Source organism: Phalacrocorax carbo, chromosome 1, assembly GCF_963921805.1.
Source record: "Phalacrocorax carbo chromosome 1, bPhaCar2.1, whole genome shotgun sequence".
Classification (NCBI taxonomy): Eukaryota; Metazoa; Chordata; class Aves; order Suliformes; family Phalacrocoracidae; genus Phalacrocorax; species Phalacrocorax carbo.
In genome coordinates, this window is record NC_087513.1 from 171,268,650 (window position 1) to 171,412,828 (window position 144,179).

The window sequence follows — 144,179 nt, forward strand, 5'->3', positions numbered from 1 at the left end:
AGTTCTCAAATGCTCCCTTATACTTAGAAATGAAACTTTGGTTGTGAAAAATAAGTTTTGAGTCTTTATTTTTTAAAGATAACTGCATGGTCTTGCCGTTTCCCACTGCCCTGGAGGACATTCTGCTGCTGACAAAATTGAGTGTGACAGAAGGAGTTTAAATGCATATTCCAGATGGTTTGCTCCCAGTGAGACTGTGGTGAAGTACGTGACACTTTGGGCACTGTGCAATAGTATCTGGTTTGTCGATGCTACTCTCGGAGGAGACAGCCAGCTCCCTCAGCTACAGGCAAACAGCAGCAGTACCACAGCCCATGGTTGAAATGAGTGTGATTCTGTTGATTCTTTGAGTGTAAAAGAGATCAAGCTGCTCAAACTTTGGGCTTCCTCCTGAAGGTTGATGGCATCCAATGCGGCAGATACTTGCCAAAAACACTTAAAACAGCAAAGCTATAAGGTTACCAAATCCTGACATGGTAAAAGCATGTATTGCAAGGGAACAGGACAATTAAAAAGGGAAAAGACCTGCACCTTCTCAAAGAGCTCATTACATCCAAAATACTTGACTCTCCAGTTCACGACACATATTTTTAGTGAGAAATTAAAAAATGTAAATCCCAAACAGTTGGGCACCTTCCTGTAACATGTTGTCATCATCTATAAACAACACTGGAAAGAAACATGCACTGAGTTCAAACCAAGAACCTGGAAAACAGGAGGTTTAGTTTCTAAAAAGAAGACATTTCGAAAGTATATACTGCCCTCCAGTGTGCACCTCAGTATTACCTCCAACAGTTGCAACCTATTTCAAAAATTCAGTCATGCAGGGCTGTGGTGTCCCAGTTAATGGAGGTACAAGGGATAAAATCCCCGTGCGAGGGAACAGAGTGAAGAGGCAGTTCAGACCAGGGCTGGTACAGCCAGAAATGAGCAAAGCTGATCATTGCCACTGGTCTCCAGCCATCTATTATGAAAAAGATCATGCTGGTTCCCTAGCACCAGAAGCCAGGAGAGCTTATTAATCTGTGAGGTTCTGCAACCCTCCTTGTCACAGGCAAATAGCAAAGCACCCCTGCCACAATCAGTCTGTATGCGAGATAAACCGTTCAAGACAGAGACTGTCCACAAGTGACTGATTGCTTTAACCAGCTGTAATTTCTTCCAATTAAAGCTTCTTACGAACAAGATGAGTTCGCCACACTCCTGCTGAAATTCTTACCTGTGAAGAGGTAGTTTCCTTGCTAGAATATTTCTTGATACCCTCTTCAACAGTTCTGCTTTTTTTGGAAAAAATGGATTTTAACTGGATTAAAAGAACTGAAGTGAGAGAAATTAATTATCTCTGTTAAACAATGTTATGCTGTGCAGGGATACTACCGCACTACTATACAGTGAGTTATTTCTCAGTGTAATGAAGGTTTTACCCAGAACGAAATCCTCCTTCTTTGGTTTTTATTTTAGCTTGACCGTTTAAGAAAAGCAGGTCCTCAAGCAAATTCAAAGCAAAATTGAGAGCAAATTCAAAGCCACGGTGATAGACTCGTTTGGTACACAACCTCTGTTTCCCATTGCGAGTCACGTTTGCGCTTGCAGAATCTGAACATTAAATTGAAAAAAATTCTTAAGATCGTAATAAGATTGATTTAAAAATAATACATATCTGTCTTCTATGCATACTATGGCTTCAAAACACAATTTAAAAAAAATCAGAAATTTCATATGAACTTAGTTACTATTTGCAAAAATCCAGCATTACCTTTATAACATAAATGCTAAGTAATAAAAGCTTCAGGAGCTAAGTAGACGTCAGCTGCTAAGTTCTGACAATGTTTACATTGCACACTCAAGAACAGCATTATTGCTGAAATAGATTCTTTATTTCTGAAACATTCCAAAACAGCAGTATACACAGTTGTAATCAAATATTAAGTCATATGCCATTATAAGAAAGCATTGATTAGTGCAACTGGATTTTGTAAAAGATCTATCAAAAAGATTTATTCGCATTAAAACTCATTTTCTATAAGCAACTGTTAATAAAACATTACAATTTTATTCTTTGTAATAAAGTACTGAAAATCAACTGTAGATTTAGAGATCACTGTATCTTTGTAAGTGCAATGTGATTTATGCTGCCATTTTAAATACAAAACACTACGACAATAAATTAACAATTGAACAAATGGTGAAAGACCAACAAAACCATGCTGACCCAGCTGGATGGCAGTTTCCAGTGAATGCTACTTATTTTTGTGTTTCTGCAACATAAATATACTGCTTTGTATTGCCAATGGTACGATTTTGTAAGATCTGTTCCTAGCGCTAAAAAAAACCAAAAAGTACATTACCCAAAAATATTATTTATGGCACAAAAAAGTTAAATGATCCCTCTGTTGTTCAAGGTTCAGGCAAGTTTAAATGAACATAAGTATACAAAATAAAAGGTACTGGAAACACTAGAAAAAAATTTAAGCACATACATTAGTCCCCCCAAATTCAAAATAAAATGCATGATGCCTTTACACTGAATAAATTATCTCAGAATTTCAGTACGGCAAAGCTGCCCGGAAAGCGTTATCTCCTAGTTCTTCCCAAGGAAATAGTCTGGTACTTTGCACATATATAATACTTTCTTCAATTCCAAATGCCAGCACTGCCATTGTTAGTCTGATAACAACGCAGCTGTTCAGGTAACTGATTAAGTGCAATATTTAGTATTCGATAAGGTGTTCATTTTTTAAAAATGACATTGCATTATGGATGGTTACATATTAAAATCCCAGGGGAAATAATACCGTATGAGTCTCCTTTCCCAAATCATTGTTACCCAGCCAGCTGGGTAATGAAATTCGCATTATTTATTTTTCACTGTTGATGGGCATCCTTCATCAATAGCAGCCATCTCTCCAGTTCCCATCCCGCATCGTGCTGAGTGATGAAAGTGGCTTTGGAGGCTGAAGAAAACTGTATTAAATGAACGAGAAAAAAAAAAAAAGAGACACAGGAAGTCATATTTCATGCGAAAGATTACGGTAACAAACATAATTTACTTCTGTAGCAACACTGGCTTTGTGGTTTGCTTGGAGACATCACTCTGGGATGTTTCTGGCTCCATGCTAATACAAATGTGAAAATTAGGCCACTTCCAATGAGACCCCATTACTGTTACTGGTCTTAATAGGATAAAAGGTTGGTAAAAAGGACTTTGGTGCATAATTCTCATGACGCATGAGACCCCTCTAAATGGGAAGATTTGGTTCTTCAGGACTAAAAGTGATAAAACCCTATTTTTGTCACTACAGACAACAGATCTAATGGGAAATATTCGCTAAGAAGTTGTGCTCAGCATGCTCAGCAAAAATAAGCACTTTATAAAAACACCATGCACTAGTATTAAAGAATTTAGGCATCTTATTGGTTGAAGAACTCTACAAAGTCCTGCTCCAGACTTACTTATCCAGACTCTTATCCAGACACACAACGACATGTTTCCATCCCAAAGCCAAAGTCAGAGAGCCACCAGTCCCAGCACCAACGCCCCTGGCAGGGTACCTGCCGCCCTCCAGGCCCCCACCCTCACACCTGGGTGGCATCTCTCACTAATGAATGAGAACTTATTAAAAAAATGCTTGTTGACCATCTTCCAAACCCTCCAGGTATCACTGAGCTAACTGTGGCAGAGAAGAGTGACAAAAGGAAAAACGACCACCGGATTTGATTGGACTGTCAACTCACTGGTGACGAGACAGGCTGCCTCTAATTTGCCACAACCGTATTTTAGCTACACTACAATTTGCTGAAAATAAAGTGTCCGAGTTCTGTGGAACTATTTCTTATAAAACCAGGTCTTAAGCCTTGTTCTCACACTTCTCTGCTTTTCCTTGTGAGTTACAGATGCCTCCTCTCCCTTCCAAATGCCCTTGGCTGGAAAAAGGCAGAGGTATGTTGTAAGGCAGGCAGAGTCAGTAAGTTAAAAGCAGTAACCAGAGCAGCTTCTCACCCCTCTGCTACAACTGCTTTTTAGTGGCAAAAAAATTGCACTTAAGGAAAAGAAGTGGTTAAAGTTAGGTTCAGCGAAGCTGCTTTTGTGCAGCTCCACTTTCTTACAGTATCACTTATCTTTGATTTAAATCCAGTTACTTGAGGCATAAATCATAACCTGCCTCTGCTGTTTTCTGCAACTGCTGCTTTATTTTTTTTTTCCAAAAAGAAAAAAAAATGAAGGTATGTTTAACAATCTTCAAGAGAAACTGGAGAGGACAGAAGTAAAGAAAAACTACCTAGGTTGAAAATAAATGTAAGAATACTGGTATGTATCCAGGATCGAATCTCTGCTACAGAGCAGTGAACAGGAAAACGCGCCAGCATTGAAAACTCTTTCAAACAAGCACAAGCTGTCAGTATGATGCTATGTGGTTTGAGATAATAGGATTTTGGAGGGTCTGTAGTCCCTTTCTACTTTCCCATCACCAGCTGGACTGCAGCACCTGGCTGCAGCACAAGGCAGCAGGAACAAGCAAGCCTCCCACCTTGGCTCTGGAGCTGCACTTACGTTGCTGCTGTGCCTGTGCCCAGTACCTGAGATGATCCGGACCCTGACCTGCTGATTGACTTCGTGGCTTTAGCTGGGACATGCCTTGTCAGTGTGGACTTGTCTGGAGACTGGGACTGTTGGCTGACCCTGGTCACCATCAGTGCTGCTCTTGGTTGGGTACTCTGGGGCAGCCTGGCCGTCCTACTCGGCTGCCAGCTCACCTTGCCTTACTGGAAGCTGCCCTTGCTGCCCCTCTCATTGTGCTCCCGGGTAAGGATAGAAAGTGGAGGACTGGCAGACAGGGGATGGGAGAAGGTAGGTCTGCCCAGAGCATAGAGTTGGAAAGGGCTGCGTCAATCCATTCAAGAGGAACAACAACAAAAAAAGTGCTGCCTCACTTGTAAGGCTAAGTAGAGATGCACTGTACTGTTAAAATTTCTTCACACTGCTTTTGGATGCATGAATCTCTGATGGCAAGGAGAAAAGCAGTTAATATTTAGCCACATTGGTTATCTTGGCTATTATAATTTTATTTTACAAATTATCAAAAGCACTCCCTCATGTGCTTGATCCTGTGCAGTAAATACTGAAGTTCCCAAATGCAGACCCCATATAAAGTGTCTTAACAACTTATTTTAAGTGTCTAAAATACCAATAACTTAGCTACCTCACAGCTTGACCACGGGCATGAAGACACAGCTTTGCTCTGAATGTGCACTTCTCCCTGAATATCTGATTGATTTAAAACAAACAAACAAAAAAACAACTACCAAAAAAACCCCAAAAGACCTTTTCTACTTTTAATCAAGTTATGACTAAAACCACTTTAATTTTCAGTATACTAACAGAAGCTAGAGTCTTAAACTGATGATCAGAAACACCATTCCTCAGAAATGACCACAGTGACAAAAATCAACAGTGAGAAAATCTGCGGGTGGTGGCTGAATTCCTTCCAAGAAAATTCCATGTGAACTGAAGCCACCCTTGTTTTCCACATGAATAAATAAAATGAAGCGAGGTTCTTAAAGAAATGTAGGCTGAGCTCCAACCTGCCCATGCTTTTAGAGTCCTAGAAACTTCTCATTCCCACAGTGCAAAGACCATCTATCCTCACGGATCATTGGTCTGGCTCTACGGCAACATGTGATGCTGCTAAGGTACTTCTGAAGGTGGGAAGACAGGAGCCCAGACTTTCTAGACTATAACTTTGTTACTGATTTGAATTGGTTTCTATTAAAAACAGTATTAAGAGTCCAGCATCTCACCCTCACACTGCAACCTCTTAATTTTTTTTTCTTTAATATTGTCTGTTGTATGAAAAGTTACAAAAGAGCAAGGTACTGGTCCTCATGGCCCAGAAAGTCTCCTTCTCACATGTTGCTATGAAAGATTTAAGAGCTCTGCAGAAGAACATGAAGTTGAGGAAAGGAAAAAGAAAAAAGGAAAGAAACCCCTCTACTATAAAGAACTAACAGAGAGAGTTCCAGCAGAGAGCAAAGGAGTTCATAATAGAAATCTCATGGTATCGTCTTCATCAAAGAAGAAACCTGACAGCTCTTTGTCAAAGTTTCAACACAGTCACTCAAAACCTGTTGTCAGTCACATTGGTGTAATCCCCAAGTTTCTCAACCAAAGAGAGAATGTGAGCCATTGAACTTATTCTGGATCTAGCCACTATCTAGTAAAAAGCATGAAAATGGTGAGAGCTAAACAGTGACAGTTAATCCAACAGAATACCAGGTGGTCAAGCAGCAGGCCCTCACAAGAGGGGAGATGTCTGTGACGGGAAGAAATAGTTGGAAGAGTTGACAGAAGTTGACAGAACTTTCTCTTTGAGAAACTTCATCACCTATTAATCACAGAACATACAGCTAAGAGTTTAACTCCCAGCTGTGATAAGGGGATTAAAAACAGTCTCTTCCCTCAAGCTTATTCTATTGCTTGCCCTTAAAAAAAAAAAAAAATATATATATATAATTTGGAGATGAAATTCTCTTGGAAAAATGCAAAAATGCATTTGCTTAGCAGTATAGCTCATTGCAAGTATGTGATACTTCAGGATTCCCTGTTTGCCTATTGTCTCCCAGATGGAATTGAAAAGGGTATTTCCTTCCTCACGAGGCTGTAATGTCACAAGTTGCATTTTTATGATCTACTGCCTTGTAAAATAACAGGGATGCAATTCTTTCTGTTTGAGTACTCTACGATTTGCTCATCCCATTACACTGAAATGGCAGTTGGCACAAGTCTGGATGAAGACAAGCCACATCTGTTAATGATATGAGGTTTCCATTTATTTTGATTTCTTATTGATGGGTGGCAATCCATTCTTATTTTTATGTTATTACATTCTATCAAGTATCATAGTTTACTAGGCACTACCAGCAAGAACTGTCCATTACTATTTCTGGAAAGAAATCTTCATCCATTCAGTGACTCAGCACTGGGAGCTAGAAACTCCTCTGTTTTATAGCCCAGCTTCATAGTCAGGAGAAAAAAAAACAAAAAACCAAAACCCCAAATACTATCTAAGCCAAAGCCATCCACATAGGGGAGGAGGCCTGTTTAACTCTTACCTTCGAACTGGCTGTGCAATTTTACTTCTGGGTATGCCACTCCCATTGATGGCCAGCGATGGTCTTGGAAGAGCACTGCGCCCTACAATCCCTTGACTGGCAGTCTTGTTTGGCATTGGGATCCCAGTGTTAGAATATAACTGCAAGTTGTTGGACACTGGAATACTGCTGCTACTACTACTACTACTGCTACCTTGTATGGTTGGGCTTACGTAGGCAGTAGCTTTGAGAGGCTGTCTGACAGACACTGGAAAATGTCCCACACTGTGAACTCTGTGTTGAAGCTGTCCTGGTGATGGAACTGTAAAGAGTGGTAGAAAAAGAAGTAATAAGGTCAGTATGCAACAGATGAGGCCAGGTAGTAGTACTTATTTCTAGATAGATCTGAAAAGGGATAAACACATCATTATACAATTTACTTGCTAATTATAAACTGCTGAAAACCCCCTTGGATCCAATACTGTATCCAGTAACACTGCACTGAACTAAAATACCCTGTTCCATCCCCATCCTGAACAAAAATCCCACCTCATATTCATCCTTCTTTCTACCCTCAGAGAGGTTTCATTAGCCATTACAAGCACACTAATTCCACCTACACAATTAGGGCTTTAAACAGAAGAAATTGCTGAAGGTATAAATTAATTACTGTTAGATCATTTAGACTGTTGTACGATTGCTTGCCATAACCACATCTTGTTTAAGGAACATTGCATTAAAGCATTAGAAAACATTGCAGAAGTCTAAGCTTTATGTATAAAACTAATATTCAAGACCCTTTTACAGCCTTTTTATAACAGCATATTCCAAGGCCAATACTATGCAGACTATCATCTTAAATCAATGCTGTGGGTTCCAGAAGCTTTATATATATCTATTTTCTACACAATCCTGCCCTCTGGTGTACATCAGATGCGCATTTATTTCAGAGTCCACATATCAAAAGCAAACTGTCAAAAGCTTGAAGCACATAAACTAACATAGCGCATACAGGCCAATCCTTTTTCAAGTCTTTGAAAAAAGACATCTTAAAATCATTTAAAGACACAGGAGAAAATACAGATGTGTGATTCAAAAAAACAATACTGGCAATATATTGCTATGGAACTCTGATCATAACACAACTCCTTAAATATCACAGCACAGCCATTTATTAGAAGTGTTCATCACAAATTATTTCTGAATTGCATTTTATACACACACACATATGCATACATAAACACACAGAGAAATATTTCTAAAATGGTAAATAAAATTAAACTCTGAACGCACTAACACGCAAATTCTAGTGGGAACCTGAACTACTTCCATTCTCCTATTCAAACAGGACAAAAAAATCACAGAATCACAGAACGGTATGGACCTCTGGAGATCATCTTGTCCAACCCCCCTGCTTGAGCAGGCTCACCCAGAGCAGGGGGCACAGGACTGCATCCAGGTGGGTTTTGAATGTCTCCAGGGAAGGAGACTCCACAGCCTGCCTGGGCAGCCTGTGCCACTGCTCTGGCACCCTCACAGGAAAGATGTTTTTTCTCATACTGAGGTGGAACTTCCTCCGTTCCAACTTGTGCCCATTGACCCTTGTCCTGTCATTGGGCACCACTGAAAAGAGTCTGGCCCGATCCTCTTGACACCCACCCTTCAGACATTTATAAGCATCAGGAAGGTCCCCCCTCAGTCTTCTCTTCTCCAGGCTGAACAAAGCCAGGTCTCTCAGCCTTGCCTCATAAGGGAGATGCTCCAGTCCCCTGATCATCTTCATAGCTCTCTGCTGGACTTGCTCAAGCAGTTTCCTGTCCTTCTTAAACTGGGGGGCCCAGTTTTAAAAAATAGAAGTAAATCTAGCAGTCAAGTATATTTTCCAGAAAAGATGCAATTTAATAGTTTTGAGCCTTCCAGTACCGAAGGGGGCCTACGAGAAAGCTGGAGCGGGTCTTTTTACATGGGCACGTACTGACAGGACAAGGGGTACTTGCTTTAAACTGAGAGAGGATAGATTTAGATTAGATACAAGGAAGAAATTCTTCACTGCGAGGGTTGTGAGGCACTGGAACAGGTTGTCCAGAGAAGTTCTGAGTGCCCCATCCCTGGAAGTGTTCAAGGCCAGGTTGGATGTGGCTTTGAGCAACCTGGTCTAGTGGAAGGTGTCCCCGCCCATCACAGGGGGGGTTGAGGCTAGGTGATCTTTAAGGTCCCTTCCAACCCAAACCACTCAATGATTGTATGATTTGTAAATTCTGCTCAAATTTGAAAGAAAACACCCATGGGAAAAGGTTTTGCCAACTTCTCCCTCCAAAGCTTCACAGGACATGGGAGGTGTAAGTTAAACCCTTTCTTCTGAGTGTAACCAAATGAAATCCACTTTTTCCATTTCTTCTTGGAGTACCTCAACCACTGTGCTAAAACAGATGGGTTCGGATCTTGATCTACCTGTTCACATCCTACATTCATAATTCAACATCCACCAGATCAAACCTCCCTTCATCCCCCCCATCAGGAAGTCACCTAAATTAATTACAGTGTCACTTTAATTCCCCCACTCAGGTAGTATATTATACTTGAGGATATAGTCCTCTGTTTACCACATTTGCTTGGAAGAAAGTAGCTCAACTTCAGTAGGAGAGAGGTCATGTATTTTAAGATAGTGTTTATACAGTGTACTGTAAAAGCAGCATTTTATAATTTACCAAGAAAAGCAGTTTTCAATTCTAGTATCAATACTGAAAACGTACTTATATGAATTATTTGCATTATTGGCGCTTCTACATTACTATTAATTATTATTATAATTTTAGTTTTGAAGTTGGCACAAAATAAATGGGGAAAAAATAAAAAGGAGGTGATGAAACTCTCAATACTGCATAATGAGATCAGCAGATTTTGCTGTCCAAAATAGAAACTTTGAAAATCCTGAGCTATATTAAAATCTGGTGCAAAAAGGAACACCGTTTGCTTTTAATTTTGGATTAAGCACAAGATCAGTGACTGGGACATGTATTTTACCACTCTATCGCTTTCTTGCGTGCAACCAGAGAACACAGGTACTTACTAGACGACTGCATCCTTGAAATCCCGTTACTCGCTCCATGCAAATTGGAGTCAAAGCTCTGACTGTTCCTCACAGTGACTGGAGAACTAGCACAGCCAGCATTACTGTTAATGGTGGGGGTACTTGGCATCCGAGCGAGGTTAGGCATGCTTCTTCGAAGTTTATCTGAAGCAAAAGAAGACAACATCCACAGTCACGTCAGAATTTCCAACAAAGACAACCAGCCTCTGAAAAATCTCTGTAGAAAATCAAAATTAGAACAAATTACTTCAACATAACTAAAGGCTTTGCTCTGCAGGAACAATATTAATACCTTATTGACAGCCTACTAATTGAACCCTTCTGACTATTGCAACAACACGATTATTCACAAATAATTTGGAAGACACCAATAGGCAGTACGTTTTCGGAATCACAAGGATTTAAACACTACAGTGCCATAATAAGGATGAGTTTCGTGTAAATGTGTAAAGTAGGTCAGATGAATCATGCCCTAAATGTGCCTGTTTCTTTGCAGTGAATACAAAGCAAGGCTGCAGTGACAAAGTCAGACACAGGTATCTACACTGTGGATGTCTAAACACAGGTGAGATTAATCTATCCTAAGTGACTAAAGTCTTCCTTTCAGGTGCCAATGAGACACTAAATTCCGTTCAGTACCTAACCTTATTAACATGTCAAGTTTCTGCAGGTGGCCATGCACAAAACCTGCTAGGTCTTGATGCTGTTCCGTTGCTTGGAGCCCTGGGTTGACATCAGGATTTTCAAATCCGGTGGGTTTCCCTCCTACCCCTCTTGTTGTGCCTGATTTGGTGGGCATTTTCAGAACAGGCCTGTAGGGCCTTTCACAAAAAGAAAGCTGCAAATGCTCCAAATGTCTCTGGGGCAGGTCCAACAGCAAAGACAAGTGCTTTTAAGAGGTCAGAAGATGTCTGCAACCCGACTCACGCTAGTCAATTTGGAGAGAGAAGCTGAAACCAAGTCTGACATCTCAAGCTGACCTCCTGACCACAACAGCATTAGGTAATCCAATGTGAAGCTCTTTTGGTCTCTTCTGCCAAAGGGCCAAAGACAGATGACTCAATTCTGTATAACCAGAAGAGACTGGTGGGGGCAGAATGGCACACACTGAATTACCTGGTCCGAATTGCCTCCTGTGATGTGACAGACTTCAGTAAAGCACCGCTGTGGGGAAATAATGGGTCATTTGTTAAATTGTCATTGACAACACCACTAACGCTGGCCTCTTGGCCAGGTTCAGGAGCACAAGTGCTGTGCCCTGATGTGGTGGCTATATTTCTCCTGGTACCACATCAGCATGAAGGCTCCTGCCATAGGTTCCAGTGCCTGGCAGACATCTGCCTCCAGTTCTGACACTGCAACAGAAAGCAGGGATATATGCTTGTCTTCTAACAGGCAGCTACGACTGCTCTCTCCAATGGCAAGTGGGGCATTTCAAAATTGACACCTTGGATTTATGCACAGGAATGACATCACACATGGCTTGGAATTGCTGTTTTGGGTCGACCTCCTTGCTCACACAGGGCAAGTTCAGTCCACAGAAGCAACGAATTGACTCAGAAATCTCTGTTTAACCAGTCCACATAAATATATAACCTATTTAGCACCATCATGAGCTCCTCTAATCCTTAAAGCTGCTAACAACTGACAAGTAATAAGAAGTGACAGTACAGTTCTATCTATACAAAGTTTTAGTAGTCACTAACAGTAACTTCAATATATGTGATGCCTCTGTAACCCCAGCAAACTGAGTCACAGCAAGGCTACAACTCTAGCTGTTTTGTTATGACTGATCCTCATGATAAGAGCTCGTACAGAATCCTGCAAACAGTCAAAAACATCCTTGTATTTTAAAGGTCCAGCATTTTTCATATCCTCATGTCCCGAGTCCCAACTACTACTGCCTTCCTGCCCTTGACACTGTATCATGCACACTAGTCCTGTAATGATGAGATCTTCTTCTCTACCGTCAACTAAGGTTGACTTTCAGTTACTGTAGATGGTCTGACATAGAAAACCATTGCTGCCTAGGATATAGTTTAAATATTCTTGTGAATTAAATACACTAGGTTTTCATATTTTTTAAATCAAACAGTAGGCATGAGAGGTAAGATAGGAAGGAGTTCAGTGCAGGAAAAGGAAATGCAAGGTTTGAGTTCCTGGAAACCAGAGTACTGCCAAATCCTAATAAAGAGCCAGTTTAAGGGTAATCCTTCATCAAAGAATTACAGTTGTGCTTCAGTGACTCATCACTGTACACTGGCAGGCTGAAACTGTCAGTGGTACAGCGACGAACATTAGCAAAGGGATTACCACTGTGGTTCAGTCAGGTGGTAAGTATTAATATCACTGATATAACAATGATAGAACAGTTATCAGGCTTCCAAAACTGCCCTGGGGATGCAAACAATGGAACCCATACAGCTACTATATGTCTCTATTTCTGAAATACTCATGATTTTGCAAACTTGAAAGGGAACTCTCTTCCTATGATGCAATCTTCGTCCTAGAGTGGTAGAAAATTCATGAATATGAGATGGCTGTAGCTACTGTTAATTTTGGAGCCCTAGCCTACCCTTTAACAACCTAGGTTGTGAAACCCTAGGTCGTTACAGCACTCGGCAAAAAACATTTGAGCAGCAGGATGGTGGTAGGGAAGATGGCACTGCATAAAATAGCTTTTCTAATACTATCCACATATCATGTTGTAATGAACAGAATTCCTTGGACTCTACATGCTCTTCCACTCAGGGATTGCATCAGCCACCACAGGCATCCATGCGCCTTGAATTGTCCAGTGGATGCAGCTACAATAGCAGGAAAAATAGGTACAGAAGTAGCTTTGATTTCCTCCATGTCACGGGCAGTCATGTCTTTTGCCTCCTGTTCATTAATCCCTTCTTATTCCAGCAGACTGCTCTGCTGCTGATTCATTCAGTCCTCAGGCAGCAGATTCCTGCTGCACCTGCAAATTCTCATCCATCGAGCATCTGCGTTACTTCTTTGATGGGTCCTTGTGTCTGCTGAGATAAATGGCCCTGAAAAGCAATAAAAATAGCAGGTCAGTTCTGTGTTTGGGGAGAACCCAGAAACGTTCATCTTGATGGCATCTTGCAGCTTTCGTCTCCTTGGATGATGCATCCTCTTTCATCTCTTTCTTGAAGTTTGTTCTGTCACCTGTTCCCATCCTAAGAACAGTGGAAAGAGTCTTACAGATGCTTTGTTTGTAAATTAAATGCTGTCTCATATAAGCTTGATATATGGAAGCAGAAGGTGGGAGTTATGTGATCTTTAATATTAATTTCAGAGTGCTGAGACATGACTAGGTATGAACTTGCTGGAAATATATGAGAAAAACACAACAGGTATTTTTCCAAGCCGCTAGTAGCAAACTGTCCCTTTCTAGAGTTCTTTGCTCTCCTAAGACTGATAAGAGAATTAACAGAGAGATGGAGTAGAGCTGAGATGTATTCTCAGATGAAAAGTAATTTGCCCAAATAGTCCTGTTTGTGATGAATGCTGAAATTTGCTACAGTTTCTGCTACATCATCTGCACTAATCTGGTTTAGTGGAAAGCCTGAAAAAAAAACCCAAATCATCGGTTGTTTATAGCTCATTCTGTTAGGAAGATGTGGATATAAACACCAGCGAGGAACTCCAGAGGACCTGTATCTTCTACAGCATCCAAAGTTATTGTGACCCACTACTGAGTCTCAACTATAATCTAGGCCAAAACAAATACGATGTTTAAGTAGAATGCAGCCATATAAAGCATCACAGATGTATCTCCGCCTACCCCAGCCTTTGCTGAGATGTAATAGCATGACCTACAGGCACTGTATTATTGAGATATTTGAAAGTGTGAAGAAAATGCAAGAGTAGGTCATGCAAGGGAGTTAATAATCAGTTCTTGGTTAATTCAGCTTCTCAGAAGAGTTCATGCATATACACACACGTGCTTGTTCCTTCATGAGGGCCTTTAGGTGGCATACGCTGCCCTTGTTTCACTTATCTGCAGCAGAACAATACACAAAAATTCACCTACTGTATGTTTACACTTTTCTCCCACGTAGCATCCATGCTGAACTGCCTGTTGCCTACAGCACAGGAAAAGCTGGGAGTTGTGAAATACAGGGTCCTTTGCCCTCTGTTGAAAATGTGCATGAAAGACCACCACAGCACAGATCATATTCACTGCTGGTGAGAAACAGGTCAAAAAGCAGGAAAAAACGTCCCTTATTTTGTCAAACATTCCACAAAATTACAGTAAAGACAGTAGTTTGCCTCTTACCCAGCTGCTTCAGTTCTGATTTTTTCCAGGAATTTCTTCCCCTGATGCCATTTCTTCTCTGAAGTGAGCCTGGGATTGGTGACCCAGCTTCTTTCTGGCAGGACACCAGAACAGGCAGCACCTGCCTTCTGTCTTCTGGTCCCAGCACTGCTGGTGGCCGCCCCCGTTCCACCGCTTCTTTTTTTCCTTCCTTGACCTAATACTATCACCAGCCAAAGATTAACATCCATGTAGCAAGCAAACAGACCTTGCCCTCGGAGCAAAGCTGCCCCAGAAGAGGTGCACTCCTGGTGAGCTGCCAGACTGGGAGTTCTGTAGCGGGTTCTTGTTAAGTATCATCTTCTCTCTGCCAAGATACCTCATCCAGTGAGGCTCTCCTTGCAAGGAAAGCTTGAGTTGACTCTACAGTGAAGTGTCTTAAAACACATTTATTTATCCATTCATTGTTATTCTCTGCAAGCATTGTCAATGTTTTATTTGAACAAAAGAACTCACAAGTCTTGCCAAAAGTGCACTGTCGTTAACGAATGTGATACAATGAATCATAATTATTAGTGTCTCAAAAAAATCTGTATCACCATTTAAGCTACACTAGCAGTTTCTCACACTATTTAAATCCATCATACAAACCCTGAAAATTCAGCTCTGCCTTATCTGTATTGCACAAATAAGTTGGAGGAAAAACGTAAGGAAAAAGATCTGTGCTCTTCTATTTTAAATATGATGTTCTATATTATGTAGATATTCAGAGTTTGTTCTGAAACCCTTAACAAACTTGTAGACTCAATTACAACTTCACTTCAAGGGAGTAATTTCTCTTCCTCACCTTTGAAGACCTGAGTTCAGTATCTGCATTACATTTGTTATGGTTATCACATTTATGACATCCCAAATACACCAGGGTCTAATTAAAGGTCCGTGGAATCGTCAGTTAATACAACAGGGACATCAGTGTGTAAAAATACAAATAGAGATTAAGAACTAAAAACAAGGCTTACAGTGAAGTGAGAGATACTATTCTTCATAATTGTCAATATCTACATTTTACTAATGTTGAACACTTCCATTTTATTTAGAATTATTCTTTCATCTCACCCTGGCTTCACGGGCATATGTCTCCCTCCACAGATAGTTACAGCAAATTAAAGATTTTTCCATTATCCTTCCATGACTTCTCCCTGCTGATTACTATTCTCAGTAAAACTCCAAAGGTGACTAAGTAAGATTTGTTTCCCTCTTTTTCTTTAATAACGGGTCTGCAACAATTTCCTACCATGAATTCTCCCTTCCTTACTGAAGAAGAGAGGTTATAAGCAGAAAAACACTCTGTAAATCAGTAAATCAACAAGAACAGAACTTTTCCCACCTCTCCAAACGTACCAGTCAATGTTGGTCTATACTGAACTGATATCTAAACACACACCTACTGCCCCTGAAATTCTGCTCTTCTATATCTGCCTGCAGTTTGCTTAAAAAAAACCAAACAACCAACCAACAACAGAAACATTTGCAGCTTTCCAAATGAAGCAAGGGTGTGGCAACAGCCGATGATGATCATAATATTTTGCCTGAGAAAAGCTATTCCCCAGAAGCATATGCAATAAAGTAAGTCATAACTAGTAATGTCTGGAAAATAAAAGCAACATTTTTTCAAGTAAATTGTGTCTGTGGCCAGTTTATGAAGGTAGCAACCAAGATTAAAAGTTAAAAATCAACATGAAAAGGTATCAGAAAATATAAATTAAAATTAACCAAACTGCATGCACTGCTACTCAATGAAGGATGTATTTTTCACCTGCTCCTTCTTACCGCCTTGTAACTAACTTCTTTAACTGAATAATTTGTCCAAACTACAAAGTTTCTAAATTTCAGGTACTATACTAATGGTCACCTTAAAATGCGCACGAAATAAAGGGTGCCAGGGTAAAAGTTTATGAGTAAGCTTAACTAAAGATCTTGAAAGTGGGCCTGAACACAAGAAGATCAATCCCATTTATTGTATCTTGCCTATCCTGGATTTCGACTGCTCTGGATGTTTTCACAGTACTGTAGTTCTCTTACTTCTGGTTTCAGAAAATCAGAACTAATAAAGGGCATAAAAAGGAAAAAATAATAAAGTGACCAAACAGAAATAAAAAATACTTTTAAAAAATTTAAAATGGAAGAAATTACTTCTGTGTCACAGTCTAAGAGAGTGTACTGTACCTTTATGGACCACAAAGCAGAACACAGCTTAGTTTTTTGAAATTTGGTGATATTTCTTATATGAAGGTGACTAAATACAAAGTATTCTTGATATTAATAGAGTTAGCAACATTTTAAGTTGTTAACCATGAACTCCTTCAAATCAGAGGAAGGGGAGAGAGGTATAAACATAAATCTTTCCATTGTCAATATATTAAAAGCTTTGTTAAATTATAAAACACACACTAACTAGATGAACTCACTTTAGGAACTTGCAACAGATACTCAAAAGCTATTCATCTCCTGACTCTCTCAGATCTTCTTTAAACGATTTATTTCTGATCCACTAACCAATTACAGAATCCCTGAAAATGAGAATGCCTTAAGAAGTTCAGAGATGAAATTTTTCTGACATAACTCATCATTACAGACAGTTCAGCTGATTGAGGGAGAGGGTGTAATTAACAAAGAAGAAAAAAATCAGAATTAATGCAAAGGTTTTCTATTAGTAAATTCTTGGCAGAACTGGAAATAAAACTTACTTGGAAGCAAAGTTAACACACGCACACACACACTCACTCTACAGGCGATGGCTGCAAAATGTTGTTTGAGAGGTAACAAGAGGTATGCCTGCAGCCTATGCTACAGGTAACCCCAAATACACTTTAAACACATCTTACCATACTTACATCTGCGCACATCTGCCACTCTGTGCCAGCATTTACCTTTTAATACAGCAAGCTGTTGGAGACTGGCAGTAAACAGGACTGGTACCATTAACTTGGACAACATACTGGTGGGATAAGGCGACAGAAAGAACTGGGGCCTGAAGGTGGGGGCTAGATGGTGTGGTATTTTAAAACAGAGGTATGGTATTGTATTTTAAAACAGATGTTTAAAACAGCAATTCAAAACAGGGCAGTGTCAAAATTACATCAAGGGGCAGCACTTTGCTAAAAGACACTGGCAAGAACAATGTGTGAGTTCAAAATTCTGGCCTCAAACACAGCTAGAAAACATTTGTGACAGTATTCTCACCCCAAGCACAGGCAGAAGATTACTAGGGTGCCAGGAACACCAGACAATCTCTCTGCTATGTAAAATGCAATCCTGTGGATGGAGAACAAGCAGACTGTTGGCTATAGTGAGACTGGACACCCAGTGTGCAATTCAGTGCCTATGTAGATGCCTCATGCCATTTGAGAGACCCTGGGTTGTCTAAGGCATCAACAAAGCCCTGACACACAGTGATGGTGAAGCCAAGCAGGGTGCATCCGAGTACCTCCTATAGCACTAAGTGCTTATATATGGGCAGCTGAATTGGCCCTTCATATACATGTGGGCACCTACATCTCAGCATCTAAACATAGGTGCTCCTCATCAAGCAACCAGTATTATACTCGTAAAAGAGTTATTAATGTTTTCTAAGTTTAGCACACCTTCAGCATATTTGTTACTGTATAGGTAGTTAAAGTTAGAATATGTACCTCAACTCTCATGCCATACCAAACTTCACTAAAAGCAGGTAGGACAGCATTTGTTCCTAAAGGCAAAAAAATGTATTGAGCTAAACACATAGACAAGTTTTGGGAAGACACTGGGTCAAAGCTAAGCACTGCTTTTTCACCCCAGACTCAGTGCCAATTTCGAGCATTTCCTTGCCGCTTACTCTTCTTCTATGGAGAGCTCTGTGAATGATCAGATGAACCAGTGGCCAGACTGTTGACTACACGTACAAGAACACAATTCATCTCTCTGGGGGAAGAGAGAGGAAGAGAGATTTGGGAAGACATGACCAAGAGCAGTACAGCATGTGGCATGTGCAATTTTAATTAATTCTGGGTGATGCTTTCCACATATATTGAAAGCAGTAACTAAACCCTTTAGCCCCTCCATCAATCACACCCTTCTTTCTCATTTGCCTTGGTAAACTCTAACAGTGTGGAAACACACTGTCCGTCATCCTAAGCTTCAGACAAATTCTTGTATTTGCAGTCTAACCCCATTTCAACATGTAGGAGTTCCTGAAAGACAATGAAATTGTTGCCAAGATGATGAGAAGTACCGATAAGATGATGTAAATCTACTCGGATATACTCAACGCAGCAAACACTTGACTCCTTGTCTTCCAACAGAACACAGCCAAAGTAAGAGATTTCTCACCGTCAGTATTTGCCACTTATGTGGATCACTGTTGCATGAGTCAGAGGCTGAAGGCGCAGAAGCCGAAGAGATAATTCCCCTCTAAAGACAGCAGTACTGGCTATGATAGGACTGTCTGCCATTCCAGCAAACAGGTAACTGAAGTCATGTGTGTCCGTCTTCTCCGTGACACCAAACAAACTACCCAACACCCCAAAGTTCTTGAGAAAAAAAGGCAACCAGGTGGTAAAATTGGTGGTGTTTTACATTTATACACTTTCTAGTTAATAAACTAGCAGTTCAGTATTTTTAGTACCCTGTAAGTACTTTCTGAGGTTCCCATCTGGAAATCCAATGCTTAAGCTCCACTGACATGGAACAGGAAGAAGTAATTGGAAAAGCATTTGGGGACCATACAAAAAGGTCACAGCACCACACCCTGCCCTCATTCCTGAATCAAAAATGCCCCATATCCTTCCCTTCTATCTCCCCAACAAATTTTCTGCAACCCCATTAGTGCTGTCCCATTCTTGTACCTCACCAGCATGGGAATTAATATGGCACATATGCTGTACCAGGGAACACCCACATCGCCCTGCCCTCTGCTAACATCAGCCTTCTTTATATACTGACACTTGTCCATTATTCTTCCCATGTCTTACTTTGAATGCAAGTGCTTTTGGCACCCACCTGTCATGTCTTATTTGTCAGGAAAGCAACATGCATACCTGTAGCGCTCTATAAATAGCAAATTCGTGTTGTTTTGAACACCACATTTATTTTCTGCCCAAGGGTGAGCTGCAACCTGTAATATTGCAAACAAGACCCTGACCGAAAACTGACTGTTTTGAATTAGCTTGGGGAAAAGACTGAAGGAATAGGAAAATAAGATGCAGCAGGAGAAAGAAAATTGTGATCATAATAAAGAATGAAAGGAAGGTAACAGTAACAATGGAGGGAAACTTAAGTCTTGAGTAAGCACCGAGAGACAAATCTTCTAGGTGCTCTGGAATACATCACAAATGCAGTGTAAAGAGCAGCTATAGCGCAGGATAGTTTGGCAGTGACATTATCTCCCACTACTTTAACAGCCTGCCCTACCTGACCTGGAACAGAGGCAGAGAGTTGACCCCTGCCATAAGCACTCATTGTAGATCACAGCATAACTGCATTAACAGCAGTCAGGAATAAGAAAGGGAACGAAAATCTGAAAACCCTATCTTATATTTTACTGTATCCTCAACGGACTTCCCTGGGCCAAGCTCAAAAGCCTGGTCAGTTCTTCTAACCAACTATTAGCCTGCTAAAAGATGCTGCTTTTCTTCTTCACTTCTGGTCCTACTTGCAGTACTGTAAGACAGACTAAAGCAACAACTTTCATGACCAGGTCACAGATTACATTTTGTAGCAAATTATTTAACAATAACATACCTCAATCACTTGCACAGGCTTAAACTGCTTGTTACAATTAACGGACTGATCTAGCTGTCATTCACTAAACACACTCCACTCTGTTGGCACAAGTTGATCTTTAAAATGGCACTGGCACTTCGCACAGAGAAAAGACCACTTCTCAGAAAAGGATTCAACCCACCTCCATTAATCCTATTTGGTTGCTGCTCTGGAGTTTGGGCTTGAGGAGAGTAGTAGGGCTGCTGATAAGTATTTGAAGGGAAGTGTGGGGAGGTAGGGCTCCTCCTGCAGTCCCGGATACTGGAGAAAGTCTGTGAGTGAGGAATCCCTCTCTGGAAGGGGGAGCAGCGAGTCAGCCGTGGCTGCGGAGGTGGGAGGTGGTCAAACTCTTCCTCGTCCTCAAGACTACAGCGATCGTATTCCTGGTCACCGCACATCCCTTTCTTTCCCGCATGCAGAGAGACGCTGGAATTGTGCCTTGACACAGATGCTGAAGTTGAAGCATAATCTTGCCTAAGGCCTGTAAATTCCAAGAAGAGGATGATTTGGCTTCTGCTAAGTGATTATCTTTTAACATGCACTTCAAATCTGAAAACTAAGCAGGTGAGTAGACCTAATTTTACAGCAAGAATTGGATTTACAATGTCACCAGGCTGATGATCTGAGGTAGGATTCATCTGTTCTAATTTTCGGTGTCCACCTTTCAGGCATCTGAGCATGATTTATTTCCCTTGAGATCCCTTTTTAATAAAAAATAAAAAAAGAATTGCATCTTTGCACTTGCATCTCCAAAATGCAGTACCTGTGAGATGTCTTAGGTGCCTCCTGAAGGCAATTCATCTTATGTTCAGAGGCATCTATTTCTCTACCAACAGAAACTCTACATGAGTATTAAGTATTTAACTTCTAAACACTCTTAATCAGAGGAATTAACACTCCCTCTACTACTTTTCCCAGTTATTGCTATTAAACTTTTATATTCATGCAACTAAAATGCTGACAATGACATTTTCTAAACTTAAAACCCATGTAAATATTCTGGCTCTCCAACCTCCCTGAACCAGAATTAACTCCTGCTAGCAGCCAGTCTCATGGACAAATCTTAGTGGTACACAGCTGTGTTGTAGACAGGTACGCATCCTACCACACACACCCCCTTCTCGGAATGCCAGGTTTTGAAAACCATCCCACTATTAGTGATGTCCCAGAGCCCTTGTACATCCCCCTTTTCCCAACTGCACAGCAGCCAAGGAAAAGGGGGGTGTACCTCATATTTCCAGGAGCCAAGTAATTCCACCAATAGCTGCTGATAACAACTTTCCTAGATTTACAAAAAGTCCTCAGCTTTGACAGATGTCTTTGCTTTATAACGGAAACCTCTTAATATGCCTTCCCCATCCCCCCTTGAGTGGGAGTTTCTATTTGTGGCCGTGAAGAGAGCGTGCCTACGTACACATATAATAGTACCACTTTCCACAGGATTAAGCGGACAACACCCGTCACGTGCTCACATGCTCTGTACCAGCTGCTACTGCAAGGATGAGATACAACCATTACACCTGACACAGATCAGAATAAAAACAGTGTTTCTCCTTCCAGTTTACCAATGACCTGAATCCTCAAAGAGCTAAGTACCTGAAGTCTTTTTGAAACTTCATTCTGACAGAGATGACAACTGTCATTTAAGTAATGCAATCCTTTGTATCTTTGATAATAATTTTTTTTTTTAAATTATTATAACTTTCACATAATGCCAGAAACTTTCCAAGCTGTGACCACACACATTTGCCGGCTAAGAATTTAGCTGTCTTGGGAAGTCTCATACTTGCTAATTTGTCTGCTGAACTTAACGAGTACTACCAGATGCTCAGCAAGTTCAACTGCTGACAAGCGATTGTGCCGACCTGCTCAGTCTGGTTGCTGCAGCCAGATCACAGCTCTCATTTTTTCTTCACATTTTATTTTTATTTTACTTAATCACTTATTACTTGGCATTTTCCTTCAGTCACCATCTCTGAATTTCTCTTGTTTTTCTTGTCATCATTTCCTCCTTGATATCTCACTTGGCACTAATAGGAAGTGAGAAAGATACTGCACTTACTTTCTGCGTGACTTCTAAGTCAAATACCATTTATTTATGAATAAAGACATTTTCCAAAAATTACTGCCAAGCCAAATTATAATCAATGCCAAACAAGCTTTTGGGCTCAGATTTGTGCATAATCACTAGTCTCAAACCAAAATGTTAAATTTAAATGCCCCAATTCAGGATTTAAAGGGGAATTAATTTCAAAATTCATCTCACAACGAAGAAAATCAAAGCTGAGGCAAAGAAATCCATGACAGCTGCTTATTTTTACCTTTCTCATGAAACATATGCATGAGAAAAATGCTTTAGTATCTTCCCTCCCTAGAAAGAAAATTACTTTAATTAACATGATAAGATATTATAAATCTAAATCTAAATGTACTCAGTGGGTATGGTGCTACCAGTTGGGATTCAGAAATATATAAGTATCAAGTTTTGAAAGATCCAGTACTATTAACCTGAACCCAACAACGTGCGCACCTTCTCTCTGCAGGTGAAGAGTTTTTCCACTTGTCACTCAAGACGAGACACCGTTTAAGAAAGATCCACTTGACTGAGACCAGTCAAGCAAATGAAGCAGTTTTGAATTTTATGAGAAATCCTCCTCAGGCCATTTTGAAAAATGAAAAAAAGCCACGTACTCTCCTCCTGTAGACGAGCCATGATCTGAACATCAGTGAGGTCCTGCAGCTTGTATCCCATGGAGATGGAATCATCCTCCAGCTCCGAGGTGCTCAGTTCACTGTCTATCGATGACTGTGGGCTCAATGGGGAACTCCTAGAAATGTAACCTATGTAAGAAAACATAACCTTTAGTCTGTGAATACATGATGAAAGCTTTCAGAAGTGTAGTGCAATCCACTAACAACTAACAAAGGGCTTTGATACTTGTGAGAAGCCGTAAGCGTAAGAGATCATGAATTCCTCTGCTTGTTCCCAAAATAGCATCACATAGCCCAGACAATGAATACCGTTCTGATACAGCTCAGATTAGTTAGCGTAGTCTAAACACATCTGCATATGAATCCTTCTTAAGGGACTGTGGTTCTCCCTACCCTGTTCTGAAAAGCAAGTGTGTATGTGTCACCAACTTCTGCTCAGTACTCAAGATTCCACCTCAGAGCCATTTATCTAAATTTTTCCTTTTTTTTTTGTAATCATCAGATAAATCAATTACAATAACAATTAAGACTGAACATTACACAACATCAGAGATAGCTTTGCCTCCTTCACAGAGCTACCCTTTGGAGAGGGCTCTGGATTCTACTTCTTCCCTGAATGACAGTAAAACAAACTATATTGCTATTAGTTGCATGAGCCAGTTGTTGCCCAAATTTAAAGAAAAATTCTTCAAATAAAACAGTAAATCACTTTCTAATATCCTCTGGACCACTAGAGGCCCACAGCCTGCATGGAGAGAACTGCTGTGACGATGGCTCATCAGCTGTGCCTGTATCACAGATGTGTTTGCATCCTCTAGCACTGCTCAAAACAGCCACCTAAAATTCACCCTAAATTCAGCTGTTCTGCAATAATACCTCTAACAGAAAAGGGCACACAGGGGATTACTCTGGAAGGATTGTAAGGGGTAAATATGTTTCCTTTTTAAAATTTGCAAGTTACAATGGTCCTCGAGGTTTTGCAGAGGTAATAACAGCTTTGGAGCAGCAGTGGGAAGCTAGCAAGACACCTGAGGGTATCTCGAACAGCATGAGGTGCCTTCATTTAGGAACTAAACTACATCCCATTTAATAGGGGAGCTTAGACATCTCACTCACACAGCAGGCGTTCAGTCTGGAGCTGTATCTCACCCACAGTGCCCATATCCCTAACAGGGCTTTCTGCCCTGATTTCATGTGTTATAAAGAAAATTGTGCATAGATCAGTGTGACACTGATGCTAACTTCCTTAGGCCACATCTGTTCCCACCAGCAATAAATGTTAATGCCTCTACCCTAGAAGATTATCTTCTCCAATGCCACTGCACATTAAGTCATAAATATAAATTGACTCCCAATACCTGTAGCAAAGAATATCAGAGAAAAGGAAAAATGCAACCCTTTGCAATTTACAGCTCACAGAAAGTCTGTATTTTTCCTAAAACTCCTGTGTCCCCTGAAAATCAGTGACAAACATGAAATAAATCTTGGATCGGAGCAACAATGCCAACTTTAAAATAGCTGTGATTCTCCCAGCTATTTTTATAATGGGTAATTTCTCCCTGCAACTTCAGTACACAGCTGCACAAATATTTCTGTAGGCATCAGCAAGGGGCACAGTGGGGCAGAAATGAGCAGTAAAGGGGAGACAAAGCTAGGGACTGTTTAAGCTGACACGGTCTCAGCTATACTCTCAGGTAAACCATTATTGAGAAATAGGCTCTGTTGCTAGCATCGCTTTCCTATAACATGCTGTGTAACACAGAAGATAACCTACACTACTAATTAACTGTGAAATTTTAGGTCATTTTTTTAAAAATCTCCCTCTGAAATGAGAGTCTACATACAATCATCCAAACAGTGTATTGCTGTTAAATGCTAGCAAGATTAGATTAAATTAAGCAACTTCATAAGCATTGTAAATTGATAAAAAAAAAAAGCATTACCTGTCCGTTCAGGTGTTAGTATTGCTTTACTGGAGGTTTTAGAGAAGCTGGGACTATTAAAGCCATTGGTATATGGGGTGAGTCTTGCAACAGGGCTATAGGGAAAAGCCAGGGAGACAGGTGTAGAGAAGAGGTTCCGCCATCGGCTAGCTGTTACAGATGCGAGGGGGAGGGGGGAGGGGAAAAAAAATATTTACAGTTATAAATAGAATAGTGCTGTTAGAGAGAAAAATCATCTCATCTTAATCTGTGCATTATACATTTTTTCACTTATAGCAAAAGGTAAATAATGGTCAAAGTTCAGCAGCAAAACAGAGGACCAGCACAGCCTTCTACATCTAAAAGTGTGCTCCAAAAGGTTTTCGAGCAAATACGCCTTGTTTAACTTTTTATATATATACACCATTCTGGTATATATTTCTTACATACGTCACTGTGTGCCAACACACAAGTAACAGAAGAAGTAAAAACCACTACAGTTAATAGAGAAACACAGATTAAATTTGTAGTGCTCTTCAAGGAATGTTCATGGCAATCAATCACCACACAATTGAATTAGCAGTTAAATTATCAGTTATGAGAGTTCAGAGACCACACCGCAGTAAAAGATGCTTAACCATCAAGTGCTAAAAACAACTGTAATCCCATAGCAAGCTTTTAGGCTACCACATTTTTCTTTCTCTTTTTACAGCATCAAATTCCTGATTACATAAACATGACATTTTTTCATTGTTTTTTGAGGATCAACCAAATTATAGAACAGAACACCTCTTTTTCTACATTTTGCTTAGAACAAGCTTGCAAGGCATCTGGTCTGCTCAGTAACACTGCAGAGAGCTAAAGGTTATTTAATTTACATTTTCTTAGCTCATTGAGTAAAATATGCACACAACTATCCTTTGGTTTGCCTATTTTTTTCACATGTGCTCAAATGGTACAATAAACAATACCTACACGCTCGTCAGAAAAGAAGTAAATAGGAGAGATAAAGCTGTTTTAAGTAGAAGAAGGCAAAATTTAAAAAATATCAATTTCAGAAAACCCATTCAGATACAAGCACAAAACCAAATTATACTGTTACATGTTTATTTGTAATAGGAGCTATTTTGTCCTGACAGATGTCATGTACAGTGATACAAGGAGGGAGCTAGGAACGTACCTATACCTAGCTTAGAAATCAATAGCATAATCTTGATGCTTAGCAGATGTACTTTGCTGTGTCAGATGCCACACACTGGTTTTCAAAACTAGAAGAGACCAAAAGCCCTCAGAAGCTGTTCTCCATCACACAGCTAGTTAACACCACAAATCTGCCCTGTTATTTGGACCTGTTGATCTGCTCATTTAAAACACAGATACTCAAATAATATTGAAGCTTGCTCTACCTCAAAACCCCCAGTGTTGACAAAATGAGTTAGCAGGACATAAGAACTTTATTATTCCTTCTTGTTAACACCAACACCAAGCAGCTGTGAGAACAGCAGGGATGTGTATCTCGTTGGTGGGCTGTCAATCTCACCCTTGCAACCTTTTGGAGCAATCGGTTTGTCATCAGTCCAAAAGATGCTATTTCCTCCCTATTCTTTTTGCTTTGTCCCACGCAGAGGTATTCCTGCATTTGTAAGAAATAACCAGCCTTTACTACTCTTCCCACTTATGTTACTAAGGTTGGAGTGAAGGCAACCACCTGGTTCCAGCATGGGCACAAAGCAGTCTGCCAGGGAAGGGGAGCACCTGCAAGGCTCCACCTCTGTGGGAGGGAGCTAAACTACAGAGTAGTAAGACATAAAAATGCAGATTGTGATCTTTGCTGTGCCCTCATCACAGAATTATTGCAATTCCCTCATTTTTCATGATTCTAGTTCCTTCAAGCTTAAAGAAATCTAATGTCTGAGATTTAACTATGAGTAGCATCAGCACCACTTCTAGGAAACTGCTCGATGCCAAGCAACATGACACAGACTTCCAGGCAGGGCTATTTGACCTTAACATTCACTAACGTAATCAGTTCAAAAGTCAAGCATGCAAGTGTTCCAGGACAAAAACAAGAGCAGATGGACACAACTCTACAAACTAGTAATTAACACAGAACCCTGGGGATGAGATTAACTTGAAAGGAATTAATAACTGCAAATTGATTTGAGGCATTCAGTGCAAGACATGCACACGACAGAGTGGATCTCAATATCATACCCACAGCCAATATTTGTCACCTCCACTAGAAACCATCAGTAAGGAGCAAGGGATGACAGTTCCTTGTGATTTTATTTTTCTGCCTAACACAAGATCCTGTTTTGTAGCAGCCTGATCATTTGCCAGGCCAATTAGCTGCCATCGTGTTCTCACCCCCAGATGTGGTCAACTGTACAGCACAAATAAACATCATTCATTACTCTCTACAATAACTGCTGTGAGCTGGCCTGCTAAGCACAAAGCAACAGTTATTGCGGCTATGAAAGCAAGAACCCACACCAAGAATATAATTAGTATTTATGGCAAAGCAGATTCCAAACTCCTCTTTCAAATAATGTGTGTTTTCAGGGAAAGAAGGACAAAGAAGCCAAGAAACTCTATCTACACTAATCTCTCTATATACTAAATATACCAACATAAAATATCCCAATTTCTAGAAGTTTTGCCACCTGCCTAAAAAAATAATCTTCATCGTGTTTAAGCATCAGCAAAGGACTAGCACTTTTTAGGCATACAACTAACTCCATTGTTTAGGATCAAATACAGAAAAATGTTTTCATTAGGTTTCAAATGCAAATACCAATACACATTGTGTACTTCTGCAGTATTAACAAAGACACCAAAATTAGACTTACTGAAGTCTTGTGCTAATGCCAAAACCGAAGAAGTATGTAGGAAGCAAGGGCTACAGGCATCTTCGCAAACAGATAAATTAATGTAATTTTTGTAAAATCCCAAAATGGTGCAATGGATAGTCAGTTTAGGATATATATTTTGCTCCAAACTGATTGCGAGACTGCCCTGGTTAGCATGGTAGAACACCACTATGGTATGCATGGATTTGCTCTTCGTTACCCATTCCCAGTAAGCTGTTTCCACAGATTGAGACAATGCTATGGAGAGGAAAGCTTCTAAAGAACCATCAAGAGAAAAGAAGTCAATCTATTTGATTTACTGACCACAAAGAGTTAAATGCATTAAGAATTTGAATTCTTGAATCATGAAACCCTTGGCTTTTCACACCAACAAAAGAACTAATATTCTCTAATACAATAAGCACAAATTGTCCCAGTCAAAGTCCACAGACTGGAAGTGCCCAATGTTTCAGGTATTATTTCCTTGGTTCTGATTAATTCTTAGTAACTAGACTGCTGATAACATACTGCTTTGCACAATGTATACTGTAATATTTTAAAAAAGGACTTGCCAACATGACTACATAATCAAACAATACCTTTCCCTTAAAAAAATAAAATCAGCAAGGAGGGAGCCTGTTCATAACTTCAAAATATTTACTAACACAACTGAAGGTTTAAAAACTAATTAAGACCTTACTTCTATAACTTCCCTGGAGACATCAAAATGCTAAAATAGACAAGAATAGTAAATCACACAGAAAAATATGAGCACACAAACACAAATATTCACCATACTGACTCCTGTGAATAATCAGCATTTGATAAGAACTCATGGAAAAATTCACACAAAAACCTGAACAAGTAAACAACTACAGAATTGCATGGCTCAAAAGGAACAAGAGCACCCTGCAAAATGAGAACATGCCGCACCCTATCAAAAGCAATTCCTTTACTCAAAGCAGTTTTTCATTTTAGCTGCATAAGGTACATAATTTCTAAACATATAGAAAAGCATGATTTTGAAAGTGAAGATGAAGTTTGCTATTCAAATCAATGGGAACATTCATAAACTGGGACATGAGGTATAAACAGCACAGATTCTCATTACATTGCTTTAATTTTGTGGGGTTACACTGATCTAAGCAGAGACAGATCAAGTACATGTCCTGTACTTGATGAATCAGATATACCTAGGACATCATATTAACCAAGGATATCAGGGTTTCCAAGAAACTAGAAGTACACGTGAATTTTAAACACCTTCAGTTTTCATAACTCCATTATGAAACTCAGTGAACTTAGTTTGACAGAACAGTAACTTACTGTCACTCTGAGCGACACAAATGAAAATATTTCTTTGCTGTAAAGACAGAAAACAATGAAGTCATAAATAACTGTGTTGTACTACTGACTAACCATACTAAACTGCATCTGAGGAGCTATCTAGCTTGTTTATTCACTCAATTAGCTTAAGTTTTATATATGCTTTCAGGCCAGAGTCAAAAATACTTTTAAGCTCAAGCTAAAAATAAATTAAATTGCACATATGCAGGTATTTGAACATGGGTACTAATTACACAGCCTGAACAAAAACACTCTTTTGAGCCAGCAACTGGAGGAGTATTTACAGCACTGTCAATCCAGTAACTGCAAGTTTTGAACACACAGCACTTTCCTGCCAACATACTTTCCTCAGAGCAGGAAACCCAGACCACTTCCCTGGTGTGTTCTGCACACGTGCAGTTGCACAGCAGCCACGCTGAAAAGGAAAATAGCTCTCTTGGGAGTAAAATGCAGAGTCCTGCATGGGAAACAGAATTATTTTGTTAATCACTGGAGAAATTCAAGTGTGTTAGAAGGGAATTCAAAACCCACTCATTTTTTACCGTAGATAAGAATATCTAAACCAGCTAAGGAGTATCACCTGTTATCTCCCTCTTAAAAATAGGTATTTAACCTTCACAGAATCATAGAATGGTTTGGGTTGGAAGAGACCTTTAAAGGTCATGTAGTCCAACCCCCTTGCAACAAGCAGGGACATCTCCAACTAGATCACATTGCTCAAAGCCCCATCCAACCTGACCTTGAATGCTTCCAGGAACAGACAGCCAGAGTTAGAGGAGATGAAGGTAGCTCCCACTACTCACTCGATAGTGCCATTGTTGGGACACTTGCTCAAGAAGCAGGAAACATGTTCTCCTACTGCTTACCAGCCTGAAGAGATTTACTTACGTCCCTGGAAAACCCAGAGCTCCTGTAAGAACTTCAGACAGTCTGAGGTAGAAGAGAGGTGCTAGATCCACAACTGCAACCAATGTGGTGGCGCCACCGTGCAGGAACAGGTCTTCAGGTAACTAAGTTTTCAAAGCAAAGACTTAGTAGATACTGTCTTTTAAGCACCTCAAAACACAGGGAGCTTAGAAGAACATACAATCCTTAGGCCTGCTTCACATGGTGAGGCACTGTGAGAAGAGGAGGACTGTTTACACCTTCCAGGGTTTATTTGAACCCAGTGCTTCCAAGATTATAAAACACCTAATTTTTTTTTTTAAATTAAGTTTTTAGGATTTGTTAGTTAGAAGATTACAAGTTCCAGGCCCAAGGCAGAATTGTTTTCAGCTCTAGTAACTGTGAGTAAGAGTATTGCATTGTACTTACAAAGCTGGAAGTTAGTCTAGGGCCTGTACATATTCCCATCTTGTTGAATGCTACTGTACAACAAATGTCTCATCTTTTCAAGCAGCACGCTCTTAGTTCCAGTCTCCCACAGCTGTGGTCATCTCAACAGCTTGCTCCAGCACATACGGTTTCCTAACTACAGCTGTAGCTCCCTCAGCCATCCAGCTAGTGGTAGAAACTTCGTACGATTAATGCACATTTTCAGTCACATTGAATCTGTTCTTGCCTGAAATAATTTCCGTGCACTAAAATAACCAGCTCACAAAATGCGCAAGGCTTGTTTGCTGTTTCTGTCCCTTGATTTCTTGGTCAAGACAGGCAAAGCACCCCCTCTTCCCCAGCTGCAATGATAACAGAGAGAAAGCCCCTAAGTCCAGACTGCACAGCTTCCAAGAGTCAGTGAAGAGGGGTCTCCAAGCTACAATTCAGTATACATCCTTACCTTTGAACCTCCATAATTAGACTACAACAACTGAACAAATATATACTTACATTTTTCTTTAGTTTTGGTTTTCTACACAAAATCCTATGGCTTCTCAAGCTCTTAACATAGGTCAGCTAGTGAGAAACTACATAGCAATGAAACGGCTTCAACTGTCTTTTGCAAGAATCAAATTCTCTACAAAATTCTAAGTTTTCACAGTGGTTTTAATAGTCAATATACAGGATTACCATGTACAGTAAAAAAGAGATTAAACACTTGTTCTACTTTAAAATAATAAGTAGCAATCAAGCTCAGCTTCAAATGTCTAATGAAAACAACAGCCTTTATCGTTTAGACACAGAGTGGTTGATTAGTAGGAGCTGAGAAAATTAATAAAGATTGCCCACTTTCCTCCAAGCCTGGGAAAACTGAAAAATGTTAGTTTTACAAGTATGTGAGAACTTCAATTTTAAGAGTATGTGAGAACAGGGAGTACCTGAAAAAGTTTGTTTCTCCAGTCACATACAGCAAGTCCTTTTTGAAAAATTATATAAAAAGATCTAATATTAGTGTGGAATGAGAAAGTAGTTCAGTTGTTATATATTGGTACACAACTGCTTAAATATATAGAGCTGCAACAACTCATATACCTCAAGAGCTGCCTCAGCAAAACTGGCATAGGCCTCTTTTAAAGATGCAGTCAGAAAGCCTGCCTAAGTTGCAGTAGTTTCTACGACTTTCAGCTAGAACAGCAAAGCTATGCAACCAGCAGCGGTGTTTGGCATACTACAATTGGTGACAAAAATGTAAATCTAAGTAAGATTCAGGAACAACGCACTTTGTCTGACATATTCCAGTTGTGCCAATGACTACTTATCCGTGTGAGCAGGGAAGATTTATATATTTTTCAAGACAGATGCACAACTGCTCTATTTCAATGTAATTCAGTGAAAGGCTGACCTGAACATTGTCTTTGGACACATTACATACTGGGAAAATGACCTCACTGCTTTCCAGCTGCAGTCTGCTGAAGGGCAGAAAGACTCTAACCACCATTCTCTGACCCAATCATTAAAATTATTTTATGACATCCAAGTATTCAAAAGACTAGAAAGGAAATGGAATTGAGAGGTATGAGCTACCTCCTACATAGCGCCTTAGCTTTGGAGAGTTGGGGTTTTTTGTTTTGGTGGTTTTTTGGGTTTTGTTTGTTTGTTTTTTTAACTTGCCTCTTTTTTTACAGCAAACTTTTCACTGAACAGCTATATAAACAGATATGCAGGGAGGCTTTGTGAAAGATGTAATTGTCTCAGCCCCATTTTCTTTCTCCATACACAACCCTCCGTGCATGTAGAGGTCCAAAAGCAAATTTTCAGAGCAGAGGTGATAGACAAACTTGCTTCCCAACATCCCTTTCTGAGTAATTGGAAAAATTTTATACTGAACTATTAAGCCCTAAGCATGACCTAGGGCCCAAATGTCTGTTGCCTCCCCAGCTCCCATACACAGCAAGTGCCATTTTATGTAAACTGCCAATATGATGCATTTTCATTCCGTTTGGTGGATTCTTAACCAGAACCTATGAGCACACAAGCTCTCACATTTCAGCTACTTTGAGATACACCTTCCTCAGCAGAAGACTCATTCTCATATATTACTACATAAGGTAATCTGAAACGAAACATATAGCTCCAGAGTCTTCTACCAAACTATCAGCATTTCATTCATCAAGGAGAGGGTTTACCCATGTTCATTTTAGGAGCCTTCAAATAAAGAATTAGGAGTCTTCCAAAACAAGGAATTCTTACCCAAGTGCAATGTAAATGCAAAGAGACTACAGAAATTCACAGAAGAGGAATCCAAAGGTTAGGAAATCACATCTAAATCAGAATTCACTTCTGGTTCAGTCAGTCTCTGAACTGGAAATACATCTGCGAAGGTGTTGGGACAGGCATGTATGTTCTTTCCTCATGTTCTCAATTTCTTCTAGTAACTATTGATGGTGCTTTTGGACGCAGGATTCTGTGTCAGACAGACACAATAAAGATGTTCTTATGTATAGACATTGATGGCTGACCTAGTCACCACAGGATGCAACATACTCCAAAGAGAAAGGATGGGACACGATTCACCTCACCTCCACTTTAAAACAACATGAGCTGTGCCTGTTTGCCTGCTCTGTCTACAAAGGCAGCCAAGCGTGACTGGCTCGTATCAGAGCCTGTATCAAGATCCCTGCATATATTCAAACAAAATTCACCCTGACAACATTCATTATAGGGAACAATAAACAGACCTTAAAAACAGATTTCAGAGATTGCATTCAGTTTTCCCTTTTTCTAAGCAATTGAAAAAGACAACACTCTTGCAGCACTAGAGCATGGCAATGTTTGTATCTATCCCACTGAAACAGCTGTGGATATCCAATTAAAGGTATTGAACATCAGTTCCAGTTGAAAGTGGAACCTTTGCTGCCTTCCTACAGGCTAATGCTTTACCCCAATCCTCCCTATACCATCCTCTCGGCTGTACTGGTACAGTGTACCAGCAGGTAAAACTGTCCTTGCAAGACTTCATGCTGAATCAGATCAATCATCTGACCTGTATTAAAAAGACCTTTTTGTTAATTTATTTTTTTAAGCAAGGAAGAGTTCCTCAATCCCCTTTACCAGGAAGATGGAGCCCAGTTGTACCAGGGCATTTAAGGGAGAGATGGATAAGCAGAAAACAGCAGCAGTAAGGTGGGGCTGCCAAAGACAATGTTACTGCCGGAAGAAATGCTTGTCAAAGAATAGCCTCTACAATATGTCTGAAGGCAGGTGAAATGAACTCAAAGTCTGACACTGAATGTACAGAGCAAAACAACAGCACTTTCATATTTTAACAATTGGCAACTAAAGAGGGATCAAAATGGTAACTACCGTACAATGTCACTCAAAGAGTAAAGATCTATCACCACCATGTGCACACAATGCACATAAAGCCATAGAAACATCTTCAGAGAATCCCAGGTTGGAAGGGACCTCAAGGATCATATGGTCCAACCTTTTTTGGCAAAAAAGCACGGTCTAGACAATATGGCCTCCCTTCCTCCAACTCTTGCCATGCCAGTCGGGTAGAACTCCTGCCTCAGCCTGTTCTGGCTGTAAATTATCAGATCTCTGGTTAAGCTCATGTGCTAACTGAGATGGACAAGGAAACCACCGTCTAATAGTCTCAGCTCATAGATCTGAAGGGGGCACAATTCCTGTAGGCACAAATAAAGTTAGAAGTGGAGGTATATCCCTGCCAAACAGAAACCAGCTTACATTCCCATGTAAAGGGATGAGAGGAAGACTCAACCACAGCAACCTAAGATCATCTTATTCCAAATGTAGTGGATCCATAAGAGATTTGCAGTTTTGTTTATTGCACACAGTAGAGCAGAATGTCCCAAGAGCCCTACAGAAGCTCTGCAGAGGCTGGTGCATCTACCTAGAGAAAGGTAGGACCGTGGCAAGAAACTAATGTCACCTCCACAATCAGCATAACTTGAAGTATTTGAACAAATAGTTCAAATAACCTTGCAGAAAGCTCCACACCACGCTAATTAAAGAGTGGTTGCTCCACTCCTCTAACATTAAACAGGTGTCTTCACACAGACATTGCTATTGCAGTCTACTGTATAGTAAAGCATTAGATTTAAGCAAAGTAGTGCCAGAAGTTATGGCACACATACCACTTTAATGCCATTTGAGCGTCATGATCAGCATGAATCACATTTTACTCACTAACTCCTTAACACTGTCTGCTAATCCAAAGGGGAAACATTTTGGTTGGCACAATTTGTGACAGTTTACATTTTCCTTTATAAATCACAGTTCTATCACTGATTACGTGCACTCTAACATTACCACTGTGAAAGAGACATTCACATTCTGTAACGTCACCATAAGCAAAATCAGAAATCTCATTCTCATTGCATAAGCATTGGGAAACTCGTCCCAACCTTATTTGAATTCATTACCTTTGGTAACTGCTTTATCTGTATTTCAGTGACAGCGTGATACAGCCAAATCCTAGACAGTACTGTGGAAAGCGCATTTTGCAATCACTCAATGCTGGCTTAAATACTCCATTTGTCTCAATACTTGACAAATAGCAAAACCAACCAAATTTTGAACCAACAAATGTATTTTTGTCTTTAAATACTGGCTTTCAGGTCTGAGGCGTCTCCCAGGTCTGAGAAATAGTATGCCTGGGTCTCAGGACACCTCTTCACTGCCTGCTGCTTGCAAAGCCCTGGTAACCTTTGTCTGCCATATAACTCACACCTTTTCCATCCAGTGGACATTTGCTTCACAGACCAGTATGACATATTCTCTCTAGGTCTGAAACATGTCAAGGGAACGTCTGCAGATAAGAAGCAGCAAGGAGTATGCAGCTGCAGGAGTGACCTCCACAGCCTCCATAATTCAACACTTTCAGCATCCTCATCAGAGATGCTTGCCCAGTATGCAGCTTTTGCCCAGTGAAGCGTTGGTGACCAGCAGTTTGATAGCTACTGTGCTAGATTATTGACACCACAGTTCTGTGGAGCATAGCATTAACAAAAATAGAAGGAGGACCTAAATCTGTTTTCTCTGCTCAAAACTGCCATACTCTCATAAGCTATCAGAGATGTGCCTATACTGGAGTGGGAGCAATGACAGATGCTTGTGGAGGCGGAAGGAGGTGCAGTCTTGGCAACGTGACCTGAAATCAGGTTGTTTGTAGGGTTTGTATTTTACAGTTGTTCTTATGCAAAGGTTAGATACAGCTATAGAGTGCTAACCAAATATACACAGTTAATATTTCTTATTTCTGTACAAAATGTATCATTATGTCACTAATTTTCAGGTCTGCTGTAAAGAAACAAAGAAAGTGTAAAGTCTAAAGCCAGGCCCATAATCTAATAAAGATATTAAATGACAATGCTAATTAGACCGCCTTAGCAAGGAAACGAAGCAGAAGTTCCTTGTGTCCCAGTGGAAGCACTTGCTGTCCCAGTACCAAATCACAAGGGTGGGTTGTTCCACTTTAAGACAGAGAGTAGTTACCAGAGTACCGATTTTGAAAGACTCTGCAAACCACTTTACAGAAAGGATCTGGGGAGTTGCAGCTCTACAAACCTTCCTGGGCAAGTCCCCTGGGCCATGCTGAACCCTCTAACTCACCACCCTCACTAGCCGAGGTTCTGCATCAATGAAGCTTAATAATGCATGCTGGGATGGGGGGGTTACTTGTAATCTGGGCCCATGATCATTAATTTAGGCACTTAAGTCAGCACTTCATCATCCTAAAAAGTATCTGGTAGTAAAGTTCACTTAAGAGAAATCTGGCCTGCCACTTCTTTGGACATGGTCATCTATTATTCAGGAGCAGGCTTTCAAGCTAGTAATCCATCTGGTACACATACTGGGTATGTGACTCTTGTTACAGGTCCTCCTCTTCCCCAGCCACACAGCTCTGTCCCTTGGGGCTACCCTTACATGTGGGGTTTGCCTCAGCATCCAAGGGGAAGGAGAAGTAGTTTCATGTCCCCTATTCACCAAGGGGCTTTGTCCACCCCTGTACAAGTCATGTAGGTGCAGAGACAAATTTTTTTTTTTTCAGTTGCAGTAAATGCTGGTAAAAGTAAACTAATTTCTGGGCAGTTCTCTGTCAGATTACTCCTTGAACTACTACTTATGACAATGATACTTTTCTAAGGCATCTCTCTTGCAGTTCAAAGGTACCTGATTCCCCAAACCACTTTACTTCTCATATCCACTCAATTCTTTGAATTACTTAACAAAGACTAAGTAAGTCTGTTGGTGCAGGGGTATTTTGCCAACACAACATAGTAGGACCTGTAGTGACTCTTACACCACCGAGGACAGTTGTTCTCTATGTCAATACTCTACAAGCATCGACATGAATTAACAAAGTTATATCACTAAAAAGAACAACCCTACACATATACCAGGGACTTCTGCTAAAGCAGGTCACAGATTCACATCTTCTCACATTCTTGATGAAGAAAACTATGCTACATTCAGGTCTCCAGCACAGACCTGCCCTTCCTGACATGTGTACAACAGCAAGAATACCCCATGTAGCTCTGTACTGTGTGCCAGAACCCTGTGGTGTCAAACTAAGCTTTGCAAAGTCTTGCGCAAGCAAAATCTGACTATGGGGAAATCAAGCTCCAGAGTTTTAAACAGTTTGTACTGATCACTGCCAGCCAAAGCATGAACTTATTGTAGTTTCAGTCATGTGGGAACTAAAATACTGAATCTCAGCTTATAATATTTTTAACCTCAAATATAAAGCAGAAAATTGCTCTCAAAGTGATTTGACATTCATCCCAAAATGCATACAATTAGTAGGCGAAATTCCTTAAGGAACTAACATAAGGACAATAAACAAATACACAATCCACAAGAAAGTCAGTTAAAGACTTCCAGTGATTGCAATAGGTTTTGGATCAACATAGGGTTTTTTCCTACTACATTTCCACTACCATAACTTTTCTACTACTTCTATCTAGTACATGGCATTACAAAAGCTTATCATAAAACCATTTTTTAAATACTATTTATTTAGTTACCTCCCCTCCTACCATAAGACTGGAGACACTTCACTTGATTCTTGTCTCAGGTTAATTTTACAGTGGTGGAAGGCCTGCTTTCAACAGAATTAGTTCCAGTTTACCACAGCATAAGCAAAGGCTGGAAATTAATTTTTTTGGATGAGTAAAAATTTTCACAAAAGCTATGGTATGGGAGCCAATCTGAATTTTAGCCACAGGAGGGGAGAGGTGGAGGAAGAATTTTTTGTAAAATGCAGCACCTCCTCCACCCTCGACTAATTTTCAATGTTCAGATTTGACCTCCAGTCCTACTAAACCAACTATGCTCCTCTCTGTTCCTCCCTGTCAATGGAGGAAGACAGATCTCATGCTCTGGAGATGTCTCTGTTTTTCAGTTAGTCCCTTACTTCAAGCCTGAAGTTTAGGATGACTTAAACAAAGTAGTATGAACCTTATCTTGAAGGTACTTACAGCATGTTTAACACAGAGACATATATGGTAGCTAGAGATGATGTGAGCTGAAAGTTGAAATATGATGAGTATCATGACATTCATTCAAGCTGGATCCAAATGACAGCTATACTGATGTATATCATCCCTGTGGCACTGCACTGCAGTGCGTGGATGCATTGGAGCTAGGCTGTTTGATGCACCTCTGCACAGTGTAGACAGGTTGTATGCATTGACAGGATTAACTCTTAGGGTTTACTTATGTTTTGATAACACAACAATGAGGGGTGAGGTCTTCTGTGTGCCTGTATGTGCTCCATATACAAGCTCACCCTTCAAGGCTACTAAGAACATGAGAAGCTTTTATCTTGTCAGCAAGCTGCTTTCTACATAGCAAAAAAGTACAGGTCTTGTATATTTTCTTAACTTCACTCTGAGAAGGAGGCCTGTTTTCAAAACCAGTTAAACTAATATGGCTTTTTTTGTGCAGAAAAAAAATCCCCCTGATCTCTTGCAACTGTACATTAGACGTCTCCAGTTTAATCAGCCAAAAGGAGTTTTAAAACCCCAATGATAGCAGTGCATCCACTCTTTTGGAAATGCTGTTTTCATCCCTCAGAGAACAACAGCTGCTTTGTGATCTCTTGAGTCATTGTGTCTTTGTACTGGTAGATCTAAGATCGTCAGTGCCATCATATTTATCTTCCTGTGCATTCAGTACAGAAGCTGAGTCATTGCAATCACAGCAGTCCCACACAACTCTGCTGGACAGGCTCCCTTTCTGCAGCTTTGGTCTCAGGAGTTGAAAAAAAAGACTTGAGAAGACAGTAGTAAAAGTGCTATTCCAGAAAACAAAATAAAACAAAACAAAACACCAAAACCAAACAAAACATTACATCAACTAAAACTCTTCACAAATATATAATTATTAGGCAAACATTCAACCACAGTGTAAACAACACCCACCACCACCACCATTTTTAAAAGCATGTTGAAAGGATTATTTTATGGAATAAACTGGATTTTTAAAATATAGATTTCAAGCAGGACTCAGCTGCCAGTCACAAAACAGAGGAAGTTGAAGCAGCGCCTCCATACTTTAAGTGCACACTTAGGGGATTCCTCTAGGACAAAGAGCAAGGCTACCTATCTCTTCTCTGCTTAAGAGGTACTAGTTCAACTTCTCTTGCAGATCAGAGCTCAGCTACTACACCGGGTACTTTCACACTCTTCTGCTGAAGAGGTCCAATGAATAGACTAAAGGAATAAGACTAGAGGGTAAAAAAAAAGGCCAACAAACAAAACAAGAACAAAAGACTTATCTAGTGGTTCGTACACTACTTCAGGTAAGGTAGCTAGGGTTTTGCTCCAGTTAATGTAAGAGAACTTCATTTCTATGTGGCACGCAGGATGTACAACAGTTCTCCTAAATGGACACGTACTGTACTGCTAAACAGATACGCTAACAGCAATTCGAATCAAAGATGTAAATTTTTTCTCAGGCGAACTGGCTGCAGGAAAAATATGGCTAATTACATTTCCTAATTTAAAATTTCTGGTAGCATACACAATTCTTTTTTCTTTTGTACATTGCCATTTGCAGCAGAGGTAAGCATAAGAGGTAAGGAACCCCTTCTTGAATAACAGAATCATAGAAGGACAATTTCCCATCTTTCTCTTAACAGTACGGGATAATAATTACATACCAGGTGGAATCCAAATATGTGTGTCTGCTGTGACATAACTTCCTTGATCATTTACCATTACATGAAAAAGATTAAGTAATTCAAACATTGACCCTAAACTACATTTTTTCTAACCTTACTGTTCAGTTTGGAATTTCCCCTACGTCCAAGAAAGACCGTTAAACACATTATAGCTTCCCCTACAACCGTATCTTCCTGCCGTCTTTATTCACAGGTTAAACCTCTGCCAGGAAGGTTTAGCAAGGGAGCTTCTCCATCTACAGTTTCTGACTCTGACACCTTCTTCCAAGATGCCACGCTCCTTTTCCTTTGCACAGGTACACCAGCTGCCTATACTGAATCGGGCTGGAAAAGCTAAAAGTTAGGCTTAAATCAAGGTCAAAAGCAGCACTACCCTCCAGGACCCCTGTGGCTTTTGGATAAATATAGCAGGTGTCACAGTTATGTGCTTATTATGAGAAAGTGTTAACACTATTGCCCAAAGCAGAAAAAAAGACACAAACCCCTTCAAACATAAAAGACACTGTAAAATAGGGTTTTCATACTTCTAGAATGCCAAACTGGAGAAAAAATCATGGTAGTTTAGAATTAAGAAAAGATCTGATAGAGGTTTAAGTGACTGCCAAGTATAATAGAGTTCTGACAACAAAGTATTAAGAATAGATCCTCTCGTGCAGAATTAAGATTCAACACCAACCTAGAGTCACATTAAGAAGAATTAGACCTTTCTAGAAAAATGGGTAAAATAACACATATCTATTTGATACAGATACCCATTACCATTACTGTCACAGGGGTCAGGGCTTCCTCAATGACAATTTTTAGCTTAGAGAGACTAGTCTCTTCAGACCCCCTACAGAAAGATTGGTTTCTCCTGGCACTGACTCAGAGCAGAGTCCTAAATTTAAGCTCCTCGGGGCTGATGTCACACATCTCAAGAGAGAGACTCCCTATGTAAACTTCACCTTGCGAGTACCTCCCAGAAGTACCTATACTGCAGCAAGACCCATACACTCATTTAAGAAAGAGTCAATCCTTGCTCCTTGCAAACAAGTAATGTAGGTATAAGCTGACAGAGGAGTATAACATTATCAACCAAGAGTACAGTACAACAAGGCAAGCATAAGAATGGCACGAAAGACATGAGTCAAAGCACTGAAGTTGCAGAAGTACTATCAATAGGTTGGATATTAGGAAAAGGCTCTTCCCCCAGAGGGTGGTAGAGCCCTGGAACAGGCTCCCCAGGGAGGCAGTCCCGGCACCAAGCCTGACGCTATTCAGGAAGCACTTGCACAACACCCTCAGAGATACGCTGTGAATTGGGGTTGTCTTGTGCAGGGACAGGAGTTGGACTTGATGATCCTTGTGGGTCCCTTCCAACTCAGGGCATTCTATGAATACAATTATTACACTGCCACAACATCCTTTTGCCCAAGTCTTAACTTTTCAGGGTAAAAGGCACTCTACAGTATCTTTTAAGCATTTCCATGACCAAAACCAGTCATGTCCACAATAAGCAGAAATGGACTTGGACAACAAAGTTTGAGATGTTTCTTCAAGCTTAAAACCCATTTGTTTCTTCCAAGTAATTACCTCAGATTTATCAGCACCCACATAGGCCAAAACCAACAAAGTTGGTTTTGGACCAAGTCCAACACAACAAGAATATATGTGCCTACTTACAAACTGATTTTAAAAAAAATCTGTACATAAAGATCCATTTGTGATTATTTCATACCCACTGTTTCAAAAGATGTTAAGAAACAACCAGGAGGTGCTCTTAACGTTGGCTGTATGACTGCAACACATGGAACAGAAATGACAAAAAAGAAAACTGGTGACACTACAGAGGAGCAGGCTGAAGCAACGATTCCCTCCATCACTCCATATTGTCCTATTTCATGCTGGCCTACAAATTGCTCTCTCCCCTGCCTTTCCAACAGGTTGGGAAGAGGAACAAAGAGCATTGAGGTGGTCTGCTAGTGTTTCACAGAACTAATTGAGGGACATGGTGGATTCCTAGGTAGAAAGGACTTTAAGGCCTTAGGATGTTGAGCCCAGTACTCTGTATTTGCAGGCAACAACATAACAGATAAGGAAGTTGCTCTCACCCACACACTACAGGCCACAAAATCCTTCTCTGCACTCATAAAAGTCTTGAGACATGTTATGGAGAACCTTAAGCGATAATACTCAATCCTACTCTTTTAGTAAGGCTATACTGCGGTAGTACCTTGAGGCCAATGAAATTGGAATTACATTATATGAGCCATTCCTGAAGAATAAAACAAATGACAGCCCCTAGTCCTAACAGCTTACTTTCATTTCTGACACAAATCTTTACATGGCTGTCAAGTGATTTTAAAAGAAGTAGCAAGCAGTTAATGCTACTTGAACTCCATTCACATGCTAAAAATATGCAAGTGCAAGTTATCTTGCACAACTTATTTTCTTGTGTGCTGATAACTTTTCAATGACATGATAGCACCAATACAAACCGCATACAGAATTTCTTCATACATAAAAAACAATTCTAAACAGAAGACAATACAACAAATACATACTACTGTATGATGGATGCAAAACCTCAAGAGCCATATGCCAACATGCTAATAATTTAAGACCTATAGCCTGAAGCTACATCCAGAATTCATTAGAAAAGAATTACAAATTTTCCTTCCAAAACCCTTAAAGTACTTCCAACGAATTAACAGCTAACCTATTAAAGTCACCTGCAATGTTAATACATGTACTGTTGAAGAGATCAAGTTCATTACCAATAAAAACAATGTTTATTAAAAAAACAACCACACTAACACATGTATCTCTAGAGACAAAAAGAAATAAACTTTCTCTCATAGGATTGTTTCAGGAATTCATCATTATACCACAGACCTTTCCTCCAAGTGTCTACAATGTCCACAAGCAGGTTTTGCATCTCAGCTCCAGTTACAGTCAGCGGAGAGCTACAGCACAATTCAGCTGCCTACATGCAGGCAACTCGTGTCATTTAGACAATTGGTCAATGCATTTCAAAGGCATCAGTGCCGTCTATAGGGACAACCAAACCTAGTCCTGTCTTTCTATTGGCTGTAATAGGAATTTAAATACTGTTTGTTGAAGCCAGGAAATGGCTTGTCCTCCTTGGCCGGATGTGAAGGCAACTGCACATAACATGAGGAACTAGAGGACCAGACACAAGACATTGGTCAACACAAGGAAATGGCTGTCAAGCTCCCAAAAGTGACCACACAAGATGGCTGGGTCCCACAGGGATTGAGAGGGGTTCCATAAGAAACAGCTGAACATCACAGGCAGCTGAATGGGAACACCAGGGACCTTTTGGGGCAGAGTCCTGCAATGTCAGCAGTGCCTTGGCAACCCCATCCATAACACCATTTAAAGCTGAGATAGCTTAAGTAACAACACCAGAAATACCAAATCTGAGCACAGATGTAGCAAAACCAGGAACAATGGGCAAAAGGAATCAGGGACACATTGCTTATTCAGGAGGAGAAAAGGACAAAGAAAGCAAGGAAACACAATGAGTGGGCAAGGAATATGCATGGGAAATTAAGAGAAGGGGGATGAGAGGCACTGGCCATCTGGAAAAAAGCTGCTGGTCAGCCTACTGGTCTGAGCCAGCCCTGTGCCTAAGCAGTCTCTTCCTACTTCTTACTGAACCGTTCTCCTAACTATTCCTCTGTGCAAAGGGTGTCCTGGTGTCTCTGTGCCACGTGTATGAGAGACATTCCAGAAAACTTCAAACCACACTAGCCAGCGAGCAGGACGCAAGGTCTGTGAACCCGCTATCAAGCGACTACAGGTCTACAGGCTTGACACTGGAAGGACTTTTGGTCTAGGACAGTGAGTAGATGGGTCCATATGAGTATGCAGGTGAGGTGCCAGCAAACATCAGACTAGCCAGTGCCTAAGACTGGAGGTTTGGGGTCCGGATACCACAGGGACAACAGGTCTAGGGGTCAGCTACCAGAGAGTGGAGGTCTGGGGTCTGACACTTGAGGGACCGTAGGTCTGGGCAGGTACACGGGGAGTGCATGTATTAGTGCAGGTGTGAGATCTGCCATCAAGGCTCAGCCTTACAACTGGTTGGACCTGGGAATAGGGAAGCGCAGCAGCACCTAGCAGACTGAAAAGCAAGAGTCTCCTGGGTCTGAGATTCCAACAACTTCAGCTCTGAAGAAAAGGATCAGTGAACTCCCTTTTGTCTTGAAGCCCACCAGATTTGGCCACTGTAAACATACCTCAAATGTTTAGACAGCTTCATTTAAACACCTAGAGTCTGGAGCAGAGCTCACCCTTCAGCACAAAACAGCAGGGACACGATTCAGTTGTCTAATATCAGAATGTAATAGCATTTGAGGTGCTCCAGCTGGTTCAGATGAATGAGGTTGTTGTGCAGCTCCTGTATTATACCCTCCTGCCCCATGTGGATATCTCAAGGACCCAACGGCATGTCAAATTATACTTGGCACCTTTGTTAAGATAAACGAATCATGACCAAAGTGACTGCTGTTAATTTAGGCATACCAGACACATGCCTAAAATTAAGTAGAATAAAGCTGGGCCATACCACATTCTATGAATTCACATCATAAATGCTTGAGACCCAAGGACAGGGTACGTACAGTCAGATACAACAGAAACAGCTTCGTGTCTGGCTCTGGTAACTGAGATGCAAAAAATCTTTCCAGGGTTGACTCAGTCACCCAGATTTGCCTCTGTGATTCAGATGCAACACAAAGCAATACCCCATGTATCTCAGTTAAGACCAGCAGACACAAACTATTGCATTTACACGAACTACTTCACCAGTGTACGGACTCTGGCACAAAATTGTTGTGCCTAACTATTACAAAAAAATTCACATCAGCTACCAGTATGTGAAAACACACAAAAAAGAAACCCCAAGTCTCCTCTTTGTCTCCATTCTAGAGACTGAACTTAGGCATCTAAACAAATGATTATGAGCAAGATCTGAAGTGCCATGACTGAAGAAATAGAAGACAATGAGACCTCTGAATGAAAGGCATCACGGCTTAGTAACCCCCCAAAAGTGAATATTCCACAAGAAAATATTTTCTGTAATCATAAATTTTACCAATATATCCCATCTAGAAGTAAAATTAAGAAAATAATATTTTAGGGGAGATTAATGAAAGAAAATTATATGACTGACTTGGGAATTTGATTTTTATAAACTCCTATGTCTCTGTCATTCATACTAACTTATCCTCTGCCCTGCAACATAAAAAAGATCAAGCAAATCTGTGAATGTCAAGGCCTCACAAGTGTTCAGAGTAGAGCTTACTAACTACATTTCATTATCAGGTAGAGTCAAAAAAGTTTTATTGTATTACAAGAACTTTTGCACGATCCCTAGGTAAAAGCAAATCACTGGTGTAAATGTTGTATTTCGACAGAATATGAGCAGAGGTATGCTGGATGTGGAACACCTGGTAAAGCAAGTACAAATAATCAACTTCTTTCTAATATATTAAAATGCAAGGTCAGCTGCCAAGGTGAAAGGCATATTTACAGGGTTACAGACTATATCCCAGAAGTGACCAACAAAAAGATACTGAGGGGTCATGGCATGAAACAGTCTGAACAGAAGCTTCCTAAAAGATGCAATGCTTTGAAGACAAGAACCAAAGTGCTTCCAGAAAGTGAAAATACAGAAAAAAGCCCATCGTTTCAGGAAAGATGCAGTGCTACCTCTATATACCACAGGGGGGAGGCTCATCTACATTCTGAAATATTCCTACCTCTCTTCTGCAGACATCAAAAATAAGCAGTGAAAGAAAGTCAGCATGTAAGACAAAAGCTATGACAATAATTTGGGGACTAGCAACCAATGAGCAAGACACCTAGACTACCAGGAGCAAAAATTAAATGACAGCTTCCAGGACAGCCCAGTTTTGAAAAGATCCTCTTTTCCATGGAAAAAATACCTTCAGAGGGTAAGCTTTCAAGCACTCCCAGATCCATTAATAAAACCTAGGTTTATTTTTAGTTTCTGTCCAGGAAAGTAGTTGTATACTTTGGAAACAAAACCAGTGATTAGTACTCATGCTGGATAACAATAACTGTGCCCATATTTTTAGCATAACTGCCAGGGTTGATACTACTATTATTGCTTTTAGACATATGCTGCATTACAGAGTTTGAGCTTATATTGCAAGCATAAGTTATTCTTATTTTAAATAAGCCTACTGAAATCCTCACGTAAAACTTGACAATGTTTCCAGCTGTTTAACGACCCACGATGACCTGATAATCCCAGCTCAGTAACTAGCACGGATTAATAGAACATTTACCCATCCTGTTTTAGGATGTATCTTCTCAACTGAGGTAAGATCCAACACCACCTCTCTACAAACTTTTACGCAGTCTTCAGAATTCAGCATCTTGTAAATATCATGACAACCAGAAATCAATTCTAAGAAAATATTTAATTATGAGCTGTACAACAATCAATCCCAAAATATGAAACTGAATTCTTATACAGTATGCTTATTATAATTTAATAAAAAGTAGAAGTCCTATCTAAGAGACATATTAAAAAGTGAAGCATGTGATCATCTATGCATTTGATGCCATAAGGACTTTCAGGCAAACACTTCTATCCTGAAGTGTACTTGCAGAGTAGAAATGTTTCAGTGCTAGAGAGAAATATTCTGTTTGAAATGCAAGCACACGCTTCTAAGCGAAATATCAAAACCAAGTTTTTCTGCAACTGAAATACACAAATCAACCTCAGCAACTGTGTTAGAAAATCCAGCGACAGCAGCATTTGCAAAACCTCTAAGAACTGCTTGGAAATGTTCAACTGTTACAACAGGCTACATAAATAAATGAAATCTAATAGGAAATAACTCCTGTGCACGTATATGTGCGCTCTGAGCACTAAGCTTGTACTGCAGCAGAAGAGTGCCATGCATCCTGTCCTCTGAGAAGCCACATTCCCTGAAAGGTGCTCAGGTGCTGACAGGAGTTACTGTTGCTTATTACCTTTTATTATCAGAAGCATATACAGAAAGGAACCAAATCAGTCATGCCACTTCTTTCATTCCTCCTAGAGCTTTAGAAACATTATTTATGATGGAAACAACAATCCAATCATTTGCAAGCTTCAGCACGTTATCATTTGCTACCCCAAAAGCATTTTACATAAAACTTTAATCTCCATTACATACGAAAAATAAGGATGAGAAAGCTGTATCAAATCTTATTAATCCAGTCCTGAGTGCTAGAACATACATCTCTGAAGCATCAATGGACAGCAAATAAACTTAAACCTATTTTAGAATAATAAAAAAATCCCACCCTGCACTGGGTGCAGCACTGGATCCAGCTCAAGCATACAAAATAAAAGCTTTTTTCCATTTACAGTATTTTCTGTTTGCTTCTGCTGTTAACAGACTACAGTGTAAAAGCTCCCTATGACAGCAATTGTGAGCTGATGAAATGTATTTTATATCATAAAGACTCCAAACTAAATGACTTCACTACGAACACCTGGGAAGGAGAAGCAAATTAGGAGAATGGGACAGAACCTAGCCTCTTTCTGTGTAAGCAACAAGTTCCACATCCAGGTAAAAACCTTCTGCCTGGGATCCTACCGGCTGTAAGATTTTTTTATTTGTTACAGGTAAAAAGAATATAGTACTGTCAAATTAAATCCCCCCCCCCTTTTTTTTTTCTTCTGGATATGTTATATGTTTGGACATCAAACTTAACTGACATGTGACATGGGGATCCAGCACAATAAAAGCTAAAATTTCACTGATGAGATTCTTGGGTTTTGTGAAATCATAAGCAACTGAAGAGAAACTACAATAGATCTACTTTACAACATAGCTTGTCATCCACAGGTGACATAAAAGCATTCCTCCTGAAGCACTTTACTCATTTTAAGAAACGAAGCAGAGTTTTATCTCAAGACTATACATTACTGCAGCCAATTGCAAAACCTACAGACTTCTGCTGCCTACTCTTTTTAAACATCTGAAGCAGCATTTCTGAATAAGAACTCATCTAAGCCAAATTCTGAATCCAGCCAATACTTCATACTCTCCAAGAAAGAAGAGTTTTCTGTCTGGAAGGCTGAATTGGATGAGATATGCTTTGAAGCCCTGTATAAAAGCTGAGCTCCTACAAACGGGCTCCTTGGTAAGCCTCTTAACTCCTCAATTTATCCACCCACCTGCTCCACAGCATTTTACAGAAGCAAAGCTACAGAAGGTAACTTCAGCCAGGGTGTCAATCAACACCATCTCATCTATTTCAGAGGAGTTATACCCATCTGCACCAGCAAAGTAGTTTACATGTCAAATCTCTCTGCTTGCTAGGCTTAATACTGACATGTTCCAACCTCTCCAAGTACTACCAAGAAAATACAGAAGCAGTCCCACCACACGGTTAACACTGCGATGTGGCCCTGCTGATTTGAATGAATCTAAAGAAATAAAACAGACTGCAACATTAAAAACTGAAGGGAGAGGGAGCTTACCCTACAGCAGAACCGCTGTAAACAAAACAAACCAGAAAGGTTTCAAACAAAAGATGAATAAAGAGGAGCGAAAACAAAGAAGTGATCCAGGTCAGGCCATAGAAAAAAAAAAACGAAACCCAACCAAACAAATCTTACCTCAACACTAGAATTGCTCATGGAAAACAGGAACAATTCCAAGCAAAGATCTTATCATAGCAGATTACATTTAACTTTCATCCTCCTTAAAGCTAGCATGCCTATTCCACTGAAACAGGACTTGTAATAAGCCTCGTTCATTACAAACTCGATAAAAGCTTCACGTACACCGCGGCAGACCAGAGGAACGTTGAGGAGCTTGTTCAAGTTCTCACAGCAGTTCACAGAAGAACCACTGTGCTTATACCCTTAAAGATTTATTCCAAGATTAAATCGTACTGCCACCATGAAATACTTAAACGAGTCATTTTCAGTAGAAAAGAAACAGGCTGGTGAGCACAACAAGGTGAAAGGTAAACTAGCATCATTTGAGCGATTCTCCAGCCTGAAAGACCAAGTAGTCGTATTACTTCATTGCCTAGGACTGCTTTGGCAGAAGTCTCTCACAAGACCTTCAGTCTTGTTATGAGCTATTCTAATATGCTGGGGTATTTCAGACAACAAATGAATACTTTTATGAATGTAAGGATTTATGTAATAGGAAGAATTACCTCAGCAGCAATAAATGAGCACAGGTTTAAAAATCATAGAAGAGAGGAGGAATTAGTTAAAAGTCAGAAAAACAGCCTGACAAAATTTTACTTCTTCTGGCTCACAGCTCTTCCCTCTGCGTGCATTCATTCAGATATGCTGACTTTGCAGACAAAAGTAAATTTTTACTGCTTTTTATTTCTATGTGTACTACAGTGCCTAAAGAGCTATTACCATCTAAACTGGATTAATTTTTGGCTAATGAACCATGGACAAAATTATTAAGCGAATTGTACCTATAAGCCATTTCAGAAATCACAGATTGGTACATTATACGTGTTTTTTGACTACACATTTAATAATTCTCAAGTACATCAGTGTTACCATTGACCCATTGCCAAACAGAAAAGGCACGAATTGATTTCAAAATCCCTCTAAAATGCTCTTTCAAGGCATATGACTAAAGAGGGAAAACACTGTTCAACTTACAAGTACAAAGTTTGAAACTTTAGTACTGGAAAAGAAGAATGCCATTCTTACTGAGTCACTTTTAAAATTAGCATAAAATTATATATACATATTTACACGCACGTACTTACTGATAGAGCATACTGCAAAACAAAACCCAGGAAAGTCAGATTACAGAAAGTTTCTTGTACTTTAAAACAGAATTATTAGATAGTTACAACAATCTCATTCCTGGTTTCAAAACTGAAGAAGAAATAAATATTGTGAAACCAACTTCTACAAGGTTAGGGTAAGAAATAAGACATTTGCTTAGTATGCAATCTTTGAAAAGGTATAGGTGATAAAAAGAAAATCTTGATAAATACAAAAGTTAATCAAGTCTGTATTATTAAAAATAATTTTAGCATAAAATTGCTGCAGTAGAAACACAAGCCCATTCCATCCTTGAACATACTGCTCCCATAATGGGTTTTATATGCTGCATGTAATTTCCCAGAAACTTTCTACAGAACCCAGGAAATTCATGAACCCATCACCACAAGTAGAACATATGGATCAAAGCAACTCATTGTCAACATAACTCTGCGTGACATATGTCACTCGCTGTGACTTCCGCACAGAGAGAGACTGAACTCATAACCACAGAGCGATTTAAATTTGCAACAATAAATTTGCCTTTCTAATGTCTTCATTGCCTTTTAAATTTAAATAATACCTTGTAAGGGAAAAATAGGTCACATATTCCTCTGGCTTGTTTCTACATTCACATTACGGACTTGATTCAGTTGCCCATACCTAGGTGCGCTGGCCCATTTGAGCGGCCCTTGGGAGGCCAAGATATCGTCAAAGGAATGGCAGATAGGGCACAGGACCTATGGAAGGCCTGTATCTGCCCTGAGTGGAAGCGGCAGGTCAGCCAGGGTAACCGAGCACGTCTCGAATGACACTACAAGGGGCAATCTCAGTGGAGCCTCTGCACTGGGATTCAGTGCCAGGCCAGGACACCCTACACCACAAGGATGTGCCTTCAGATGACCAGGTGGGAGTTGGGTGCCAAGCACCCATTACTGTCAGTGGCTTCAGGAGAGCTATTAACTTCATCCTAAGGCCAACATCTCATCACCTGAGCAGCTCCCCTGATTCCTGTGACTCTATGGACAAAACTGCCATTGACACTCATAGGTACCACAGTTTGGTCCACCTAACTTTAGGCATGTGAGCGCAACTGCATATTGCTAGCACAATAACCGCTGTATGATCTTTTATAGTGAATGCAAAGAGACAGGTGCCTTCAGATACTGATTCCGTTAAATGCCTGGTTTCGGATAAGGCTAATCCAGAACTACCCATATCCTCCAAAGCATACAAGTACAGGCTCAATCTTTCTGAATGACAGCTGTAGCTAGCTTATGCAACCATATGCTCATATTGTCATTAGCTTAATTTCTTTCTCCTGTCATCTTCCTATATTGTTCATTTGCATCTTCTTTCGTAGCAAGTTACAAATCCTAAGAGGGTATTTCCTACCTTAAACACTCTTCAACAACACTTGTTACAGTCGTAAGGGGACCCTACATGGTAAAAAAAGTACAAATAATGGTGGCTGATATTTATTTAGAACAAAATTTAGCACACCCAGATATAACTCTACAAGTTCACTGGCACCAAAAAGCCATCAGTTTGATCCCAGTGCTTGAGGCTAAACAGAGCCCAACAAAGCAGCGCTAGCAGTCAAGTTAGTGCTCTTCTTGGTCTGTCCAATACTTAACAAAGTCCCAATACTACATTAGATGTGGGCAAATACACCTTCAAAAATCTATAGCACCATGATAATTTTGGCTTTACAAAAAATCCACTGTTTTTCAAATCTTAATAGAGATACCAAGAGTAAAGTTAGCGTCAAAGTTTTCTTGCCAAGAGGTCCACTATTTTAATCCATGGATAAAAGTTGCCAAATTTAAAAATCACGAATTATGCAGAGGAAGAAAAGGATAATGAAGGAGGAGAAGACTTAAAAAAAAAAAAAGAAAAGCATGATCAAAAAAACAAACAAGCAAACAACAAATAGCATTTATGTAGTAGAGGAAGTCTTGCAGTCATAGGAAAACCTGCATGTCTGCCATTCATAAAACTTGCTAAATTGTGGAAAATCCAACACCTGAGTGAAATGCCAGACCAAAAATGCCAACTTACTAGTAAAGAAATTCAAAGAATAAGATTACCTTGTTCCAGTCTAAAGCATAGGGAACGTTTTGCAGCCTCTATCTCAGGACTTGGATGATCCAGAACACGCCTGCACCACTGCAGAGGACTCAGTGATTTCTCTTGAGGAGTGTGAGTCTTGGTAGGCAAAACATACAACCTTAACCAAAACACACAGAAATGTCAGCAAGATATGCAATGCTTAAAAGTTTACTTCTGCATTCTCAATTTCCTACCCACTAATAATGTACAACAGCGGAATGCCCTGCAATATGATATTCTAATAACAAAAGAAATCACTAAGTAGAAGAGTTTACATTAGTTTTCTTCCCTCCTCAGAAAAGTAGGTGGCAAAATATGAACTCTACAGGTCTGGAATGTAAAATCAAAGTTCAAGGAGACTTCTCATAAAAATTTTGCATTTCATCATTACCACAGGCTGAATTTCAGCACCGCCCAAAGTTCAAATGCGTTAGGAGCTGTACACACACCAAAGACACTATCAGTTTTCCCTGTTATATTTATCTGTACTAGAAATTAGATAATTCCAGTATTTGATTTTACATTTAAATCACAATTTCACTGTTATCTACTCCATTCTTTTATCTATAACAACTTAATTTGTCAGAATGGTGATTATAATCTAATTTTCACACACAGTATCTTCTCCCAGATGAACCAAATGTTGCACAAGTCAGATTCTTAAAGATTAGAAAACATTTGCTAAGAAACAGTGGAAACACAGTGTCGATATTAAATTCCAGCAGAAAAAAAAAATGCCAGAAAAGCTAGTGTATATGCATTATTCTCAGGTGAGAGTAGCCACATTAGGAAGTCAGGTATCAAAGCAGGTTTCATGGGGAAATTCTTGAAGCTGGGATCTGTGTTGCTGCTGTGGCCCTTGCAGATTAGCAGACACAAGCAGATGCCCGTTCACCTGGGAGAGTGCAGATCTCCCAGGAAGGGAACTATTCTTGGCCGCTGGAGACGGCTCACAGCTCCTTGGCTTGACCAATTCTGATCGACAGGGCTGCAGACAGTCAGCGGCAGATTCCCAGGCACCAACAAAACGCTCCATGGGCTGCAAAGGAATCCAGCCTGCACACAGGGGGTGCAAAAGGCAAGAGTGGAGAAAAAAAAAAAAAAAAAAAAGGATTGAGCTCATCAGGGGACCACTGACAGGTAGCAGCCTTTCACCTTCAGGGTAGCTCAACAGCTACCAAAGTCCCCCCCAACAGCAACTGCTCACCAGTGTCTGCTCAATGGTTGGGTTTTTTTTTAAAATCCTGTGAAGTCAGTCAGCACTCTCTGTCCAGCTCACATGGAATAAATATCCTCACTGCGATCGCTATCTCTCTCAGCAATCCTAGCAAAGATCAACTATTGAATTTCTCTGAGGAGAGGACTCATTTCCCCTGACTTCCTGCGGTGCCTGGCTACACATTTTAAAAATGATACTGAGAAGACAAAAAAAAAGAAGAAAAGCTTTCAGCTTGCCTGTTAACCTGCAGAAGTACTCCAAAAGCTAAACATCTGACTGATGAATTCTCAGTGATCAGACATTTCGGTAAAATGCTCAACAGTAAAAAGAGGTTTGACTTCTCTGCAATGATGCTAATTCTACAGGGGGTTTTGTAACTGCAGTTAACAACAAAAAAAAAAAAAGGCAAGACATTTAAGGCCTAAAATTACTAATCAACAACTAGGATACACATTGATCTTTTGTTTTTCGGATAGCAGTTTGCTTTAAAGACTGACATTACAAAAAAGCCCCAAGCAGCTGGCATCACACAGCTGACCTCTCACGGACAACGACAGAGATTTAGCCTTGAACGAAAAACCTTCAACAGCTAAAACAACTCGCTCTCAGCAGTACAGATTTGTTAACAAATCTATGTCATGACATTCTTGCCATGGACACACACGTGCGTGACGCGAAGGTAAGTTTTGGCCCTCAAAAAGCATTTAGGATTGCTTCCAGGGGGCAAATCAAATAGGAAACCCTACTGAGTCACATAAAACAACACTGACTTTGTACTGCCCTGAAATACAAACAGGGAAAACGTTTTGCTTAACAGGACAGGATCAAACAAATTTGACATTCCTTAATGTGAAGGGAAGTTAGGATCGAGGTAAAATTTGATTCAAGCCCAGATCGACAGCCCCAGAAGAGCCCTGCGCGGACTAACAGTGCACAATGAAACAACACTGACAGAAATTTCCATACGATTTGTTGATGACTCTCATAAGCAATTTTCCCAAACTGCAGCATGGTATTATTTGTACCGCAAAGTACACACAACCAACATTCAAGAAATGTTTATGGTATTTAGATTAATTCTTAAATCCTTTCTCTGCTACCACAAATAAGGATGTTTAAATGCACCTCAGCTGCATTATACCGAATTTTATTCTCACCTGACATAAACTTCTGCTCGATATAAAAACTAACCACATAAAATCTACGTTGAAGCTTTGACCGATACTTAAATCAATTACTTAAATGGAGATAATATGTACTTTATTACTGACACTTTAAAACAGTTGAGCATCGATGACGGTCAGCGCAGTTACGCAGCCACCGATTCACCCACTATTCCAGCAGCATTTGACTAGTCCCTACGACATCCATCCAAGCTGCCGAGACAAGTTTTGAGGCTCGCCAGGTTCACTTACTTATTTATATCTCCAGTCTATCGTTTCCCCTTCTTTTTGTTTTTAAGCGAACGTAACCATTCCTCTAGGTCGATTTTATTTTCTGCTTTATTCATTCACTATTCATTTCTGCTTTATTTCAATTTACTAGCACCAAACCGTGCCTTTCGGAGCTACGTGGGCGCTCAAGATACACAACCAACCATTTAGATCAATGTCTAAAAGACAAAAGCCCTCCCAAATCCCTGATGATGAGAGACAATTGGGCAGAGAGATTTTAGGATGGGGAGGCAGCGCTGCTCAGATAAAGGCTTTCCCGGAACAATTCCGCTATTTTTAATTCCTTATGTAAACAGGAGGCTGAAACTAGGGCTGAGACCTGGAATTAGAGGAGAGACGATCTTCCTCAAAGGGGGAAAACGAAGGCAGATTCCCCCGCCGAGGGCACGACCCCCTGGGCGGGATGGGGGGGGGGGGAAGCCCCCACCTGAACCCCATTCCCGGACACGGCCCCCTCCTGCCCACACTTTTAGAGAGAAAAAAAAAAAATAATCAAAAAGAGGCAGATTTAAGTTCAAGCAGAACGAGATGAAGTGGACTTAGGCGCTAATGCTAATCAGAGCCTGGAGAGCACCAGCGGGGTGGGCGCCGCCAGCCCGGCTGGGGACCGGGGGAACGACCGACACCCGGCTCTGGGGAGGGGGACACACGGACACACACACACACAGAGCCGCATGTACCAGGTATCCTCGTCCTGTCCGCAGCCGCCGTCCTCCAGCTCCAGCACCGCCACCTCGTCCAGCACCGTGGCGGCCGCCGCCCCCGCCCCGCCGCCGGCTTCCTGCCCCCCGCCGCCGGCCGCCGGCAGGCCGGGCGAGGGCTTGAAATAGGCGAGGGGCTCCGGCGGGCCCAGCGCGGCGGCGGCGCACAGCAGGGTGGGCACCGGGCTGGGCATGCACGGCCCGGCCCCGCCGCCGCCGCCGCCCGCCGCGCAGGGGGGGCTGGCGGGGCGCAGCCCGCCGGGGGCCGGCGGCGGGGCCAGCAGCAGGTGCGGGCTGGGCGGGCCGGCGGCCACCGCGGCGGCGGCGGCGGCGCGGCTCCGGAGCTGCTCGTTTTGCTTCTCCAGCTTCCGCACCAGCTCCTGCAGCTTCTTCACCTCCAGCTCGGCGCTGACGGCGGGGCCGGCGCCGCTCCCTTTCACCTCCGCCATCATCGCCGGTTTCATCAAGGCGGCCTCCATCCCTCCCTGCCTCCCTCCCTCCCTGCGGCCGGCTCGCCCGGCACCTGCTCCGCCGCGCCGCCGGAGGGCAGCGCCCGGCCCCCGCGGGGAGGCGGGAGCGCCGGGGAGCCGCCGCCGCTCGCTGCGATGGGGGCCCGGCCCGATCCGGCCCGGCCCTGCGCCGCCCGCCCCCGCTCTTGCGCCTCCCGTCAGCGGCGGGGAGGACGCGGGTGGGATCCCCTCCCACTCCGGCAGCCGGAGCGCCGCGCACACGCACACGGCGGGAACAAAGAGCCGCCCGGCTCCCCCGTCATCCGCCCGGGGGAAGGGCGGCGGGGGCCGCCGCGGCCGGGACAGCCGCCGGTAGCCCCGGGGGCGGCCGGCCCAGCCCAGCCCAGCCCAGCCCACCCACTCCCCCCACTCCCCCCACCAGCGGCGGGGCTTTGCACAAAGATGCTTTCCTTCCCGGCAGCCCCACCCGCGGGTTGGATCTGGCCCAGGACGCCGCTCCTCTCGTGAGCCGTGTAATTAGAGCCTGGTGGTGTCAGGGTTATAATTATGCAGATTGGAAGTGTGATGGGAATGGGAATCGCAAATAGAGGTTTTGCTGGGCTTGAAAGAAACAAGTTCGGTCAAAACCAGGCTTTTGCGGGTTGGAAACGTGCTGATTCTGGGAGTTTGGGTTCATAGCGAGGAAAGCGATGTATTTTTGGAGGTGCGTTGCTGGTGAAGTGAGAAGATGGAACTGCCTAACTACATAATTGTTTATGCACAGGAGAACCCCTGAGATGAAAGGTGCCCTCAGATTGAAATTACTTCCTTTAGCACAGTCCCGGTGCTTAGATGGATTTGTAACTTTGGAGTCTTTGCTTGAGAGAGGGATGAATAATGCTCGCTCATGGTAGTGTTTTTAAATAGTCCTTCATTGCCCAGTATTGAAAGAAACCATCGCTTGCGTCCCTTCCTCCACCTTAGCAGGTGAGCAGAGATTGAGCGTTGCCCCAGGCAGCTCAGCCGTCGCACAGCCCTCCTTGGGTTCATTTCCCTTGACTACAATTACAGGGGACGACCTCCGGTGTTACCGTCCCGAAGTCTCGTAAAGCCCTGATATGGAATAGGGAACAAATCTCCAGGAAGCGTGTAAGTTGCTCAGCCAGCCACTAATAGTAGCTATCGGTCAGGCGCTACCCAATTCCTGAGCATCGGCTTTAGGCAGAGGACTAGCAATAATGGCCACCACCACCTTCACAGTGCTTTGTCGCTGTCTCAGGTTTGTTACGTGAGGAGGCGCAGACACTGGTTCTATGCTCAGGGTGTAAGTCAACTTTGAAATCATGCAGCCTGTCACAGTTTTCTCTCTTTTGTTTATAGTCTGGAAACTTTCTTCTGCACACGCATAGGACAACAGCACTATTGTTTGTCGGTGTTTTAAGCACTCTTACAGTAAGAAAAATAACAACGGGTGCTACAAAAATGGCTGGAAAGCAAGACGCAGCACGGCACAAAGCACTGACTTCCAGATAACATAACTTTCATCAATGAAGAGAGTAAGTGTAGCCCCCAGTCTACCAGATTGCAACCAGATAGCGCTTAATCCGAAACTTTTGTTTGGTCTCCTCTGTCTCTTTAGAGGAAAGAAGTGGAAAAATGCTGAGAGTGTAAAAACGGTTTGGCCCCAATTTTGTCATGCGTCATCAGAGTGAGTAACATATTCCAGTTTTCACTACTACAGATAGCTGTAATCTTTATTTCCATAAGGAAAAGAAGTACTGAGTTTCTACATGTTTAGCCCAGGGCAAAAGGCATATGTATCTCAGGTTGTTATTGCTAATAATGGTACAAGCCTTGAGTCTTAGAAATGCGTATGCTAATCCAGTAAGACTGCAAAGTGATAATAAAGATAATTAGCGGAATATGTAATATAGAGTTTATTAGACATCAGTAATATACAATGAAAAAAAGCCAAGAAGAATTTTATTATAATCTCAGTGCTGGATGATGCAATAAGGCAGAGCAAATACTCAGAAGAGATTTAAAATGGAGGAATCACTTTTTGTCTTTGAACCAGGCAAGCAAAGTTATTCAGTGGACCAACAAAAAAACAGGAAACGGGTATCTGATTTTTTCTGTTGCCGGAACAGGTACATCACAGAATCATGGCAGTGTCGTCAGTATATTTCATCGATAAAGAAAACACAGACACCAGTTTGGAGGTACATCAGGAGACGTGTTTGGAGACATACTATAGCATGTAGCGTCACGGCACAGGATCTTAAGAGTCGCCATGGAAATGCTTGTCCTCAGTTATGAGTAGAAGTAGTTGCAAATTTTCGACTGCCTTCTCCCATTTGTGCCGCCTACACAAACGTTGCACACAGACACTTGTTTGGGCTGAGTTCCCGAGGAGAAAAATCTTAGGGCTGGGCGTAGTGCCTTACTATGGCTACAGAAGCTTTTCCAGGCAGTCCAGATCAATTGATCGCAGGCAGGATCAGGCTCATTACATCTCATCCCCAAGAAAATGGTCCAGAAGGCTGGCTTTTCCTTGAGCGGGGCTGCTTTGAGTCTCATTTCCATCCAGCAGTAGGGGTAGAAAAGAGCTTAAACTTGTCCCCGCTTCAACTACTATGCTCACAGTTAGTGTGAGAGACCCTGCCTTTTTTCCAGGCATTTTCTGGACAGGTGGATCTAGTAAAGGGTAAAAATGCATTTCACTGTATTGTATTTGTTGCTCTATTTTAAATGTACATGTAATTTCACTAACATGTAATTTTACTAACGATGTAGGTTCACGTAGAGGTGCTGGCAGATAAAACGTGTTCATGAACACACTATCTCATGGTCTTCATGCTGGCCTGCTAGTCTTCTGCAGAGATGGTTCGAACATATTAGACATTAAATGATTTGACCTAATTGTTTGGGTTTCTAAACACAAATTATTCTCCTCCCAATGCTGACATTACTAATAATGGTTAGTGAGCTCCATTCAGTATCCCAACGCTGTTTGATCAACCCAGATCAACTCGTTTGATCAACCCAGAGCTTCATAAGCTCTTTCCAAACCACAATGAAGACTTGATGGTTCCATTCCTTTTTTTTTATAAATGCGTTGATAAAAGGTGTTTAACACCAACCCAAAACATCCTAACGTGCCTGTGAAACCTGTCATTCCCAGACATGAGGAATTAAATGCCCAAATCAGCAGAGATCTACTATAGGATGCTACTTACATGGTATCCTATAGTAGACATTTCTGAATCAGTGTAGTTACTAATAGGCTCCCAATGTGGAGAACAAAGAAAGGGGAAGTCTACAAATCCCATCTGCTCTTCTCTGTTAATAAGCCTGTTGCTTTATGCTGCAATAGCTGCAGGCTGGACTTGCCTTTCAGGCAAGCCAGTAAAGAATTAATTGCAGTAATCCAGTCTGGGCTATACAAAAGATGTGTTACAATAAGGTCAGAGCACGGGCAGTAAACTCCAAGTCTGGTGAGATTATTTTAAAGTGCAGATCCCGTCTGAAAAATTACTCTGAAAGTAGTTTCATAAAAATAGAGCCACTACCATGCCAGCAGAAGTCCATCTAATCCAGTATTCTGTTTTTGACAAAGGCTGATTGTAGCTTTGTTAGGAAAATATCTCGGAAACACGACAAATATTGAGGGATTTTCTCCATCTTTCAGAAGTCGCCGAAACGAGACATCTGGACCGTTTATTTTTGAGAGCCACCAATGTGTAATAATATTACATTTGCCGAGCCCCATTTTTAAACCATTTAGACATTAGGACTCTACAACACCCTGTGGCAATTAGCACTGCAATTTAATTATGTATTGTAAAAAAAACCCTACTTCCTATTATCTACTTTAAGTCTGCTGCCTAGTAATTTAATTGGGTGTCCCTCAGTTCTGGTTTTCTGAGAAAGACAGAATGATTAATCATTCTCTATTCAGCTTCTCTTTGTCATTCATGACTTCATAAAACTCAGTTACTTCTCTTCCAAGCTGACAAGCCCTAATTTATATAGCCTTGCCCCCACAGAAGTCGGGTTGAACCTCCCATTGTTTCCTGTCTCCCTCCATAATGAGAACTGAATTTTCTAACCCATTGTTTCCTTTCTATTAATAGTCCATGTGTTCTTATGTTACGATAGTTTGGGCAAAGGCTGTGACAAAGAAATACTGTAAATCCAAATATACTCAGTTAAAGAAATCAGCTTAACCAAAAGCTTATTGGCTCCTTCAGAAACACTCAGATATTCGTGAGCATACCTTGCTTTAAAAAAGCCGTATGGACTCTCCTCCAATATATCATACATAACCAGATGCCTGTGTATTATGTTATTTATTATAATTTGTACAAATTGGCTGGATAGAAAATCAGCCTAACTGAAACGTAGTTTCCCCAGAGCAGCTTTCATATTTTTTCAAGACTGATGTCCCAGCTGATGCTTCCAATTTGTTTGGCACCAAGCCTGCCTTGAATGATAGGGTAAAATGTCTGTGAGAAGTTCAACGATGTCACACTTCAGCTGCTGGAGAGTTTTTGTGCAGATACTACCTGGTCCTAGCAATTCGCTACTGTTAGATTTATAAATTTGTTCTAAAATATTTGAATAGTTAAACATTTTCCTGGAGTTACAGCACAGATTCTTCATTCTCATTGTCTCTTGCAACCGTTTTTACTTCCTGGCTGTTGCTAATTTCCCACTGATCAGCTTTCTCCTTTTTATACAATTTCTTTTTTTAAACTATTATGATTCCTTCTGGGTTTTTCCTTATTTAATTAATATTAAATTCAAGTACGTTGTAATCACTATTGGAATGGATTTTCTATTGGATCAAATCCAAAATGTCATCATTTTTGTGAGCCCCAGTTGCTCCAGAAAATCAGTGTTTATGGTATCCAGAGATATTGTCTATGCATTAAGCTTAAGGACTCCTAATCTGTAGATCCATCTAGACAGCACTATACACGACAGTTCTAGCTTAATGGATTATTATTTTATTTTGACTCATCAATTCCGTATCAAATCACCCTGGCGTTCAAAGGCATTAATCCTTTCTCTTCCCTTCCCTCCCTTTCCCTATAGACAGAAAGCATCGGGTCTGAATCTTACAAATCACGATGGGTTGTTTCTTTCTAATGAGTCTTCATCAAAAACAAAGACTAATTACGCTTTCAGAGAAGCTCAAACATTTGCATTGTCTCCAGTATACATGTGTATTAGAGAATACAATTTGGTTCACAGAACCTTATGGCTGATGAATAAGAAGGAGAAGGTAGAGGGGAAGATCAAGGTTGTTAATAAATAAGCTGATGATGTCAGAGTAAAGGTTTTGAAATAGCATATAGGCTGTTTGAGTGTAAAATGCTGAAGATCATCATGACAGAAGTGCAGCTTCTCTCCAGGAGGCTAAAAATGCATGACACATTTTGCCAAGAATCCCAATTTCAGCTTGATTTGTCTTCAGGGAACAGTGGCTGTTGACACAGGAAAAGACTTATTTTATGATGACATGAATATACTGGAGGGTTCAACTAGTTCTGGTCATTTCTTTTCTTTTCATCTTCTGTCATCTTTAATTGTGTCTGTCTGCATATAGTTGGAGAAGCAGTTTCAAGAAATTCAGCAGCTTTGCAATAAAGTGGGAAAAATATGTACTATTGACATTAGCAACTCCATCATATGGATAACTAAGTGATTTTTACAGTTTCCAACATGTTAGTAAGTGTAGGCCAACAGGCTGGATGCTTTGTGATACCTTAAAACGGTTTAGAAGTTCCTGTGTGGAAGAACAAAACAGCAATATGCTTAGCGTTGGTTATGTGACATATCTAGGAAAAAATAAATATTGCAAAAACCTTCTCAGTCCAGCAGTAAATATGTTTTCTGAGAAGGCACGTCTGAGGGGCACTGGTACCATGTCAAAAGAGCATGGGAATTTTGCAGTTGCTTGGAACGTTCTTGTGTCAAAGTGGATGTGTTAAATTTTCGAAGCAGGTATGGTTTAAAAAAAAAAAGTACCTGAACTTTCATCCAAGTTCAGTTTGGTCAAGCAAAAATCTTTGCTGAGTGTCCAGAAATGCCCATGTCTTTTATTTTTGTGATTTCTTTTTTCCTGTCAGATGGGATCTAAAAAAAAGCCTAGCATGCAAAAGCCCATCCTTGCACTATCTATAACCCACTCAATCACAGAAGATCAAATAAATGGCAAAGATACCTAGAGGGGAGTTTAGGTACAGTTAGAAAACCTAGATCCAAACTTGTTTTCCAGACCCTCTCTTCCATATACTATATAACCTGCAGATTACTTGAGACCTTTCCTGCAGAGACCAGCATAAAAACCTTTCCCATTCCTCCTGCCATGCCAGGTCTCCTGGGTCTGGGTAGCAATGGACAGATTGGTCTTTCTGGCTCTCGGTCCCTTTTGCATTTTTGTTCGTTCCACTGGTGTACAGTCAGCGTCAGACACACCTGCAAGGCTGGAGGAGAGCTGTTCTGTAACCAGCCCTTTCTGGGACCATCTGGAAATAGAAGAAATGTGGTGCAGCAAGGGCATTTCTTGAGTACACCGGCTGGATTGATGAAGGATGTATGAATTGTGGTATTACAAAAAGAGCTCATTCTTCTTAGCTAGAACTTTTCCTTGTCTTTGTTGCAATTTCTTTAGGAGAACCAAAGTCCTTCCTACCTCCATTCTCCTGTTTCACTTATGTTCCTACTGAGGAGGTCTTGATTCTGAATTCGAAGGCAGGGAAATTTTTAAACAGTCCTGGTGATCTCCGAGTTAGAAAACAGAAACTGGAATTCTCAAAGGACATGCTTTCCTCTGCCTGAGTATCTGGGATGCCTCACACGACAGTTGAAGAGGCAGAAAAAATGCTGCTCCTTCCCTGTTTTCCTCCTCCAGCTTTCCACAGATGTCATTCCTGTCAAAACTGGTACACTTGCTCCCATGGAGAATTTTGTTGTGAGAAAACTGGTATTTTACTACAAAAGGTTTTACTGGTACTTTTACTTGTCTGTTACTTTGGTAAAAGGATAAAAGCAGTGTTCAAATGTGTTTTCAACCGTACACTCTTGTAGATTTTCCAAAACTAGTATTTTTAATATCTGACTGTCTGAGATTATAATGCTACAAGTATGGTTAGCTGGATTCTCATTCTTAATTCCAAGATTTTAACTAAATACGGGGATAACATAATTTAAAGTTCCATGGGTGGAAACTCCCTGGAGGAACCAGAGGGTATCAAGATAGTGGTTGGACTTGATGATCTTAAGGGTCTTTTCCAACCTTAACGATTCTAAAATAGACCAACATTTTCTGGAATATTCATTTTACAGTCAACTTTGACTATTGATTTCAATGGCACCAGTACTTATGGCAACACTATTACTTTTTAAATTCCTATCCCCAGTTTTCAGAATCACTGATTCTGCTTGTCCTTAATTGGCTTCTTTGCATAATGCTTTCATCTTTTTCTTATTTTTTTTCTCCTTTTTTTCTGCTTCTTTTGGGTGTTTAGACATGTTAACGCTATTCTTTTCCCCCCATTAGGAAAAATGGCTTGAGTGCCAGAAAAACTTTGCATTTTCTTTCCAGAAAGGATTGTTTCTTTTTTCCCCCCCCCCCCCCAGTAGGTAGTTTTAAAACATTAACTGCCCATTGTTTTGACCACAATAGCTGTCTAAGCTCCCAAAACAGATGTCTGATGACTGCACAGCAATGCCAAGACTCAGAGAAGTGCTTTTGGCACTCAGATATTGACTCTAACAGGACAAAACCAACCAATTTTAAGTCTTGGCACAGGCTGTGAGACTGTAGCTATCAATTTATAATTGACACGGTTATAAAAACGCCACAAAAAAGTAGTACATTTACAAGCAGCTTGCTTGGAAAGGGAGGTGAATCTGAATTTTCTTGAGGCACTTACATAGGTGCAGCAGTACCACCCAGAGGCCACTGCTGTGCTGGGTACTGCATGAACAGGAAGAGTTAGTCCCTGTCCAAAAGAGCTCAAAGACTAGAAAGGCAAAGAAGATACTAGGGCTTAGAATAAATCATCATATGAAGACATTTCTAGTACTCTCAGATAAAAGCCTCCAAAATTCCACTCCCCCACCATCATACTCCAGCCAAATCTGAGTGCAGACAACTCCTCTAGAAAGAAACATGGCATTAACAGAGATAAATAGAGAATAATTCAGACTGCTTTTAATTATGAATTAGACCATTCGGATGAGATGGAGAAATTCCAGGATCTGGTCTTTGCTCCCAGGACTTTCTCTATATTTACTATGCAGCAGTCATGCCTGCCATGTACAGGCAGTGCAGCTATGCTGTGGGCCATGGGCCACAAGGACCCACCCTGCACAGGTCAGGGAACACGGCAAAAACATTAGTGGGAACATCTAGTTTATTCCACACACCAGCCTGTTCCACTGTGTTAAAAGACTTGGTTAAAACATAGCTATGCTGGGGGAGAGATTGAGCTTGGCCCTCCCACTTTCTGGGCCAGTGATCTGTTCAAAGAGGAGGACACCATCTCTGTGATTTTAAAGGTCAGTAGTTATCAGGAGATTTTCGAGGAGGTCTGATCTTAGCAGTGTGCGCCAAACATGTTTTGATAACATCTGCAGATTCTTCTGCCCGAAATGCAAGGAATGTTTCTAAGTCCCAGTTTTACTGATGCAGGAGATTAGAGCTCAGTTGCTTAGACCTGGCAAAGCACAAAACAGGACAGTAGGCCTTTGAAGTCAAAGAAGGAAATATCTCATGAGTTTAAGACCTTAGTGATTCTGCATCCATTAAGCAGCTAAATAGAGCTATCTTGGTCAACAATTTCAGACTTCGGCACATCAAACCTACCTAAATATTAAGTGTCTTTATCCTCTGTCTTTTTGGAATGAAGGATGTCTCTGCTGTTACGCTGCTGTGAAGAAAAACGAGGTGTTTTGGTGCAGCAGAAGGGAGAAAAGGAGGCTACATTTCTCCCTGGTAGTCTGATACCAACTGGAGTGGAAGCTGAAGCCACCTCCTGGTGTAACAGAGTACCTACAGTGAGCAACATGCAAGTATGGTCAGAGAGCAAAACCAACCAGGCAGGTGGATACTCTTCATTCTAAGCAACAGGATTATATTAAAATACAAAAGAAGGCAAGGGGAATATCCGAGTTCTGACCTAAGTATATTCTGAGTAAATAAACTGAACACTCGATGCTATCCCAACACGACACACATCTCCGTAGCAAGGAGCAAGGAACAGAAGTGACCTACTGAATAAATACAAGGCCCCTTTGATGTTGACCAGTTCTTTACATGCCTAGCTAAGGAGGCTCTATGAAGTAATGGAGGGAGTGTCTTGTTAAACTCACAGAGATGTTTATTTCAAGAGGAAGAGGATGAGAAGACAATGTTACAGATGTTTGCCACCTTATGTCAAGCACTGCAGGGGAGGGGATGCTCAGGCTGAGTGTTTTGTAAGAACCTACACAGGATACAACAGACTATATTAATACAGCAAAGCTGTGCTTGTGACATTCCTTGTTCTTGTAAATATCAGTAGCTTTGAAGCCATCTACATATTTAAATGCATCAATATGTATTATATGCATTATTTCACTCCTTTCCTCTTGCTGCTTGATTCTCCCCCCTGTGGAGCTATGTCCCAGCTTTGTAAAGTAAAGTGTCCATTACACACTGAAAAAATGGGCCTGATGAATCACAAAACCCCACATAATTTAGTACATCATCTCTCAATACAGCTTTTCAGTCTAATTTAATGCATTATTGAAGATAACGCGTTGATTAAAACAGCTGCCAGCAAACTGTTCATTTGGATTGTTTCATGGAAGCACTAGTCAAAGAGAAATAAAACACCACATGTTAATGATATGCAAAAAGGACAAAAAACAATTAAGTTTTGATACGTTGGTATTGAGATGTTAATATGATTTTTTTTAATGAGTACTGCCATGCCAGCTTTTATATGGTAAATATCAAGCACCATAAAACCGGTGTTTCTTTTCAGCAAACTTACAACATATAATAAAAAATAACAAAAAACCACATGGCAAAATTACCAGAGCTGTTCAGCAAGGATGAATTGATGAGCACAGAATTATTATTTATTGTTTCTTCTTGATAATTCCCTGTCAGTGAGCATTTCAGTAGCAGATACTTGGATCCAGAGTTTGCTCTTGGTCTCTGGTGGAGTGAGCTAAAATCTCTCATCCCTTCAAACACTAGGAAGCCCTGGATTCTAATGTGCTGACTCAAATGAACATCTAACGTCTTCCGTTGTAACTGAGCCTTAGCAATAACTGTTGGCCTCTGAACAGGACCAAATTTGTGACCCCAACATTAAAATTTCACCTGTTGTGCAAGTCTCATTGTCTCCTGGTGAAGAACAGGGTAATAACAAGTATAGTTTAGCTAGAATATGTCATCAGCAAGAGACACACACCAGCAAAGGTGTCTACAATAACAGGTTTATTAAAGCTACTACCATTAATTAATAAGGAATTTTAATAAAATTAATAAAACAAACTATCTACTGTTTCATGGGTCCTTTGCATATCAGTTTGAACATCCTTTAAGCTAAGCAAGACAGATTACATCATTGTTGAGCTGCAGGCCCAATGGTTTAAATTACACAGACATCCATATCTCCTGTCTCCACTACTGAATGTGCAGATGAGGAGAGAAAGTTTGGCTGGGACAGCCATTCAACAGTCTAATATTAATCTATGGCTTTGGCACTTTTCACCCTTCTAAGCTCTTGCTCAGGCCCAGCAGCCTCTGAGCACTCTAAGTCTGTCATGGTCATATCCAAGAAGTCCTTTCAAGCTGAGATGTTAGGGAGAAAAATCAGTTCTGAATAACCATGATCTGAAACATCTCATGGCAGAAACTAGTAGTCAACACCTTTGTTTGTCCAGTAAACTGCTGAACTATTTATTATTTTAGGCAAATAAGGCAGGTGACTATTGAGTGTTGTGAAAATGTATTGTAACAAAGCATGAACTCTTCTTTCAGTTTCTATAATACACATACGCTATCCAAAAGGGAAAAAAAAATGCTTTCACTGTAGTCTCAAAAGAAGGAGTTTATCTGGCATAATGTAGAAATCTGAACAATTCACTCCAGATTCCTTTGCAAACCATGGAAAGTAAGACTTACATTCAGAGCATGGTTAACATCACAGTAAAATAGATGTTCACAATCTGACCAGTTGAATCACTTCCTAAAAATGTCAACTTCTCTATGTGACTCTAAAGACAGAATAGATCAAGAAACTTAGAAGTAGACACTGTAGAAGTTTAAATTTAGGCAAGATGAATCCATCCAAGGTGTTCAGATAGTCAGCTTAATAAAGTAGGAAAGATTAATACAACAACGTTATATCATGCAAAGTATGTATTTCACTGTTTCATGGCAACTATTAAGTGTGCACTTCTTAAAAAAAACGGTAATACAATAGTTACCAGAATTACAAACAGAAAGTGGGATACTTCTAATTAAAACCCTCTAAAAATATTTGTCTAGAAGGCCTCTGCAGTAATAGAGATGCATTTTCCAAAGATGATTTGTTCCATCTTAAAATTGTTGTTTAAGTTACTTGGGAAGAATCTTCCCCCGGAGATTGATGTCTCTCCTCAAAGGTACAGAGTGAACCCACCTCACTCTGTACGAAAACAGTTGTTTAAACTGAATAGTTGACTTTTAAATGACAAATCTTTTATGAGATTAGTCCCATTCATGCCATATAAACAGATAACAAATCTTTATATCTGAAGAGTTGTGTTTTCAGTAAAAAGAATACAGCCCCTTCAAAACATTTGTGTAGGTATGTCCTGCTGCTCAGAAAATTTCAATACATTATCAGTAGTTTTACATACAGCTTAGCAGTTTCACAGATCTGATGAATATACTGAAACATATCTTGTTTTGCTTCCTGGAATGTGTGTATGATACAGCATCTAAATTCTCATGAAACTAATTCCTTTGGGAACCACGCAGTAGGACTGCGTTTAGACTATTTGTTCCTAGCAATAAAAATTAATCATTTTCCAGAGTGGTTGGAATTAACAGGCCAATACACTTAACATTACTGGAACTTCATCATGCTTCCCATATGTCAAAATTAGTAGATCCATTTTTCTGCAAGAGAGAAAAGATTGATCAGAAGTGCCAAGCAGATCACTGTTTTCTAAATGTCACACAAGGAAACTTTAGATCAATTAATTTTTTCAGAAAATCTGCTGAAGTCTGACTGTTCCATCTTGTCATTTGCTGAAATAGGATATGTCTATTTATAATGCTCAATATGCAAACCCTTGGTATGTCTTTCTACAGTTTTGTAAGTGTCACAATGCCTTATTATTGTTATAATCTGATTTATTGTAAAATTCACTCTTCCCATCAAATTTTGCAACGGCATAATAACACAAAGTATTTTAACAAAACAAATGGTACTAACAGTGTAATATTTTCATTATGATTTAATAGATTTTGTATCTTCTTTTTATTGATCACAATGACTACATTAGGTGAAAATACTCTTAACCGTGGCTTATTCATTTCAATAGAACAACCTGATTCTCAGATGGACTTGCAATTTATTCTTGTCACTTTCAGGGCAAGATGCCGTTACCTCACTGCAGGTGCCTCCATGGACTGCACAGGTAGGACTCTACAGATTACAACGAGCCCTTAAGAGATCTTCCTCGCAGGCACGGAATAGTTCCTGTGTCTAGAACCTGGGGCTGGATATCATCATAAGCAACCCAGTCTTACAGAATTAAATACTTTGAAAAGGTTTAAGTACACAGAAATGAGCAAAAGCAATAGCTGTGTTGAAATATACTGAAGTTATTTTAATGAACTTCTCTACATTGTTTTTCTTATGTTCAGTCTAATACATCTTGCATCTTACCTTTAACTTTGGAATAGCAGGGCTCACAATGCACAGTTTGTCTGTAAATCCAAATGCTGTCTCCTGCTTTCAGATCTTCCAGTGGTCTTTTACATACTTCACACTTCAACACACAAGCAAAAGTAACAAGAAAAATTAAACCCTCCTCTAATATTCATTCCCAGCATGCTGTCTTTTAGGAAGTAAGCAACCCCTAGAGCAGAATAGGGGTTATGAGCACTGCACTATCATCAAATCTGAACTCTGAAAGAGTAGTTTTAATGAACAGTAAAGTAGACATCTGAGGACCTCACCTTTAGACATCTGAAAATCAGATACCTAAGTCTCAACTAGTTCCCTAGGTTCTCGTTATACTCACCAACCCCTTCTTTCCCCCAGACATTTCCAAAGACTACTTTCTCTGTCTTAGATTAGCCATTTATCCTAAAATAAGATTAATCACCCTTTTGAGATCCTTTTGTTTCTTCACTGAGTAAAGGAGCATGATCAGACTTAATTATCCAACTCAGAGTAGATCTTCAAGAATCTAGACCTGCTTATATCAAAACATTTTATGATCCCTTATCTTAACCATTAACTATGTCTCCCATTACTGCAGAATTTGGACACTGCTTTCACAAATGTCTCAAAAATCTACTTTCTGAGATAGAAAAGCATTGCCTGCATTTCACATATGAAAATACACAGGTATACATGGGTTGACTTCCCAAGATCACAAGGAAAGCCTACAGTGGATGAAGGAGCAAAGTAATTTGATCTATAAACCAGAATCTTGACACCCAGATCATCCTTTTTTTTTTTTTTTTTTCAATCTAATAAAAGAATAGCAAATTCTGGTTTCTCTGGATATTTTGTGCTCTGATAAGTGAAAATCAGCAGCACTTTTACAGCGCAATTCAGCAACTGAATTGCCAGCCATCCCAGAAAGGCTGTAAACCTTTCCATAATTTTCACAATGGCTGTCTATTCAGAGAAATTTGGACTGAAAATCTTTATTAAAATTAAAAATTAACAGTCTTACCCAGACCATCCCTTTGCAGCTAAATGAAAAAAGAAATTGCGTGAGGTCAACACCATGGACTTAAAGGCGGTGTGAGTGATTAGATCCAGGATCCAGACAATATGCAATTGCCTTATGTTACACATGCTCACTAGGGCTAGTGTGAAATTGCAGCTGAGCTCTCAGTATTGATTAGTATAACATGTCACAGTACTAGAGAACTTTTTTTTCCAGTTTTACAGAACTGTGTTTTTTCTATATCTTTTCTATGTAAGCTGCTAGTATTAAGGTACTGTTAAAACAGCCCACTCTCTTCACTCATTTTATGTTTCCTTGTATAAATCAGCAAAAGCCTGGGCATGTTTTCAAAGCTTTGATCACCAAGATTAGCTAGCATTTTTATACAGAGAAAAGACCCTACAATTTGGATTATTTACTCACTGAACTTTTGGTATATACCTTTACATGGAAACAAAGACCTTATACTGCTGTCAGCTACATGCAAATCTCTAATGGATACAGGGTATCTGTAAGGAGCTAAAGGAATATTAATGATGAGAAATTGGACTACTTAGCTAAATACATAAATACAAGCATGAACAACAGACCTACATTAGTTGTTTAATCTTTTTGCCAATGCTTCCATAAATGTGTAGTTACACAAAACTTAAGCTGAATTTTGCTGGCCAGACATGTCCCCACTTGGGAATAGGTAACAAAAAGAATATAAGTTTAAAAAAAAGCTTAAATGCTTAACAGATAACTCAGCCAATACCAAAATGTTAACACTCCTATCTGCATAAAAAGCCCATTACTCTTTAGGTGGGTTGATCTGTCTAAAAAGAATGATGCAAACCAGAGCTTGTATTTACTTGCAACAATAGTATTAAGGAGGTATTACATAGTGATTTCTATGGAAGAAACTGCATTTCTAGTGCTCTCAGAGCTCAGAAAGTCCGTAGGAGACAAAAAGCAGATGTAAATCCATACGTGTTAAGTACAACCTTACTGCTGTGTTCTGCTTTGGGTCACTTTTCATGCAGTAACTAGGTAAAAGTAACTAGGTAAAACTTCTGCTGTTAGAAGCAGAAGTAAAAGCTATGCAAGACTGGGCAGAAAAATGAGCTATGCTAATGAGGTGATTTTGCCGAGTATTGTTTGTTAGAACAACAAACTCTGTGTGGAGATGCAAGCAGAATTAAGACAAATGAAGCAGAAAGAACACAGACTAGAGGGCTGAGCACTGGTAGGTATACCCTGAGAAAAGTTTAAGAGTCAATTTTAGGCTAAGGCTTAAGCTTTGGAGTGACAAGCAAAAAAAAAAATTTCTTCTGTGCTTTCATTCTTATTGGAAACAGGAAAAAAAACATATTTTTTAATAAATAAGACTGAATCAAAGACATCCAATTTCACACTATTTTATCCTACATTTTACTTTGTAAAAATAGAAATAGAATAAAACTTTATATAATGAAGAAAGTGTAAGTAGGATATAATTCACTATATCAGACTGGGAGCATGTATAACTGAAGGCTTATAAATGTGTAGGGCATTCAGGATACGTTCCACTGCATCCTTTATCCACCTTGTGGTTGTGAGAGAGAAGGAGAGCCAGGGAGAGGGAGAGTAGAGGAAGAAGGGGAGAGAGAGGTTGAAAGAAAGAGGAAGAGATTATGTAGGGGCGAAAGAGAGAGACTAATATTTCCTACATTAATCTTTTCCTCCAGTGTGCAAGCCTTCCTCTTCTCCCAGGTGGAGATGGCCTAAGGCCTAAGTATTCTCTTATTATATCTGTAATACAATGCAGGTATTACATTCAAATTATATTTCTTAGTAGCAGGTGAAATCTTCTTACCTTGAAGCAAGTCGAATGACAGCAAATTTGCAAGGCATCTAAGATCATTTTGGCATCTATACCCAAGGGCTTCCTGCAGTATGTACATATATCTTTTCCAATTATACTCCTGTGTATATAATATAACATCAGCTGTCAGAAAAAGAGCTACCATTGAAATCTGAAGGAGAAAATTTATAAGCTTAGTGCACTATATGGGAAAGACTTTGTATACTGTAAAAAGGCCATAAATGGAAAAATGTCATGTGTATATTCCCTCCATTCTAGTTGACAGGTGTAATATACATGCTCCTGTGATGGGCAAATTGCTGAGCATAATTGTCAAGTAGCAAAAATACCTTGATAGAAAGAATGGTGGTCTTTGGTGAAGTGAATGATTTCAAACAGTAATGAGACTGTATTAAGCTGCTGAATGCCTGGGAGCATGTATGCTAAATGGGGATGAAGTGGAGGATAATGATTTTAATGTTTTAATCACAAAAGTAAATTGGTAGTTGAATTTAAACTGCCGTCATTTGATCACTCTGATATAGAATTCTCTATGTTGTGGAAATGACTGAAAATAGTTTTAATTTTCTGCAGTGCAGACAGAAATCCTACCTCCATGGCAGTTATAGAACAGCCTACTTGGTATTCATAACAATAATATTTTGAAATTTTTTCTCAGCTCTTTTTACATTTTTTTTATGACATCAATCTGTAATTTCTCTAGATACAATTGTTGGTGTTGATTTTGTACTAAAAAATCAACTGGTCTTGCTCCTTTCCACTCAATGATAAGCCGTTTTACTTATTTTTTATCATTCCCAGAGTTCCTTATACTTAGGTTAGAAAGGATACAAGTTTTGCTGATTTGGTATTTCTAAGTAATGGGAATGTCCAAATTACCTGAACTGAGAATAGTGGGCACATTTTTTTTTTTCTCCTACGAGGTAACATATTACTGATTGAGCAAATATCCTTCTTATATTTGGGAATATCTTAACTGGTGTGAAAACATAGAGTTTTTAACAGCAGTGTCTTTCAAACCTATTCCTCCACATCTGTACATAAAGTTGGTCATTACAGGCACCATTCTCACAAACGAAGGAAATTTTGCAGAGTAAGCAGCTGCCCGAGGTAGAAACCTACAGAATCACAAAGGCAACTCTATTACTTAAAGCACTGGCTATTGTTTCTATAGATATTTTAAAATGTCAGCTGTGACAAGCCTAACATAATATTAGGTTGCTGAACTGTGGTAATTATTTGATGGCAAGATCCCGCTTAAAGGGAGCTCTGTATAAAAAGCTGTCTGACGAGCGTAATGGTGACTTCCACTGCTCTCTTTTGTCTGAACACTTGAATGCTTATGCAAAATGCCTGTGCCCTTTGATACTCTACAATGTTATTAATGTGTACTTACCGATCAGAAGTAGAGTAAACCGTTTTGATAGTATTTCCAGTTATATTTTCTTCATAGGCACCATATGATGATTTGCTGTGAAGCGGAGTGCATAGCAATCACTAAACAGTACTTTTTATTTTCAAAGTTTTCACTACACTGATAATATGCAAATTAAACTCATGTAACATGCTTGTAAAAAAAATCATCATACTTGGTGATGAGTTCTTTTTCTGTATTCTCACATCCATCAAGAAAAATATATCAAATAAAAAAGCATAAAAGAGAAATATAGTGTCCTTAGACTGTGTTCTGTTGGTGAATGATTCTTCAACATTTTAAAATTAAATCTATAAGCCCATTGAGCAAAATCCACATGATAGTATTGGGTTTACCTGTACTGATACCCAGCCTAAATGATACATATCAGGAAATGGTGACACGCTGTATTTTCTCCTTTTTAAATCCCTTCTTTCATTAGTCCTCAATGAGCTGTCAAACAGCCAAACAAAATTACAACATGTCCCTAGAAGTAGAGTGAGGGTCTTTGTAATACAATGAGTGATTTGTGTTTACTACAGTAACTGTATTGTTCCTCGCATCAGAGTAGGAAGAAATATACTGAATTTATCTCCAGGGAAGTTAAATCTTCCCTTTTTAACAGTCCCAGCCCTAGTTGCTTAACTATCAGGTCTGTTTGCATGGAAGGGATGAGTATGTATGTGACAGCTGAAGAAGTAGTCATCTTGCCATACATATTTTGAACATTTCTGAACTGATTTAATAATCCTATTCTGCCAGGAATTCATAAGGTACATGGTAATTATTACCTGTTTCATATCACTCTTGAATAATGTTTAGCAATGTTACGAACACTTTTTCATAATCGTGTATTTACAGAATGTGTCTTTTTTTTTCAGGGAAAGTGTAACGGACCGATAACATGATTGTGTAAGGTGTTACACAGCCCAGATACATTTTTGTAATGTGGATATGTCTTATTTGATTTCTGTGCAACACCAGAAATGCACTAAATGTGCACAGTTACTGAGAAGCTTAAACGAAAAATGTTTTATTTATGTTTATAGAACATAACAATATGCTTGTTATTTAATAGTAATGTAGCAAACCTGGGATTGCTCACCACAGAGAAAGTATCTCCTCAAATGAAGACCCAGTGCTCCATTTACATTTCAGGCAAGATGGAAGTAAGCTTACTAATTAGGAAAGCAACCTGAAGCTAAGTGATTGCCTCTTGAAAGAGTTTTTCTGGCTATTTTTGCCCTGACCAAGCTAGACATGCACAACACATGTCACAGGGTGGAGTATATTGACAGTGCAAGTGCCTAAAGTTTCTTGCTATAGTGAAAAGTGGCATAGGAATATCACCTATTTCTATGAAGTATGGGCCTGTCTCCACTTGTTTTTGTTTTTAAGCTTATTTTTCTCAAATCTTCCATTTAACCCATTGTATTTAGCTGCAGAAACTAGCACTGATTCAGGCTGACATTTCAAATCATCTAGTTAAATCAGGGTTGAGATCATTGTCTTACATTTGCTGTAGGAGGTTGGAGCACAGTTGGAATTTGTGTATTCTGAAACTTCTGCATGGCCTTGAAGACCAAGCCCATGAACTGGCTGAGAATAAGAGAAAAGCTAAACAGCGTACACTTTTAAGGCTCAAAACGAATATTCAACACAAAAATTAATTAGCATTTTGCAGACATCAGGCTTCTAAGATGTAATATTCTGATTATCTTTGAAAATTAAAATAGAGAACAATAACACAAAAATGGCAGGGCAAAGAGTATGCTTCAACATGAAGTGTTACCTTACACTTGACAAAATATGTAGCCCTCACTTGAAGATGTAATCCTGATCTAATTCATGAAAGCTTACTAAATCAATGGTCCTTGCAGTTTGTTCTTTCAGGTTTTATGCAATAAAACCTGAGTTTTATAAAAGAGTATTTACTGTTGAGTAGTTTGCTGTACAAACAAGTCAAACCCTAGCAAGTAAAGGATTGAGTGATGCAAACTGGAAGGTGGGCCTTGATCAGATAGGCAGTTCTCAGGCTGCATTGTGGCTCAGTTTTAACTTAGCATCTTGTCAAGCTGTCAGCCTATGCATTTGTTTGAAAAGGTTCTGAGTCTCCTCACACTTTCTGTTGGCAAGACTAGAAACTGATGCTTAGAAAATATTTTTGCTGTAGCTTCATTGATTTTAGTTCTACACAGTACACACTTTTAAAGATGTGGTTATATATATTTGTGTGTATTCCAACCATAATACTGTAGCCAATTATTAAAATCCAAGGGACGCTGTTCTCTACACTAGGACACCCAAAGAAAGTATTTTTCTCTATACAACTTTCTGTAAGATAAACAGTGTTATTTTCAGGCATGCTGCATCTAAATACCCATATTATGTTGAGTGGCACATTGGCCATAGTTCCCATAAAGTACCAAACTGTGACTGCTATTTTCCCTGTTAGTAAGGCTCAATAGAAGATTCCTCCTCTCCCTTCCAAGTTATCAGCCTTGACTCTGGCAATTCATGACCCATACCACACCTTACATATGGGACTGTCTTTAAATAGTCCTGTCTACATTAATATTTAAATCTACATATATGGGTGAGTTTGTACTGTAAAGACATTTTCCTAATCCAAAGAGGTCCTTCATTCAAGGATTATATATTATGGGTCCTGTTGTCATATTTCTTGAAAATACATTTTCAGTCTGAAGAAAAAGATAGTTTATTTTATTTTAATGATTTCCTATTATCAACAGACCTGGTGTTTTGTTAGTTCCATTAAATATCCCTATATGCTACTTTTCACTCAGATTTGCAATATGTGTGCTTGCAGAGACAGAATCCAGGTAGGGCAAGAGTATTGCAAGAGAAATGGTTTTAAAAATAGTTTGTACCTGGTAAAAAAGTCAGAAACCTGTGTTTAGTTTCAGTGATTGGGATAATAGGTGATATGGGGGTTCAGATTCATTCCATGTAGTTCTAGGAAGTTAACAAGGCACCTGAGTGAAGACTGTAATGTTTCCCTTACAGTCTCAGAAAGGAATAAGCTCCCTGAAAGCATGGTGCATCTGGCATGCAGGAAATGCCTTTCCTCTATTGATTATACTATATTTCCTATATTGATTATTGATTTCCTCTATTGATTTTCGCTTAACAGCTCTCGTAAATTTCATGCCTCAGCTACATCTCTAGAGCTACCCAGGGTATGTCTTGTTCTCCCCACCCTGTGCACTAGAGCTATGCTTTGTGGCCTAATGTTCATGAGATCCTGGAAGCAGAATTTGGAAGGGGGCTGGCATGAGCCCAGAGACCAGTGTGAGGTTTCTAAACATCCCTGAAATTTCTTGCATAAAGATGGTTTCTGTTTGTTGGGGTTTTTTTGTTTTTGTTTGTTTGTTTGGTTGGTTGGTTGGTTGGTTGGTTGGTTGGTTTTTTTTCCCCAAGAAATGGCACTTTAGACATTATGGTTCTCAATTAATTGTCCACAGTACCTGGTCTTTCTTTCACTGTCACTGGAGTACTTTGTTTCTGGGAGATTATTTGGAGCCCTTGGAGGATTTTCACATGCTTGCTCAGTTATCCTAAGAAAAAGAAAACAAACCACAGGAAAAGAAGCACCTTTTAGAAATCATTTTCAGCTACACAGATTGCAGTTACACTTACAGGCACAGATGTAGAAGCTTGGGCTAGTAAGAGCAGGTAATAGAAATTTCTCTTTTTCTTACTGTTGTTAAATTGTTACTTGTGAAAAGTAACAGAATCACCAACCTCTGGTTTATGCTATATATTAAGGTCACAAACTTCATCTAATTTTAACTGAACTCTAGTTTCCTTGGAGTGCCCACTGAGGTTTTCAACAGTGCAGAAATGTCTCAGTGGTTGATAGCATTCTGCATTTTCTTGGCAGTATTCTTCAAAGTTTTATTCTTGGTTTTACTATATATTAGTTCCAAATTTTGTTTGGTGTTTTTTTTTTTTGATATGTTACAGTGATATTTTATTAGAAGTAACCAGCTAAACAGATACATAGACTCTTATTTCAAAAAGTAGGATTACAGTTCAAGCAAAAGAAACCTTGTCTCCTGCAGTTTCCCCTGCTGCAAACATGACAATGCAATCAAACATAAAAATAAATTGTGTCAGACAAATTATAGGATTTAAGGAACAAGTGTTAATAATGTTTTTGATGATTTTACAAAGCAGCTCAGACAAAGGCTGCTCTTCTTGTGTTCTGCCAAAGGTTATATTCTGAAACAACTTGATGATTATAAGCCTTAACTCTGGATGTTTAGGCTGCAGCTTGATTTATTTAAGTGAGCTTGCCAAGGCTTGAAGCTTTGCTAAATGAAGCTTGCTTGGTGCTGGTCACTGTTTTATATGCATAGCATGCTGCATGAAGCAGCACTCTCTATTGTGTTTGACTCCTAAACTGGCAGGCCCCCTTTCAGAACTAAAAGAGAAACTCATTCACCCTAGATATACAGTATATGCTCCTCTGGTCAAACTGTCAATTGGGACTGCTAGGATAAAAATACATTATGCTAAAAAATAGCAAAAGTACTTATGTGTACAGATCACTAAGTTCTTTCTCTTCGTTTATGTATGCAACTAAATAGAAGACTCAAAAATATACCACCAGAATGGTACCTGAAAACATAATACTAACTTCACTTTAATTGACCAAAATGGGTCTTAGTTTTTCCAGATAATGAAACCTAGTAGCAGTGAATTTTTTCAACTATGAGATGCTAACTGCTGAGTAAACCAAACACCTATAGAGCACAAAACCAGTTAAGCGGATTTTGTGACCAGGCTTTTTCCTTCACTACAAGAGATTATAGGTCTGAGTCATTACTTTGCATTACCAAAATACATGCAGCTATATAATTATATTTGGTTAAGCAGGCACATTTTATAAATAATATGGGTATCTTCCTCAAGCTATGCAAATTCTGCTTGCTTGTATTAGGAATTCACATTTTCTGGTACCACACTAAGCAACTACAGCTCTTGATATTAGCTCTTTAAATTTTAGAGAGAACTATGATTTAAGTCTCACCACTTTTTACTTTGGTCATCAGTAGACTTTACTTCAATATGATCACCAAGTTTATCATCTCTGTGAAAGTAAGAAAGACCTCAGAATTAATCAAATTATTTAATTCAACCTAAACATATTAAATGGGTTGAATCATTTATGTTGAAGAAGAAAAAAATTATGTGCATTTCACAGGGAAGATTCCTGACCACACTGATTATGTATCATAATTGTTTCATAAGTGTTTAGTTAGTTATGAAGAGTTATCAGTTCAAACATGAATATTTTTCACACTACTTGGACTCGATGATCTTAAAGGTCTTTTCCAATCTAAATGATTCTAATGATTCTACAAAAGAAAAACAAGCTACTCAAAAATGCTAAGTTCACTATAGAATTGTAGGATAATTCAAGTTGGAAGCATTCTTGGGAGGTCTCTAGTCCAACATCCTGAAAGCAGGGAGAGATCTGAGGTCAGACCAGGTTGCTCAGGTTTTTTCTAGTTGGGTCTTGAAAACCTCTAAGGACAGAGATGGCACAACTTCTATGGAAACCCGCTCCACTGCTGGCCTCTCCTCCTTATATCCAGTCCGAATCTCTCTTATTTCTATTTGTGACCCCTATGTCTCAATGTGTTGCCATGCTACAGGTGAAGGGCCTGCCTACATCTTCTAAACCAACTATAGCTCTCTCATTTTAATTTGATAACATCATTTCATTCAGTGCAGGCACCAATACCATGAGCAATGGCTGTCAAAGTGTGTTATTTGTTTTGTTGGTATATCCAGCCCAGATTCCTCTTACCACTGCTGTTATCTAGGGCTATATATGATCTCTAGGACCATATGATCGCATCTATACTTGTAGCTAGTAGCTCACTGCCTGTGAAAAATCTGATTTTGTATTAATAGTTTTTCTTAAATGGTCTTTAATTGCAAATAATAATATTGTCCATTGAAGACTTGTTTAAGATTTTAAACAGGCCACATTGGTTCTCATTTGAAAATGGAGAACAATACTAAGAAAAAAGAGGGGTTGGTGGATTTTTTTTTTATTTAAAGGACAATTTTTAGTTTGGTGGAACATTTCACATTAATTTAAAGAACTTTGATGGTCATGCACTGCCTATTTAGTGTTCCAATAGGATAAAGTCAAGTACTACATTTGCTTCTTCTGCATGGAATAATTTATATATACTAGTCATTATTTAATGAGGAATTCTTAAAAGTTTAAATTCTACAATTTAAATAAAATAAAAATATTAATTTTGACTCTTCTAATTATCTTTAAAGAACAGAACTTATTAACATCTAACCAACAACAAACATTTTGTAAGTACATGAGGGAAAGATTATGACAGCCTTGCCTCTTATTTTTCTGACCAGCAGTATTTATTTCAGTAAAATCCTCAGGGTCTTTTCCCCTGAAACAGCAAACAAATACAACTGTTAAAGCAGTCTCCCTATCAGGGAAGAGTTAAAGTCTAGTAAAAGAAAGAAATATATTTATGTACACATTTAAAGAAGAAAAGTAAATTGTTGGTTAAGTTTGTCTTCAGAATTTGCAAACACTTGTGTTATTGACCATAAGAAAAAATGTTTACAATTTTCCACTAACAAGGTAAAGTTCTCTACAGTTAAATAAAAAAATCATCTAGTACATCCAAGAAAATAAAAAGACTTTGTTTAAACGTATCAATGCCATAGTTTAAGATTCTTCTTTGTCAGTGAAGATAGTAAAGGAGAAACATGAACTATTCAAAGTACTTAGTATTAATTTACAGGCTCCAAGCAGCTTAATTCTTGTTTGCATCATTAATTTTGGGGGAAAAAAACTAAAAATATGTCCAAATGACAACATATTTTTGCTTCTGGAACAAGAAATTACCTCCCTGTGTCATCATAGCTAACAATTAAAGCATTGATTATATCTGTACTTATACTGAAAATATAAGCATCCAAAGATTTGCAAAGTTTACATATAAGGAACCATTTAAAAAAATGTCATTAATACAATTAAACTAGTGGCTACTAATGGCTAGTTTTTCCCTCTGGATGTTTTTTTTAAAATTACTTTAAAATGGCTCAGTGAATTAGAGAATAGAATAACCTATGAAAAGCACTCTAACTGATGTAAAAAACCCTGATTCCCTTTAGGTAGAAGTAGGGAGCAAAAGCAAAAATCTGTTAGCTCTGTGAAATTGACAGCTTGGTTGCTTCAATCTGTAACAGCCTTATTAATATTAAAACTCTGAATGCTTCCTAAAACTGAGTGGTATCTCAAAGTCTTGGACTCTATTGTAATAAATTCTCTGTAAATTAAAATTTGCAAAAAAATAATATTCAACTTGCAGTTTAGTGCTAAAGGTACATATATATGTATGCATACACATGAGATAATCTACTGTAAAACAGCTGATCCCATCTGTTGTGTTGGCAATATTTATGTGCTGCTACTCTTTAGAACATCATTCTTGAAGTTATCTGCAGAATTTTGATGTTAGGTGTGACAAATATTTCATAGCTCTCACTAGTGCTAGTACCCTGGCAGTTCCTCCCTTTCGTACACTGAAAAGCTGCTTACAGACCACAGGAAACTTGGCCTGAAACACGCTGAGCTGATGTGCTGTTCAAAAATGTAAGTTCAAGCTGTTCTTTATGGATCACTACCCTTGCTGACTGAAATGCTTTGTTACACCCTGTTCGGGCAACACTTATCATGCATGAGTTCTACAGTATTTTATTCAATGCCCCTTCTCTCACTGTATTAAAATATTTCTTCAACATTTTTATTGAGGAAGCATATAAGGAATGCTTGGAAGCTTGCCATAGATATTACTTGTTCAGCTGATAGCATACCTGGCAGTTAATTCATCTGTATTTTTATATTCATCATTCTGTGGAAGGAATGCTGCTTATTAATCTATAAACATTTTGCAGATTTGCAACATTACCTTTCCTGACTTTCTCATAATTGCAAACTACTCACTGCCTTAGAAAAGCAGGGCCTGAGAAGCTTTGAAAACTTACTCCTTGTCACTTGTGAAAGAGCCTGGATTCACTTTGATGAGCTTATCGAGATCTTGGTTCCTTCAGAGACAGAAAAAAACCCAGATCAAATCACAATTAGTATAGCCAGCTGTCAATTAGCCAAATTAAATACGCACTTAAAAAGAAATTATAATTGACACATTATTTATGAAAGACAAAATTAAACTGATGAAAAGTTCAAAGCATACATAATTTTAGTAATTCACAGATATTCGTAGACACAGCTGTATGCCCCCCATATGCACATAAGCATACGCTTTCCTGGAATAAGAGGACCAAACCGTGTTTTGGAAACAACAGGGTATACCTAATACTTATGTCAAAAAGGATAATTGCCACTGACCATGCATCACGGACAACTTCAAAGACTTCCTGACCTCTAACATGCTATGATATAACAAGAAACTTTACCAGATAATACAATCATCCAAGTATTCCTAGTAGGCTATCTGGACCAGCTCCTTTCCAATTAAACTCTCCCTTCTCACAAGAAATTCCATGTTTAAACTGCGGGACACTAAGAATTAGTTACATCCACTGATTCCTGAACTTCCATAAAAGAGATAGGGTGTGATTTACTATTATTATCTGATGTAAGGAAGCATTAATCTTCCTTCAATTATTTTTTTTCAATATAATAATATTAAACATACAATATGTATTACTGTAGCATAACTATTAAAAATAGAAATTGAAATCAATGTCTTTTATACTTTTTGAATGGAGCATTTAGTAGTATCAAATCAACACGTGGCATGTTGCTTTGACTGCCTTTATTTCCCTTCAAAGGATTACACTGGTATTAACATTTCTATAAAACACTTCATTTCTGTGAAAATGCATTTTCCAACAGCGAACTTCACTACTGAAAAACTTTCAGGAACTTTACCTAAAAAGTTACAATCTAGCAACCTTAAGTCACTACAAAAAAATTGGAAAAACTGGCTTTTAAGAAGAAAGCAATGGGAAACAAGTGATGTTCATGATGGTATGACAGTGCCCCCACTGTAGGAGCTGTTCTATAACCTGGTAGTCAGCCATGTTCTATGTGTCTCATTACTGACATTTCATTCTGAACAGTTCTGTCATGAAACAACATCTCAATGAAAGATAAAGGCAGCCTTTTCAGAATTCTTCTTGGTCATGTTTGTCAGCTTTGGTGCACCCTTTGATGACATTGTCACGATCTCCATTTGTTTAGGAATGAAACAAAACCAATTCAATGCAAGGAGTCTACTGCCATTTAGCTAGAATTCCACACCAGTCATTAACAAATGAGTAATCTACATATTATATACTTGTGTAAATTCTCTTTATACTATCACAGCTTTCACACTTTTCAAAGTTTTCCTTCAGAACCTGGAGTTTTGCGGTTATCCAGAAATATCCTTGCCTTTATGAATTGGATGGCAAATTGCTTCCTCAGTACTAGGAGGCAGCAGCACTAAAATGACAATAAGGCTAATAAGAACTCAGGTAGTTATTTTATTAACTTATATTTTTGCAATTTTTGTTAAGAAAAACCCTCCAGCCATGTATGTGTCTGGCTTGAGTAAAAGATACATTATTATTCTTCTCTCCTGCATCCTCCATTCCTTTATGTACTTAGAGGTGTTTAAAATACACTTCTCAAGTCTTCTATAAAGCCTACTGAAGCTTTGCAATTGCAGCTACTTCAACTAAGATCTTCATATGCTATGTAACCCTCACAAGTACCTCAGCTTCTGTGTTGCATATAGATCCAAAACAGAAAGCAGGAGATTTGGGACTCCTGTTCATTCTGGCTGCAGTCGTGGGACTATATGCAGTTTACTCAGCAGCGTTACCAGTAGCCTTTCTGCTTACTTCTGCTGACTTCCACAGTGTGGAGCAAAGCTGTGCCCTGCATACACTCCTATGTCTGATTTTCAAAGGAATACAAGCATTTGGAGAACCAAATTCCACTATGCTTTTTATGAGACTTAGCTCAGTAAACATATAAGTTTGAAATTTTTATTCACAGTATAAATATAAAATATTGTATTCACTTTTTTACAATTTTCAATTTCATATTTTTTAGTAATTCCTGGGGGGTCTTCTTTCAGAATCAGATAAATTAATTGGAGACACCTTCCTATAAAAATAATCAAATACTCTGCGGATAAAATATGCTTCCACCACAAGGCCCAAATACTAGAACTCTTTGTGTTGGTCTTTGTAAGAAATGTTAAAATATCTTAGTTGTTTTTTTTATCAAATGCTACATAATTGGATTAATAATGCTATAGAAATTGATTGTAGAACACTGGGAAGTTATGTCATTTATATACTTGTTCTTGTAGGTAACACTTTTCTGTCAGCAGGGAAGGAAGGAAGACCCTCAAGATCAGCAGGAAAGATTATAGTTTTAAAACACAATCTTTTTAAGTTTTCACATGCATTTTAACACACTTCCTTGGTAACTTCAGATTTGCTTTACCTTAAATTGCTCTGTTCTCTTTGCACAGAGTTTTCAAACAAAAAAAAGAGTTATCTAAAAGAGCTCAACCTTGACCTACTGCCTATTTGGAAATAATGAAAAAAACCACCTCAAAACTAATAGAGATACAAACTTCCAATAATTTAAGAATCAGTCCTTCAGAAATGTGTTTACTGTCCCATATTAATCCTTGGTGCAACCTGAGGGATAGATGAGTTAGTTCCCTTCTGTGGACTTTAAATCATGATGACTTAGCAGTCAACAGCATTTTTTTACTTCCTCATACCTTATTTTCAGTGCTTTCCGTGCCACAATGCACTGATCGCCTTGTGAGAAAGATTCTGCTTGCTGTCCAAAGGGAGAGTGAAAAAAAGCAATAGAAGTCTAGGCTGCCTGTGCACACCTTATCAACTAGCAGCCTGATTTATAGAATGCTAACACTGAAGAGTCCTAATAAGTGAACAGAAACAGTTGCAGGTGAAGATTACAGCACAAAAATACGTGCTGACTGACCCATTCATCTACACTTTATGGTTCCTATGGAACAAAACTTCCGTAAAACATAGTCCTTAGAAGATATTAATTTATTGCGCTGGTAACACTTCTTAAACTTTCACCCTCATGAAACATCTGCTTGACAAGACTGCAGCAAGTAATCAGGGCTGACGTCTTGCAAGTTCTTTGCCTTGAGGTGGCTGACTAGTGCAAAGGAGAGGTCATAGGATATGCAACTTCAAGCTAGTGGTTCAAGCATAGTTCAAGTTATAGCAAATAAAGTTAAAGTTTGAGAGCTACTATTTATGAAAGGATAAAATGTAAACTAGGGCAAGCTGCAGGACATAGTGAGCAAGTCAGAATCTACCTGAGTAGTTTCAGAGCATACTTCAGTTCATTTTTTTAATCTCTCTTGTTAGCAAAGCTGCATTTGCTTTATCAATAGCACACAGTGGGTACCAATGCTGATATGACCACATACCCCAGTCTCACATTTAAAATTAGAGTGGATGTGCAATACAGAGTCTAAAAAGAATGTCAGTTTAGGTTTAATTTGAGAGTTGTTAGCATGCTAAAAATCAGCAATACAATTCATACCTTTTGTGTAATACCTTTTGTATAATAATTCTAAAAGAGATGTCAAGTATTAAAGTAGGGAAGAGACTAACCAATATATTAATACATTAAAGAAACTCCTTTAATATCAGAATATCACATGCTGTGAAAGGCTGTCGTGGAGAAGTCTTTCCAGTTGCAGGGAAAATTGTCATTTGAAAAAATAACCTATTTCAGTGTCCAAGGCTGGCTGAATGGAATTCACACTTCTTAAATTTTCAACAATTTTTTAAAATATAGATGCTGATGGAAAACAGCAGCATAAAACTTCTAAGACAACACAAAACTGTTTAGACAAACTTGAGGAAATATCTTTCAAATATGCTAGGTGGCTTGTAATGGATGCTGACAGTTTTCATAGGTCATTCCAAAGGATGCCATCTCCAAGCATAGTATGTTCAGAGACAGCCATTACACCACTGTGAGCATTCTGCCTAGGGTGAGTATTTTTCAAAATGGATGAGAATGAGGTAGGTCAGACAGCCTGTCAGGAGGAGAATATATTGTTTGCTCATAAATTCAAGAAGATGAAATATTTTAATACAACCTCAGGGCATGACTGGAATTTTTTATGAGCACCTAACTCAGGGTAACATATATACTTTTGTACTCTATATAAAAATATTGGAATAGCAGTACAGAGGGTTTTGTATCACTTTTTTTTACAAAAGGATCAAGTATTAAAAAAATAATTAATTTATTGTAAAATAAAAATATTAAGACTTAGATTAAGACCTAGGTGTGCTTGTTATCATCACTGAAGTATGGAAGACAGTTCTATTGATTAATTTACTTTTCCCTTTGTAAGTGACTACCTCCAGAAAAATGTCTATTCTGCCTTTAACATTCCCTTGGAGAACAATGCTTAAAATAGCAGTATAAGTCTACAAGAAACCCACACTCTGAAGGGCAGAAAAACCTATGTGCAACCGGGCCACTGTGGGCTTCATGCTACAAACTTGTTAACTATGAATTTTGTTGCTGCTGTCTGCTATTTTGCCTCTAGCTGCTTGTGTAAAATAGGATTAGAAATCTGACAACTAATGAAGAGAGTCCAGCAGAATAAAGGGCTAGCAAAGAAGATAATTAAAGTAGGTTTAAAAAGAGATGTCAAGGCAGGCTGCGTGCAAAATTTATGGCTTAGTTTAACCAGACACTCCTATTCTGCCATATCTTGGACCTCTATGCCTCTCAGACACAAATAAAAAGGGAAATTATTTAGGGCTTAAGTGACAAGCTCTCCAGAAGTTAGCTAAATTTCAAAAGCTTAATATTTCTGACCCCGAATCAGTCTCAGCAAATGTTCCTTCATTTACAGAAACATTCTCTTTTGGGTTATTTTATTAATGTTGGGTATGTAATGTCTTCCTTGATTTGATGCATAAAAGACCTATAAACATATTCAATAGGTAACCTTTAAAGGTATCAAAATGAATATATGATATAATCAAAGTATGATTTTTTCCTTTTATGGTTTGTATTAAAAATTTAGAGAAACTGAGTTGCCTACATTTTGCTTTGACTTTCAGTCTGCATTTGATTTTTTACTCAGTTCACTTGAGATAAAGCTCTAATACTTTTCAGTCCTTCTGCTCTGTCAGATATGTTTGTGAATCTCGCTTATTTCAGTGGATAATAGTCCTGTAATTCTGGTTTAACTGGTGACAAGTCAGATCACCATCAAAAAGGAAAACCCGAATCCCATCCAGACGTTCAAGCACAGCTAATAGTTTTTTGGGTTTTGGGTTTGGTTTTTTTTATTTGTTTGTTTGCTTTTCCTTGAAAACATTCAGATAAAGTTTCAAATAGCATAGAGATAAGAAACATGTGAACCATGTCTACAAAAAGAGCTTTAATTATGTCATTGGTTGTTTGATGAAAGCAATTTTGTATTTGCAGTAATAATAATAATTTTGTATTTTTGTATAATTTGTATAATAATAATTTTGTGTTTACAATACTGAAAGCAACGAAGAAAACAGTTATCAAAAATAGATTTAAAAAAGTTTGATCATATTATTCTGACTGTCCTTATCCTGAGGGGGCCAAATTGATGTTGATCCTGGACATGTGTAGGAAAGAGAGTGAGAAGATAAATTTTAAACAGACCCTAGCCACGCTCCTGAACCTCGAGTACCAGGCAGGAGAGTATGTGACCACAACTCCCTACTCATTCAGTGAATGCTTACTTAGCCTGTAAAAGTCCTGCTAAGCCCATTTCTAGTTTCCAGATGTCCTCTAATTCCTGAAGGCATTCTTGCCTTGTTACCTAGAATTTCATCATCCCACTTTGCTGATACAGACAGTTCACATATAATACCCAAGAACCAATATTGTTCTTTTATGGACCAGAAAACTGAAGGACCCACATGAATTTCATAAGACTTTCTGTAACATCTTTAATCAGTGGCACACTTCATGTCAAATCCCAGGATAATTAGTGAGGTTTCACATCTACTCTGTCATTATCAGCGTCATCAATCCAGAGGCAGATCTATTAAAGGAGTCATACACAGTATTTTTAATAGATCTCCATCTTTTTTTGATTAAAACCCCTAAGCAGGATTATAAAAACTTCTGAGGTCACCCCCTATTTCTAATCAGTTATATTATAAGATACATATAATATTTCTGAACATGATACCAAAGAAGTTACATACATTGTCCTTTCTTCAGTGGTCTCTCCCAGTTGATCTGCTACAAAGCTTTCTGATCAACAGCTGCTGCTTCTGACATGATTGAATATGCAAACACCACAGTAACCAAGTCTGGCTAAAACCTTAAGGGCATTTCTGACCTAGTCATGTCAGCACAGAAGATGACAGAAACAAACGATTGCCAACTGGACCTTCCAAATCTGAACTAAAAGAGTTGGCCTAGAGTATAGTAAGTATGTCAGGCTTCTCAATGGATAAAGTTTAACATCATGGGCCTGGCTGAACTTTGATCTGCCATCCTTGGCTGCTTTGCTGCCCCTATATCAGACTTTTTCATGTATAACTGAAAATGAATAAAGAAGTTATTTGAGAAAAGAGTGGCATTTATTCTGAAGCAGGGTGCATTTCCTTCCACACTGCTATGCTCACTAATCAGTGCCAGGAGCCCTCATTCAGACCTTTCATCAATAACAGCCGAGGATGAGGGAACAGAAGAGCTCTGCAGTCAACTGTGAAAGCCAATTTTTACTGTGCCAAAACCAGGGTAATGCTTAGCTCAGAGGATTCTGGAGTAAATAGAGAGGAAGAAGCTGTTGATCAGAATGTTTTATAGGAGATGGACTGGGGAAGATCACTGAAAAAAGGACAACTTATTCACTTTTGCTTGGAGGATATGTATGACCCTGTAAACACTGTATTATCTTTTTAGTTAGGAATAACAGGCCTGGATGTCTTCACGTAACCTCTGCAACAGCAAGTCAACAACATGCAGAAAAGCTGTAAACCAGCATTCCACTGAATGCTGAATCTGTCAGAATTGGGAGGCAGAAGGTCCCTGTCACTTGAAAGCAAATTAATATTTTTGCCTTCCACTGAAATGCAAAATGTATCATCAGAAATGACTCTAATAATTTGTACTGTCAAAAAAACAATTGAAAAAGTTTTAAACCACTTCACTTTATCATAAGGAAAAAATTTTCATTGTAGCCAGAGCAAGATCTAGCTGCAGTTATGAATACTGAATTATAGGCATGCCCACATGAGTCCTGTTTTAGTTTCCCTGCTTCCAACATTTTTTGAGTGACACAGGTGTCCTCCAGAACATTTCAGAGGTCTGCTGAAGCATTATATAGTCTATAAAAAGTGAAAGCAAATAAAAAAGACATCACAGTGGAAAAGTCCCAGAAGAATACCTGGTGAGGGAGTCATGCCTTCTAATTTTGGTCATCTAAACTTTAGTCCAACCTAAGATAATTCTCTAGGATGTTTCTAGTGGCTGTTTGTAATTGTCTGTCTCTCCCCATAGACCAGATTTCTCTTTTTCATGTGATGGGATCACATAATTGGCCAATGCCTCAAAATGCACCTACATGCTCTATCGGTTTTGTGCTCTTTGCAGCTCTCTAACAATAAAAGTTTTATCAATAAATGTTCATTTAGGAGACCTCACATGACGGTCTTAATTCCCTTGGTTTGGAAAATTCCAAGACAATACCAATTAATTAATATTTTAAAAATTATTTGAAAAAAATCTGTATCTTTTTTCCATTCTTCGAAGGTGCCATATGTCAATAGACAGAAAATTGCATCCTTGTTACAAGGGGTAGTTTAAACACAGATAATTAATGTGTTGTTCTTTCACAATCTTTTAAAAGTGGCAACACATGTCAGGTGAAACAGGTGTGTCATTAAAAAGGACAATAATATAAATATATTTACAGCATCGTCTGAATTTGCTACTATCTATCAGGAGTAATTGTAGTGAATTACCCAGTAGAGTATAGGAAAACTCCGCACAGAACTAATATTCAGGGTACTGAACTTTATAGAATATATAATGCTAAAGAGCCAAGAATATAGATCTGCTTAATTATGTCAGAAAAATATTTTAGTTCTTTGTTTCTGTTCCCTAGAAATTGCCTCTGTCAACCACAAACATACAAATGCACAGCTGAGACATTTTCTTCAACCTAGCTCTGCTGTAGACAGCATGCCAAAAATACATGCTTATGTAAAAGTTTCTGCAATATGCCCTGTGCCTCTATTAGTAACAGTCGTTCACTGGTAGCAGACAATCTTACAACAGATGCTTTAAGAGCTGAGTGAGATCTCTCTCTAAGTTCTTATGTAGCCCCTGTTACTATCACCTCAAAAGCTTCTCCTCAAATCTGTCCAACACGAATTCTGATATATCTATGCAAAATAATATATAGATTCATTGCTTCTACAATTTATGAGCTGTTGGAAATACAGCTTTCTCATTATCCCACATCTTTTGGTGGTAATACCTTTGTTACTGTACTGGTAAATGTGGCTCTCTGTGCTATATACTGTTGCTTTCTCTATAGATCATATGCAAGGAAGCAGTGCAGTTAAATACAAGTGAACCCCATATAAAAGCATTTTATAGAAAAACACATTTTTGCTTCCTAACTATAATCATTAATGAAAGATTGGCTAAAGGTGTGTTAAACACCCTCTGAGTGTTTGAAGTGGTTTAACAAGATTTCCCACAAAACATTGCCCTTTAAAAAATGCAGTTTTTAAAAAGGCTGCATTTAATGGTTGCTACAATTCTGTAATGGAAAAACACAGAGCGAGAATCTTGGTTCTCCACTGAAAGGGGAATAAACATAAGAATTTTAGATGCAATAAATAAAAGACCCATCAAGTAAATCAGAAAATTGTCTCTTTATGTATCCACTGCAGTGCTCGTATGCTGCTGCATTTATAAGATACCAAGAGACCTGTTTTGAGGATGACCTATTATGCTCTGAAAAATACACAGTTATTAGTCAGTGGTTATCTTTACCTTTTCTGGATCCTAGCCTACTTATTTATGTTGTCTGGGGTACCTATAGATGCCCTAACTAATCATGAGATGCCTATCCCATTCTGTTAATCATATCCAAAAAGTGGAGTTCCATAGGTCCATGCCTCCAAATATGCTAAATATATTATTGTATAGTCTATGTCTTAAGATGGATGCCACATCTAACTGTTGTACTTGAAAACAATGCAAAACTTGCTTTTTACATTAACAGAATCAGGCATTGCATGGAAGAGTACACAGTGAAGCTTACGCTTTTAGCCAAAAGAGATAGTATCTGACATTCTTTTGGTGTAAATCCCTTCCAAAAGATTTTCCTTGTATTGCTGACCAGTTTGATAGAAAACCAATTGCCATTTTCCACTTATTTTATAGTAAAATTAATTCATTATACCTTTAACATCCCTATCAGAACCCTGAGCAAAAGACAAATAATCAGTTAAGTATGACTTTAAAAAGCATGACCTGAAAATCTTTCCATTCTAGGTCAAAATATAGGAAATTAAAGGATGTAAGATAAAACAGTATTCTAATAAATGTCAGTGTTACTAGAAATACTTTTTATGTAACCGTTTGCTTCCCTTGTGTGGCACAATCATTTTTGCCACAAGCGTTAATATTTATGTGACATCTTTAATAGAAAAACAGGCACTTCTGCTGACAGCTGCTTAATGCATTTTTTGATTAGCGTAAATTTAACAAAAATCTGTAGTTTTGTGAAGCTGACACATCAGCAGCAGATGGATGACATCTGAAGCACCAGCCAAATATAAAGGAATTATAGCAGGAGTAGAGGGGGCTGAATTTTGCCCACTAAGATTACAGGCTACTTATAGCTTACATACTGACACAAATAGCTGTAGCAGCGCAATGTTACCATAGAAACTTGTAGAGCAGTAAAATATTCTTCTAGCTCTCCACCAATGGAGGGATGGGAATACAAAGCTTGATATGGTAATGAGAGCCACCGGAGGATGATGAATGTGAACTGATTGAGGGTGGGGATTAAGTCGGTCCTTAACAAGCCTTTAGGAGGGAAGAATGGCTGTGACTTCCCTAGTTAATACAGTGGCGTATTTAATTCCCTAAGATCTCCCACATTTGTTGGTGGGAAAACGTTTCACTGAAACATTGCTTTTTTCCTAAGGATTACACTGTCAGATATCTTTTGGATGTTTTTCTCAGTTATTTTGTACAGTTTTTCCATAGTGGGGGCTTTGGGGGAGGAGGGCATGATTCAAAATAATATAGACTGTGGCTTCAGACATCAGAAAACTGTACTTTATTAATCAAATTAAATAAAATCAGCTAATTTAAACTCATTTTAGTGTCTGTACCATTTAACATTTCCAGGTAAAAACTGCAAAATGAGCTACTGTAGTTCTCAGTGCGTTTCTAGAAACCTATTTCTAATTCACTCACTTTTTAATTGTATATTCAGGCATTTTATACTGGTCAAAGTCATAGAGTCAGTTTTTTTGCATGGTTATTGCTGATTGTTATGGAAAATGTAACATTGCCATCAGTAGAGAACCTTACAATTTTCTGGAAATGCAGTTAAAAAAAAAAATGCTGTCCTTTCCACCAATAGTCCTCATGGTATTCTGTTCACTTTCCAAGATACATTAGTATGTATGCTGTCTAACTCATACCACAAGAACAAGTCCATCTGTTGAAACATACTAATTTTGTCATACTAAATGGTATATGTTGAGTTTTTACTATTTAAAATGTTGACACTGCAATGCACAAGTTGGGGTTTTTTTAGATACATAGCAGTGTGTAGATGTTACCTCTCCCACAATTTATTGAAGACCGAAGAAAATATATGAAGTAATCCATACTACTGCAATTCCTTTTTCCAAACATTTGCAGCAACTATCTATATGCTGCTCTTTAAGATGCAGGATAGACAGGCTGGAAGAAGAAAAAATGAGACATCTGAGATAACTTAGCAAGTCAATGAGTTGGAACTCAAAGTTTGTACTTCTAGGCCAATTGTTAAAACCAGATAAATGCTGCATTTATCACACCATGTCCAAATGAGATATCAAATATGGAAATCAAACAGAGTGCCTAATATCATATTTATCACGTTACAACATTGTTTTGATTATATCTGCTTACATTACCTTGATGTAGCTTGGTTGTCCACATCAGTCTTTGATTTCTCAGGGGACACCTGTTCTGATGAAAAGGCAGCCCTGCAATAGGAACGGTGAAAACATACTTAAGGCACAAGGAGATATTTGGAAACACATTATATCATTTAGGTGGGCTATCATTGTACATATTATATTTCTTACAAGTGACTTTGGATTTTATTTAAGAAACTTTTTTCTGTTTTTTTTTCTTTAAATATATATAAAATATATCAATTTATAAATAAAATATAAAGAAATAGATGTAAAATGTATATAAAGAATATATCTATGAGGAGCTATATAATGCTTTAGCTCACAAAATTATGGCATCCACTGAGCCTTTTGAAAAATTAGTATTCCAAGACTAGCTGTTTTGCTAGTATGAATATAGTAATAAAGTGGAGTTTCTTTACTTTTCAAAATTATTTTAGTAATAAAGGAACATTTAAATACTTTTCTACTACCTATTAAATACATTTTACTTATTCAGTAAAGACTAACATTTTACTTAGCAAAGTACTGTTTTTTTAAAAACTAAATAAGTAAACAATTATACTTTCCTGTTTTTACTTATTTGTGTGAAAGGTCAGGTTGGTCACTACAGGAATACTAAAATTATAAGAAATTATAAGAAAGGGAGAAGGTGACCGATACAGTAGAAAATGAGTTACATGATTCTTTAGACTCTTTCTATTAGGATGGCAACTAAACCATGACAAGGCATGTAGCTGCCTTAATTATAAGCCATGAAATTACAGGTTGGTTAAGTAATCTTTTCCTAATTTAGACCATGTGACATGTACATTTAATTAATGAATTAATTTAATACATTTATTTTCTAAAATTAGAGCAACCTTTGCAGACACTCGAATAAGTTTAGAGTACTTTATGTGAATTCATCTATGTTAATGCCTTCTATTACGAGCCTTTGCATATGCACAGCTTTTTAATTTACCAGTTTCTTTTTCTTCACTTTGCTCACACCTTCTTTCACTCTTTAGAACATCAGTTCAATGTAAATATTAATATATTTGCATTAGCAACATATATAACTGTGAAACTAAAATTGTCTAGCAGTTTTTAATTTTTTATGCAGTTATAGCTGGTTTTTCAATTTGAATAAATATCCAACGATATGTCCAAAGCTATGTGAAAATAATTACATTTCTGCAGGGAAGGGAGTCTTCTTCGTGTGCTTCTGTGACACTGACTAAGGAGGAACCCTCCCAGGTAATTTATACAGTCTTTGTGTTCTAAATAAATGTAAAATAATAATCAAGGTTTGTGTGTGTGTGTGTGTGTTGCATTTTTAAATCTATTAAGAAGCAAAGTAGGCAAGACGTACGTCATTGGAGCCTCTGAATTTTCTGAAGTGGTCCTAGAGAAAGAACAGGGTAAACATTTCAGAAACCGAGTAGCAAAATGCTAGTATGGAAGCACTTTCCAAGATTTTAGATCAATCAACAGGGTTTAATTTTACTTGTTTTTCCTTCCACAATGATGTTTTTCTTTGTTTCTTAATGTGGAACATAACATGTTTAACTCAAGTAGTCTAATACTGAATTCTAATCATATTCTTTATATGTTACTAGGACAATCATTCTTCAATTAACATTCTCCAGTCAATCACTCCGATTACAGTGTTTTGTTTTCAGCACACAATTCGCAACCAAAAAAACTCAATTACAGTGAGCTGCTTATATTCTTAGCTGCAACTGCAATTTCTTTTGAGTGTTCTGTAAAGTGTGCTTAATCAGCCTGGAACTGAGGCAAAGCACTCCAGAAGTTTACATGTCATGCTTGACTACAGAAGTCTAGAATCAGGTTCCAGAATCAGAAAACATAAGTAAATAATAAACCCTTACCAAAAAAACCCCACATACCCGTGACTGCTGAACTCCCTTCCTGAGGACAGCAGAACAATCAGCCATTCTTCCATTTGAATAGAGGGCACAGCTCTTTGCTCTACCCATCTTTAAAACTGACTGTGACCATTTATAACGGTGGTTGTTAGCATCTATGCATAGCACTTTATTTCCTGAAACTCACATGCGAGTAAAAGGCTTTGCTCTGGTGACTATTAATAGTTATAGTAATATTCACAATTTGAAATAGCTTTCACATCTTCAAAACACTTTAAAAAGATAAACAAATTAATCATTTAATGTCCATCACTGTTTAACCAACTGTCCTTGGTGACATCATTGATAGATGATCCTGGAAGTGTCATGAAATATTCATTAAGAATATTCCTATATTTCAGTCTCCTCTGGACTGTGAGAGTAGAGGAGTAACTGGCTAATTAGTGTTGAGCATGAGACAGGAAGCCCAGAATTTTGGTGGAAGCTGGGCAGATGCCATATGGAGGATGCATCCTATTCTGTGCTTTCAAAATTACCACAATCATAATGAGATATTGAAATGAAGCCAGATAAATTCATCTCAGCTGACATATTAAAATATCTAGTAAGCACTGACTTAAAAGAAAATAAGCTTTAGCATTTAGGAGCTATCTTTGTGCTAGGTGGTGAGTGACTTCAAATCTTGGCCAAACAGATGGACAGTAGTAAACACAGAATATGATTAAAAATAATTGCTAACCTTGGTTTTAAAGATTCATCTTAAAGTCTTCCAGTGACAGAGATTCCATAAACTCCCAGGGCCATGCTCTACCAAGGAATTCTACTTATCACAGCAATGTATCTGTTCATTTTATTATTTAATTTAATTTTCATAATTGATATGCATCAGACTCAGGTTGGAATTTTCCCAGATTAAAACTAAGGAAGCACAAGGCCGTGCTGCAGCCAATAGGGGACCTAAGCAAAGAATATCATGGAAGTTCATCCATGAATATTTTAAACCAACCATATTCTGCTTTTAGATGACAGCACAAGAAATGTTCTCTGTTCTCTTTCTGATCTGCCAGAAAGCAATCACAACTTAGAAATAAACATTAAACATTCATCTGCAAGTAACTGTAGCCTGATCTTTTCTTCTAAACTATTTCTTGAACACCTTACTGAGAGCTGACTAAGCAGATCTTGAGGTTTTGTCCACACTGTTAACCAAAAGGGCCCGGGGTTAGCCCTGGCTGTCAGACCAAATGGCACAAATAGATTCCTGCCCTTAAGGCTAGTTGCTTTATACCAGATTTGTCTTGTGGAGACCTAACTGGAATAGTCCAAAGCAAAACAATGGAAAAGCATACAGGCATTGTGGAAAAATTTTGGGAGCACTTCTGTAACTTCAAGTCACTGGCACTTCATATACTCAGAGCTCAGTCAGTGCTGGGCATCAGACCGCTAAGAGCCCAAACAAGTATTTAAGCGTGGGATACATTCTCTTCCTGTGCCATCTTACTCATCAAACTCAGCCCCTCAAAGAATTGCCCTGTTGGCTCACTCCCAAAATCAACTCTAGCCAAGAATTAGGAAATAACTAGCAAACATCTGTACTAACCGTTTGGTTTCCACTGTTTCTGTCGTGGTCTTGCTGCTCGAAACTGGGGGAGGCATCCAAGATTGCCTGTCAGTGTTAACAAATAAATTCTTGAGTATTAGTTTAATGCTATGGGGTTGAACAGCATACTGTGAATGTTAGAATGTCCAAAGTGATGCAGAAATACCTGGAACTTTTCTTAAATGATTAGTATTTTGAAATACTGCATCCAGGTGGTTTTTTGACCTTTTTTTTTCTAGAAAACTGAACGGAATTGGAAATACTACAGTAATTTTAATCATTGTTGTGAAAAATCTATTTTCTGACTCTAGGTCATCTTTTCTACAACCTGAATGGTACAAATAAATGGATGATTCATGGGAAGGACAACCAGATAGAATGCACGAATGAATGGGTGTCAAGTATCAACCAAGAAACACATTCAGGATTGTATTAGAGGTCACATAAACATCACAAGCACTTTCAGTTCTTCTATTATTTTGTGACCCACAAAACTATCAATCCAGCAATTGTTTGTGGGGAAATAGCAATTGCACCATAAGCCGTGCAATTCAGAGATGGCCTTTCACATCTGCAAAATGCCCGAAGAGAACTAGTGGGTTGAAAACACCATAAACTTCCACCAAACAAGCAGGGCTGTTAATAAGAAAATGTTGACATTTTAATTTCTACTTTCATAATTCTACTGATCACAATTTTTATGCATGAAATATGGAAGAGAAGATCACAAATGGACAGGATTTACAGCTGGGAAGGATGCATAAAAATGCGGTTATCGCCAGCAGTACCTTTTAAATTAAAAATGTAATTCTTTGTTCTACACTCTGCTTTTATTCTTGCCCAGATAATGCCCTCTGAAATCCAGATTTTTAAAGCTAGCATGCGGAAAACCTTAGTGTGGTTCATATGTCTTGCAATAGCAGAGGGTCAAGTTTGGCATCAGAGATTTCAGCTGGTCACAATTACAGTGAGCTACAATGCTTTAAATTTAGATGCTGAAAAGGCATACACTAGATGAGTTAGGGGCTACAGCAGAGTTCGCATCTGTTGTGCTTTGTCCACCAGGCCCACAAAACTGGATCTACAGAGACAACCTTGCAACACAGTACTCCCATGCAAAAAAGGCGGAGCATGTAAAGCACGAATCCTTGAAGCTTGCTGAGGAGTTGGAGCATGTTAGAGGAGAGAGTTGGTAATGTTTTTTTGTATAGTTGTGGTACATTACTGAGGTTTAATAGAGTGCTATACATCCTCTGGTGACCAAGCAATGGTGGTAATGAATACCTTTTTTTCTTGATTGGAGAAGTCACAGCAGTGTTTGTGGATGGTGCATTAGGAGTCCAAGATTGTCTGTTAAGGAAATATACTCAATTCATTAATCTTCAATAAGTGTATAATTTTAAATGAAAAAAAAAACCCATGATAAGAACTCATATTTCTACTATCAGAATGATGCAACTCTGTACAGTAAATGGTATGACTCTGTTTATATGTCACCTGAAATTTTGGAAGTACCTCAAAGGATACAAGATTTGGGATGCCTTAAAGGATTCTGATGCTCAGAGAGCAAATGTGTCTTTATTTGATATCCAAAATAATTTCTGACTTCTTAAAATCTTGACTTCTCTACCTACACTTCAGTCTCCAACCACTGAAATATTAATATCTTTATTTTTCATACTTTAAATTTTATGTTTCTTATTCAGTTATGTCGATGCTGCTCTCTTTTATGATATGCCTGTAAAAGAAGCCGGTATTCCTCATACTTCTAATTATATAAATCCCAAGCCAGTGATTTTTCTCATAAAGTTTATCAAAAAGTTATTGTCCTGCCTTCTGCAATTCTTAATGTAATGAGAATAACTGACAGAGTTTTGCAAATAATTTATTGCTCTCTGGCAGAAAAAAAGCATATACCGTTTAAGTCCCACTTCAGAATTCATGGCAGGTCGATTAAAAAATCATCTCTGGACAAAATAACATAAAATCCAATTTATGTGATATTCCCTGTGTCATCATCACAATGATTTACAACATAATGGTGCAAAATCATAATTTAAAAGAATGACCTCACTTGAACTTCAAATGCCAGAGATACTAATTTGCTCTTCAGAGCAATATCTCAACACTTTGGGAGATGACATTTAACTGCTGTGCTCAGTCTTCACTAGCAACTATATTCAGTGTAATTTATTACTGATAGAACACCACTGACATCGATGAAGGCACACAGCGATATATTTGTCCCTTTACCTTTATAAGAATGGTGATTCAGCTCTTCTGACTTTCATTTTTTAAATAAAAATTTCGATTAGGTAAGAGCTGCAAGTTCTTTAGAAAATAAAATTTCAGTGTAGTGTAGTCATATTACATATATAAAATGGCCATCTCTGAATCATAACAAGCTTTTTAATAACTTGTCAAAGATCTTGTACTAACTTATTTTAAATTAAAAATTGGTTGCAGCCTGTTTTAAACAAAAGACTGACTTCTGACAGAACAAAAACTTTCCACTTGAAAAATCAGTTAGCTTGTCTATCAAAAAATTACTTCTATATTTTGGTACTCAGGTTTTCTATTGGCAATGTTCAATGGCATTTTCCATTGAAAACCTTAATTAGATTTTTTTCATGTAGTCTTTCCTCAGACATACATATTATATTTGGTAGCAGTGTAGGGCTCTAGGTCATAGCAACACTGAACTGTTTTCAAAACTCTCTCATTCTTTCTTTTTTGTGTTTAAAATAGTTTGTGTCTTAAATAATTGCTATGCTGAGTAAATGTGTAATCTGAGCTGGTCTCTCTTTTAATCTATGTGGAGAAATACACATTTTTAAAGAAAATTGCTCTTATTCTAAAGAAAATATCTGAGAGACATCAGATGAGTTGTCTTCCAAAAGACCCCTTTTCTGCTCACTGGCTGTAGAAAGAGTATATGATGACTTAGATATAGGTGTCTGCATTCCAGGTGTCAGGTGTTGAAATGAAGTCTACTATTAGGCCATATGCCATACAAATTGTTTCTTTATATATTCTTGGTATGTACATGTAATCAAAAGTCATGATAATACATACTACTTTGTTGATAATGCATGATGAATGATACATGATGCTTGATAAATTATAATACATAATACTTAGATTATAAGGTTTCCAAAACTCATACCTGTTGCTTTGCTTATTATTCAGAGTTGGAGACTTATTTATTTTATCAGTATCACTTCTGTCTGGAATTCTGTCAAAAACACAGAAATCATTCATAACACACATTTGAGATCTTTTAAAATAAAACAAACAAACAACACTTTCAATAAAATTAAAAGATGGAGTATCATTTTGCATTGTGTACAGATTAAAAATTCCCTGGTATCAGAACAGGTATAGAACAGAAGCTGAATTAATATAAATTTAGTGCATGAATATCTGAAGAGTCTAAGTAGCTCACTTAAAAAAACTGTTTAAAAGGTTATGTTCAAGCACCAATTGATACACTGTATCAAGCCTCGTTGTTAACAGTTAATTTCTTAAAATTCCTTTGAATTAGATCAGAATACTAGAAAGAAAGCAATGTTTTTCAGGCAAGCAGTATATAAGCCATCCCCTTTCCCTCTCCCTCACCATCCCTTGAGAGATGCAAGAGTCTTGTTTTCTTTACAGCTTTTAAAGATTTGAAAATACTCTGGTGTAAAACCCTGATAAAGCATAGTAGTGACCTAGAGGAATAATATTTATCAAAGAAGTTAGATTATTTGTGCTTGAATTGATTTTATTAAGCCATGAAATTTACACTAAGGAACAACCACATGATTTTCCAAGCCCATTATGGATTCCACAGCTGTTGCCTAAAACCCTTTCAAATTTTCACAAAAAGCACCATGTAGCTATCATAGCTGAAACAGCGTAAGTACTTAATTTCAACTTTCTTCCCATATATGGAATATCCTTTAATAAGAACAGGGGAACTCCAAAAGGTCAAATCTAAGGTGATGTACATTGAAATAGATTACAAATACTAAATTGAGAGGGTTGTCTTAAATATTTGGCTAGAACAGCCGAAACATATTTTGAGCTACAACTTATTTGCATATAGAAATTACTTAATTTTAGTTATCTATTCCCCTCTATAAACTCAAGCTATAGATACAAAATTATTAATCCTAGAACTATAATCTAATACTGTGTACAAAACATTTTGTACCCTGCCTTCAGCCAAGTATCACAGAATACTGTTGTATTTCATGAAAAGCCTTCACGGGAGCTCTGGGACACAATCTGCACCCGCATGTGCTCTGTGTCTTTTTCAACACTGGAATTTAATTGTGCAAATACCTATCTCATATCATGGACAGCTTGTGACTGTGACAGGCTGTTACAGTTACTCAAAAGATCACTAGAGGTCTCACTAAACTTGCTAGAACTACAACAGATGTAAACACGAGCGTTTCTTCCAATTCACAGCTACCCAATGAATCAGCATTTCTTTCACGTTTCATTTCATATTTCCAAAATTTCAGCACAATACTTTAAGTACTTCTGTATTTGATCATTTTAAAGACTTAATGTGTCCATCTGGCATACTACTCCACTGCTGCCCAATGCAGCAGAAGCTTTGAAAAAAGTGAAAGAAGAAAAGTAAATATAAAGTTAACTTCTCCTTGTACAACTTCTCAGCTTCTGAAAAGCAGTGGTGAAAGAATATCCTCTGTTTGCACCCAGAATGCTATCTCCAACAGATGCCTTTGGATCAATGAACCATTTACCCATCCAATGTTTTTCTGAACCAATCTAAATTTCTGTCCTCCGCAATATGCTGTGGTGGTTACTCCCACAATTAATATATGTGTTAGGGGAAAAATAAGTGTGCTTCTTTTTTTCTTTCTTTCCCCCCCCCCCTTCTTTTTTTCTCTTTTTTTTCTTTATATCACTACCTAAACATTTCATACAGTGTATCCTCATTCTTACAGTGCAACAATCAGAAAATACTCCCTCCTTACTCACTTTCCCTATATCACACTTTTCCAAGCTGAGGAAACTGTCTCTTCAGACATTCCACATATGAAAGCTATTCCATCCCTGTGATCATCCTTTCTCACCTTCCTCTTCTTTTTTTTTCTGATTCTATTATAGTTTCTTCACGTAAGTGAAATACTGCATGCAGTGTTCAGTATGTGCAAAACATGTTCATACCACAACTGAACAGTGGTTTCTGGTTTTCTCTCAGTTAATTCTCTAATAAATTCTACCATTCCTAAGGATTAGATTATTAATAAAGCAGACAATGAAAGTGTCTTATTTGCTTCAGCCCCATCCCTTCAGATCTGATTGCTCTAAATGCAGTTAGGATTTATTCTTCCTGGAAGCATTTAGCATTTGGAAAAATAGCAATGTAATTTTAAAGGTCTCTCCCACTGTTTGTCAAATATTTAGTTAGTTGCTAAAAATAAGAGAGAAAGGCTGGCTGTGATCGTCTATGCAATGCAATTGTTGGCTGAGCTATGATATGTAGATCTACATGCCAGTACATGTATATGTGCACCTGCTGTCATCAACCTATGGATTTATGTTAACAACTTAACTATGTTTGGTGTTTTCTTGTCCTTGCAGCCAATGGTGCAATTGCCTGTAGTCATCTGCAATGTCTTTCCCAGGTCCTTAATACTGAAACTGATATTCAAATTTTGTAGATATTGTGTTAGGCAAAATTCATATCAAGCTATACCTTCTTAGAACATGCATATGGCAGTATCCAGGAAGCAAAAAGCTATACTTAAATGGCTTTTATATATATTTTTTCACTGTCACATTTACACATGCAATGAGGAACTTAAAATTACTCCTATTGTCCTCAGTTTATTTTGGATATATTTTAAAAATTAGAATTTCAATTACTATTTCACCATTTGAAGAGACATTCATCCAGATAGATCCAGACACTTTAAATCCTTGTCTTTTGGAATATTACAGTCATGGCCAGAAGAGATACAAAGCAGAATTGTGGAAAGATGTTCTAACCTCTGGCTTGAAAACAGGTAACTTGTAAAGACCTTATGCAGGATAGAAGTCTACTATTTTACAGCATCTCAGCTAAACAAAAATTATTTTCCATATAGACAACATGACTTACAATAATTCTGTAAACAGCTCGAGAGATCTCAAAATACCAAGGTAATTCTTCTCAAGAGATGTCTACTAAGAGCAGTCCTTTAGACTTTATTCTACATTCCAGGAACATGCTCATTTTTCAACTCTGGCTTTTAGTTTTGAACAGGGGGGGAAAAAAAAGAATGCTTTTTTCACACAGGCAACTAAACAATATAGCTGTTCTGCAAACTGGTCTATTCTAAGTGTGGAGACTTCTCTACTATGGTTATGCTTGCCAGAAGTAATTCATAAGAAAATAAGGGAATTGTACCTTATGGAGAACATCCTTCACAGAGGAAACAGAAGTACCAAATTTGACTGCAGGCTACAAAAAGGTGCGAACAGAAAATAAATCACCACACCCTTTTATGCCTTAGGTTGCAAGTTTGAGGAAATGCAGAACACATGGTCATCCCTTGCAGAAGTACCTGCTGGCAATGGGTGTGCACAAATTAATTCTGGAATGGCTATATTCCACAGTTTTGAGAAGACCAATGATACGTGAGGAAAAATAAACAACTTGACCGCAGCTTCCTCATTGTGATCATTTCAAGATAGAACTCTCATTATTCACTCCATTTATGGTCATACTCCACATTAGTTATCAGAAGTGTATATTCACACCTATAATCCTTTCTTTGTATTCTCTGTCATCTGTTGCATATTAAGAACCCTTTATATTACATATTTGTGTACATGAAAACACAAAAACAGTCAGCTTACAACCTAAAATAATTCAGACATCTTAATATCTCAGCATAAAACAAGAAGACATAGAGTGGGAACGGACAACACTCTTCAGTGACGCTGTAGAAACTGGAATTGTCGATTGACTTCTAAATTAGTAATCAGGGCTTCTATGCATTAAAATCAAGCCTTAAAAATTGTTTCAAAGTCAATCAGCATGTGGATAAGAGCGGATAAGCATATTCTACTTGAATTTCCAGAAAGCTTCACAGAAATTTGCTTTAAGGACTCTTAAATAAACCAATCTCCTATGCGGTAATAAAGACGGTCCTTTCATGCATAAATAACCAGTTAAAAAGTAGGAAACAAAGATTTGGAATAAACGACAATTTTTCAGAGTGGAAGGAGGGATCTGTACAAGACCTGTTTTTCTTCCATATGCTCACAAATTATCTGGAAAAGAAGGAAAGTGAGATGATGTTGCTTGCCAATGGCACTAACTCATGGCAGTCAAAACAAATGCTGACTGGCAAGGCTTTCAGAAGTCTTCTGCTAACATGTCAGATTTCTAAAATGGCAGATGACATTCACTTTTCTTGGATACAAAGTAAAGCCTGCCAAGAAAAACAACTGATCTCTGAACCAGTTATTATGACTCAGGAAAGAAGTTTTGGAGTTATATAGATAATGTTATGAAAATTAAAGCTCAATTCTTAGCAGCACTCAAACCAGCAAATTCAATATTATGAAGTATGAGGGAAAGAATAGCAAATGAACCACACTGTTATACTCCTCTATATATACAAGGTGTGCTCCCATCTTAAATACCTGCATGGAGATTTGGACCCCCAGATCAAACAGGCTAATATGGAAATAGAAAAGATACAGAGAACAGCAAGAGGTAAATTGAAGTTATAGAATGGATTCCTTGTGATGAGTGAACAAATACAGCAGGTTTCCCCAGCCTGTGGAAGAATCAAGGGAGGGGTGATATCACACAGCTCTGTAGCTTATTCTGTTCCAGACTTCTATGGAGAAGGTAAATTTTACATAACAATTTTTTCATTATTTCTTAAAACAGAAGAAAGGATCTTCAAACAAAATCACACAGTACTAAAATCGAACCAAACAAGTTGCACTTTTTCCACAGTGTGCATTTAACTGCTGGTACTCATAACCTCAGCATGCTGTGGATACCAGATGTTAATGGGGGCTGAATTTTGAAGATGTGATGCAGAAAAAATCTGCAAACAGAGGCAGGGTCGTGTCTTAACTCAAGATAGGTCAAGGCTGAAGAGGACATTCAAATTAAGCACCTGCATGATAAGCATATGATTCCGATATTTGTACTGATCTTGGTACGAAGTGGCAGCAAGGATTTGCAAAGAACTAGGGGTTTAGCCATGTTGTACTTAACTATTGGAGATAGGACTTTGATTTATAGTTTGAAAAGCAGGAAACTGGGGAGAAGTAGATATCATCTGTCCAGAGATACTTACATTTCTGAAGGCAAGAAAACACAAAAATTGATACAGTAGAACAAGAGCAAGATGTCAAAAGAACCTTTTCTCAAATTACATTTCCATTTGTCTCATTGAGAATTCATGCAGGAATCATTCAAAGTCTTCTACTTAGATGCTTAATAAATAACAAAATTTTTAAATACCAGTGATTTTATTCATGTTTTATTTTTAAGACCTCCCAAAGGTATGAGAATCACAAAACACAATACATACAGAAAAAAAGCCCTACCTGTCCAAGGTAGTATCAGATCTGTATCGTCCAAGTACAGCTTTCTGCTCTTCCTTTTCATTTGTGCTACTACTATAAAAAATGTTAGAAATGCCACTTTAGTCACTGTTTTTATTAAACAACTCATCACCCATAAAACAATATATGTCTTGAATTAAGGTATCATACAGGATTTTAGACTGTCCAGATGTCAACAGATTCAACCCTGCATCCATTGCAATCATCAGCTTAACAATTATTGACATCAAAGTCAGATTTACAGTGGAAGCATGTATAGACTAAAACTGAACAAAGAAAGCTCTTGCTATAAACAGGCTACAAGTAAAAGGATAATCAGTTTTCTTTGGTGATATCATTAGAAAGGTGTTCAGACACTCTACCTTACCTGTGTAGGCTATCTTGGGATTTGTATTGATTAAGCACAGCCCTTCCATAGTTTTCATCAGCACTTCAAGCAAAAGAAATACAGTAGTTAGTTAAAATTTTAACATTAAAAATATAAAATTGTTTCTTGGCAAAAGATTTCTGTCCTCGATCAGATTTCACAGTTGCCCACTACCATTGTAACCACACCAGCTACAGATCTCTGCATTAGATGACTCCAGACATCTTGGAGTAGGATTTTTCTCTTCCTACATGCTATTCATGAACCAAATAATGAGGGCCTGGTCTAAAGGTGGAGTTTCTACTGTAATACAAGTCCTAGTTTGCATTACAGTAAATTTCAACTGATTCTGACTTAAGCTCCTTAAAAGAACTTGTCAAGATTTATAATCTTCATGCTTGTAAAAAGAGTCAGATAACATTCTTGAAACCTAAATACAGGAAATGTGGGATTTTTTTGTAGAGCAGAAGCCTGATATCTCATTAAATGCTCAGCGCTCAAAAGTCCCAATGAAAAACAAAATCAGTGAAAGTCCAGAAGAAAAATACTTTCAAAAGACAGTCAATACCTCGTCAAGATAAGCAAATAATAGTTATTTAATGAAATTTATGTAATTCTGTGTGATACTATTCATGAAAAAGTAGACACTCCAAGAAAATGTACAGAGTATACTGAACTAAATACAGAAGAAATGTATTTCATATCTTTCTTACCTTTCCTCTTCAGGCTTCTTCTTTATCCAGCTGTTATCTTGCAAAAGGGTCCGTCGTTTATTAATATCATGAGTAGCCTGTTGTCTGCTTTTAATTGCAACAGAGGGGCTCTTATTATCTGCAAATGCAGAGAAACATGTCTTGAAAATGAATGTATGGGATCATTTTGGAAACTTAAAGTACTATTAGGAAGGCTGAAATGTTTAAGTTTAGCACAGATTGAATCTTCAGCTATCAATCCTGTTTAGTGCAGACCATTTCCTTGAAAAGTTTGTTGCTTAATCCCTTCAACCGTGAAGGGGCTGCAGAAGCCCAGTTTACCAAACTAAATTCAGTTTCATCCTTAGTATGAAACAGCTCGGTATATTTTTAATGTAAACAAATATCACAGATCTGATAATGCAATTACAAAATACACATGCAACAGTGATTCCAGGAAAGTCAAACTAATGAATCGTATTTCCTGGGGTGTTGTCTGCGGTTTTTGTTTTTTTAGATGTGTGACATGATGCAAATTTCAAATGAAAGCTAGAGGTGATCACATGGTCCTCCACCTACATCCAGCCCAACTGCTGTGGATTTTCAGGTCTCTCAAAAGGGTCAGATTCTGTCTGAAGCTTTTTCCTCAGTGTCTGAATGGACAGGGACTCTTTTCTACCTAGGTTTACTGAACTTCTAATAAAATCAATACCTTTAAGGTCTCTATCTTTGCATCGGATTTAACTAAAATTAGTGTATGGTTTCAAAGATTATTTTGAGGGACAGACAGGCACGCACACTCACACTGTATAAATGTGGAAGCCCTATTTACTTATGAAAACAACCTAAAATATCTTTGCCCAGCAACATTGATATTTAGTATATTGGGGAACTAACAATAACTTTTTTTGTGAGAATATATATTCCTCACCATGTTAGAAAGCTGGTGTTTATCTCCTCTCATTTGCCTTTATGAGTGGTTTGGCCCAGAAGCAAGCAAAACTATTCAGTGACTATTGCCCATATTCTCACCTCTTTTTCTTCCCACCTCAGTTTCATATCATCATCCTGTTTGAGGTGAAGGTGAATATTGTGCCATTTTAACATTACCCTTTAAAATGGAAGACTAGAAGTTGAGCCCAAATAGAAACTCAATTTTTAAATTGTGATACCCAAACTTTCCCAGACAAGAGAAGATGAAAAATTAAATGTGCAAAACCTTGGCCAATAGCATGCAATTAATCAACAAACCGATGAGTTTCTCAGGCTTTCCTTCAGAGACCTTCCTGATTTTCTCCATTAATTCCTCACTCTCTGTGCATCCATGCAAAAGGACTTCACCACCACCAGATTTCAGGAGGCATCATTATCTGGTGTTCAGTAAGGACATTTGACTGTAAAGATTGTGTAGAAAAAGTGCACACTTCAAAGAAAATACATGCAGTCAGTATTATGTCATTTGTCAGAGCTGTGTTTTGGCATTCTGCTGTGATTTAGAAGAAAATGTAGCTCTTGCTTATAATCCAAGAACTTCAGCTCTAGTGACAACATGAAAAATGACAAATAGCTACACTGAATGGAAGACCAAATCATAATAAAGCATTTATTTTAAGTGACAATGGCCAAGACTGATTTTTAAATACATTTTTCTCAGGAAATAAAAGTGCTATGGTACAGAGATAAAATACAGTATAAAAATGTATATCTGACTCTAATCCAAACCGTGTCTGCTGTTATCTGTTGCAATTCAGTATAGATATGTCCACACTGCCAAATAAAACAAGGGCAGTGAAGGAGTTAAAGGACTGGACTCATCATTCATGTTTGCCTAATTGCAAGTGTTCTCTGGCTCTGTGTTGGACTTCCTCTCTCCAAGACTGAGCTGCTAGAGAAGTGACAAGCATTTAAGAAGCATGGCTGTGGTAGTACAGATGTGTGTTGCTGTCTCTTGGCCCTGATGCCAAGGTTTAAAATGAACAGGCACATCAAAAATGAGATTTGTAAGCATGTGCTGAGAATTATAGTAGATCAAGGACAAAACCTCATCTATCCTCACTGCATGATTTCTGCATTGGCATGTTCACTGCCAACTGAGCTAGTTTTTCTCTTAAAAATATTTATTAAAATGTGTCTTTAAAGACTTCAAAAAATGAAGACATACCAGCTTCACCTGCATAGCTCCAGCGGTTCACTGAAATAGCTATTAGAATAAACACTTCTTGCAAACTGAAAAGAGGAATGACCTCCATCATATATTTAAACAATAGCATTGTCTCATAGTCACTGTCAAGAATGGAGATAGTTGTAATTAACAAGCAAGACTATATTAAGTGCATTTGCTCTAAATATTTACTCTTTTGAATATACTGATAATACTAGCAATGACTGGGATGTAATAGGGAATTGGACAAACACATATAGGTAGAAAACAACCTTTGCAACATTAAATAATCAAGGATTTGAATAAAGATCCAATAGCAAAAACTGTACCTTCCCGATATAATAAATATTTAGATATTTTTAATTTGGTATAATCATTTGTATTGAAAAAAAAAAAGAAGTTAATTTTTGAAAGTAGGAAAAATGTGAGTTCAAGTTTATGCATTCCAGAGAGAAAACTTCTCTACAGCAAGGATAGCTGATGGCAACTAAAGGGCTGGAAATGATTCCAGCATTCCTTTCATACTGATAGTTTTAGCCAAAGATGCTTTCAGCTGTCTGCAATACATTTTAATCTGTGCTCTACTGGCAGTCATAACCTCCTCTGAATCTTGACAAAAATCCTCAATGACATGAACATAAGCATGTCTATATATTGAAAAAGTACTCAGTATGTATCCAACTATTAAAATTAACCTTGCATAGGCAATATTGGCTTTTTTCCTATAGCATTTCAGGAAAACTATTATCACCTACCCCCAAATCACTTGGATTTCACAGAAATCGTGGGTTTCTTAATTGTTTAGTGCAAAAAAAAGTTTTGGGAAATCTCCTATGAAGGCGATAGCCAAGGACTATATATTGTGTTTTCTTTTCAGGAAACATCATAAGCAATTTCCTAATGCATGAGGCCTTGGGTTTGCTGAAGAGTACCCATTTCTGGCCTAATTAATTATCTCCCAAGTTTCAATTAACAAGTTAAACACAGATCTGATATAACAGTTTGGGTCACATGAGGCAGATGGAGCTTATCCCCTTCTTATTTTGGCAATAAAAAGTTTATGTCCTTAACATGGTAGTGCCAAGCTGCTCCTCGCCATGGCTGTGCCCATTTTGGTGAACTTAGGCCTGGCACGCCCCACCCAACCAGGTCCTCATGCACCTCAAAACCTTTCCCTTCAGTCTTTGGAAGTATTTTGCAAGTTCGAGGGAAATGGAAAATTTAAGTGTGTTTCTAGTTTGCCTCTGGTCATTTCTCTGCACAAAAAGCAAACTCTGGCCCTCCTTAAGTTTTGTTCCTCCAGAGGAACGAACAATCCCACCTGACAAAGATTCATAACTTTTCTCTTCCCCTCCCCCCATTCTAATTTTCCTCAATTTCTCCTCATTTCCCCTGAGTGAGTCAAAGAGACAGTGTGGAGGGCAATGGATGTCGGGTCTGCCCACTGCCCTCCCAACCGCCATGTGCCTCTGGGGTTTCATCGGCAACCACAGGCCTCAGTGGAGGGGAGCACCATCTTGCACCTGGCCTCACTGCTCCACCCCACTGCACTGCCCGGCGCTGTGTTTCAGCCTGAATCTCTCCAGCAAAAGCTTATGCACAACACCACTAGCTTTGCAGCTGAAGAGGGTCCTACTGTGAATCTAATAACCAGCCAAAGAGTGGTGGCGTTGCCTGTGAGGGAGCTGCGCAATGGGCAAGGTGATGCTTGGCAAGGACGGAGGCTGTGCCACAACCTCTAAGTGCCCTGAGAGCAGAAAATTAAGGAGACTCAGTATTACCGCTTTGATTAGGAGATTGTTTTCGTATGCCGAAAGCTGACATTTTGTGCAATGGGGTGTCCTTCTGTGGGAATCTAGAAGAAAACATGAAAAAAATTTAGAAGAGAGAGTTGGCGGTGAGATTAGGAATCAGCCCCAAAGACAGTTTTAGTTCATTTGCCACTTTGATCGCCTTCTTGCACAAGTTTATTCTAACAGGGTAGAATGACTTAGCACTAGCTGCAGCCCTCTTTGAATTGAAGCTCAGGCACAGTGGTGGCTTTTCCCTCCCTGATGATGACTATGCGTATTCCTGCCCTGTATCTCTGCCTGTCACACCACCTCTCCCTCCTTTCCCTTATCAGGAGCTCCTTCCCTGAGAGCATGTCAGGTGGTGGGAGCCTTCAGAGAAGAAGATAGAGTAATGAAGAATGGGGTGAGGTGATTAGCTTAGCGGGAAGATGATATCAGGCTGTGGCTCAGAGCAGCGCCTCAAGCGCGCGTGGGCTCACCCAGCCCCGCTGATGGGTCTTACAGCTTCTGTGGCCTGCAGCTAATGCAGGGGTCCAGGACAGAGGCAGTTCTGCCCTGAAGCAGTTACCCAGTCACTGAGTTCTTCCCTTACCTCAAATCAGGTTAAAAACTGAGCTTCCAAGACTGCTGATTTTAAAAAAATAATTATTATTTGGGAGTTGACCCATGCAAAACATTTCATGTTATGTTTTGAAACTGGATTTTGAATATCAGCTTTTGTAGAGAAAGCATCAACCATAACATAATGACATTTTAATGATAAAATAATTCCCCTTAAGAAAGAAAAAAACAATCTTAACATTGGCTTAAGACTGTGGACAAAACTGACCCTCTTAAGCAAAAGGTTTCCTTTCTGAAAAGCAGCATTTTCCAAGAAAACAATGTTAAGCTGGAAAGCTCCCAACCAGCTCCACTGACCACACTGCTGAACTTTACAGAAGCACCAGGAAACAGTTTTCGTGACAGAAGCAGTTGTTAAAAATCAGAAACATTCCCAGGTGCCTGGGTGACACAGTTGTCCTGTTTTTTTTTTGCATATGGAGAGTGTATTGCTCACTCACCTAAGACAGAGGAGACTGAGAGACCAGAGTTTGTGGCTGTTTCTTTACTAATGGAAGGCAAAGATGTTGAATTTTGGCAAAAGCTTAGAAAAAATACTAAAAGTAATGCTGACAATGAAGCATATAAAACTAGTGCATGCCATAATGAATTGTGCTTAGACCAGATTTTTATTTTCTATGCTTTTACTGCCGGACAATCTCTAAAAGAGATTATGATTACCAACAAATAAAAGTAGGAAATCAAAATCTGGACATAAACAAATACAGATCTTTTTAGAAAGTAAAGATACAAATACAAAAATAATAATGGAGCCCAAAAGTCTGCATATATCTTACCCAGTTGTGAAATTCCAGATGTTTATATGAGTTTAAAATTCTGGCATGTTGATTGGAAACCTTTGACCCACACTCCTTTCTTCTAATCTTAGTTGTTGGTATCAAGCATGCATTGGCACGGTGTGTGTAGAAAACATGTGACTGCTGGATCTGGTTTCCACCCAATAAAAATATGCTCAGGGCGATGGCGAGCCTTATTTATTTTGCAATAGGTTATAAAATATCTTTCAAAATTACTGATATAAGGTTTTAAACAGATATGCACTGAATTTACTAGAAACTGTTCAGGTTGTTATTAAGAAATCAGTCTTATATAGTAACCAATCTTGCTGTAAATTTTCCTGAACTGTCACAAGATGATAGAGAGGACTCTGATTTTTTTATGTTTTCAGCTTAGCAACAGCTGGACATCTGATACTGGTCTGTATTTTAGTCAGTCCAAGGATAATAGGAAGCTTGACATTTTGGTATATTTCACAAGCAATGAGCGCAGGCACTTCTTCATCTGGAGAAAAAGCAGTAGTTTTGTATAGAAGGAACTCGGACATATTTTCTAATAAAGACTTTTAAAGCCATTTCCTAAAGGAAGTGACTCATAAAACTTTGAAAACGGAGCCATTAAACCAAATGTGGTCATTCTAAGGCTTAGAATACCTTGTTAAAAATACACATTTTGCAATGTAAATTTTTCCCATTAAAAATAACAGGAAACTGCTATGTAGACTTCATGCTATACTATAGCCTTTTTTTTTTCCATAGATTCATGATGCAAACTGAAATTTCCCAGATAACTGGTAAGAAAGTATCATACCCCTTCGTTAAAAATAAACAAGAAAACCTTGAGCATTTGTTCTAAAATAGAAATTATCTCCAAAGTAAAAAATCCATACATTTTGAGGCTTGTCTTTAAAATAATCAGAATAAATTCAGATGCATTAATGACACTGAGACCTTGAAAAGTAACTGGAAAGCAGGTTTGCAACTCCTACTTGTATCCATGCATGACAAAAGAAATTCCAGCAAAGAACTAAAATCAGTCCAGAGCAAGAATGTTTCTTTCACCTTCTATCATTTAATTGAAATGGTGTTTTGTCTTTTGTCCTATATACATTTTTAAATGTTTTTAGGGCAAAACAATATTTCTGTTGCACATGTGTACAGCATCCAGAATACACTACGACCTAGTCTGAAAGTAGTATGTGTAAATGAATACGAGAAACAGGCACACTCCCTTTTACAGTCAGCACTGAAAATATGCCAGGTATTCTGAAATTTTAAACACAGGCATTTTAGCCTTACAGAATACTGCCATACAGTCCTCAAGGTTTACTTCTTGCTTCAGAACTTTTAAAATGTATATAAAAGATTAATCCATTAAAATTTAAAATGCAAATTAATAAAAATCCTACTTTAATCTCTAGCACAGACAATCAAGAATCACTGTAGTAAGATTTAAATTTCAAGAAATTAAAAGAATCTTGCATAAAGAGGCAAAATACAACTCATCGAAGCTTTTTTTTCCTGGTCTTCACTACTGTGAACTAAGTGTGCACATGTGTGTATCTATGTATGTGGAAAAGGGAATGGACAGGACACTGTGAAGATCACATTAGTTTAAACACTTCAGCTCATAAAGATCTGGAACCATCACATTGTTTACACAGGTCAGTGAACTATTTATCTTCAGGGGAGAGAAAAAAAGAGTTTTTGACTTTGTAAATGAAATTGTGAAAAGAGAAGTTACAGGCTTCTGTAGGATAGTAGTAAATTGTGTTCAGGCATTCTTAATAAGATCTCAACCTCTGAAGCAAAACAACTCAGCTGGAATGCAAAACAAAAACAAACAGTAATGCAGCTCCAGTGTAATTTGAATGTAAAAACAGCGTCAGGGAACTTTAGGAGAAAATTAAAACTGCCCCAGCCAGTCCAATGAGCAGTTCCCAAAAAGTTTTAAGACATGCCTATCCTGGATTCAGACCTTCCCCCATTTTTGGGGAAATCCAAAAGCAATCCCAAAGAAATCCAGAAAAAACTTCAGACATGACTTCAGGGGAAGTCAAATGCCCCTCCAAGCTGATAGCAAGTTATTCAGAAAGCAGCACAGGTCTCCAAGTCTATTTTTATCACAAATAGCCATATTCACACTTCTACATTTCCTTTCCACATCCTACAGTGATTGATCAGCAGAAGACCTCATGCCTGCCTTAAATACTCAAAGCTAGACCTAGTTTTTAGTTGGTCTGAACACACCCATTCTTCCAACACAGAGTCTGCTTGCCTTCCTTCTGTTCTTGGCTGTAGCTTTCTATGTAATTAGGTTTCACATATATGTATTGTTGTATTTAGCAAAATACATAAGAATAAAACAAACATTTCCTGTAAGAATCAGGTTTTCCACATCAGACTGAACTAGTTACAACCAAAGAAAGTCTTTATTCTTCAGCTGCTAGCTGTGACTAGTATTAAGACCGTATTTATAAATATTCAGATTATATGTATTTTGCTTTTAATAAACAGTATTTCTTTCCACAGCTTAGAGGTACTGCATATCATCACACTGTTTAATAAGTTATTCAACATAGTAGATGTTGAGGGAGTGTTGAGGGGGGTACACTATTTCTCCTAAAAGTCAAAACATTTGGTTTTATACTGAAGTTTTTCATATAAAGCATCGCCAAATGTGAATGCCTAAAATATCAGACTTCCTACTGTTATTAATGAACTGGGTGATACAAAAAGTTGTAGATGAACAACTGGTTTAAAACAAAAAATTTCAGAATTTTTCTGTCTTCCAACTTCCTGTGCTGCATTGCTAAAGCATCCTCGATTGTAGAGAAGCCACTGAGTTTGGCATGTTCACATAAAAAGCCATCTGGGACAAACAGGTTTCTTATACATGGATCTACACAGCCACAGCTTGCTGCCTACTGGTTGCTACGGATCCTTAAAGTTCCAACTTTTCAAAAGCTTTAATATCTGCCATTTGAAAAAGAAAATAAACAGATACTTTGTTCTTTCCTTATCCCAAATACGAAACTTTCCACCAAATTTTCATCTTCTTGAAGGACTATTCTGCTCTGAAGGAAGCTGAAAATTCAGTGTCTTGTGAGTAATCAGAGCTCAGAATTTTAGAATTATACCAATAGAAATGTATAAAAGGTTAGGAAATTATGTTTCCTTTCAGTTTTAACCCGCTTGCATGCTTTCACTGCAGTCCAGAAGAAATTTTGGATAGAATAACTATTGGTGAGCGAATAAAATGAAGGCTTACTTCTGCTTTACTTTTTGTTTCTTTGGTTTTTTTTCCATTGGACCTGTTGATGTTAATTCTATACTATATGGCTTATCTTTCATTTATGTGAAATGAATGTGGAGAATATGACCTTTTAAACAAAAGCACATTTGGTCCTTCCTAATCACAGTTTCAAAGCACAGTAGAGTATTTCCTTGCCTTAACAACTTTCATGTCAGGTCAGCAAACTTTGTAATTTTTTTCCTATCATTTCTCTTGAGTATGGGAAGACCTAGATGCGTGAGCAAGCAACTGATTGAAGTCATTCAAACCTGATACAGGATAAAGATCTTCAAGTCTTAGAAATAAGGCCCTGGGGAGATATATCATTACAGTTCTTCTGGATAGACATCCATAAGTGTGTGAGGTGAAATCTTGCTGGTTTGGAAGTCAACACCAATTTTGCTGTTGTCTACATCCATATTTTCTCCCCTCAAATATCAGAAGTGCTGTGACTGTGCTGTCAGACCTGGCTACCTATACTTCAACTCAAATAAGAATTTGCATTTATAAACATGGTTTCACTTCTTGATCATAGAAAAAGGCTGTTTTTCAAATCACCATCACAGCTAGAGCCACCCAAAACTGCACCATCCTTCACATTTCCAAACATATGATCTCCTAAATAGCCTTAAAGGCCCACTCTCTCAGGTGCAGTTCCGTATGTATAACTGGTGCTGCACTTTCTTCTGCACTGCCATAGCTCAAGATTGTAGGTCAGGACATGAAAGAGAAAGAATAATGGTGCTGCTAACTCAGCACAGTACCAAGCATGTAGTCAGAGCTTAACAAATAAACACTTGAGTATCATTTATACTCTTCGAAATTATACGTAACATGATTCTCTTCATTTGTCAATTAGTTAGTCTTTCTGTCTTTTGCTGAAAAACTACATGTAAAAATAAATACATTTCTTTTACAGATATCAAAAAACAACAAAAACGTGTTCCTAGAATGAATTTTTTTTCAGAAGTTGCATATCAGAGCGACAGCCATATAATACATTTGTAAAATTCTAGAAATAATACATTGCATTTAAATGAGTATTTTACGCTACAGTTTAGGCCACAGAATTGATAACAACCCTCACAGAGAATAGGAATAACATGTGTATGAGCATAAAAGACAAAACAGGCAAGGTTAGAACAGGCAAGGTAGGACTAGAGAGCACGTGAATGTACAACAGAAATGATTCGTCTATTTGTAGCAGCAAGAGGTCTCAGAACTGGTTTTTCAGGACATGGGCGGAGGACGTTCTGTTTTGAAAGAAATTAAGCTTTGGAATTGTCACTGATGTAAAATCAGCTGCTAAATCAGATCCCAAATTTGTACGTGTTTTCAAGTTAGAAATATATGATCAGTTTTAAATGTTTTTTTTTTTAATAGAGTGCAGAAGAGGGGTGATGATTTTAAATTGTTTTATTCAATTCTTTCCTTTCACTTTGCCAGATTTTTAATGAAGAACCCTTCCTGCTTATACATGAATTCAGTTCATGGTAGAGATAAGCCACTGTATCAAAGCAGAATGTGTATTTTTGCTGTACCTTTTTCAATGATGGAAATGAAAGCAAACTGTTGTTATTTTTTTCCCCAAATCATATACATGAAGCAATCTTTAATTTTAAATAAAAATTCCAAAGAAACAATGAAATGAACCAAAGGGCAAAAATGACATTAAAACAGCCATTCATGAAAGGTGGTCTGAACAGTGAGTTTGTCATCAGAGAAATAACACTAGAATAAAATACAATTAGCAATATAATGTAAATAATGAAGTAATTAAGATAGTATGGCCAACAGAAGATTTCAGAGAGGTCCAGGGAATCTGAACACTAAACCGAGACACGTTAAGAGCTGGGTTTTCATAGTCAAGTTCCCCACACTTCTTGAAAATCAGATCCTTTGAAGTGGGATCCTTAGTTGGACACTAAGAAATTGCAGAATATCTGGTATATAAAAACAGAAAAGTAAACACCCTTACCTAGGTATGGTAGAAGTTAGTGTCCTAGCGTGGCTCAGTGTGGTAAGTCAACCTGGAGATACCTGGAAGTGAGGTACAATCAAAGCAGACAGAGAGCTGAACTGTTGTTCCCCATCCAGGCGTCTGAAAAGTCAAGAGATTTCTCCTTCAGAGGCTGAGTCACTTAAGGAGGAGGTAGGAGGTGTGGAAAAGGGTGGCACCTTGCAGAAATACCAGATCAATTAAAAGTACCGGTGAGTTGTTATACTTCTGTGCTTGCTGTACTTTTCAAGTACAGTAGGGCTGGGTTTCACCAAGTGAAATGCCTTCACAGACTTGAAACAGAAAACCAAGCAATTACTATTTGGAAAAATACACTGCGCTCGTTTGGACTTTCCACAGAAATATACGTTGCAGTGTTGTAGGGCTGCCTCTCAGCTAGAGGGTTTCAGGTATTTACACAGGTGAACATGAAGGAACATCGTGTTTCATCAAAGGAAAATGCGGCAGAAGTGTTATGTGGGGAACACACACTGGAATCTGATAGGCATTAAGTATTTGCACTGTTTGAGTATGTGGGCAGAGGCAAAAGATCTGTGGGGGAAAACCCTCCCACATGAGATCTTGTTGCAAGTCCCTCTTATCTGTGCACATTTGCATTCTCCTTCAGTACAGCCAGTAATAAACAGAAAGAAGAGACTGCCTTCACTCACTTTCCCCCCCCCCCCTTTACAATGGCTGCAATACTTTTCTCTGTAGACTGAGAACTGCCTTACTATTAATAAATACAGTAGCAAGGAACATAAACTTCCTTATAGGAGTGCTGCTTACAACCTTATGGTTCTGTTTAAGATACGGAGTCTGCTTTTGAAGTATCTTACACAAGCCCACATTTATTTTATATTTGGGGAGTTTTTGTAATGATATATGTAAGATGCAGTTATGCAAGATTCTGAGTAACCTTTAGCCCTATTGTCTTTTGTGAAAATAAAAAATTTCTTTCAATACAAAAAAAGCAAGCTGACACAAATTAAATTAGTAAATGCCTCCTTAGCTATACCTCTAGAGCTTGTTTTTGCTGATGGTTACCTCTTCATAGGCTTGGTACTTAGTAGCATGAAGTTATTGTCTAAACAGGGGTTATATCTGATGAAATGCAGCTGATGAAGCAGAGCAGCAGACAAGAAAGTACCAAGTATAAACGAGTAACTACCACAAGTTTCAGAATTAATGAATATTAACAAGTAAAGCTTTCTGAACTTTGTACATCTCATCTTCCGGGTTTATAAAAGTGAAAAATACCTATAGCAGTCCTGGCATGTTCAGCTACACTGTACTAGATGTTTATCTTTTTACAATCAAGAAGAAAATTTTGTGAATGCATCTCTTTATAGACATAATACGATTTTATAATTTTAACACACATGCTTCCCAAATGAAACAGGTGTCCTTCCTCATAAGCATTGCACAATGGGAATTAGCTTAAAAATATCTACGTACGCTTTGAGTTGAAATGGACATATAGCTTTAATTTATTATAACAGCACCTGAGACTAGGAATAACTTTTTGTTTTGAAGCATTTTTCTTTCACAATCCGTGTGCTAGATGAAATTAATTTGTTCCTTTGCATTCACCCAGAAAAGTTCTGCTTGTAAATCAGAGATAAGCTTAACTGACTCACAGCACTGCCTTCTTTAGCCCAAATGTTTGAGAAGTAAAAATAGAGATGCAACCAATAAAGTCTGGAGAAATTAAATTTTTATTTTCCTGTATTTATAACCTTTGGACACAGAGAAGAAACTATGGGGCACAGCAAGCCATTTCTGCTACCCAAAATAAGCCAGAGGCTTATTCTAAGACAGTCCTTGCTAAGTCTTTAATGGCTGACACAATAGAAAAGATCCTTTCTAGCGAAATGCATAAATATAAGAAATTCCAACAATGGTACTGACCTCAGCTTAAGAATAAAGTACGCCAGCTATCTTTTATTGGTTGATCTGCCACAACCAGTAAATTCAATGCATGGTGAGTTTTTGATGTTAGCTATGCTGATTACTTAACATTTCAAAGCTGGAAAAACAAATTTTTTTTTTTCACATTAAGGCAAATCTGACTTACTGCTAATCATTCTGTCTGATTTTCTCTATGGTACTGACATACATACCAGTATCATACCTGGTGAAAAAAGAATTTATGATGCAGTGCTGTGTATAAGGAATTGAACACTTTCAGCATAAGCATACAGTAAAAGAGTGACCCATAAGTGTTTTCCATGAACTTCTCTGAAGAAATTAATTTTTTAGAAATTCAGAGGAACTCAAACTTTGCCTCTGGATCTCAGTATAACAAATATATGTGTCATAAATTCATCCATCAAAACATTGTGTGAACTGTTCTGCAGTCAGTTTAGAGAACAGTTTTGTTCTCATTCTCTAGTTGAAGGTCCTAATTTAATTGAAGGAGGGACAGAAATATAGCTTAAGTGAAATTGAATAGCTTAGACTATATCAGAATTTTAATTGTGTCCCCCTTATTCCCCTTCTCACTCACAAGAAAATTCCCCAGTTGTAGCACAAACAGGTAGCATTCTGGACACAGATTTTTCAGCAGCATCAAAAAAGAGCAAAGCAAAAAATACAGGCACGTATATGCCTCTGTATTGTCCACCAACAACTTTTAATCAAAGGATGTCATTTACCTAATCTACTGATTCACCGCATTGGGCCATGCTTTACTGTTGATTTATCAGAGCTGAAGGAATTTATTTTTAGTTCAAACAGTAAAGTGGTTTGGTGAAGTCAATAACTAACTTCATATCTACCTATCACCATAATGTCTATGTAATGTCCTTCTTGGAAGTTAGGTAAATACTCTGCTTTTGCTTGACATTCCTGCAAGAAAAAAGAACTTCTCTGAAAAATAGATACCAAGATAAATGGCCACATCCTCAGCTGATATAACAGGATATAAATCCACCAAAGTCATTCTGCTAGCTTGATTTACATTAGCAGAGTGCGTGGCCTGACATGATTTATGAGAGGAAACAAGAGATGTCTTAGAAGTCCTCCCTACATTAGCTCCTCTTTTTAATTTGTTAGTAACAAGCAATAGGGACACATTGCTGATTGGCAATCACAGGTCACTACCTCTTGCTGCTCAGACTGCTAGCATATTTTGGAGGCCATTTCTAGCACGCTTATTTTAAATACCTCGTCAACAATGGAGGCTTAGGCTTATTTGTCATTCAAAGAATTCTTAAAATGCCTCCTAAGAAACTGCCAGTAGGGGATATTGACTTTTAAAATAGAGTAGCAGTGGCAGAAAAGTGAACATAACTAGTTCAGAAATGCCGTCATTTAGATTTAAATGGTTTATTCAGTGTTATTAAAGTCAAATGCATATAGCACCCTACAGTGGCAATATATTATTGTACTTCCCAATTCCCGCCTTTCTTTGAACAAGGTGGTTGTGTTCTGTGTATTAGCTTTAGTTTATACTTTTCTACAAAGTCTAAGTCCCTTGATTGCTAGTAAGATGCATTCTCTCTACGTGATTTTCTTGTCAATTTTTGTTGAGTTTCCATATTTAAGTACTGAGAAATATTGTTCTACTTCCCCGTCCTTATTATGGCTTATAGGATGGTCGTCATATGAAAATAGCATAATATAGCCTAGCCCTATTGAGCTTTTATGTAGGTGCACAAAAAAGAAATGGGCATGAGCAGTGACTCAGCAGGCAACTTTTTGGGCAAATACCATTCTGAGACCCCTCCCAAAAAGAAAGGAATAAATTACTGAACACATTTTTTTCATACACGCAGCCCTCCGAAAGAAAAGTCCTTTAATACTTCAGACTTTTTAAGTAGGATTGGTAAACTGTTGTGTTCTGGGTTATATGAAGCTTGTTACTATAACTGGTGCATCCAAAAGATTTAAAGACATTCTAGCAAGTGCTGTTCAAATTTTTTCATTTCATGATACAGATTTAAAAAGCTACACTTATCCTATTAAGTTCAACATACCGAAGCCCATTCTCTGACCTGAGGAAAACTGGCACAGCATGGTTTGTATCTATATCACTGAACTTGCTTTCCAAAAAGAACCATGTAGCCTCACCCACGCTCATATCAGAAACAGTCTGGGCTTATACTAAAGACATCCATGCCCAAGGTTTTTTTTAGAGATAACTAATTGGCAGGAAAAAAACTGTGTCAAGGAGTGTGCATGATAAAGGTATGGAGAATAGAGGATATTGCTCAAGCCCAGGTCCTACCCCTACTTAGTGAACTAGTATGGTCCTGAATGGTATTCATTGGACCTGATTTTTCTGAAGCGAATTGTGTTTGACATAATTCATGTCAAAAGATGACTAAAACCAAACACTCTAAAATGTATAGACAGGTGTTGGCAGTGGATGATGACCAGATGCCAGGCAGCACTGAGCAGGCAGACACAGCTATTTAATGTAACCTTTATCTGGGAGGTGGGTTGCACATCTGTGCCACCCGCATATTTTTCTTGCTTAATCTTGGTCTAAGATCATCTATATATGTCAACAGCGGTTCTAACAGCTTGAGTCAAAAGGGGAAAGGTCATTTAGGGAAAAAAGAACCCAGTGCAGCAAATATAATACTACTTAATAGAGAAAAGGAATTGGTGCTCATGCATAAGATGACACCTTACTCTTGAAGGTGACTAACACAAGGACTGCTCCTCCCTTAATTCCCAGTCCAGCCCTACATAAAACAAGGAGGTGTTTGGGACTTGTGCTACCTCTGTGTAGAGAGGTACTTTTCACCCCTGGTCAAAATAATTAACCAAGGGAACATATCGCCTATGGGTACACCCTTACCAAGAGGTATGTATGACTCAGAACCAGACTAGAAACAGTTGTGGGAATCCTAGTAGCATTCGTGACTGCAACAGAGAGGAGAGGGAGAAATAAGGAGTGTGATTTTTTTTCCCACAGGCAGGTTATTCTATCATTAGACTCCTATGGGATTTCTGTAACTTTCCCCTGAAGATTCTGGTCCTCCTGCTCCCAGACAGACATCTCAAAATAAAATAGACCACTGATCTGATATGAGATGGAAAGCCCCTTTCTCCATGGGCATCCTAGCTCATACTAAGATGCAGGTTTTAAAGGTAGATAAGCAATGTCCTGGGAAGCCTTGCAAAGGGCAACTACTGTCAGTGCCAAGTACCTGGGGTCCTTTTTAACAACTTTGTTCCTCCCTTGGTACTCAGAAAGTCAGAATTCCTTTTGTAATACCATGTAGCAACAGCTGTTGTGCAGAGGCAGAACAACTTAAAGCCACCTTCACTAGATTATGCTACTGTTAGAGTACAACATTTCAGTAAATCTGATATGAAACGCCACCATAACATTGTGTTTTATGGACTAACATTTGCCAGCCCAGCTTATAATTCCTACTGCTATTGCAGGTTACCATTCCTGGGGAAGACCTTTCAGCTGGTTAGTGTAAGGTATGCAGTCCAGTTGTTTAACCACCCCTTCCTGAGTACAGGCTGTCAGAGCTTTTTCATATATGTTTTTTTAAACCTCAGTGACGATGTAGAGGTTTTTGGCAGCCCATTGTTCTCCTGAAAGGTGTGGCAGAGTTCATAAACTAAAGAAGGAAGAAAAAAATGCTATAAATATCATGCAAAATGTCTAAATCTTTTCACTGCTGCTAGTTGCAACAGAAAATGGCTGAGTAGTGTCTTCTGTTTTTCTTTCTAAAATTGCTTGTCAGAGAAAATTGCTAATCATAGCAGTTGCCAGCACATTTCATGGAGATACACTGTTAGTGTATCAATGTTAGTGGGCCTGATTTTCCCACAATTTGAATACTTCTCTACTCTGCAAATGGGTGAAATATCTTTCAGAAGTCCCTGCAAGTCTGGACCATAATATGCTAAACTTGTGTATCTTGATCTTGCACCACTGCCATTGCTACCTTACCGAAAGAACACAAAGAGTTACTGATAAAATCAGTCATTTAAGGAAAATTGTGCTGAAAATCTGGCTAAGTCAAATGACAACTGTGTGGTACCAGCTGAATGGCTGTAACCGGTTTTGTAGCTTATGTTATTGATAAGTAGCGTATTTGTTATCGTCATCTGAATTAACAAAGGACATTCATATGGGTGGCTAAAGAAATGCAGATCAGACTCTGACCAATAGTAGTGGAAGCATGAGAATTATTCTTAGGTGTGCTTTTTTCATTAAAGAATAAGGGAGACGATAATATCCCCATCACTTAAAAATCCCCACTGAGAGAGCTCTGGGAAAGAACTAACAGTGCTGATTTCAGGGAAAGCCATCTTGTTAAAAGACATTAGAGGAAGAGAAGTTAAGGGGCTGAAAGTTTCTTCCTGCTGCTACCTGAAATTTCTTAGAGCAATTAATTGGTCAAAAGCACTGTAAATACACAGGAGAAAACCACCCCAGGGTGTACTTTTTATGGAACAGATAAGGAGATGTATCTGCCCCGTAAAATGATATCTATGTGAGGAACTTCAGATTACACTTATCTGATAGATTGGGTTTCTCTCCTTGTCCTGGTATTGTTCTGAGATTATCTCCTAGGGCTAAGCAGCCCTTTCTCTTGTAATGATAATTCTTTCTTTTACTATTTGAATCAAATTAGTTGATTGAGAACTTGATTGTCATTTGAAAACCTATATGGAAATTTTATACCAATCACAAAAAAAAACCACCCCAGTGAACCAATATCCCACCTATTTAATGAAATCTTCATTAGACAGGTGGGTTCCACACTGGTGTTACCGGCACACATAACTGCTATGCATGCCAGCCAAATGTAACAGTTTGTGATCCTGTTCTCTATCCACATCACAGCTGAATATGAGCGTGGAAGAAAGGTAGGTTGCTCCCCATTCCTGGAAGATGCTGGCTGTGGTACAGTTAGCACAGACGGCTTCCTGTAGAAGAGCTGTTGAAAAATGCATGCCAAAATAAAAAACCTGCAGAAATAAGATGAAGGCCAAAAATGGGAATCAGAAAGGATGGAGTTGAACTTAAAAAGGTTCAGAGAAGGACAAAAGGATTACTTCTCCACACAAGGAACAAATGATTCAGCTAAGACCCTTTCAGTGTGGTGAAGGGTTATCTGAAAGGAGGTATAAGTGGTCTAAAAAATCACAGGCAGTATGAGAAGGGTGTATTTCAATTCTCCCCCAGTGCAAGAGCTATTCGGCATCAAAACTAACCTAGTAGGAAGAAAGGAAAAAAAAAAAAGGGAAAGAAAGAGAGCTGTTTCTTCCTGCAGCATGTATGTAAGCTGTCCTTGCTGCAGGAAGCTCTGTTTCCAATGGCTTATGAAATGCAACAGTTTATCTACGTGTGCATCTGTACTTGTGTAGTGTGTGTATGTATACAAATTATATTTATATATGCATGTGTGTGTACCCATACATAAAACACTTCAATGAGAAACAAGATAAGCTTGTGGAAGAGAAATCCGTTGATGGTTACTAAGTGAACAGAAACTACATTTGGCTAAGGAAGACCCTAGCATACAAATTGATAGAGACTGTAAGGGTGCTTTTTCCTGCTTTCCCTGTCCTTCCACTCTTCCCTAAGCATCTGTTTTTGGCCACTGTTGGAGACAGAATATTGGGCTAAACAGATCTTTGGGCTGACCAGGGACTGCAACTCCTGTGTTACGCCCCTATGGTCAAAATTTGTATAAGGCACATAACTAAAATTGCATTAAAATGATTTCCTAATTGTTGATGTTGATGCAAACAATTAGAAATACAATCACGATGATACCAAATTTTGTAGACTGTTGATCCTTTAGATATTAAAATAAGCCAGTCTCCTCAGCTGAGAGTCATTCAGCGTTGTCATTTTAGCTTCTTCAGACTGAAGTTCTTCTCTAGTTACATGACAAATGTGGAGAGGATGCATACATGTAAATATGGAGAGCACTGTATTTTGTTAGCAAATAACAGGTAAAATAGCAAGACAGATTTATGATTTGTGTTGAAATGTAGGTCACCTGCAGGAGTAAAATAGAAAATGGCATCACAGAAGTGGCATCTCCCCTCTACGTTCCCCTCCCAGCTTCTCTGGAGAAGAATTCAGCTGTCTCAGCATCCTCCCTTGTCCACAGAAGTAGAAGGATTAATAGCATTTCCACGCATATTCCAAGGAATGAATTTCAGGTGCAGATTTCAATCCCAAACAGAACTATGTGAAAGAAAGGAGAATACATTTCCTAAATTAACACACGTGCCAACAGGGCTTCGTGGGCTGAGAAGCTGAAGAAACTACTAAGCTCTGTCCTCGCCTTTACAAAATACTTGTCCTTTGATATAAACTGGCCAACAGACTGTTACAATGGTGAGGAAGTCAGCATATTTTAAATATCAACTTCTCCTTCCTTTCCATCCTGAGTAAATGATACTCTTCTGAATAACTGTTTTCAAAACTGTGTGTACTTTGGAAAGAATGTTGGCAGAAACAATATTTTACATGAGTTTTAATGTTTGGTACGTGAAGAATTGAACTGAAGGATTTTCATTTGTTTTTGTTGCTGTTGTTAAGTGCAATGAAAACAAGGCTGGGCTTTAAAACAGGATGGTTTCAAAATAATTTGGGTTATACTACAAAGGAAAGAGTCAGAACAGAATTATTATAATTATGTGGATGTAATCATGGAGTCCCAGATCAGTTCATGAAGTTCCAGATCCTGCCATGGTGCCATAGAAGCATATTATGATGAACCCAGTAATTTCAAGTGTGGGCTGCTCTGGATCCTCATGCAGGCTATTTGCCTGAGAAAACTAAATGCCAATTAATGTCTAAGTAAATAATCTGAATTCTACTCAATGAAAGGAGAAGCCAAACTGGTGACAGCTATTTTCAAACACTCATTCCCTCAGAGCTGGACGAGACTTTCTGTCATAGGCCCTATTTAACAAAAAAGCCAGGCTTCATCAAAAGCTAGGCTGCTACCTCTACGTTTGTCACTCAAGCACCCCTAATGTAATTCATCTCGCTCTAATGTAGATGACTAAATTAGGTCAGAGCATTGGGCTCTAGAAGTTACTATTTCTCTCTACTGTCTTGAAAGGGAGCCTAAAATGACAAGACAGATGTAGGCATCTATACTGTAAACACCTAGACATGTCAGACGAATCCCGTGTAATGGCAGGATTCCAAATAAAATTTTTGCTTTTGCAGAAAGCAATGACTTCTTGCCAAATCAAAAGGAAAAATGAAACAAGCATGCAGATTTTTCTTTTTCTCTGTGTCTGGCCAAAACTCAAGTCAGAAAGCTCATTCTGCGTCCTCAGCAGTGCTGCATCTATATATTGCATCAAAATTTGTCTCATTCTCAAGCAAACGGCGTGTCCTGAGATGCATTGTAGAAAACAGCTTCCCTACTGCACTGTGGCCACCACTTACATAAAAAGTGTGACAGGTAAACTATAATCTGGCCATGTTGGAGTCTGACCCACAGAGAAATTGCAAGATGAGAAAGAGAAACAAAAAACAAAAATCATTGTGCTTTCCTGGCAGTTCTGTCCCTTTCGTTTACAGGTACAAAGGAAATATTCCTTCTATTTTTAGAACAAATATGTTGGATCTTTCTGGATTTGGCCTCTCTAGCTATAGCAAAAGTAAGACTTGATATTTTGGGTTTAGCTGCCTTACTTGTAGACAACTGTATTCACTCTGTTCAGATCACCCAGCTGCAGACAAACCAGTATAAACGGGGTTTGACATCTTATATGGACCTGTGAGCAGAACCTCCATAGTATTGTGCCTAAACCACAACCTTCTAATTCCTTATCTTTTCTTACTTTTCCTTTTGAATTATGCAATTCTGCTCCAGAATATTTGTAAATTTTAAATTCAGAGGGCTAAACTCATTTTCTGTGGAAGCAGAAAGCTCCAAGTCAGCGAGCTATGTTGTAGCTTAATTATACGGCCAGGTTGGGTGTGTGAAAAGAGCCACCACACACTGGAGAATAAATTGCTGGGTTTGGTTTTTCTTGATTTACAGGTTGCTAGAAGAGATGCGTGTTCCTAGGGAGTGGTGAAAAGTAGGGGTGTGTTAAACAGGTTTAAGAACATTTTAAAGAGACACTGTCAGGTTTGAGGCATAGTAGATTTGGTGTACTTCCTCCTTCCTTCCAAATAACATTTTCTGCTTCTGTGGTTACAAACAGCTGAGCTGCACCCTGCCTTTCTATTTAAGTGATACCACAAAATCCAGGGTAGCAGTTATGTGTCACACCAGTCGCTCTCTCTGTCTTTTTTTCTCTTTTTTTTTTTTTTTCTTTTTTGCCATCAGTCAGGAAATGAAACTGACAGAACACTGTTCTTCGCACTCCTTGGAGAGCAGAATTCACATGCCATCAAGTCCAGCCAGTAAAATCTTGTGGTTTTCTGTAAAAATAGCTGTGGTGAGGAAAAGCAACACTCCAGTCAAACTATTCCTCCACTCAGAGCCATACAGAAGTTACTTGCTAGTGTTGCTGGGGCCACCACTTTAAGGTCTGAAATACCCCAGTCCTGGGGTATTTAAGTCTGGGCTGCAAGTTCCCAGGAACCTTGGCAAAAGTCACATCATTTTGAACCAGAATTTTCTTGGATCTCAGAAGTTTTGCATGGAGAATGGACATAGTTTTAAATCTTTTATACACATAGCATTGGCTTTGAGCCTTGGACAACTACTGGGTATTTTCTCCTTCTGGGTATCCTACTGGATAATTCCAATTGAAAATGAGAGCAATCTTTCTTAAAAGGATTTCACAAGAGATGACTAGAATATCCATTTCAATCCCTTGCTTAGTATAGGAGAATAGAATTAGCAGAGCACAATGTATATAAAAACTTATTATTGCAAATAACGCTGAAATCTTTGTTTGGAAGGATTCAGCCTCGCTCTCTATGGAACATTTTTAAATCACTTCTTTTTTTTTGCCCAGCTAGTAAATATGTTAGATTTTGGATCTCTCCTGTGCATTAAACTATAGTACTTACAGTGCTATCCAACATTCTGTGTAATAGAAACACTCAGCACCAAAAAGTTCAGTATTCAGTTATTTGAGAAAATACATCTTTCAGATTCCCCCTTCCAAAGGTAGTAAGAGAGCATCATGACACACACAAAAATCATTGTTAGCCACACTAAAACTTAGTTCACAAAAAGAGCAGAGTGGGGACGTAACTTGCAAGTGCCACTGTTTGGAGGAAGCAGAGCAGATGGAGACTGAAATTTGGAAGTAGGTAGCGAAGTAACTCAAGAGGAGCTGAAATAAAAATGAAGGAGGAAGATGTCAAAGGGAAAATGGAAGCAAGCAGAAAAGGATCTAGGTCAAAGATCAGTCTGATCTCATATACTGACAATGCAAATCCTACCGAGCTGTGCTCATGAAAAGTTTTGAGAACAGTATCCTTGTATATGAAGATTAACGCTTCCTACTGTTTTTTAAGCAATGATAGAAGTGTTTATATAAAAAACAGAACAACTCTTTCCCCCGAAATCTTGCAGTTTAGAAAAACTGCAATCAAATGAAGAGAGACAGGATGAGCAGTGATGTTGCATGAGAACTATGTCATGAACTATGTGTGGCATGTCAACTATTCCTTCCACGTGGCTTGTGATTGGGACAGATTAACATCTGAATTTTGCTGCAGGAGGAGCAAATAAAGGCAAACACACAGATTGAGGAAGGAAGGCTGCTCAGCTGCAAACAGGGAGCCAAGGGATTTGAAGACAATGCCACCAACAAGGAGTCCTCGGAGGTTCATGCAGAAGGGCAAGTTCATTTATTGGCTTTTAATACAAATTTGTAAGGTCAGCCTTCTAAACAGTCAAAAGTATAACTGCAGTGACTACCTATTCAGGAAACACCACAGAGATTATCATGAATCAGTATGTCTCTCATGTATCTAACTGTATTAACTGTACAGTGTGGTGATCCAGTAAATGGGTGTTGACAATAGGTTTTGCAGTGAACACCAAGGGTGCAGTTTTGTTATCAGTTTAAACTGATCTATTACCACATTCCCACCAAAAGGAACAGTTCTGCTTTCCCTGTTCTACCATTGGCAATGTTCTCCTGCTAGTCCCTTAGATTGCCTCAGTCAGGTCAGTAAACTGATCCTATTCACTGAAGCAAAGCATATGGGAAAAAAGAAAGATACAGGGTAAGGCAAGACCACCCCATAGTTGTAACATGCTGTAAGGTGGTTCACACCAGTCAGGAAGCCAGCTCTTAAAACTGACATCTTAATTTAGCAACTACTGAAACAAAAGGATGGTTCAGACCTTAGAATCAATATTTTAACTTCTCTGTAAATTCAGTCTCAGTGTTACTAGTGATATCCCTTCACTAGAGTATTTTCCCTGCCCTAACAGCTACAGAGGTTTTAACACAGGTGAAGTCTCCCCAGGGTTTCAACTGAAAGGACTGGCCAACACTTAGAAGGAACCATCTATGGCCTTTCAGAGTATGTCCTAAGTTTCTTGAAGTACTGCATTAGCTTGCCTGTCATCTACAAATCACACCTTGCTCAAATCTCTGCATGTACATATATGGGAAAAGCTACTAAAGCCATAGTTGGGTAATATGGGTAATTTGCCAGTTATTACCCACACACCTTCTTTTCTGTACAGAAGAACTTTTTCTGATCTTAGCATTTGTTTTCATGTTAGTGGTCTTTGATATCTTTCAGGCACTATTGGGAAGGGCAAAACTTCAGGATGGGATTTGAGTTACAGGATTCATTATCACTTTAGATATAAAGGAAGTAATCTGATCTCTAAAGTAGTCAACAACTCAAAAGATAAAAAGGGATACTTCTTTGTGTTTCTCCATCATTACCCTTGAAGACAGACTGTACTGGTTTTAACTGGAGACAGTTAATTTTATTCATAGTAGCTTGTGTGGTGCTATGGTTTGGATTTGTTGATAACACACCTATGTTTTAGCTATTGCTGAGCAGTGCTTACACAGCATCAAGGCCTTTTCTTTCTCACCCTGCCCCAACAGTGAGTAGGCTGGGGGGTACAAGGAGCTGGGAGGGGACACAGCTGGGACAGCTGACTCCAACTGACCAAAGGGGTATCCAATACCATGTGATGCCATGCTCAGCAGTAAAAGCTGGGAGGAAGGAAGAAAGGGAGACATTTGGAGTTATGTTGTTTGTCTTCCCAAGTAACAGTTACACGTGATGGAGCCCTGCTTTCCTGGAGATGGCTGAGCACTTGCCTGCCGATGGGAAGTAGCGAATGAATTCCTTTGCTTGTGTATACAGCTTTTGCTTGCCTGTATTGCTTAAATTGTATTTATCTCAACCCATGAGGTTTCTCACTTTTGACCTTCAGATTCCCTCCACCGTTCCACCATGGGGGGAGTGAGCAAGCGGCTGTGTGATGGTTAGCTGCATATTGAGGTTAACCCACAACACAGACTTTAATTTTAAAATAGGATAAATTCATAGAATCACAGACACACAAAACTGATGAGCTTGGAAGGAACCTCTTAAGAACATGTAGTCCAGTTCCCCTGATCAGCTAGAGTATGTTGCCCAGGATGATGTCCAGTTGGGCTTTGAATGCCTGCAAGAATGGAGACTTCACAGCCTCTCTGGACAATCTGTTCCAGTGCTTGACCATCCCCACAGTAAAAAAGCATTTTTTTGTGTTCTGATGGAATTTCATTATTTTTAATTTGTGTCCATTGCCTCTTTTCCTGTCAGTGAGCACAACGAGAAGAGGCTGGCTGCCTCTTCTTCATTCCCTACCTTGATGAAATCCCCCTGAGCCTTCTCGTCTCCAGGCTGTATAGTCCCTGCCCTCTCAGCCTCTCCTCATATGAAACGTGCTCCAGTCCATTAAATATCTTTGTGGCCCTGCACTGGACTTGCCCCAGTAAGTCCATATCTTTCTTGTACTGGGCAGCCCAGAACTGGACACAATATTCCAGATGCGGCCTCACCAACACCGAAGAGAAGAAGGATCACCTCCCTTGACCTGCTGGCAATATTCTTACTGACAGCCCAGGAGGCTGCTGGCCTTTTTTACCATGATGGTGCATTGATGACTTGTGGTCATCTTGCTGTCCACCTCCTGGACAACTTCCACTCCAAGGACCTCAGTAAAGTCACTTTCCAGCCAGTGGGCTCCTAGTATGTACTGATGCCTGGGGTTATTCCTTCCCAGATGTAAAACTTTGCCTTTACTCTTGTTGAAGTTGATAAGAGTCCTCTCTGCCCTGTTCTCCAGCTTGTCGAGGTCCCTCTGAATGGTGGCACAATGATCTGGCACATGAACCAGACTGCCCAGCTTTGTGTGAACCTGCTGAAAGTGCATTCTGCTCCTTTGTCCAGGTCATTAATGAAGATGGTGAACAGTAGTGGCCCCAGTATTAAGCCCTGGGATACATCACTAGTGACTTCAACCATCTGAAGCATAGACCTTCCTTCTTATGATGAGTGACAATTTCTCTTCTCCCTGAGCTGTATGTGCACTATATAAATTGCTACTTCCCAAAGGGAAGACCAAGCCAGAATTAATAGCTTTGAAAAGCAGTCCACGCTCACTCTGTAATTATGTGCATCTTCTCTTCATGGGACAGCGCTAACCTGTTTCCTTCCTCTTTTTCTCCCGTCCTTGCCACATCCTGTCTCTGACAACCACAGTAGGTAGAAAAGATTAAGGGCTTCCTTGAACTCTTCGTTTAATAATGAACAAGAAGGAAGGACATAATCACCCATACTTTGGCAACTCTATAATTATAAAGTCAATGAATAGTTAACTATCTCCACTTCTGCCTTCTAATTAATTTATTGTAATTACTAAACTGTGCTGGTTTATTTTCATTCTTCTGTTGCAACAGAGATGACTATTAAAAAGTTTGCAAAAAGCAAGAATAGTACAAGCCCAAAACCTGAAATTCATACACAGGAGGCTGCTTAAATGTAAATATAGATTTATATTAGAAGCAAAGGAGATGAACATAATAAATAGGCATATTATATTGCAATGCTCCCACTGAGCCAAACAGTTTTTAATCACTTGCAGTTTCATGTAAGTACTAAAGCTGTTGCTCTGTGATGAACATCCAAGCTAATCTGAATACACAGGCACAGGATCTCATCAGCAGTAGTACTATGAAAGGTAAAATACATAACAGCTTTGATTTTTCAGCAAGGTACAGAATATGCATTCAGGAAAATATATGACCACACAGTAGAAGCAGACATCATAGACGGTGTACAGATGAGGGAAACTTTAACCACTACTTTATATATTTTAATTCCACAGTAAATTTAATGTTTGCAGAAAATAAATATTAATTTACTGAGCTTAAATATGGTCATGTACAAAATTAATGTTCCAGATGACCAGCTTTCTCCATAGTTGTCATGAGCAGTGTGCCCTACAAACAGGAGGAGTCCCAGCTCTGGGCTGCTCATGCAGAGTCTCGGAATACAAGGTGACCACATGTCCCTTGTATTACTTTCTCCTCAATTTGTGTTTAATGGAGTGGTCCTTAGTCAGTACTTTGAAGTAACGATGCTGGACACCCAGATGGACAGAGCTCAGAATAAGGCACCTGCAAGCCAGTTGTAAGACATCCCCTGCCCTCCGTATTTTTGTATTGACCACTAGGCAACTGCACAAAGGGAAAGGGAATTTCAGGTGGCTCCATATTCAGGGACTCTGTCTCCATGCATCATTTAAGGCAGGTAGAGATGGCCTGACTCAGGAGCTTTGCATGCCAGTGTAAGTGGCAGACACCTCACTGCACCCCCAGGCTATGTCTGACCTTCCCTGAACTGCTCTAATGTTCTTGTCAAGACCTCTATATTTTCTGCCCATAAACCCAGGGAGAAACTCAGGACGAAGACTAAGGACAGATCCAAGTTCTGAAATCCTCACAAAACAGCACCAAACGCAAGGGGTTAGACTGTTCCCTTGGAATAGATGCAAGGAAGTATCTGCTTACCTCCATCAGTAGATAGGGATTTTCAGTACACGTGCTTAGGCATGTCCAGGTATGAATTGTTATGGGTCTTGGGCTGGGGTCTGCCCTAGCTATTGCTGCCTCTGCCTCCCAGCCTCCTGCAGTGCCTCCAAGTCACAGCAGCTATTACGTTTTGTTACACAGAAGCTTCAAGGAAGGATCAGACTTGAAAGCTTCTGCTATATTTCAGAATCACTCAGTACAATAGACAGAAAAATTTGTGAAGGGTTTATTCATTATTTCTGGCACCACAAGATGAATCTTCAGGAGGCTGTATGAACAGATTTATTATCTTCATGCTAGAGGGAGAGCAGTGCCCTTACTTCTGACTGCAAGTCCTTGTACCTTCCTCTGAGGTACTTGGGTCTGGGATCTGTCAGAAACAAATTACTGGCCTGGATGGTGTGTAGTTCTAATTTAGCATGTCCATACTTCTGTAATGGAAAGCATTAAGAGCAGAAGTGTCCCTCTTTCTACCAGCCTTCTCAATAGAAGAAGAATGATTCAAAATATGATACTGCCATTGAAATGTTACAAATACTGAGGGCATGTTCCCCCTCACTTTTAACTGTAATAATTGACTTAACTGATTTAATTTTCCACACTCTCGCTCAGAAAACAAATATTTTCATCCAGATACTCATTAGCCCAAAGACCACAGGACAGGACAATATACACAAGTCTGAAGAGGACACATAGTGCTAATTTAATTTAATCACAATCTATTAAGTATGTATTTAAATACTGTCCTCCAAGGTAATATGTTTTTATTTTGCCGAGAGCAGTTCCTTGAAGGATGATAGGTTAAGAAATACTAAACATATTATTACAAATAATTATTTAGAGGTCAACATACTAATTTTAATTATATCAGGTGATCTTGAGGCTCCCCATACTTGCAAAAAATAATTTATTCTGCTTGCACTAGTTTATAGTTGCTTTTAGATACTGGCAGTACTTCTTTCTCCCATAATAAAGTCCTGCCTTCCATCCCCTTGGAAGGACACTGCCTCAGTCCCACTCTGTCTGAAGTAATACAGACTGGAACAGTCTTTATCTGACGGGGCAGCTACAGAGAATAAAACAGCCCCTCACCCTATCATGACCCAAGACAAGAGCAGCTCTTCCAGGATGGATGGGACTTTCCCACAGACCCCCACATATAGACCCTACCTTCTTCAGAGGCTGCTTTCGATAGTGCAGAGCTACATCCACAGCAATCCCTTCCCTAGTTTACATCTCCTGCCAGATGATTTTAGGATGCAAACCAAAGAAAATCTATGCCTTAATGCAGGAAGCTCTCTTTCAGGAACAGGGCTCTGAGGTAACAATAGATAATATAATAAAATAGTGCTGTTCACTCCCCCTCCCCCCTCCCCACTGCCATCTATTCTCCATTAAAAGCACTGTTCAATCAAGGTTATTTCACAAATAAGGCAAATTTGACTATAAATAAAATTTGATTTTACTATTCAAGCAAGAAGGTTGGACAACAGAATTCGGTCTAGACTTGAGCTATTCTGTAGCTCAGAGTTCACAGTGATAAAAATAATCCAGTATTTTAACGAGGTGATTCTGCTAGAAAACTGCTGACCTAGACATTCCTATGCACTTAGTCTTTTGAAAGGTTAAACAAATTGTTCTCTAAAATGAAATTTAAATCTGAAGCTGTGACTCTAAAAAACCTCAGCCCACCTCTTGTCTCTCTCTCCAAAAACGTAAATTCCATAGGCAGGTCATTGTATTCGGAGTTCCCTAGCCCACATACATGCATGCCTCTGCGTAGCTATCTGCCTGGTTTGGAGAAAGCAACATGGTGTCTACCTCACATCTAAATTGGGTGACGTGTACCCAGAAGTGATACTCCCCTGACAAAGACCTGAAAAGGTGCGGGTGCAATACATGTTTTCAGGGGTTGCTTAACCCAGCAGTCAATGCTGGGCACTTCAGAAAACACAGTTGCTGCAGATGCTTTATTATAAAAGGAATGTGACCACAGCTGGTGTAGTAGCAAAGGACCTTTCTTGCTTTATTCATAGTTCATGATGTGCTGTTTCATTTGTGATTGGTACCCTGCTTGTACCCAGGAAAAGAAAGTGGCCACAGCTGTGCTGCCTCCTATCTAATAAATCAGCAGTTAGTATGCTGCCCTGAGCAAAGGACACTGTATTTTTTAGTCTGGGCATTAACTCATTTACATTTTGCATGTGCTCAAAGAGAAAGCACAAGGGAAAAGCAGGAGCTGAAGCCTTTTTCCTAAAGAAAATGTCAAAACTACAAATTCTGAAGACAGGAGGTTCCATCTCCCTATACATCAGACGCTCAGAGTGTTTTCCAGGTGGTGCCTGTGGTGCAACTCAGGGTCATTTAGGTATTTTGTGCTACTTACAAGAACAGGTGAAGAAACAGAATTGCTGCATCTAGATTTTGCAACAAAAATGCATGCACAAAAAACATAGCCATCGAAGTTCTTGCCATACTTGTGTTGTATGAAGTGCTGTTCGAGATTAGCAATACCAGTATTTTTTTACTTTTTTTGTAAGCATATATAACACAAAGTATAAAAGCAATTTATTTTGTCTTAGAACATGAAAGAGCTTTAAAACATCACTTGTACTGTCTATATATGCTTGTATATGTCCATAAGCCTCCTGCTACTTTTCACAAGGTAGATCCACAAGTGGTCTTGTAGCTACTCAGCCTCCTGAAAAAAAATAAATTTCATAGCTCAGCATAAAATCTCTACTTTTTTCTTCCTGCAGCACAATTGAGTTTTTTGAGTGCTCCAGTTCTGTTACTAAAATGTTATCGTTGTTATAAAGTGTGAAAGGTACTTTATAGCTTCAGCTATATGGGGAAAGACCGCCCAGATGAGTCCACCTCAAAACTTCCAGGTGATTCAGCTACCCCTTTCTGTCCTTCGTCCCGAGCACATGCTTGCAGGTGAGAGTAGTGAATGCCTCTCAATGACCATGGTGTGACCCTTTTTATTCATATGCGGTTGTCCTCAGTTAAGAGAATTCACATAAAAATTACACCCACAAGAGGGATTCTAACATTTAAACCAAATTACTGATACTTTGTTTCTGAATAGATCATGCAGCAAAGACCATATTAGATACTTGACAGCCTTTAGTCTGGGAGATAGCGCAAATACCTTTTTATAAAAGAAATATTTAATCTTACTATACCCACTTGCTCATTTGTAATGCAGATTCCCTGAAAACCGTGACCGATACCGACTTGCAATTATGGATTCTAGAACATACTTACAACTTAGTGCAATTTGCAGTTTGAGCACTAGGTGGAAACAGAGCAATGAAAATAAGACCCCTTATCGAATTTTTAGCACAACAAATGGAAGAGCTTTCTCCAACACACATGACCAAAATCCCAGGAGGGAGAAATGGCTTAAATCCACCTCGTTTTTATTGGAGGCCTCTACCATTCTCATTGCTTGCACACAAGAGAAAGAGAAAATATTCTCCCTAGTCTTTTAAACTTGCTTTTTAAATCTTCTTTCCTTGCTGACTCGCTTTAAATTTGAGGATACATGTATCCAGAGTGCTCAGATATCTTTCTATTGATTGTTGTTCAAGTATTTCAGTAGAAATTAGTACCTGAATTAGACATGTAGCAATTTTTCCTCTATTGCTCTTGCAGTTTTGCAAAACTTTAGGTTGAACATATATTTATACTAAGCTGCTTTTGTCTGCTGCCATTTGCTCGTCATAGATTCTAAATAAATAAAGTAGTAAAAATAGAAATTGATGTTTTTCTTTCACTTGCTGCATGCTTATGCAACGAGAAAAGCACAGCTAGAAAAGTGACCCTAATTTTACTCCTTTGTATAACCCAGTTCTAGGAGCCTTTTTATTATAATTCTAAATTTTTTCAGCTCAGGAAAAAGAACTGAAATGATATTTTGCTTTGGATGATAGCCATCATTTAGATATTGGGTTGCTTGTGGAAAACTTGGCTCTAGAAAAATCCATATGCAGAATGTAACTGCAGCAAAAGCCCACAGAAATAAGGAGGAATGATGTAGCACTTCATTGGAAACCACAAAGCAGAACTGAGCTGCACAACAACAGTGTGGTCCAAGCATGCGTGGTCAGGATGGGACATCCAGGCTTCTCATCTTACTTCCAAGAAATGATCAGTCTTAGTGTAAGACCATCCATTTGAAAGGATACAGTCATGATTTATGCAGCCTCAAAAGAGACTGACCTAGTCATTCCTCACCCCTTTCAGTACTAGTCTGCAGAGCTTTGAAAGGTCTGGGTTAAGAAGCTGGTATAGTAGCAAGGAACATCTCTAGGTTTATTTAGAGTTCATGACATGCTGTTTCATTGTGATTAATACCCTGCTAGTAGCCAAAATGAACACATAACAAACCACGAGGTTTCTTGCAACAATTTTTACTTTTTCCAAATTCCTCTAAATTTTTAAAATAAAACATTGGTGATCACCAACAACTTGTCTTATTTCATTCTGCATTTTTACACGAGTTCTGCCTCTTTGCCCACTTTTAACGCAATAAGAGGGCAGATCCTAGTATCACAGGACAGTTTTACAAACAGTTTGAAGCATATTTCAACTGTCTGAGGTGACTTAGTCAATTGGCTCAGATGCCAGAGCAAGTATTCATACTGGCAGAATGCAAGTCAAAATCTTACCTGAACTTGAAACCTATTGAATCTTGGAAAGTAACTACGCCTATTGCTCCCGATCCAAGTAAATATAACCTTCTATCTACTGGGTATTTCAATTCAGTATGCTAGATTAAATGATTTCAAGTACATTTTTTTAAACTTTGTAGGAACAAATGCTAAGCTAATCCCAAGGAGAAAATATCAGATAGGTGCATAAGACCTACCGTCTGCATTGCTGAAGAAAGTTTGTGTGTGATGAGTGCAAGGAAGCTTAGATAGGGCAAGATATAAATGCAATTATAAAGAAAAAACTTCTGTTTTGGAAGGGTTTTGAGGAATTCAGTTCCAGCTGCCACTGAATTACACCTACCAGTGGAATAGTGTATTTCCTCAAAGCTTTTTGAAAATTTAAAAAAAAATTAAATCTGTAGAACAAGTAGTGTCTAACTTAGTTCTTTGTCCCTCACGAGATGGTCATCCCAATCTTTATCCTTAAGGTCATCTTTTAGAGAAGGCACATGTTAAATAGCATGGAAATATCCCTGCAATACAATAAAACAGTGTCAGTTATCTGACACTTACGACTGAAAGGTAATGAACTCCTAAATAAAATATAACAATTGTTACACGCAGAATGGCAACACATCTTTAAGAAACCAGGTTCTTGTGTACATTCAGTGTCACCTCTGCTTGAAACAGTGTCAGAAGATAGTGGCAGGTTTTCCATTTGCCCTATTATTCCAACTCTGCTAAGTATGTAGAAACTGGATTTTATATCAATGAGACCTTTCAGTGCAGTCTAGCTACATGACTGAACAGTTTTCTGATACCAACTTAAAGAATTCATGTGTTAGGGCTGAAATGAGAAGGAAAAAAATCTTTTCAGGACAATCAGAGCCCAGACTACACATGGCAGGACTGCAGGGGAAATGCTACTCATAAATTAAGCAGAAGTTATATGGAAAACACTGAAAGTCAAATAAAATGTTTTGGGTGGGTTTTTTTTTTAATTTCAAATCAATCCCCATTTCCAAGTTCCACATGCTAGCTTATTGCTATGAGCTACTTACCAGTTTTGGCACTGAAGAGTGTAGCTCTGGAGAGCATTCCAGATGCAAAAACTTCCACTGCTTATTAAGCCGTTGACTACTGACCAATGAATCAAGGACCCCTGATGTGCCTCCAGTTACTACTTCCTACAGGTAAAATCCCTCTTCCACAAGATTGAAGTTTCAGGTAAAAGCAGACTGAAAGTTTGCCTCTGCTGTTATCTGCTCTTGCCGGTTGGCAGTTGCTGTCGGTGACTGAAAGTGTTAATAGGAGTGGTTTTTGCTTTGAGTAGGAGAGTTGTGAGTCAACATGCGGGATAAATCTAGACATGCCCAGCTTTCCTCCTGCTCTGTAAACTAAGTGATCTGATATAGAAATCTGAGTTTGATGATCTTTAGATGCAATAAATATATCCATCTTTCTGATACATCAAGACCGTCTTCATACTGAGCCCAGTAGGCATGTGACACAGGTTATTTTTTGAGGCACTCTAAATTGCAATGACTTTCTTGCCTGCAAGGTCAAGCATGAGTGACAGGCATCAAGAGTGAGATCTTGGCTGCTCTGAAGCTAAGAGCAAAATCACATCTGTCTCAACAGAATAATGGCATTGCCCCAAGATGTTGCAGACTACTTTGGAGGAAGTTTCCCACAGAGCCCATTTTCTTCCTCTCCATCTTACTCTTCTGGCCACTTCTTTGCACCATCTCCCGTCTTTGTTTCCAGCCAGTTTCCTCTGCCAGAAAACCCCTCACTACAATTTTCCTTGTCTTGTTTCCACTGTTTCCTTAAACAGGCTGCCTTTATATTCTAGTTTGTTTTGGTCAAGTTAAATTCCACCTAATAGCTTAATCTGAAATCTTTACACACTAATTTTTTTTCCAGGTGAATAGCTGCACTGAAGTGAGAGTCATTCAGCTGAGTTCTTTAAAGCATGTCTTCATGCTACACATCATGGGGATAGTAATATGCTTTCCTGGGTTAATATCACATATTACAAGTAGTACAAGTGTAGAATATCTTCTTCAGAGAGAATGGATTTTAAGTAGGTGACCAGCAGGATTCTGTATTCATTCACTGAAGATACTAAATGCCACTGTAAAAAAGGAATTCCGTATATAAAATGTTAAAGGAATGTATACAATAGACAAACTGGAACTGTGCTTTTGCAACAGAGGACACCAGGGATTTGTGTTTCATATGTATAGAAATAAGCTGGTCATAGACAGAAAAAGACATATCCAGCCATATTCTCTGCAGAGTCTACCTAATCCTGCTGTCTCCAATGAAGTGAACAAACAGACATAAACACAGTTTTCAGAATGTTTGCTAAGAAAATGCAAGGAGAAATTAAGACATGGAATTAAAGAGATAAAAAGACTGACTCCAGTGAAGTCAGGATTTCTCTGTGAGTGGTTACTTCTATCACCTACTTATCCACGAATGAATCTGTGGGTTTTTGTCCCTATAATATTCTAGAATCATAATCATAAAATAGAACACTTGATCTTTATTCTGACATACTGTAAAGGCCACTGATATCCTGGAAAGGCCATTGAACTACTCTGAATTTTGTTTATATTAGAACATTTTTTTTTCAGATAAAGTGCATAATATTGTAATTTATCAGACATTGCAGTATGCATTCTGCTTTATCACAGATAATAGAAAATTGGATCTTTGCAGCAATATACATCTGTAACACAGCTATTTGCAGAATCTGTATGCAGGGCATAGTAAAGTTTGCTCATTACTCAAATTAGGCCATCAGACTGGCAGGCCGTGGAAGAATTCTCAAATGGTCCTCAGATCATTTTCCATCATCCTTTAACACTGTAAAATTTATTTGCCTTTGGATCTTTGGGTAAACAACTATAAAGTAATCTCTCCCTTCGTTGTCAAAGTGTTTGACAGCCCTTGATTAAAACATAAGCACCTTAGGTGCAGAGCTGCTGCTTGTAAGATACTTTTAGAAGTACAAGCCTTATGTAAAGCCAAAAGTAGTTTATCTGTCTGTGTGGTTTGCTTAGCTTTCGGATGCTGCTCCTCATCTTCATAACTAAAAGGTACTGAAAGTAATTCATTATGAGCTCTGTATACACAGATGTATGCATGCATGAACATACTAACTACTCGTGTTAATTCAGTCTCCATATCAAATATATTTAAATAGACTGATGAGCTGAATGATATTATCATAAGTGAGTCTTGGGTAGCGTAAACTATAACAATATTATACAACCAAATAAACCAGTACCTGCCAATACTCAGTGGACAGTACTGAAAATACCAGTTATACATTAATATATTAAGTTGACATAATAATTTCCTATTGAACTAGTTCATAACTAACAATATCAGAATATTTGCCATACTCGATCATAAAATCATAGTGAATGACTAAGTAGCAGTTTCAACAGCACTTTAATAAGACAGCAGTGTCTACTTAATGTCAGTTAGGGATGGCTGTAATTCTATAAAATGTACACTGCCTGTGAGTCTGTGATTCTTGGATAGTAATTCAGGACATGTTAATTTTATAACGTCAGTCCTCTGTCACCCCATCAAAATCTTTGATTCAGTGCCCCTTGCAAATGGCAGAAGTTCAAGAACATATCAAGGAGTGGAGAGCTTAAAGCACATGCAGCCACTAACAAGTATTATCATGCACTCAGAATAATTGCTACTAAAAAAAGCCAGCAGCTACCAAGCAGCATTTTAATCTTAATTCAGAATAACTGCAGTGTATTAAGCCTCTGTCTGCAGTTTCTAACTGGAGATACTTCAAAATATTTTCCTTTCCATCTGGAATGAAGGGATCTATTGAAGAACTCTTACCAGCTGGTGTTCCCTCAAAGTACTGAGGAAATCACAACAGACTTTCAGTTACAAGTAGGCACAACTTCTCTTTCATTGTGTAAAACAACAACCTAAAAACAAGTTGGATTTTGACTGATAACACATCTTATAGCTATGTTTTAAATAGAAGCATATTTGGCACGTGAAAAATGAAATATTGTCTTCATATGCACAATATACAGAAGTGTGTGACTTGTATCTTAATGCTTTCAGTTCATTGTGTTGACCTACTGCAGCGTGTCTTCTATGACTCTAAAGAAGACTAAACTCAAATTATAGGCGTGCATACTATATAGAAATTTAAGTAGACTGCTTTTGGTCTTGAAGAAAGAAATCACAAAATCAAGTAGTCCATTACAATGCAGTATGGACACGTGGTACTTTAATACATAAACAGAAAAAATGGGAACTTGGACTTCAGAAGGTGGGATTGTTTCTTTCATAGAAGGTAGCTCAGCAATAAATGCCTTCACAATTGAAATGACACATCCTAAACCATTCCAAGCCAAAAAGGGCAAGTGGCAGTCTTAAAGATGGCAAGAGATTCTTGTAACATCTGCTGTGAACAAAGCCAGCCCCAGTAGCTAAACCAGAAGGGAATATAACGCAATTAGTTCCAGTGTTTTCAGGGGCCTTGCTCATATCCATAACCATGAAAATTAAAGCTATGCATCAGTCTTCTCATTAACTAAGCTGTTTCTTTCCACAGGTGTGATGTGAGAAGAAGAAATAGAACTATGGAGGCATAAACTGTCTTCAGGAGGACTGTCACTGGGTTATTTAGCTGCAGCATGCAGAGGGGCTATACGTGAAAGCTGCTTATTCACAAAGTAGCAGGGAGAAATGTCTCCTCTCTTGCTTTGCTAGTAGAGAGCATGCAGGCTAGCAGACAAAGGAGTCAGCTGGTCACTTCAGCTTTGCAGAACTGGTGATCTCACCCTCTCCTCCCACTCTTACGGAGTAAAGAGCTGCTACAGTTTGACTGATTGGTTTTATTTTATTACCTACTCTCCTGACATATGAGAGGAGTTAATGCCCAGTTCTTGGCCGCTTAAATTAATTTGGAATTACTGGACACAAGCCAGCTGATGATGACAGTGCTTGGGATTTTCTTCTCCCTATAGAAAAAAGAAAACAGCACTGGACAGTTACATCAGAGCTTTTTAGCAAGGCATTAATAAATCATGTGAAGATTCCTGATACTGATGATTATTCACAAGCAGTACTTTAGACTTCAAGTTCCTGAAAAGAACCAGGTGCCTAAAAAATCTGTATTTCAATGATGTGGTGTGGACTGAGAATGTTTGCCTTCTCCGTACTGTCTGATGGTATGAAATTAATTAATCACTTATAGAAATACTACGAAAAAGTTATTGTTTGATTCAATGCTATATTTGTATAAAAGTAGAACTGGTATGAATACAATAATCTGCTTCTTTTTGGGAATTGTTATTTACAAACAGAGTGTCTATGCTTATTCATTGCTCATTTAATAATGGAGTTTAAATTTGCCTAGCAAGCAAACAAAAATGTTGGTAAAAAGCCTGCTTCTCACTGTCATGGAAAACAGCTACATTATTTTGGTGGTTGGACTGGTTATCTACAGAACTGAGAAACGCATGCTGAAAAAATCTACACACGCAAAATCTATACAAGGAATTTGTGGAGAACAAAAATGGTGAGAATGTCTGTTGAATAAACTATTTCAGAACTGTGTCACTTGAACTACCTTGTTATTTTGTGCACCGGGAAACTGCTGAAAAAACATTTCATACAGTCTGGCTCTTCTGTTTCTTCTTTGCTTTGTGGTGCTATATCCAACCCTGGATGTTCCGTCACCCTGTTCTTCTATTGCTTTAAACAAAAGCTGCTGCTTTAATCATCTGTAGCATGTGCCAAGACACAAGACACATGCTCCAATGGTGCAGTGGTGCACCCTCAGAAGAAAGCTTCTGATTATTGGAGAAAAAATGATCTCTGCACTTGAGATTAAAGAAAGGATTTACTCTTCCTTTGTTCTCCTGCTGCAGGCAAAGGGCAGCTGCCTCTGAGAATGGCCACGTACTCATTATCAGGAGGGGAGATGTGTGATTAATGCAAAGGATCGGGCAGGAGAAGATACAGATTTTTATTCTGATCTTCCATTGTCACCTGGGCAAGTCCCCTAACTGTTAGATGCATTACTTCCACTCTTTATTTGAACTGACGATCGTAAATCTCCGTTCATGAATGAACGTAAACAGAAGCTTTAGAGACAAAATGCAAATTCATGTTCATCTTTTAGTGTTTTCAAGGGACTTGCTCAAGTAACTTGCAGCCCTTCTTTAGAAACAAAAGGATTTCACTACTTTATAAAGAAGCAGCTGTGAGGACGGACAGGAGAAATACCAGGGCATACCCAAACTACTTCTCAAGAGTCAGTGCCCATAGCAGGTGTCAAGCCACTTGCTAATGGCAGGGGAGGTGGAAAAGAGACTGAGGAGTTCCCACAGTTTGCAGAACTGGGAAAATCAAGGCAATGTCACCCTATTCCCAGCTGTCAGGAAGAAAGTCCCATTAGAGCTGCTACCACACTGCAAAATCTGCCTTTGCTGCCAGAGGGTTTTCAAAGGGCAGCCTTACACTAACATGTGCTGGCCAGCGCATCCTGACACCATTTTGGGAGGGCTTTTTATCATTGTGGATTTGCGTTTCATTTATTTATTTATCATTGATTTTCTTACCAGCTTAAGACCAGGAACTGAATTAGTCTCAAAATGCAGCTTCTCACTGCTAAATAAAGAGAGGCTGTGGGCTCCTGCTCAGGATCCTACACCACCCATGTTGCCTAACTTTTCTTTATGTGGATCCACTGTGGACCACACCAACTAGCTATTTCCAAGGCAAATCTGTTAGAGAAGTGACAAGCCACAGGCAGTGGGGACATGAGCCAGTCTGTGGCAGTTGACCATGGGGTCAGGAATTGGTCCCTTGCTCTCTCCTTTTAGCACTGTAGATGTAGCCAGGGGTTATGTGTCAAACTCTCGCTAAAGGTATTGTAGTCAGCACAGACTGGGCAGCACAGTCTAATACTGGCTTCATGATCAGCATTGGCTTACTTCAGCAGAAGGAAAAACTTGCAAGGTACTTGAGATTTTCAGTTGCCCGAGTGAAGTACATTCGCTGTGGGATTAGTCAGTTGCTGAAAGCAGCATCTTTATTGAGAGTGAGAAGAGCACTGTGGGTTACCCAGGCTTTATTCTAAGCTCTTCTCTTCTCTGGACACTTTATCTTCCTATGATATTTCTGGGAAACAGCAGTTGAGGGACAAGAGGAAACTTTCATTTGGAGTACAAGTTGTGGGAACTGTGAATGTGAAATTACATAACTGACAGATGACATTAAAGCAAAGAGCTGTTTAGACCTATCATGAAGCTGTGAGTATTGTTTAAAGGGAGGCGGAGATACCACCATTTCACAGCAGCAGTGAATAGCAGCTAGGTCTAGATGTCAATTTGCAAACAAAGGAAACCTTGTACAAACCATTCTCTAGAATGCAAAATGTGCAGTGAACTCTCTACGTGTAAAAGTGAAATATAGAGCAACACATGTGTGGCACCACTAGATGACGAATAAACATACCATGACCAGAAAATGGGTAAAGCTAAGTGCTGAAATAGCCAGCTTAATAGAAAGACAAACTATAGAATATGTTCACTTTTAAAATCCAGTGTAGGGAGGAAGGGAAGGGAAGGGAAGGTAAAAAGAAAGAGAGAGGGATAGTGGGAAGGCTTCATTTTTATTTTTTTTTTTTTTTGCTTTCCTGTCAAACTGCGTAAGCAAATAAAAATAGTATATTAGAGCTACACAGAAATTCTACAAAACAGCCTTCATGACTGACATATTCTGGGCTCATTTTGTTTTAACAGTTTTTGCTGCACTACAAATCTGTGCTCCATCTCTTTCCCATCGCCTAAAGAGTTTCTGGCATAACCATTGGGGCTGTGTTAACAATTCAGAATGACTCAGTCATGCTCTTCTGCCAGATCAAACCCA

The 144,179-nt window shown here is 38.8% G+C and overlaps 2 protein-coding genes across 3 annotated transcripts; both read right to left on the reverse strand.

Moving 5' to 3' along the window:
• Positions 1-1,865: 1,865 nt before the first annotated feature.
• On the reverse strand, positions 1,866-55,444 carry SLAIN1 (SLAIN motif family member 1). 2 transcript variants are annotated; one of them, XM_064440712.1, is made up of 8 exons: positions 54,857-55,444; positions 51,482-51,621; positions 24,905-25,054; positions 22,941-23,090; positions 20,392-20,730; positions 10,160-10,324; positions 7,111-7,411; positions 1,866-2,964 (listed from the first exon to the last, which is right to left on the reverse strand). In XM_064440712.1, the coding sequence occupies exons 1-8, from the start codon at positions 55,354-55,356 to the stop codon at positions 2,889-2,891; spliced, it is 1,821 nt and encodes a 606-aa protein (XP_064296782.1). In that variant the 5' UTR covers positions 55,357-55,444; the 3' UTR covers positions 1,866-2,888. The 2 variants fall into 2 exon arrangements, with proteins under 2 accessions (XP_064296782.1, XP_064296783.1); XM_064440713.1 differs by lacking the exon at positions 24,905-25,054.
• Positions 55,445-64,607: 9,163 nt separating this feature from the next.
• SCEL (sciellin) lies at positions 64,608-115,796 on the reverse strand. Its single transcript, XM_064447242.1, has 18 exons — positions 115,582-115,796; positions 108,900-108,973; positions 104,979-105,096; positions 104,266-104,328; positions 103,881-103,952; positions 98,467-98,535; positions 96,585-96,650; positions 95,301-95,366; positions 93,184-93,216; positions 91,827-91,898; positions 80,619-80,678; positions 78,956-79,012; positions 77,611-77,670; positions 76,043-76,132; positions 72,537-72,611; positions 71,132-71,240; positions 68,277-68,379; positions 64,608-67,501 (listed from the first exon to the last, which is right to left on the reverse strand). Exons 2-18 carry the CDS (start codon positions 108,940-108,942, stop codon positions 67,485-67,487), a joined length of 1,173 nt encoding a protein of 390 aa, XP_064303312.1. The 5' UTR covers positions 108,943-108,973; positions 115,582-115,796; the 3' UTR covers positions 64,608-67,484.
• Positions 115,797-144,179: the final 28,383 nt, after the last annotated feature.

Excerpts from the sequence above, each read along its gene's own strand:
- SLAIN1 (XM_064440712.1), bottom strand. The coding sequence starts at position 55,356 with ATGGAGGCCGCCTTGATGAAACCGGCGATGATGGCGGAGGTGAAAGGG. Across the intron at positions 25,055-51,481 it reads ATGCTTTAGACTGGAACAAG|CTAGCCGATGGCGGAACCTC; the intron begins GTAATCTTATTC and ends CATCTGTAACAG. Across the intron at positions 20,731-22,940 it reads GGCTCGTCTACAGGAGGAGA|GCCTTAGGCAAGATTATGCT; the intron begins GTACGTGGCTTT and ends TGGAATTTACAG.
- SCEL (XM_064447242.1), bottom strand. The coding sequence starts at position 108,942 with ATGTCAGCTTTCGGCATACGAAAACAATCTCCTAATCAAAGCG. Across the intron at positions 105,097-108,899 it reads ACAATCTCCTAATCAAAGCG|ATAATAAGAGCCCCTCTGTT; the intron begins GTAATACTGAGT and ends CTGCATTTGCAG. Across the intron at positions 72,612-76,042 it reads GACAGTGAAAGAAAGACCAG|CAAATCATCATATGGTGCCT; the intron begins GTACTGTGGACA and ends TCCGCTTCACAG.